The sequence below is a fragment of the Homo sapiens genome, chromosome 2, assembly GCF_000001405.40.
Source record: "Homo sapiens chromosome 2, GRCh38.p14 Primary Assembly".
NCBI lineage: Eukaryota > Metazoa > Chordata > Mammalia > Primates > Hominidae > Homo > Homo sapiens.
In genome coordinates this window covers 194,311,145-194,455,323 of record NC_000002.12, presented here as the reverse complement: position 1 = coordinate 194,455,323, position 144,179 = coordinate 194,311,145, and the positions used below count along the sequence as shown (strand labels likewise).

General features: G+C 34.0%; 2 long non-coding RNA genes and 1 pseudogene across 2 annotated transcripts; 2 read left to right on the top strand and 1 right to left on the bottom strand.

Moving 5' to 3' along the window:
* LOC100419812 (Zn regulated GTPase metalloprotein activator 1F pseudogene) lies at positions 197-786 on the top strand (annotated as a pseudogene).
* Positions 35,693-111,055, bottom strand: LINC01821 (long intergenic non-protein coding RNA 1821). The gene is made up of 6 exons (NR_110222.1): positions 111,005-111,055; positions 86,252-86,483; positions 81,062-81,188; positions 77,987-78,112; positions 38,906-39,128; positions 35,693-36,016 (listed from the first exon to the last, which is right to left on the bottom strand). It is a non-coding gene; the product is annotated as a long intergenic non-protein coding RNA 1821 (long non-coding RNA).
* LOC105373816 (uncharacterized) lies at positions 68,466-75,859 on the top strand. The gene is made up of 4 exons (XR_923732.3): positions 68,466-68,603; positions 69,538-69,657; positions 73,130-73,179; positions 73,892-75,859. It is a non-coding gene; the product is annotated as an uncharacterized LOC105373816 (long non-coding RNA).
* Positions 111,056-144,179: the final 33,124 nt, after the last annotated feature.

Here is a 144,179-nt window from a genome sequence, read left to right as displayed (position 1 = left end):
TAGAGGCATATTCTATACCATGTCACAGGGAATGGGAACCCCAGCGGAAGATAGTTGTCTGGCTAAACCAAGAGACAGAGGTAGGACTGAGTCAACTGGAACTGCAGGGTAGATTACCATAAAGGAAGTGTCACAGCGTTCATAAAGATGCCGTCAACTGGTTTCCAGTGATCCTTAAGTAATTAGACATTCAGCAAAGTAAAAAATTGATGGCCTTATCAATGAAACTACTAAGAAGAGTGCATTAGCAGATATCATCATCATTAACAAAACAGATTCATTTGCAGAAAAGGATTTAAACAAATTAAGAACAACTATTAGATTAAACATAGCACAGACTTTAGAAACACAAAAACTAAGAGTTGGTGTCTCTAATATATTGGATAGTTATGCACTGGGCAGTCTCTCAAAAATATATTTACAAAATTTGTAAGATGTCCTTACAATATAACTCAGATTGATGAAATTACAGTTATATTCACATCTGAAGTGCAAGGAAATGTAATGGGAGAAAGATTAAACGTATTTATTCAAAATTAGTTTTGGTTAAATAATGAAGTATTAGGAAGATGGTTCAACTAAAAGGGCAATAATTTATTAAAGACAATCAGATGATTATTGATCCAAGCTGTCCATGAGATATAAGATTGAAAGGAGATTGTAGTGATCTAGAAAGATAACACAGAGAAAAAAATAATTGGTTCTGATTGATGAGATCATAAATAAGGATATTTTTACACAACTATAGCCATTCTGACATCACATTTCAAAGAAGACCAAGTTTGTTTTTAATACCAAAAGATAATTCTTACCAAAATATAATAATTTCATGATCAAAACAGAAATAAGTTTCCTACTGAGTAGTTCATGCATATAATTATTTATGTTATGAATTGCAATGTGTTGTTATTTTAGATAATGAATAAGATTTAGTAAGTTAGGACTGTAAAATATTTGGCATCTTATAGTGAAATAAAATACCCTCTATATGGCCTTTCGTGATTGTGTGTGTGTGCGTGTGTGTGTGTGTGTGTGTGTGTGTGTGTGTGTGGAGAAAGCTGTTTCACAAAAGTCGTCTTTCAGAATTGATTTTCACATATATAAAATTTACTGGTAATAGTGATGACAAAACATACTTTAACATTTTCCCTTTTCTTAGTACTTCAGCTGATTGAAAACATGTAACAATTTTATTATGTTATGAGACAGTTCAAAGTGCTTAAAATATTGATTAAGAAACAGGTGGAGAATAAAGAAAATACTCAAAACAAAAGCTACTGTTTTGGAAGATCATTTAAGTTTATTAATCTTCTTTAAAAAACAAAAATAACTGATTTCAGCAAAAAAATATTACTGCAGTTCCTACATGTTATCAAAGGACAATAAGGGACTGTGACAATCATATATCAATAAATTCCACAACTTAGATTAAATTGATAAATTAATTGAGGAAATTTGAATAGTTATATATTTATTAAATAAAGTATATTTATAAATTATAGTTAATGAATTTATAAATTTACTTTCCCACAAAGAAATTTTAGGTCCAGATAGCTCACTGTTGAATTCTTTAATAGAAAAATTAACAAAATCCTTCATAACATATAAAAAAATAGAATAGTGAGAACTTATTGTGTGAAGCCAGAATACCATGACTCAGAAAACTGGCAATGATATTGAAAAAAAAAATTGTGAACCTAGAGGCAAACATTAAAAAAAAAACAGTAATTTTTTTAAGATAATAGACCATGAATAATAGGATTCATCCAGTGAATGCAGTTGATTTACCATTTGAGAATCAAGGAAACTCACTATACAAATAGAACAAAGATAGAAAATTAGGAAATCATCTCAATAGATGCAGAAAAAGCATTTGACAGAATGCAGCATCAATTAGTGATAAATGCTTTCAGCAGACTAGGAATAGGTTGCAGAACCCTCTTCAACATAGAAAGCATATCTGCAAAAAAACATCAAATATCCCATATAATGGTGAAGAGCTGAACACTTTATCTTTACCAGCAGGAAGAAAGCAAAAATGTCAGTTCTACTACCTCTATTGAATGTGTTAAATGACATGATAGCCATTGCAATGAGACAATAAAACAAACTCTTTCGTAAACATAGTTTATGAATCTACAAAAACAAATAAAATACTGGAACAAATAAGTGAATACAGCAGGTTACAGATCAGCATATAAAAATAAATTGTATTTCTATAAGTGGAAAAAAGCAAGTGGAAAATGAAATATTAAAAAATAGCATTTATGATAGCAAAAACATAAAATAAAAAAGATTTTTAACTGTGAGATGTCTACAATGAAAAATATAAAACATTGTTGAAAGTAATTAAATAAATGGAGATATATATCACATTTTTTGATAATAAGTCCCAATATTATTAAGATGTCATTTCTTCCAAAAATGATCACTGGATTCGAGGCAACTCCAATCAAAATAGAAATCCCAGGAATACTGTGTTTAGATAGTCACAAGTTGATTTAAATTTAAAAGTAAACTTTTAAATTTATTTTTATGTGCATACATGTATATGTGTATGTGCAGGTGTGTGTGCATGTGTATATGTGTGTGTCAATGTGTGCATATGTGTGTTTGAAACGTGCATGTGTGCGTGCATATGTGTAAGCACGTGTGTATGTGTGTAAGTTAAGTAACTTAAGTATGTGTATGTGAATAAGTTAAGAACTTTAGCTGAGAAAATCGCTTTGCTACATTATCTGTAGACCTTCTTTATAAAAGGTAAACAGAACAATGTGATCATAATAAAAATATGTAGACCAATGATAAAGATACAAAGCTTACAATTGTACTTACAGACTTACAGTTTATCCATTTTCAAAGAAGATGCCAAGATACTTCAATGGGAGATAGCATAATCTTTTCAAGAAATTGTATAGTAAGGACTCAAATCTATATTTTGAAAAATGAACTTCAACCACTATATCATGCCACATGTAAAAACCAAACTGCAAACCAATATTATCAGACCTCCACTACAATGATTAAAATCAAAGAGACTGAGAAAGCCACATGTTGATGACGTTGCAAAGCAAAATGGAAATCTTGTACATTGATGGTGGAATTGGCATATTTTACAAACATTTTGAAAAACAGTTTTGTAATATTTTATAATGTGTGCGCTTTCATCATATGACCCAGAAAATCATGCATTAGGTATTTACTCCAAAATAATGAAACCAAATAGTCACACACAGAGACTTGTATGTGAATATTCATAGAAACTTTATAAGAATCAAAACCTAAAAATAATTATTCATCTCTAGAAATATAGATACCCCTTCCCCCCAAAAGACACACACACACACACACACACACACACACACACACACACACACACACACACAGTGGAATACTGCTCAGCAATTAAACAGAATGACCAACTGATAAATTCAACAAACCTGCCAGGTGAAACAATATGCATCCTTCACAATTCCATTAATATGAACACAGTCATACTAACATGTAATATGGAAAGCAGATCAGTGTTTTCCAATAGATAGAACAAAGAGAGGTAACTGACTTAATGTCCTTCATTTTGTAGAAAGATTAACATGTTCTATATCACTTTTTCCATTGTTCCATAAACAGTTTACACTAGCCACAACGATGCAAAATTGGATAATTTTATTGTTTGTAAATTATACTTTGCTAGTGATGTAAAATAATTGATGATAAACCTAAATATAAAAGTTTGATTTTTATATCATATTTGATAAATCATCCTGGTCTTGCAAAAAGAAAGTTTTCTTAAATATCAGAAATAGAGACAAACATGCCATGCACTTTAGGTAAAAGGAAAAAGCAATTGTTAAATTGAATCTCATGAAAAATGTATATTTTTAGTTTTCAAAAAGCTCACTTAGGAAAATAAAAATATAAATTATCAGCTGAAAGAAAATGGTTGATATGCGTGTATCTTTCAAGAAATATTATACCTTAGATAAAAATCTTATTTAAAAATAGAGAAATAATGCAACAGATGTTCCACAAAAGATAATATACTAAAAGCTAAAAAAGTTAAATTGCTCAATAATTTTAGTTATTTAAATAAATGGAAACTAAAGTATAATGGGGTGCCGTTAAATGCCCTCTAGAGTGGCTTACGTAGGAAAGATTGGCAATATCAAATGTTGATGAGAAGATCAAACTCAAAAATAATGCTGAGTTTAAAATGATAAAACCATTTTGAGAAACCATTCGCAGTTTCTTATTAATTTAAACATGTAACTTCCATATGACCTAGATATTTAACATGCTAGGTATTTACCATGGAGAACTGAAGACCTATGTCTATACACAAATACTTTACTTAAATAGTCTGGTAACTTATAACCACCATTCTGAAAGCAACCTACATGTTCTTTTTTATTATGGGTGTTTTGTATATAACTATGTTTTTAATAATAGACTGTGAGTAGGTGTGTTACCTCTTTTATACTATTGTGGTTAAGGAGCCACTCACTGTCCATTGTCCACCATTTCTTTCTTCTTTCACTCCTTCTTGAAAGCTCCAAATTATAGCTCCAAGACAGGAGAAGACTGAATTCCTATATCACCTTATATAGAGCTGCACTGAATTGTGGTGTGGGTAAGAAATGCATTCATTTTTATTATATATATATATATATATATATATATATATATATATATATATATATTTTTTTTTTTTTTTTTTTTTTTTTTTTTTGAGACAGAGTCTAGCTGTGTCACCAGGCTGGAGAGCAGTGGTGAGATCTCGGCTCACTGCAACCTCCGCCTCCCGGATACAAGTGATTTTCCTGCCTCAGCATCCTGAGTAGCTGGGAGTACAGGCGTGCGCCACCACGCCCAGCTAATTTTTGTATTTTTAGTAGAGATGGGGTTTCACCATGTTGGCCAGGATGGTCTCTATATCTTGACCTCGTGATCCACCTGCCTCGGCCTCCCAAGGTGCTGGGATTACAGGTGTGAGCCACTGCGCCCAGCCTTGAGATGGAATTTTTATCTGTTAGAGCTTCTATTGTTACCTTAACCGACATTGATAATTGTTTTCGTTTGTAATTCAGCTGACATTTATAAACACAACAAACCCAGGAAATGTTGCCTAATGCAGAACAAATTTCCCAGATTATTTGCCAAAAGTATACCATGTATACTTTGTTATCCAAAGACATACATTTTATTCCTAAATTAAGTATTGTTAATTATTGTTCTTAGTCTGCTTTATTTCTCACAAATTCTGAGTTAGTAGAAAGCGCTTATTTTCCCCATTATCCAAGCAATGATTTTCACAATTAGACATCAGGCAACATGTGACAATTATCACTGAATAAAAAGAAAGAAATCAAGTAAGCCATATGATTGCTCCAACTTACTTCCTTGGGAGAGTAAAGGTGGGAATACCCAAGTGGAGCCTGGAAAACTCATAAAGTTAACAAGAGGGATTTGAGAGTTTATAAAGGATAAATTGGCTAGAATTTGTAGAGTATTGGGAGAAGAGATCTTCATAGAGAGATCCAGAAATCTCCAGATTTGAGTCTTTATCTGTGTATTCATCAGTACAAATGTATAAGAAAACTGCCCAAGTCTAAAGAAAAAGAATCCCACTAGAGCTTAGGGAACAATTCTTTTTTTCTTTTTTTTGGATTTTTTTATTTTTATTTATTTTATTTTATTATTATTATACTTCAAGTTTTAGGGTACATGTGCACAATGTGCAGGTTAGTTACATATGATACATGTGCCATGCTGGTGTGCTACATCCATTAACTCGTCATTTAGCATTAGGTATATCTCCTAAAGCTATCCCTCCCCCCTCCCCCCACCCCACAACAGTCCCCAGAGTGTGATGCTCCCCTTCCTGTGTCCATGTGTTCTCATTGTTCAGTTCCCACCTATGAGTGAGAACATGAGGTGTTCGGTTTTTTGTTCTTGCGATAGTTTACTGAGAATACTGATTTCCAATTTCATCCATGTCCCTACAAAGGACATGAACTCATCATTTTTTATGGCTGCATAGTATTCCATGGTATATATGTGCCACATTTTCTTAATCCAGTCTATCATTGTTGGACATTTGGGTTGGTTCCAAGTCTTTGCTATTGTGAATAGAGCCTCAATAAACATACGTGTGCATGTGTCTTTATAGCAGCATGATTTATAGTCCTTTGGGTATCTACCCAGTAATGGGATGGCTAGGTCAAATGGTATTTCTAGTTCTAGATCCCTGAGGAATCACCACACTGACTTCCACAATGGTTGAACTAGTTTACAGTCCTACCAACAGTATAAAAGTGTTCCTATTTCTCCACATCCTCTCCAGCATCTGTTGTTTCTTGACTTTTTAATGACTGCCATTCTAACTGGTGTGAGATGGTATCTCATTGCGGTTTTGATTTGCATTTCTCTGATGGCCAGTGATGGTGAGCATTTTTTCATTTGTTTTTTGGCTGCATAAATGTCTTCTTTTGAGAAGTGTCTGTTCATGTCCTTCGCCCACTTTTTGATGGGGTTGTTTGTTTTTTTCTTGTAAATTTGTTTGAGTTCATTGCAGATTCTGGATATTAGCCCTTTATCAGATGAGTAGGTTGCGAAAATTTTCTCCCATTTTGTAGGTTGCCTGTTCACTCTGATGGTAGTTTCTTTTGCTGTGCAGAAGCTCTTTAGTTTAATTAGATCCCATTTGTCAATTTTGGCTTTTGTTGCCATTGCTTTTGGTGTTTTAGACATGAAGTCCTTGCCCATGCCTATGTCCTGAATGGTAATGCCTAGGTTTTCTTCTAGGGTTTTTATGGTTTTAGGTCTAACATTTAAGTCTTTAATCCATCTTGAATTAATTTTTGTATAAGGTGTAAGGAAGGGATTCAGTTTCAGCTTTCTACATATGGCTCTCCAGTTTTCCCAGCACCATTTATTAAATAGGGAATCCTTTCCCCATTGCTTGTTTTTCTCAGGTTTGTCAAAGATCAGATAGTTATAGATATGCGGCCTTATTTCTGAGGGATCTGTTCTGTTTCATTGATCTATATCTCTGTTTTTGTACAAGTACCATGCTGTTTTGGTTACTATAGCCTTGTAGTATACTTTGAAGTCAGGTAGTGTGATGCCTCCAGCTTTGTTCTTTTGGCTTAGGATTGACTTGGCGATGCGGGCTCTTTTTTGGTTCCATATGAACTTTAAAGTAGTTTTTTCCAATTCTGTGAAGAACGTCATTGGTAGCTTGATGGGGATGGCATTGAATCTATAAATTACCTTGGGCAGTATGGCCATTTTCACGATATTGATTCTTCCTACCCATGAGCATGGAATGTTCTTCCATTTGTTTGTATCCTCTTTTATTTCCTTGAGCAGTGGTTTGTAGTTCTCCTTGAAGAGGTCCTTCACATCCCTTGTAAGTTGGATTCCTAAGTATTTTATTCTCTTTGAAGCAATTGTGAATGGGAGTTCACTCATGATTTGGCTCTCTGTTTGTCTGTTATTGGTGTATAAGAATGCTTGTGATTTTTGTACATTGATTTTGTATCCTGAGACTTTGCTGAAGTTGCTTATCAGCTTAAGGAGGTTTTGGGCTGAGACAGTGGGGTTTTCTAGATACACAATCATGTCATCTGCAAACAGGGACAATTTGACTTCCTCTTTTCCTAATTGAATACCCTTTATTTCCTTCTCCTGCCTAATTGCCCTGGCCAGAACTTCCAACACTATGTTGAATAGGAGTGGTGAGAGAGGGCATCCCTGTCTTGTGCCAGTTTTCAAAGGGAATGCTTCCAGTTTTTGCCCATTCAGTATGATATTGGCTGTGGGTCTGTCATAGATAGCTCTTATTATTTTGAGATATGTCCCATCAGTACCTAATTTACTGAGAATTTTTAGCATGAAGGGTTGTTGAATTTTGTCAAAGGCCTTTTCTGCATCTATTGAGATAATCATGTGGTGTTTGTCTTTGGTTCTGTTTATATACTGGATTACGTTTATTGATTTGCGTATATTGAACCAGCCTTGCATCCCAGGGATGAAGCCCACTTGATCATGGTAGATAAGCTTTTTGATGTGCTGCTGGATTCGGTTTGCCAGTATTTTATTGAGGATTTTTGCATCAATGTTCATCAAGGATATTAGTCTACAATTGTCTTTTTTGGTTGTGTCTCTGCCCGGCTTCGGTATCAGGATGATGCTGGCCTCATAAAATGAGTTAGGGAGGATTCCCTCTTTTTCTATTGATTGGAATAGTTTCAGAAGGAATCGTACCAGTTCCTCCTTGTATCTCTGGTAGAATTCGGCTGTGAATCCATCTGGTCCTGGACTCTTTTTGGTTGGTAAGCTATTGATTATTGCCACAATTTCAGAGCCTGTTATTGGCCTATTCAGAGATTCAACTTCTTCCTGGTTTAGTCTTGGGAGGGTGTATGTGTCGAGGAATTTATCCATTTCTTCTAGATTTTCTAGTTTATTTGCGTAGAGGTGTTTGTAGTATTCTCTGATGGTAGTTTGTATTCCTGTGGGATCAGTGGTGATATCCCCTTTATCATTTTGTATTGCGTCTATTTGATTCTTCTCTCTTTTCTTCTTTATTAATCTTGCTAGCGGTCTATCAATTTCAAAAAACCAGCTCCTGGATTCATTAATTTTTTGGAGGGTTTTTTGTGTCTCTATTTCCTTCAGTTTTGTTCTGATTTTAGTTATTTCTTGCCTTCTGCTAGCTTTTGAATGTGTTTGCTCTTGCTTTTCTAGTTCTTTTAATTGTGATGTTAGGGTGTCAATTTTGGATCTTTCCTGGTTTCTCTTGTGGGCATTTAGTGCTATAAATTTCCCTCTACACACTGCTTTGAATGTGTCCCAGAGATTCTGGTATGTTGTGTCTTTGTTCTCGTTGGTACAATTCTTATCAGACAAAAAGCAAAACATATTATCTGAGATTAAAAGGGAAATTCCATACTGATAAAAGGGTCAATTTTAATGATTACGTAACAATTCTAAATGTTTATACACCGAATTAAAGAGATTCACAATACATGAACAAAAACTGATAATACTGGAAGGAGAAATTGAGAAATCCACAACTTTAGTCGGAGGTTTCATTACTCCTTTCCATCACCAAGCACACTGATTTTTTAAAAGCATTTAATGGCCTAAGGAAATGAATATCACCTGTTAGTAAAAGTACACACGTCAACATAATCTCTATAAGACCTAATAATGGGCCAGGTAAGGTGGTTCATACATGTAATCCCAGCACTTTGAGAGGCCGAGGAAGGTAGATCACCTGTATCCTGGAGTTTGAAAGCAGCCTGGGCAACACAATGAGACCCCGTATATATAAAAAATATAAAAAATTATCTCGGTGTGGTGATGCACACCTGTAGTCCCAGCTACTCAGGAGTCTGATGTGGGAACGTCACTTGAGCCTGAGAGGTCAAGAATACAGTGAACCTTGATTACACTACCACACTCCAGCCTCAGCAATGGATCAAGACACTGTCTCAAAAACAAAATCAAACAAAAAAACACCAAAAATCTATTAAAGGTATTATAAAATTCATCTATATTTGTATTTTTTCCTTTGAAATTTGGTAAATGTATATTAAAATATAGATGTATAATTGTAATCTATACTTAGCATATCCACCAAATGCATTCCAAATTATTAGTCTTTGTACTTAACCAATTGAAAAATAAGCACCAAGCCACATGAAGCTAACATAGCCCTTTTATTATTGAAAAAATAATAAAATAAAAGGGCTAAGGTGAGAGTAGGTCCTGGTGAGAAAGCCAAGTTAGTCTGCTAACAGAGCTGCCTAGAATAGCATGCCCGGCTAGGGCAGATGCCCGTCTACCAAAGTACAGACCTATTTATTCCTGGGAGAAGAGAGCCAAATGTGCATTTTCTGTGAATAGGTGGAATTTAAGAAGCATATGGACAGAGCCAGACCAAGTGTGCTTGTCCTTCTCTTCCCAAATTTACAAACCAAATAAGCCACAGAACCTTTCCTAAAATGGATTTAAGAAAAGGTGCAGACAGAGGCCAAGAGTGTTGTACTAATAGGCTTCCTCAGTGTGAAAGAAAACAACAGGTCAGAAGTATTGCCTGTTTAAATAGAATTTTCAAAAATGTCTACATTAAAATACCACTCAAAGTTTAGGTACTTGTTTATTATTAAGATATTTTAAAAATACAATAATATTACTGAATTCAGCTGAATAATAATCAGGTTGCTATATTTGAGTTGTGTTTACACTAGAAAATATTCTCAAATATTTTCTGAACATATGTAATTCAAATAACGTGTTAGAAACATCATTTAAGAGATACAGGTGTTAATCACAGATGTTTTGTTTTCCTATAAAATATTCTAAAGAAGGCAGACACATTAAGTCAGAGAAATGTATTTCAAATAAATACCTACTGGGAGTTTTTCTTAACAGTCTTTCTGTAAATAGAACATGCTCTGGAAAATAATAGCTTTAGTATACTAATCAGTAAATTGTCTATGGCATTCTGACAAGATTTTGTCTGGAATGTAATGTGCATAATACTCCAGAAAGATCCCCCAGACACACAGGAAATATAGCAAACCAAATTCTCTTTTAACTAAATGTGTTGGCAAATGCTGGAGCATCAATAAGTAACCTCTCTTGAAACCTGAGGTGACTCTTCAGAAAATGAAAGGGAGACAAGAGGGAGACCTTTGTCAAGATAAAAGCATCTTAGCATGAACATACTATGAAAAATTGAACTAAAGACAAAACACGGATTTAGAAGATTAACATTGCATCGACAAGAATTTCCTTTTGCATACTATCGGTTATCAGCATTTGGCCTCTCATTAGCTTCTCTGCTTTTCACAATAGAGCAGTGGCTGTTCTTTGAAACATTCAACCCGCCAAAATATCCAATGCTTTATATTTTCCCTGTGTTTCATCAGGGAAATTTTCAAACATGATATTTAACTATGTCAAGGGTCAAACTAAGCAGACAAAAACTGATGTCTGTTTTGTATAAAATAATTGGAATAGAAAAAGATAGAGATGGAAATGAACCAAGTGTTCAAAACCGATAAGAATAAATGGGAAACACAATAAAAATCATGGAGAACAAAGAAGGTAAATGAGCTTTTTACATATGTGAGTCATAAAAAAGATTGCCTTAGAATTACTTAAGGGTAAAGTTGAGCAGGTTATAGCATGTCAAACCTGATATACAGGAAACTTAATCATGGACTTCATTATTTAAGTGGGAAAAATAGAGAATCTTACAATTAACTGTTCTTTTGTCATAAGGTTATAGTGTGTGTATATGTACATATACATTCATCTTAGCACAGCTAAATTCTTTTCTACAGTATCCTTGGATAATTACATTTGATGAATCCTTGATATTACTTGGCAGAACAGAAATTCTTAATATTTCCTGATAATTTTAATAAAATACTAGATTTTTATATTCACTGCCATACTAAAGGTTTTGTTAATGTAATTCCTTTCAAAATATCTCTAAAAATCTGTTAAAAAGTAAAATATGGCCTTCTTTAAAATATATTAATGTATAAACTTTATTTCCCTCAAGAGATCAACTGCAATTAGATAACATAGTTGTATCCAGTGTCACCCTTGACAGCACAGTGTAGGCTGAGCAACAAATGTTCAGTCATTTATTTAGCCTTTGCAGATAACTTTAGGCATAATGTTATATTTTGGAGCCATATAAAAAGTGGCTGATTTAACATTTATTTGATTTGATTGCTTATAATTCAGGCATTATGAGATCTTGGAAAACAGCATTAGTTTAGATGGTAATAAGGGCCACCTACCAAAGCTTTGATTATAGCTTGAAGTAGCCATCTCCATGCTGTAGTTAGGTTCTGGGCAGAGGAAACATGAATAGATCCACAATGCTTATATTCTCAGACCTCTAGAGATGTACAATAAATATAACTTTTATTGACTTGAACATAAAATCAGTTTTCCAATTTGGCCTTTATACTTTGCTTAATCATTGGAACAAAATGTTCTATATCAAAAATTAATAACATTTAATACTTGTTATAGACTGAATTGTGTCTCCCCCTCCTCAAATTTTTATTTTGAACCCCTAACCCTCATTTTGACTGCATTTGGTGATAGGGTCTTTGAATAAGTGATTAAGGTTAAATGAGGTCAGAAGGGTTAGACCATAATCCAATATGGTCAGTGTCCTTATAAAGGGGAAGAGGTGCCAGGGATGTGAATGCACACAGAAAAGGCCATGTGAGGACATGAAAAGAAGAGGGTGATATCCCTTTATCATTTTTAATTGTGTCTATTTGATTCTTCTCGCTTTTATTCTTTATTAGTCTGGCTAGCGGTCTATTTTGTAAATCTTTTCAAAAAACCAGCTCCTGGATTCATTGATTTTTCGAACGGTTTTTCGTATTTCCATCTCCTTCAGTTCTGCTCTGATCTTAGTTATTTTTTATCTTCTGCTAGCTTTTGAATTTGTTTGCTCTTGCTTCTCTAATTCTTTTCATTGTGATGTTAGGGTGTCAATTTTAGATCTTTCCTGCTTTCTCCTGTGGAAATTTAGTGCTATAAATTTCCCTCTAAACACTGCCTTAGCTGTTTCCCAGAGATTCTGGTACGTTGTGTCTTTGTTCTCACTGGTTTCAAAGAATTTATTTATTTGTGCCCTAATTTCTTTATTTACCCAGTAGTCATTCAGAAGCAGATTGTTCAGTTTCCATGTAGTTGTGCAGTTTTGAGTGATCTTAATCTTGAGATCTAATTTGATTGCACTATGGCCTGAGAGACTGCTTGTTGTAATTTCCATTCTTTTGCATGTTCTGAGGAGTGTTTTACTTCCAATTATGTGGTCAATTATAGCATAAGTGTGATGTGGTGCTGAGAAGAATATATATTCTGTTGATTTGGGGTAGAGAGTTCTGTAGATGTCTATTAGGTCTGCTTGGTCCAGAGCTGAGTTCAAGCCCTGAATATCCTTGTTAATTTTCTGTCTCATTGATCTAATATTGACAGTGGGGTGTTAAAGTCTCCCACTATTATTGTGTGGGAGTCTAAGTCTATTTGTAGGTCTCTAAGAACTTGCTTTATAAATCTGGGTGCTCCTGTATTGGGCGCATATATATTTATGATAGTAGGCTCATCTTGTTGCATTGATTCCTTTACCATCATGTAATGCCCTTCTTTGTCTTTTTTGATCTTTGCTGGTTTAAAGTCTGTTTTATTAGAGACTATGATTGCAACCCCTGCTTTTTTTTTTTTTCTTTCCATTTGCTTGGCCAATATTTCTCCATCCCTTTATTTTGAGCCAATGTGTGTCTTTGCACATTAGATGGGTCTTCTGAACACAGCACACTGGTGGGAGTTGCCTCTTTATCCAATTTGCCAGTCTGTGTCTTTTAATTGGGGCATTTAGCCCGTTTATATTTCAGGTTATTATTGTTATGTGTGAATGTGATCCTGTCATTATGATGCTAGTTGGTTATTTTGCATTAGTTGATTCAGTTTCTTCATACTGTTGATGGTCTTTAAAATTTGGTATGTTTTTGTGGCTGGTACCAGTTTTTCTTTCCATATTTAGTGCTTCCTTCAGAATCAGAAAAAAAAAAAACTATTTTAAATTTCATATGGAACCAAAAAAGAGCCCGTATAGCCAAGACAATCCTAAGCACTAAGAACAAAGCTGGAGGCGTCACGCTACCTGACTTCAAACTATACTACAAGGCTACAGTAACCAAAACAGCAACGTACTGGTACCAAAACAAATATATAGGCCAATGGAAGAGAACAGAGGACTCAGAAATAACACTACACATCTACAACAATCTGATTTTTGACAAACCTGACAAAAACAAGCAATGGGGAAAGGAGTCCCTACTTAATAAATGGTGTTGGGAAAACTGGCTAGCCATATGCAGAAAACTGAAACTGGACCCCTTCCTTATACAAAAATTAACTCTAGATGGATGAAAAACTTAAACGTAAGACCTAAAACTATAAAAACCCCAGAAGAAAACCTAGTCAATACCATTCAGGACATAGGCATGGGCAAAGACTTCATGACTAAAACACCAAAAGCAATGGCAAGAAAAGCCAAAATTGACAAATGGAATCTGATTAAACTACAGAGCTTCTGCACAGTAAAAAAAAACTATGATCAGAGTGAACAGGCAACCTACAGAAAGGGAGAAAATTTTTGCCATCTATCCATCTGACAAAGGGCTAATATCCAGAATCTACAAGGAACTTAAATTTACAAGAAAAGAACAAACAAACCCATCAAAAAGTGGGTGAAGGATATAAACAGATTCTTCTCAAAAGAAGACATAAACATACATAAAAAAATGCTTATCATCACTGGTCATTAGATAAATGCAAATCAAAACCACAATGAGATACCATCTTACATCAGTTAGAATGGCTATCATTAAAAGTCAGGGCTGGATGCGGTGGCTCACATCTATAATCGCAGCACTTCAGGAGGCCGAGGTGGGTGAACCATGAGGTCAGGAGTTTGAGGACCAGCCTGACCAACATGGTGAAACCCCATCTCTACTAAAATATACAAAAATTAGCCAGACATGGTGGTGTGTGCCTGTAATCCCAGTTACTCAGGAGGTTGAGGCAGGAGAACTGCTTGAACCTGGAGGTGGAGGTTGCAGTGAGCTGAGATTGTGCCAGTCTACTCCACTCTAGCCTGGGGGACAGAGTGAGACTCCATCTCAAAAAAAAAAAATGTCAGGAAACAACAGATGCTGGAGAGGATGTGGAGAAATAGGAACGCTTTTACACTGTTGGTGGGAGTGTAAATAAGTTCAACCATTGTGGAAGTCAGTGTGGCAATTCCTCAAGGATCTAGAACCAGAAATACCATTTGACCTAGCAATCCCATTCCTGGGTATATACCAAAGGATTATAAATCATTCTACTATAAAGACGCATGCACATATATGTTTACTGCAGCACTATTCACAATAGCAAAGACTTGGAACCAACCCAAATGCCCATCAATGATAGACTGGATAAAGAAAATGTGGTACATATACATTATGGAATACTATGCAGCCATAAAAAAGGAGGAGTTCATGTCCTTTGAAGGGACGTGGATGAAGTGGGAAACCATCATTCAAAGCAAACTAATATGGGAACAGAAAACCAAACACCACATGTTCTCAGTCATAAGTAGGAGTTGAACAAAGAGAACACATGGACACAAGGAAGGGAACATCACTCACTGTGGCCTGTCGGGGGGTGGGGGGCAAGGGGAGGGATAGCATTAGGAGAAATACCTAATATAGGTAATGGCTTGATGTGTGCAGCAAACCACCATGGCACGTGTATATCTATGTAACAAACCTGCATGTTCTGCACGTGTATCCCAGAACATAAAGTATAATTTAAAAAAAAAATAAGAAGAGTGTGGTCTGTAAGGCAAGAAGAGAGTTCTCAGGAGAAACCAAACCTTCTGATAACTTAGTCTTGGACTTACAGCCTCCAGAACTGTGAGAAAATAACTTCCTGTTGTTTAAGCTACACAATATACAACATCTTGTTAAGGCAGCTCTGGCAAGCAAGTATAAGTCTACCTATAGGAGCATTTACCTGTATTAGTTTGTTAACATTCACAACATTATATCAATGGATCTAGTCAAATTAAGCATCCCCGTTCTAAAGAAGAAGAAAACAAGACAGAAAAATCAAGTAAATCTTTCTAGTTCACACAGCTAGTAAATGAAATCACTAGTATTTAAATGTAGATGATTGGATTTCATAACCTTTGAGTTTAACCATTTGACTGTGGCTGCTCTTTGGATTTTATTTATGTATGTTTCTATTAATCTAATATCCATCCATTCCTCCATTCATTCATTAATATACCTATTCACTTACCTTTCTACCTGAATATTCAAAATATTTCTGTTTCTTTTTGAAATTTTTGATATATTGAAATTGCGTATTATGTATAAATAGGTAGAGTTCAATAATGCATTTATTTGGGAAAGGACTATTACATAAATTTTTATTTTTAAAAATTGATTTTTTTGTTATTAAGTTTGCAAGATTCTATTTTTGGATATTAGCTCCCTGTCAGATATATGGTTCTAAAATATTTTCTCCCAGTCTACAGGCTATCTTTTCATTTTGTGAATTTCTCCTTTGCTGTGCAGAATGTTTTTTAATTTGATGTAGTCCCACTTGTTTATTTTTGCTTTTGTTGCCTGAGCTTTTTGTGTGATATTCAAAAAATTATATCCAAGGCCAACATCAAGGAGGTTTATCCCTAGGTTTTCTTCTAGCAGTTTTTTTTTTCACAGTTTTGGGTCTTACTTTTAGGTCTTTAATCCATTTTGAGTTTATTTTTGTGTACGGTAGAGACGGGTCCAATTTTCTTCTTTTGCACATGGATATCCAGTTTTCTCAACACCATTTATTTAACAGGCTGTTGCTTCTCTATTGTGTCCTCTTGGTGTACTTGTCGAAAATTCGTTTACTGTATATGCTTGGGTTTATTTCTGGGTTTTTTATTCTGTTCCTATGGTCTCTGTGTGTGTTTTTATGCCATTTCCATACTGTAGCTTTGTGATATAATTTGAAATCAGGAAGTGTAATGCCTCCAACATTTTTTTCTGAGGATTGCTTTGGCTGCTCAAGATGTCCTATGGTTTTGTGTAATTGTAGAATTTTTTTTCTATTTTTATGAAAAATGCCATTAGTATTTTGATAAGGATTGTGTTGAATCTGTATATTACTTTGGGTACTATGGACATTTGAACAATGTTAATTCTTCCAATCTATGTACACAGGTTATCTTTCCATTTATTTGTATTTTATTCAAATTCTTTAATCAATGTTTTATAGTCAAATACTTCACCTCCTTGGTTAAACTTATATCTGAGTATGTAATTTTTTGATGCCATGTAAATAGGATTTTTTTTAATTCTTTTTCAGGTAGGCCATTATTGGCGTAAAAATGTGATTAATTTTTATGTTCATTACAAATCCTGAAATTAGCCCAGAAACAAATAACCCCATTAAAAACAAAACAAAACAAAACAAAACAAAAAAACGGACAAAAGACCTGAATAGATATTTCTTCAAAGAAGCCATAAACATGGCCAATGGGTAAATGTAAAGGTGGTCAACATCACTAATCACTAGGGAATATGCAAATCAAAACCACAATAGGTATCATTTCACATCTCTTAGGAAGCCTATTAGTAAAAAGACAGTAGATAACAAGTGTTGGCAAGGGTGTGGAGGAAAGGAAACTCTCTCATACAAAATTGGTAATGATATAAATAGGTGTAGCCATTATGGAAAACGATATGGAGGTTGTTCAAAAAATGAAAAATTATCTACAATAGACTTAAACAAATCAGTAAGAAAAACCAATCCCATCAAAAAATGGGCTAAGGACATGAATCGACAATTCTCAAAAGAAGACATACAAATGGCCAACAAACGAACAAAAAAATCAACGTAACTAATGATTAGGGAAAAGCAAATCAAAACTACAATGTGATACCACTTTACTCCTGCAAGAATGGCCACATTCAAAAATCAAAAAAACAGTAGATGTTGACATGAAGGCATTGATCAGGGAACACTTCTACACTGCTGGTGGGAAAGTAAACTAGTACAGTCACTATGGAAAACAGTGTGGAGATTCCTTAAAGAACTAAAAGTAGAACTACCATTTGATCTAGCAATCCCACTACTGGGTATCTACCCAGAGGAAAATAAGTCTTTGTGCAAAAAAGATACTTGCACACGCATGCTTATAGCAGCACAATTCACAATTGCAAAATCATGGAACCAACCCAATTGCCCATCAATCCATCAATCAATGAGTGGGGGTAAAGAAACTGTGATATATATATATATCTCACATACACATATCTCACATACATATATATATATCACATATATATAATCACGTACATATATGATGGAATACTACTCAGCCATAAAAAGGAATGCACTAATGGCATTTACAGCGAACTGGATGAGATTGGAGACTATTATTCCAGGTGAAATAACTCAGGAATGGAAAACCAAACAATGCATGTTCTAATTGATATGTGGGAGCTAAGCTACACGGATGCAAAGTCGTAAGAATGATACAATAGACTTTGGGGACTTGGGGGTAAGGGTGGGCGGGGGGAGAGGAATAAAAGACTACAAATATGGTGCCACGTATACTGCTTGGGTGATGGGTGCACCCAAATCTCACAAATCACCACTAAAGAACTTACTCATGTAACCAAATACCACCTGTACCCCAATAACCTATAAAAAATTTAAAATTAAAAAAATTAAAAAGAGAACTACCATAGGGCAATCCTCCTCCTGGGCATACAGCAAAAGAAATAGGATTAGCATCTCCTAGAGATACCTGCCCTTTCATGTTCATTGAGGCATTATTCAATATGGAATAATTGGAAGATATGGAAACTAAGTTTTCTGTTAATGAATGAATGGATAAAGAAATTGTGGCATATATATACATGTGTGTGTGTGTCTATATATAGTGGAATATTACTCAGCCTTAAAAAAGGAGCTGCTGACATTTCTGACAATATGGATGAACCAGGAAGATATTATAGCAGTGAAGTAAGCCAGACACAGAAAGGAAAATACTATATAATCTCACTTATATGGGGAATCAAAAATATAAAATTTGGATTCATAGAAACAGATGGTAGAATGGTGATTACTGGGGATTGCTAGGGGGAGAGGACAGGAAAGAGTCGGGAGATGTTGCCAAAGGGTATAAAGTTACAGTTATGTAGGGTGAATAAATTTAGAGATCTAATATACAACATGATGAGTATAGTTGATAATACTGTATTGTGTCCTGGAAATTTGCTAAGAGAGTAGATTATAGCTGCTCTCACCACAAAAATAAGGTAACTATGTGAGATACTACATGTAATTTGCTTTATTATAGTATCCATTTAACTGTATATAAATGTCAAAACATAATATTGTATATCTTAAATATATAATAAAATACATAAAGACATCTGTAAAAAATAAGATTCATGTATAAAAATAAATTGAAATGTTTTAACCTTACTTGCTGCTTTCACATGATGCATAATCACTGAGCTTTTGAAGCTTATTAATTGAAAATCCTTCCAAATTGGCATGAAACAAAGAATAGCAATTTTCTTCCCAGTGATTTGAAGGATGTGAAATGCTAAAAGATACAGGATTTACCTAATGAATGTTTACATAATTATTCTCAGTTACCACCCTTCTAGTTTTTAATTCTTGGTAAGTTATAAAGATTATTTGTGAGGCTTTCTTACTGGCCAATACTCCAAATATTCCATCATTCTTACACTTCTGTCATTCTGCATTGAAGTTTGATGAAAAATAGCGATCCAGAGAAGTTTGTACTTGTTCAATAACTGTCCATTGATTCATTAAAACATGATATCTTGTAATCATTTAAAAAATTGTCTCTTGAAAACAACCATTCTAAGATTCAGTCTATTTAGACTTCCAATATTTAGTTAAAATATTAGAATATCATTGATAAATTGTAAAACAGTTAAAAATATAAATGAAGTGTTATATAAAATATTTTAAATCTTTTGATTGTTCTGAGTATTGTAAATATAATTAAACCTGAACAAAATATTTGTAAATTTGGATTTAGTTATCTACATTAACAAGTCAGCTCTAAATCAGTCAACATGTAAACTATGTAGGTTCTACATGGTTTACATGTTGACTGTTTTAGAGTATTTTACACATATTCACACATGTCATGTGTAAAATAATTATAATTGACCTATTTAAACCTAAGTGAACCACAAAAAATTATTGAAATAGTAATAACTTTATTATTTTCTACCATAGAACCAAATGTTCACATTTTATTTTGATAGATCCTTTAGGATAATAAGATAATGTTATACATTGAAGTCAGCAAATGTAAGAAGTTATGCCTGAAAAATTTGGGGTATACACAAAGAGAATGCAAAAAAAAAAATTAACGATGTCAATAGATAGATGAGTCTTTTATTGAAGTCTTTATCCAATTTAAATATTCTGTGAAGCCTTGCTGTCTAAATATTGTGAGAAGGTAGCTAGAATTCTTTCAAATATAATAGAAATGGGGGGAATAAAATTAAGTCAAAGCTAATATTTTTTTCACATGTGGCCATACAGTAAGCCCGTTCAATTTGTAGTTAGTAATTTAGGTTTTGATACTGAAGCCTAAATAGTCAAAGTGATGACCTTAATCTGATGAATGAGTCCTGCAAAGTGTTTCTTTACCCTAGAATGTCATAGAGATGGAAACAAAGTTCAATTTCCAAAATTAGGAGCAACTTGAAAATCTAGAAAGCTTGGGGCCAGAAGAAATTTAATAAGGCTCGGTTACATGACAGCAACCAGAGAGCATAAATTCAAGAGCTTCTATTATTAAGACAACAAAGCAACAATCAGTAATACCCACAGGATCCCAGTGTAAGCCCAGGATATATGTTGATCCTCTGGGAACATATATACTTCTGTAATCCCATTTTCTCTAGCCCTTGCCAGTTGCTGCATTCTAATATGTTTATAATAAAAACAGTGCTGCAAAGGTCACCAGCTAATGTCCTTATGTGCATAATACTATACTTCAATTCACTGAGAAAAATCTCTTTTTCCTCAGCCTGCATTTTTGCATTACATATACTTGTCAGGATGTCCATCTTCTTTTTTGCACACACTTCCTCACATTTAGTGTTTGCTACTGATAAAATTTCATAAACGCATTACTTCCCAACTGACTCTGTTGCTGCTGCTTTTTCTTAGTGTTTTCATCCCTGTACAAGCTCTGCATCTAAGCTGGTACCGAAATTCTTCTTTATCCCCCGCGTGTCTCTCAATTTTTCACCACTTACTTCCCATTTCTTCAAATTTAAGAGTAATACTTTGTTCTCTCTTCACTTTTCATTCTCCAGCATGTAATCGGTTAAATGAGTAACTTCTATTATTTTTTAATTTGGACATCTCAGACATCCAGAAATTTGCAGAAATAGTACCCCAAATTTCTATATATTCCTTACTTACATTCTTCCCTCCACCCTCTTTCATTCTCTCCCATCTCCTGTCCCTCTTGCTATCTCTCTCTTCTCTCTCTTTCTCTCATTTGAATTTCTGATATTATGCCTTCTTTCTCTGTAATACTCTATTGAGTGTAACACACTTAACCTGTGGTATTATTATCTAATCTAAAGGCATTTTTCAAGTTTTGGCAATTGTCCCAATAACGCAATTTATAGAAAAAAGAAAATTTTGGGTCATGCATTACATTCAGTTTTTATGTCTCTTTGGCCTCTTTACTTTGGGATATTACCTTTTGCTTTGAGAGAAAAGGTCAAGGACTGTGCATAAAATGCACCTCAATTTGAGTTATCTGATGTTTTCAGATTCAGATTGTGAATATTTTATCAGGAACACCACAGAAGTGATGTGTTATTTTCAATGCCTCATGTCAGTTAGCATCATATATCAAGATATCTCATTACTGTTTATACTGTTTATGTTAACGTGTTTTTTTTTTTTTTTTTTGACAGAGTCTTGCTCTGTCGCCCAGGCTGGAGTGCAGTGGCGCGATGTTGGCTCACTGCAATCTCTGTCTCACGGGTTCAAGTCATTCTCCTGCCTCAGCCTCCCGAGTAGCTGGGACTACAGGCGCCCGCCACCATGCCCAGCTAATTTTTGTATTTTTAGTAGAGATGAGGTTTCACCGTATTGGCCAGAATGGGATGGTCTCAATCTCCTGACCTCCTGATCCGCCCGCCTCGGACTCCCAAAGTGCTGGGATTACAGACCTGAGCCACTGCGCCCAGCCAACATGATCACTTTTTAAAATTGCTTCTGTCTGGGTTTTCCGATGTCTCGTGAGAAGTTACATTGAGATAATGTAATACTTTTGAATCTTCAAAATTTCACTCACTACTTTTAGTATGCACTATCAGTTTTGCTTGCATTAATTTTGATACTGATAGTTGCCAAATGGTTTTTTCTATATTTATTATTTGGCCCTCTACTATAAGAAAGGGCTTTACACATCCACACACATACAAACACACACGCACACACTCACAGGCACACAAAAAATATATTTGAATATATAATGTATATATTATGTGAAATATATTCAAAACATAATTTATTCAAAATGGTATAATAGGTTAATTAATTCAAGAGGTTATAGTACTTTATTACCCATATTTAATTTGAGGGTGAATTGCACCATATTTGCTATTGAGCTCCTTCATGTTGGTTTCTATGTCCTTATTGTGTCTCATTTCCTTTTAGTATTTAATATGTTTTTACATTCAGAAACAACAACATTTTCTAGGTTCTACTTGTAATTTTCCTGCCCAGCCTGAAATCAGGCATTTCTCAAAGACTCCTAAGTCCTAGAGAGATCATATTTAGAAAACCTGATCTGGCTCTAGGTATGTGATTGCTATTTGAATGTCATTGCTTCTATGAACCCTCAGAAGACACAACCACGAATTAAGATCTCCTGGACTGTTTTGTTTTGTTTTAACTTTTATTTTAGGTTTGGGAGTACATATGAGGGTTTTTTTTTTTACATAAGTAAACAGATGTCACGAGAATTTGTTGTACATATTATTTCATCACCCAGGTATTAAGCCCACCACCCAATAGTTATATTTTCTGCTCCTCCCCCTCCTCCCACCCTTCACCCTCAAGTAGACCCCAATGTCTGCTGTTTCCTTCTTTGTTTTCATAAATTCTTATCATTTAGCTCCCACTTATAAATGAGAACATGTGGTATTTGTTTTTTTTCTTCCTGTGTTAGTTTGTTAAAGATAATAGCCTCCAGCTCCATCTATATCCCTGCAAAAGACATTACCTCATTTTTTAATGGCTGCATGGTATTCCACAGTGTATACATATCACATTCTCTTTGTCTAACCTGTCATTGATGGGCATTACAAATCAATGACATAATTGGACTTTTTTAAATTCTTCAATTATAAATTGGATATTCCTTATGATGTTTCCATTTTTACCACTTTCTCTAGAGAACTTTTACATTTTTCATTTCAATTTTTGTAAATATTTCTGCTTTTCTTGAAAGTTCTTTTATAAATTATCATTTCAATCTTTTCTTCCTTGAACACCTCACCTTCATTCCTGATGTACATTAGATAGAGCAGGGCCTGAATACTCAGGTATATTTCCAAAGGCTTAGAACATGAGTTCTTCAAGAATGATGGCTCATGCCTGAAATTCCAGCACTTTGGGAGGCCGAGGCGGGCGGATCACGGGGCCAGGAGATCAAGACCATCCTGGCTAACATGGGGAAACCCCATCTCTACTAAAAATACAAAAAATTAGCTGGGCTTGGTGGCGGGCACCTGTAGTCCCAGCTACTCGGGAGGCTGAGGCAAGAGAATGGTGTGAACCCGGGAGGCGGAGCTTGCAGTGAGCTGAGATAGCGCCACTGCACTCCAGCCTGGGCGACAGAGCCAGACTCCTTCTCAAAAAAAAAAAAAAAAGGAATGATGAAGGATGGATTCTATAAACCCAGGTGTTGTCACACACAGTTAAGTATTTAGTCTACTTAAAGAAAAACATTTAAAAACTTAGCCACTCTTATAGATTGAATAATAGAAATATAAAGTCCCAAACCCCCTGTGAATGTGGCTTTTCTTATTTGGAAATAAGGTGTTTGCAGATGATCGAGTTAAAATGAGTTCATTATAGTGGATCCTAATCTAATGTAATTGTATCCTTATAAAAATGGTACATTTCAGCATAGAGACAGACACACATACACACCCTACTATGTGAAAATAAAGGCAGCAATCAAAATGGTATATTTTCATATACGTCCAGGAACAGGAAAGAGTGCCAGAAAACCACTAGAAGCTAGGGAACAAGTGTGGAGCAGATTCTGTCACACAGAACTCGGCCTCAACCCTGCTGGCTACCTAGATCTCAGACTTCTAGCTTCCAGCCTGAAACAATCATTTTCTGTTGTTTTAAGCACTCGGTTGTTGATACTTCATTATATATGCCAAGTAAATTAATGGACCCGCATAAGTAGGATGTTATCAGATTTCCACATTATATTCCACATTTATATAGGTCATAAATATTGTTAATATTTCTCTTTCTACTTAATTTGAGAGGGTGGGGAAAATGTGATATAATTCATTATGTACTTAATGATTCAGATATATAAAATATCCAACATCAATACCAGGCATTAGAGTCAAAACAAAGGGCATGATAAACTAAGATATTTAAAAGTAGGACATCATAGGAAAACAGAATATATTGTACTTAGGTAAAAATATCCATCTTAGAATTGAGCAATTTTTATTAAGTAAAGAAGAAATGTTTTAATGACATAATGTAAATGCTTATCTAACTAATGAGAAAAACTTGACAAGCAAAGGGTTTAGAGAGAAGTACAAAATTCCATTATTTTGAAGGTAAGTACTTCTAAATTTATTTTGAAATTGAATTTTGTTTAATTAAACAAAAGTACTCTCTTGGCTCTCTGAGTATACAGGTGGGAATCAATGCAAGTTGTTTATCGTTGGGTTCAACTTATAAAATTTTCATAGTGAGGTTGCCTCCATATTTTAAAAATAAACACTAAAATTAGAAATTGCTGTAGAGTACAAAAAGGAAATAAAATGCACTTTAATTCCTTAGAGAATTTTATTCCTATTATAGCATTTTTCTCATTTTAATAAAATATAACACCTTGCATAATTTAAATAAAAAGTTTTATGTTGAAAATAATGAATCTTAAATTCACATACTAAAAACTAACCTTTTAAAATTATCTGATATATCAAAAATCTTAAAGCACCAATACATTTGCTGAAAGACTACCAAATAACAGATTTTGAAAAAGATCTAATAAGTGTATTTGCTGAATTATCTCAACATGAATGTTAGTTATTTCACCCTGGTGAAAATAATGCTTAAAAGGTTCTAATAGTTTTATAAGAAAGTTAATCTAAAGTTATTAAGCCATTTTATGCCACTTTTATAGGAATATTATAGTAATGTATAAAGTGGCATATATAAATTATTTCTTAAACTGTCAAGTGGTATTTGAAAATAAGCCATATTATTATTTTAGTTAAACCAAATGACCTCATTAAAATGCTCTCTAAAATGTAATCTATGAACAAGTTTTTCTGACAGTTTCTGGGAACTAAATAATTTCTGGAGTATCAAATACAAGTGCTTCTCAACTTACAATACGGTTCCATCCCATCATAAGTTGAAAATATCGTAAGTCAAAAATGCATTTAATGCTGGCAACACAGCAGACAGTCCTAGACTTACAATGGTTTGACTTATAATTGACTGGCTTTAGGGTTATACAAAAGCAGTATGAATTTAGTAGAAACTGTGCCTCCATTTTTAGTCATAAGAAGCTCAGGGGCTTACAATGAGGGATACATCCCAATAAACCCATTGTCAAGTTAAAAACTGTAAGTTGAAACACGGTAATTTGAGGACCAGCTGTACACCATGTTCTTAGGCCTTGCTATGGTCTGAATGTCCCCTCCAAATATTATGTTGAAATTTTGTTGCACTTTTAACAAAATTAAGAGTTGGGACCATTAAGAGGTTGTTAGGCCATAAGCGCTCCACTGTCATAAACAGATGAATGCCATTATTATGGGGGTGGGTTTCTTTTTGTGGTAGTGAATTAGTTTTAAAAGGGCCAGTTTGGTCCTCACTCTTTCTATCTCTCTCTCTCTCACCCTTTCACCTTCTGCCACAAATGATGCAACAAGAAGGCCCTCAGCAGATACCAGCCACTTGATCTTGGATTTCTCATCCCCTGGAACCATTAGCCAATACATTTCTGTTCATTAAAAATGTCCCAGTCTCAGGTATTCTGTTATAGCAACACAAAACTGACTGAGACAGGAAATTTGTACTGAGAAGTAAGGCTGCTGCTGTAACAAATACCTGAAAATGTGAAAGCAACTTTGGAATTGAATGATAGGTAAAGGTTGGAAGAATTTGGAGTAGCAGGCCAGCAAAAGACTAGATTGCCAGAAACAAAATGATGAGGAGATTCTGGTGATGGCTCAGAAGAAGAAAGCTGTAGAGAAAGTCTCAAACTTCTTAGATATTACTTAAGTGGTCATGATTAGAATGTTGGTAGATATATGGACAGGAAGGGTCATTCTGATGAGGTCTCAGATGGAAAAGAGAAATAGCCTATTGGAAACTGGAGTAAAATCCATTTTTTTTTATGAAGTGGCAAAGAATTTGGCTAAATTGTGTTCATGTCTTAGGGTTTTATGAAAGACAGAATTTAAAAGCCATGAACTACTATGTCTGGCAAAAGAAAAATCTAAGCAACAACATATTCAGGGTGCAGCATGACTTCTTTTAGGACTTACAGTAAAATGCAAAAGAAATGTTAAAGATAAAATTTATAATTAAAAGGGAAGCGGAAAGGAAAGATTTAGAAATTTCTTAGCCTGACCATGTAAAGAATGAAAAAGTATGTTTGGGAGAAAAGACTAAGGGTGTAGCCAAGTGACCAGTTGCTAGAGTATAGTATGAATAATATGAAGACATATTGAATTCATCAAGGCAATGGAGAATGACCTGAAAGGCATTTCAGAGATCTTCAGGGTAAGCTAAGGCCTTTAGGGTAAGGTTTCTGACAGGTGCTTGTGGAATCTCAGCCTTCACTGCTACACCACTTCTCTGCTCCCTGCCTTCTGGCACAGTACTCCTCTGCCGCTCCAACCTTGGCTTGAACCAGCCCAGGTGCTGCTCAGGCTGCCACTCTAGCAAGTATAATTTATAAATCTTAGAGACATCCACATGGTGATAATTCTGCAGACTTACAGAATGCAAGAGCTATGGAGGCATGGCTTTCTCTACCTAGATTTAAAGGATGTTGTGGACAGCATTGGGGCCCAGCAGAGACTTACTGGAGGGGTGGAGGTGCTACAGAGACTATACTAGGGTAATGCCTAGTGGAGCTATGGAAGCAGGCCTGCCTCCGAGTTCTCACAACTGTGGAGCTACCAGTGTGCAATTCCAGCTTCGGAGAACTCCTACCCAGGACAGCTAGGCTCTGCAAAGGGATGGGGCCGCCTGAAGGCTTGGGGGCCCAACCAAGCCAGAGAATGGGGCTTCTTGAAGACTTGGGAACCCCCACCCCTGCCCCAGCACCTGGAAGGTGGAACATTAAGTCTAGGAAGATTATTCAGGAATTTTAATAGTTGCTGTTTTTTTCTCATGATCTGTTGCTTTTTTTTTTTTTTTTTGCCTGTTGCTCTTGTTGGAATGAGAATATCTATCCTGTGTCTTTGAAGTTATTAGCTTGTTTAATTTTACAGACCCATAGCTGAAGGGAGAGTTGCCTCAGGATGTACTGTGCTTTGACTTCATCCGTATCTAATTTAGATGATACTCTGGACTTTGAACGTTTGAGTTGATGCTAGAATGAAATAAGACTTCGGAGGCTATTGTGATGGAATTAAAATATATTGTATTTTAGAAGGACATGAGTTTTGGAGAAGCAGGACAAAATAATACAGTCTGCATGTCACCTCCAAACTTTATGTCAAAATTTAATTCCCATTGTAACAGTGTTAAGAGATGGGACTTTTAAGAGGTGATTAAGCATGAGAGCTCCATCCTCATAATGAATTAATGTTGTTATGACAGGAGTGGGTTCACTTTATAAAGGAGTGAATTCAGCCCTTGCTCTCTTTTGTCCTCTCTCATCCTCTACTGTAAGATAACTTAGCAGGAATGCCCTCTCGCTTGATGCCAGCATTTGATGTTAAACTGTCCAGCCTCCAGAACTATGAGAAAATGAGTATCTGTTCTTTATAAATTACCTAGTCTCAGGTATTCTGTTATAGCAGCACAAAACAGTTAAGACAGGCCTTATGCTTCCATGTTTTTTATTCTCTTACTCTCTAATAAGCTCCTCCTTTTTTTTAGCTACTTGTCAAGTATCTCTTATTTAATTGGTTTGCAGCTTAAGTTTTATTTTTTTAAACTTTTCTGATTTCCTCCACTCCTACATCCACAACCAGAGCAAAGTACTCAATATCCCGAGCTCCTGTTATATTTTGTTTATACCTTATTTGTAATATTTGTGTTGTAACCATCTGCAAACATGTCTTCTTCCATCATAAAGGTAATTTTAGGATAAGGAATTTTATCCAGATTGTTTTCATATTCTTAAAATGTATCATAGTGCTTGTTGCTTGAGAGTCTGTAGAAGGATGTTTACTGATAAAATAATAAAGTCATGTTTTTGTTACATATTAGCCAAAGGTCACAGATTGTTATATGTACATTACTCATCCCCACCAATAAACTATCAGTGTTATAATTCTTCATAGATCATTTGCATGTCTTGGGTTTCCCAGGACAGTCAGGGTTTATATTTATTGTTCTGGCATTCTGTTTGGCTGAGCTTTTCCCAGATTTATCATTTTTTAATACATAATATTATTAATGGTTATGTTAATATAAGTTAAGTAGTTTGACTTAAACTAGAAATACTCCTTTATATTTATGCATATTTGCATTTCTAGTTTAAGTCAAGGTCTCATTTAGTAGTACATGAGATACAGTGCAGTGAATATTTTCTTGGTTTAACCAGTTGTTACATCTGAAAGATGAGCAACAAAAATGGGTTTCTCCTTCTATCTTCTAGGAAAAGCAATCAACAACACTTCAATTTTAGGAACAACATGCTGATAAAATCAAGGGTGCTCCAGCAAAGACCAATTAAAAGAGTTAACTTTTTCTGGCATGTGGGGTTGGGAAGTTTTGGACGGTGTTGTTTCTGCTGGCAACTTGATTTACTACTCTGGTGCAGTCAGATTTACCATGATCTTTCATGGTCAGTGCTTGGTGCTTAGCTGAAAAAGATCTTTTATTTATATCTCCACAATTTCTGAGATTTATTCCAAATAGGCTCTAGACATGCACCTTTTAATGTGCTGTTTGGCTGGGGTCATGCCTTCCTCTGGAAGAATTCAGGGGCAAATTTCTATTGAGACCTCATAAACCAACCTTGAATAGTATGTGAAGGAAGAACACATATAAAGTAGAAGTAAAAATATCAACTATACGGAGACCCTGAAGTGTCCTTCATGTTCTATAGATATTTTCTTTTCCTTGTTTAGGTGTGCTTTCAAAATCGTTTTTAGTTTTTTTCACTGAGCTAGTTCTACAGGTCAAATTTTCAGAAGACTTCAATTCATGATCTAATACCACCCTTTTCTTATTAATCACATCTAACTTTTGGCTGTCCTCATTGCCTTCTGGGGTTCGCCAGGCATTTTTACTACTGTGGACATTTGGAAAAGAAAAGTATACTTTAATCATGCTCCCTGAAACTTTATAAATATAACACTTTGGCATATTACATCATTTACTACATTGAATGAATATTACTTATTAATAACTTATTAGAATATTAAATAGGGGTAATTAGGTGGAAAAGGAGAAATAAAAATACTAAATTTTTAGTTAATATATTATTTTCACCCAAGGGTGGCTGTTTAATACCTGAAAAAAAAATTGAGGATGCTTATTTTTTATATTGTCTTTGCTATTCTTGAGAAAAGCTTGATTGAGAATGATAAACTCAGGAGGATCCTCTACTCACCCCAAACTCAGTGCCAGACTTCATTTCAAGTTACAGAAAACCAGGGGGTTTACTAAGAAACAATGAGGAAATGCTGCTAGTTTTCTTCTCATAGTTTCCTTTTTATATCTTTTTTTTTGATCTATAGAGAAACATTTGTAGTCCTGCTGCCTGTAAAAGTGATGTTTGAATGTATTCTGCAAACTTGCAAAGCTAGTAACTCATAAAATATTCCTAAAGTTGGCAAGTTTCATAAGATGAAAGGTTCACACAGCTCTAACAAGTAACTAAAAAGGAGACTGGTATGGTAGGCACCGATACAGCAGTTTAAACCTCATGCTGCATACGGGGCTGCAGTTTGAATTCTTATTACCGACCAGGGAAGATAACACACCTACCACGTTTATCCTTCATTGGTGTGTTTAACAGTAATAGACCTTCCTGCAAAATAATTAAAAATATGAACAAAACACAGCTCTATCCTTTCCTCTTTATTTTTTCCTTAAAGGAAGATTTTTTTTCTATAAAGAGAATTTTCACATTTATATTTGGCTCTTTTTGCTCTAGCTTGAAAAACAGGTCTCTAGTTTCTGCCAGCACTTGTAACCAAGGAGAATGATTACAACATGCAGGTGTCACTGATTGGTTGGAATTGAAAGCTGCACAGATTCACTTGGAGTCCGGAACCCATCTCTCTATCTTCTAATCTCAGTTGTTTCTGTCAAATGCCAGTAGAGAACAATCACATCTGTTTTGACTGACAGCATAGCTGACAAGGAAGATCATTGTCATATCGTTAGTATTTAGGAAAAGCTGTGAATATATAGTCTTGTGTCGCTTAACAATAGGTATATGCAATCTGAGAAATGCTTTGTTAGGCAATTTTGTTGTTGTGCAAACATTATGGAGTGTACTTACACAAACCTAGATGGTACAGCCTACAATACACCTAAGCTTTAAGATATAGTCTATTGTTCCTAGGCTACAAGCCTGTAGGCAGCTGTAACACAATGGTAAGTATTGATGTATATAAACATATCTAACCATAGAAAAGGTGCAGTAAAAATACAGTGTAATAATCTTATGGGACCATTGTCGTATATGCAGTCCATCACTGACTGAAAAGCCCTTCTATGGTGCATAAGTATAGTATTTTACTTCTGTGGGTGTATATATATATATTTTTTAAACTAATTATAAGCACAATTTAGCAAATTAAATAGATCTACTGTTAAGAATTTGTCTTTATTCATAATTTCCCAAACTACTTTAAAGTAGTATCCTAAACAAGAAGAGGAAGTAAATGAATAAAATATCATATATAATGAATACACATTAAGATTTATGGCATAAGATTTTTAAAATACTTAAAAATAATTATAATCCTTATAGATAATATATAACAGCCTAACTAAATAGACTGTGTCTTCATATATTGAATATACAGAAGCTCTGTTAATATGTAATTACATAAGCAATCTAAAGTTTTCCATTTCATTTTGAAAATGTACCGGCTGGACTACCGTGGCTGGTAGCCATCTCTGTCTTCTACTCTACACCTTCTGGACTTCTCACTTCACCTAATGGAAACAAGGTTAGATATTGTAATTAAAGACTTAAGATGAGTTTTATGTGAAAAAGGTGGAATACAAATCAGCCAATAAAGTCTCAAAGTAAAGACGTTGTCTTTACATCATACAGTGTCTGTATACGTTTTGTTTTTACTTTTTTTTTTCTTTTCATGCATTCATGTACTTTTTTTTTAATTATTATTATACTTTAAGTTTTAGGGTACATGTGCACAACGTGCAGGTTTGTTACATATGTATACATGTGCCATGTTGGTGTGCTGCACCCATTAACTCGTCATTTAGCATTAGGTATAGCTCCTAATGCTATCTCTCCCCCCGCCCCCCACCCCACAACAGTCCCCGGTGTGTGATGTTCCCCTTCCTGTGTCCATGTGTTCTCATTGTTCAATTCCCACCTATGAGTGAGAACATGCGGTGTTTGGTTTTTTGTCCTTGCGATAGTGTGCTGAGAATGATGGTTTCCAGCTTCATCCATGTCCCTACAAAGGACATGAACTCATCATTTTTTGTGGCTGCACAGTATTCCATGGTGTATATGTGCCACATTTTCTTAATCCAGTCTATCATTGTTGGACATCTGGGTTGGTTCCAAGTCTTTGCTATTGTGAATAGTGCCGCAATAAACATATGTGTGCTTGTGTCTTTATAGCAGCATGATTTATAATCCTTCGGGTATATACCCAGTAATGGGATGGCTGGGTCAAATGGTATTTCTAGTTCTAGATCCTTGAGGAATCGCCACACTGACTTCCACAATGGTTGAACTAGTTTACTTCTGTATATGTTTTAAATTAAAAAACAACTTTTAATATATGGCTACATTTTTTGCTGCTTTATGGTTTCCCGATTTAACCTAATTTTTCAATTGACTAATCAAATAATTGTCTCAATCAAGTAAGGTAAAGAGGCTTCTTGTATAGAAGTATTATATATTCAGCATAAAATAAAGATAATTTTTAATATAGCGTAGTAATGGCATCGAAAATTATATTTTGATCTTAGAATATTTTAAATGTGTCTTCAGTTTCTTTAATTTAGAAATGCTCTAACTTAGAAACAAAACACATAGAAGATTACAAGTGCAAATAGAAAGAGGGCAAAAAAGACTGACCTTATATTTGCCAAATTTTTAGAGGTATATTAAAACCTCTACCTGACATTGCCGATTGCCTTGATTAATACCATCCTCCCCAGAATTTGATGTGAAAAAATGATTCTACTATTAAAGACTGATGCTGTTGTCTTGCAGGTCTTTCCATAATAAATAATCAAGCAATATCCCTATGAGGAATTATCTTAATTTCATACTATTTCCTTTTTACATTTATACTTTACTGTGCAACATTTTATTAATATTTGTTAGTAGATACAAGTGAGAAAGTAAAAATGGAGGCCCTGACATTCAGGACCTGGACTGGGACTCTCAGCTAAGTCTTTAAGTCTCCTGTTGAACATAAACTATTTCACAGAACCCTAAAATAAAATACGACCATTCAATGATCATGATGGACAATGACAAAAACAACAACAATCCTTAATTTTATCTGAGCATAAACAAAACAGGAACGTTGTCCAAATCACAACATACCAGATACAAGTGACTGTTGTTTCTTTAGCAGTTACCTTATCCTCAATTACATTAGCCTCACTCTAGTATGTCATCCATATAGATAAGATTTGGTGACATACCTAATCATAAAATTGCTCCCACTTCCTGGTAACAGACAATCCAGGGCAGTCTTGCTTCCTTAATTTCTTCCCCAAATAACCAAATCCCAAATGATACAATAGGTTCTTTTAATACTCTCTTACTGAGATAACTTCACATTTCCCCATTGTGTGAAGTATTTATTGCTGTAAACAAGAATAAACTCAGGGGTGTTCCTGGTGGTCTTTGGTTATAGGATATGGACACAAGAAACAGAAAATAGATTCTAAGTGTTTAAAGACTTTATTGTGATGGGGAGAGGTATTAGCTAAAGTCATGGAAGAATATAATGCAGGAAGATAAAGATAATAGAAATCAAAGATCAAATTTTCTCTCCTTCTAGAATTTTATGCAGCTTCACACTAAAGAGTGTTGTAACTTATTGATTAAATTATCCAATTCAGTGAAAGTATGCTGAATAGAAGCAGGAAAGCTGTTTCTGTATGCTCAGTTTATATTACAATTAAGTTTCCAGCTGGAGATCCACAAAATATAGTAGAACCCTCACAGGGATGGTATTTGCCTTGTTCTATTTTAGGATTCCATAGCAATATCACCTTATAGTAACAGCTGTTTGTAGCAATGGGATTGGTATGAATTTTTCTTCTACTGCCTGGCAAATTGAAAAGCTATAAAATATTTTCAGTTCATTTCAGGTTCAGGTATCCCTAGGAGCAACTGTCTTCATTCAATCAGAAAGGAAGGTACTAAGATTGCAAAACAGAGATTAAGTAACTGAATGCAAACTGCTGTTGGTTGAAAACTCCAACTGGGACTTTATTGCCAAGCACCAGACATTAGAAGATCAGTGGCAAAATTAGCCAGAGTAAACATCCTGAGGTACAAAACTAGTGCCAGCTCACTGAGCTATCAAAAAGATAAGTGGGTTGACAGAGGGGCTGAAGAAAGACGTAAGTAAATATGGATAAATTCAGTACCCGTTCATATAATGATGGACATGATTTGAAAAAGAAATATGTCAGTCATAAATTCAGTTATAAATATGCAGAATGAAATTTTGGAAGTTTTATGCTCTTGTTAGGAAAAAATAGCTATATTAGGATTAATATTACATATTTAATTTGAGTCTCAATATAAGAACCCCATGAAGGTTGTTAAAATAATGAAAGTAATGCTGATTTAATAATTAGACATTGAAAACTTACATCCTCGGTGGCATTATTTATTAAAACAAGCACATAGAAAATATATTTTCCTTTTCTTTCCCCTACTGTACTTTTTAAATCTTAAATTCTCAGTTTAAAAAAAATGTGTTATTATAATATGTATTCCAAAATTATAAAAATTATAATTTTATACTTAATGACTTTTTTTTCAAACAGAAAACATATAGCCAGGATTCAGATAAAAAGTCAATGTTACCATCATCCTAGTTCTTGTCTAGTAACTATTTTAATAGCTACAATCAAATTACATTCTTTATATAAATGGTATCCTCTGCCAAAACTGAGATGAGTAACTATAATTGTTGTTATTATTATTATTTGTAGTAGTAGTAGTAGTGTAGTATGTAATGTCTTAGCTCCCTGAAATGTTTGAATAGAAAGCTCATAAAATAACTGAAATTTCAAGCATTTGAATTCTAATCTTTTAAAAACTGTTTTTAGGTGAGTTTTTTCCCCAAAATTATAGGCCGTCATAATAAGTTTGAACTTTATCTATAACAATAGAAAGCCATTAAAGAAATTTTTGCCCTAGAAGGGCATTAGTGCACTTTTGTTTTGGAAAAATAAGACATTGGGGGATGTAGATGATGAGTTATTAAGAAGAAAATAGGGTTGCCGTACAGAAAACCAGTTTAGAAGCTAAGGAATTAATCCGTTAAATAAATTACAAAATTTAAGGATGTCTCAATAAGTTTGAATGTAATGGAAAGTATTCAGCAATAAATGAAAATAATAATCCTATTTAAATGGCTAATTTAATATGAAGATTTAATAGAGAAGAGTTATAGTCTCAAGTTCTTGTTTAGTGGATGTTCATATTATTAATGGCAAAAAAATATAAGTAATAGGTCAAAGCTAAAGGCTTATATATTTGGATAGTTCCCAGTCAGGTTGATTTTATACCAAAATAACTTTTATGAAAAAGAGAAAGTAGTAACAATGCTATAGATTATTTAATCTCTTGCCAAATAAATACTGAAAATTACAAAAATACTATTTTTCATTTGATTATTAAATAGGCATATTCAACTTAATATTTCCAAACTGAGATCCTGATTCTCACTCAAACCATCCCTTCCTTAATGTTCCCACTCAGTTATCGGTCACGTAAATTGATGGGGTAAGGATTCACCACAATACTACCAGTTGTTCAGATAAAAAATTTTGATATAATCTTTAACTTGACTCTTTCTCATAACCCATATCTGTTTCATCTATAAATCCTTTTTGCTGAAACTTTAATATATACCCAGGATTCCACGTTCTCACCCAACCCTTGCTACTATACTGCTGTAAGTCATCATCCCAGCTCCTCTGGATTATCAAAATGACCTCATAACTTGCCTTCCTACTTCTGCCCTTGATGCACTTTCATTTTATTTGCAATATGGTAACAAGGTGATTCTGTTAAAACATTTCATATTATGTCACTTCTCAGTTTGGAACCTTCTGTTTTTTTCTTATCACATTTAGAATTGAAGCCAAATTTCTTGCTTAAAATGAAAAGGACTACATTATATTCTTCTGTGCTCATTTCTCTTTTATTCTTTCATTACAGTCACACAGGCATGATTACTGCTTCTCAAACAAAGCTGGTATGCCCTCACCACAGGACCTTTGAACTTGATTTTTTTTCCTGCATGGAAGTTTTTTATTATTATTATTTTATAGAAAAACAGAAACGTGTTTCTCACAGTTCTGGAGGCTGAGAATTCCAAGATCTAGGTGCTGGCAGTTGGTGTCTGATGAGGGCTTTCTTGCAGTGTCCTCACACAGTGGAAGGTGGAAGGCAGAACAGCAAAAAGGGAATGAATTCCTTCCAGCAGCTTCCTTTATAAATCTGCCTGGAGTACTTAAAAACAAACAAACAAACAAACAAACAAACAACAAAAACCACAGTTAGTTCTCTCAGTTCTTTCAGGTCTTTACACAGTTATCTGCTAATCCTTCCTTGCTCACTTATATAACATTGCACCATTACTTAACCATTTCACTTCCTCCTTCCTCACTGTATTTTTCCCCCCATAGGATTTAATAGTATCTGACCCATTTTGTATACTTTATTTTTATTTTCATACACACACACACACACACACACACACATACACATACACACGATAATATTAGTAAGCAAGGATTATTGTCTCTTGTCACAGCTGCATCTCTAACATCTAAATATATTTAGTGTATATACATTTAAGGTATAGATATTTAAAATTAAGTAAACAATAAAATGTGGCAATTTTGTTAAAAATGTATTGCCTATACTTAGTGAATATTAATCACTATTTAAACAGATTTGGAGCTATCTTTAGTAAATCTTAAGAATATGAAATATTAATATTAATATCACTGAACTTTAAGTAATTGCTGTAAGGACTTACAAGCATACACACATGCAGTGTACAAATGTTAAGTCCCTGGCTTTGATACTGTACTATAGTTATATAAAATGTAATCATTGGAGAAAATTAGGTGAAGAGTATGCAGGATGAATCCATACTTATTTCAAAGTGAAAAGTTTAAAAATTAATTATGTTAGGCAGCTCTAACTTTTACTTGATAGGTTACCCTTAATTAGTTTGTATTTATCGGAGAAATGCTTTGTTTTTCTGGTTTGCTTAATTCTTAGTTAAAAGATAACAAACAATTTTATTGCAGAGGAAATTTCCTAACATTCTTTCACTCTCCTTTGATTTTTATTTAAACTAAAACCAGCATGACAGTCCCATCGAAAAATTCCTCATGACAAAAATCTCTTATCAGGAAAATATGTTTGAGACACATACACATTGCACGCTATTGAAGGGGCTGCTTCTCATAAAACATGCACGTTTTACTTAAGTACTTCAAAGGTACTTTATGTTTGTACGCTTTAAACATTTTGATTGCTGAGTCATTTAAATCTTTCAAAATTATTTGAAATATTTTTATATTGGCTAAAACCAATTATGTTCTATACTGTAATACAATAACTTAGTTGTTTCTTGGGTATCTAGGACTAAATATTTTTAGATGACTTTTAATTCTTTTACCAGACTTGCCTGTATTTTTTTCTTTTACTCGCTTTAATTTTCTTTTATTACATTCACATTCTCTCTTCTTCTTTCCTCCACTGTTTCCAATGATTATTAGCCACAGAAGGAACACTTTATAACTTCCCTGACTAAATAATGTCTCTTACTGCTTTCTCTTTAAGGAGGTGAATGCTTATTTTATCTGCATCAAAATTATATGAAGTGGAATGACATTTATTTGTCATGTATCTACTGTAAACTGAGACAATTCCTCAATTTTTCTTTGTCTTTCCTTATTTTGAAATTATTTTTGAGAAGTGAAGGTCAGTTATTTTGTAGACTGTCCCTCAATCTGGATTTATATGGTATTTTTTCATGATTAGATTTACTTTATACATTTTTAGTGAGAATGCTCTGGAAGTGATATTTTTTCTTTTGTTCTCAGTAAATGAAATCAAAAGGAATATAAAACTGATTTTTCTCAGTATTAGTGATGCTAAATGTCAGGTTCTTAAGTTGGTGTCTACTAGGTTTCTCCACTATAAAGTTATAAATTTTAACTTTTGGATTTATAAGAAAAAAGAAATGTAATTTGAAACTGCTAGAAAAGTTTGATGCTCATCAAATGTTTACCAACAGTTGTTATTAGCAACCATTGAGTATTTTCTAATTCCACTTGTATATTTCCATATCTATGTATCTATATCTATATGGATATAAACATAGCTATCTTCCTATCATAAGGAAGAGCTCTCTCTTTTTCCTTACCTATTTCTTTGTTGTGTATATCAGTTTGGATTCATGAATTATTATTTTATTCAGTGTGTTAAAAGCAATTACTCTATTTCAATATGCAAATTTTCTCTGTCCATAGTGACGTGTCTATTTATGTCTACTGAAACTTGGGAACAAAAGTCAGAGGTTTTGGTATTTCAGGGAAGTAATGCTGTGTATATTATATATCCCTTGAAACATGTGAGTGGCCACATATTTTGACAGTGAAATATATGGATATTCAAAATAATGTGATTATAAAGACTATATATAGCATCCTAGTCAACTCAAATCAGATTTAACCATTAAATGAATAACATTTTGGTTCTCAAAGATATAGGAATTTAGAATTCTGAATAAGGCATTGTGAACCTCTGCCTGGTTCTCCTTCTATTTTAAATAGTGTATTATTTTATATTTATAAAATGCATGCCATCTTTATATTGTATACTGTTTAGGCTAACTTTAAAATCTAGAGCTTAAATATGATTATGAGGCTGTCTTAGGAGTTACAGAAATTACATTAATCTTGGATTATATATTAATTAAAAATGCATACAGAGTTAAAAAGCATTCAGGAAAAATTTTTAATAAATTTTAAAGACTAAGTTAATATCTATGGAAACCAAAGAATATTAATTTATATTTATGGATGTTTGCTTCAAATATAAAAGTTTTCTATAGATTTATGTGCTATCTAGTAAGTTGTGGCACAGTACAGTATGAATACCATCTTGGAGATTTTGTTCTTTATATAAAGAATATATAAACTTGTAAAAAATTACATACTAGCTGACTAAAAATATGCAAGGTGGTTCAGGTAGGAATGAAAGGCAAATCTGATAATTTTATATTAAAAATGTACTCTAAGAAATTATCTTTCTCAAGAAAATTTTACAGCCATATAAGTAATCATAAAGCAAGGTATACTGGGACATATGCTTGGTTACCTGAAATTAATTGCAGGGCCCAATAAGTAGGCTACTCTCTAGTTAAAAGAAAAAACTTGGTAAGTTTCTTTCTCTCCATTGCCCTGCTTTTGAGTGAGGTGACAGGCTACTGGATGAAAACACTGCAACCAGATGAATGGAAAAGTTGTGTTGCCAGGGAAACCTCTTCCAGGAGTTGTGTGGTCCTCATGTAGCTGTCCTTTTTTCCTTAGAGCAGTAGTTCCTTCATGGTACAAGAAAAAGATCAAGACTAACATGTGGTCATAAAACAGGAATGTATTTTATATAAAATATCAGTACCCTACATCAATCTATTACTATTTTACGGTCTCTAATAACATGTAAAATAACTTATTAAAAGGAAAAATTAGATCCTTCATCTTTGTGTATATTATTTAATTTCATTTTTGCCCTCAAGGCTTCCATTAAATGTGTCATATCTTAGACACATAAAGTTTAAATTGGTATAGAGCTATTATGATTTCTACCTTTTCTGTTTTTAGTGGCCTACTGTGTCAATGCATTATCTATAATAGTTCCTCATACATTAGTTTTAATTTATTCCTGGAAAAAAAGAACACCTACATGGTTTGTCTAAAAGCATTTTTCCCTGGGATTAAAAGGATTGCCATTTTTACATGCTGGTCTGAAATGAAAATGAATAAAAATGAGAGCTATTTTCATTTTCCAAACATGGCCTTTGAAGTTTTCAAAGTGAACCTTGATAGAGAATAAGGCCAGATAAAAATGTTACTACAGCTCTGGCCTCAGGAAGAAAAAAATCAAAACAGAAATTTCCCATGGTGATTCCCTTTCCAGAGAACTGATCATTAAACCATCATGCTGTTTGACATTCTTTACAGAAGTATGGCATTGCTTCGACTGGAGTTTAATTTGAGGAATTACCTTTTCTTATTTTTTAATACTGTAACTTTAAAAGGAATAAAATAAAGACATTCTGCCCATCACAATGAGTGCCCTCTGTACACAGGAAAACACCATTTCCTCTTAAATCCCAAAGGAATAAATCTAGATTTGAAACCACCAGGGAGCTGTATACTTGAATGGCAATGTTTTGGCCCTGACAGATTTGTTTTTACTAAATCGCAATTGAGCATTCACCACCAGTTTACCTTCTGGACATCAAAAAACATCATAAGAACTCGCTAGCTTTCCTTTTGTGTAGATGTTACTGAGAACAGCAGTCAATGTATGGAATAGCTTCCTCTTTACAGTATCCCCAAGGAGAAATTCCTCTCAAGCCTCACTATCAGCAAAAGCTATATATCTTTTAAACAACTGGCTCCCATCCCTCCTCACTTCCCTAATATTTTAGACACTGTGTTTCTAAATTTCATCCTGATTGCTTTGACCATTAGGAAGTTGAGAGAAAACATTTTGGTACATCTCTGCACCTACTCAGGACTTTATGGTAGGCATTTCTATGAGCTAGTCTTAACCCTTACCCTTACTTTCTATTTCCTTTCCCATAATTTACCTTCTTCTATTGCTCAAGTGTTTTTTTTTTTAATATTGTAGTCATTTTAAACGTAAAATAAATAAAAACATTACGTAGGTGTATAAAAGGATGTTTTGGCTTTTGTATGTAACCAAAATTCAAAACGCTTTCTTTATAATTAGTGACTGCTTAATATAATACTAATTGGATTAAATATATTTTTCTATTACACATTGGAGGTGTGTGGTAGTGATGGGGAACTATTTAATTCCTGACTCTAGACTCTTGTTTAGTTTTGTCTACTTCTTAATCTTCTTACTCTTTAATGAGTGTCTTAATCTCAGTAGTTTCACATTCTTCTCAAGCAATGCTATTCACTGTTCCTACAAGCACTTCTAAATTTTTTATTGTATAGTTTAACTTGAGATTTCAAATAATAAACTGCCAAAGATTTAATTACAGTATTCAAACTAATTGGATATGGTAATCAGCGGGTCTCTCAGAGGTGTTTTATCTTGATGTCTAGGGGCATAAGCAGTATACTATTGGTGTTAACACACAACCACTTCTGAGATGTATTTCTATCAAATGTTATTTCAACACTTAGAGAAATCTCCAAATAATAGTTTGATTAGTTTCAGATATAAAATAAGAACAAGTAAAGAAAATTGAGGCATTGAGGAGTGGCTGACATTTATTGAATATTTACTATGTACTAGCCACTAGGTTTTCATATTTGGCTTTAAAAAAAAAAGACTTAGCTTTGGAAGGGCAACGATACATTGACATATCTCTGTAATGTGCCTTCCTTCAACCGACATATAAATTATCTGTGAGATAATAGTAAGATAGGTAGCTATAAAGTGGCACTTTTAGAAAAGACCTAAAGCCAAGAGCATGCAATGCTCTTATTTATTCTTACGACTTTTAAGACTTCTGGAAAGCTCAAAGTTTTGCTTTATGTCCAATTCAATTATTTTACCTCAGATACCTAAGTTTCCTGCTATTATTCATAACTTCCACCCTTTTATTTTTATTTCTATTTTTTCATTTTTAAAACTTGGATCTGTATTAATCATTAAGTCTAGGAGAGAGATAAAGTAGTAATGTTTGTGGGTAAAGAATAACTCTTAGCAAATAGGAAGACGATATTCTGTTTGCAACTCTAGTTCTTTTTTTTTTTTTTACTTCAAATGTTAAGGCTATGCCTTGACTACTACATTTTTCTCTGTTTTCTATCTTCCAAGACAGTCTGTAATATTTATGAATAAATCTATGGCTGAAAATTGTGCATTCCTCTTCAGAATGGAAGAGGTCTAATAGATTTTAAACTAGCCAGTTTAATAAGAGACAAACTGGTATGCTGAACACTGAAAAGCAGCTTCATACATGAATGAAATCTTTATTGCCAAAAGATAAAATAATTTGATGTTAATATTGTGAAATGCTGAATAAAAAACTAAAGAATAACAATATATTATTTATTTATCTTTTGTTTGATTTCATTTTGGAGAGGGCTTAATGTGACCCTTGAGTATGTACATCAAGAAATTACGTAAATGCAAATCCAAGGCTCTGAAATATTCTGTTTGCATTGTTAACCTCTAATTGGTTATGCCATTAAATTAGTTGTAAAGCATTATAGTACATGACTGGTCAGCCATACTGTATATAGTTGAGTCCTCCTCTAAATTTATATTGTTATATATTTCATAGTCAAACTTTTAGCCATTTAATTAAAAGGTATATGTAATACTTATAGAATTGATGATCTGTATGATCTTTTCTGTGTGTAATTTTAATATTCCCCAATTGGCCTAGCTCAGAAGCATATGTGTGCCAGGAATAAATATTTAGGTGAATAAGATATATGATTAAAAGTCAAGATTGAAAACTAGACTTTTTGAAAATAAGATTACCATTTTTTTTTTTTTCTAAAAAGGAAACTTCTTTACAGCATGGATGTTACAGTTGAATTTTTGGGAGGCTATTATATCAGTTATCATCTTAATGCTACTAGAAGATAATCATATACAATAACTTGTGATAAGGATTTTTTATCGTCTCTTTGAGTCAGACACTAAATTATAGTATTAGAATCCAAGACATGCTCTTATGTTTTATGAATGTAGTAATATTGAGAAACTATTTCTAAATACAGAATATTTCAAATTATGTAGGAAAACTCTTAAAGGATTAAAATTTCCCAATAATACGTCTTATCTGACATATTCTGGGAAATTTCTAGCTCCTGTAGAATTTTACCAAATAGCATTTTATATAAATATATGAAACCCCTACTTTATGCTAAAATTCTCTTGACTTACGACTGGAGAATATACCAGCTACCACATTCCAATACTGTAATAGAAGAAGGCAGGCTGTCTAGGCAATTTGCGCATCTGGTGCTGTAAAACACGGTGGGCTGACATAGCAGTGAAAGTCTGTCTTCTTACTCCCTCTTCTTTACAGTGGGATTAAGTGCATGAGATATTCATATATACTTTGAGGTGCTTTAAGTTGCGAAGCAGGTAATATTCTCATAGCTTCATTTTCTTCAATGTGACTCTCACTGCATGAATCACTGTTAGTGAGACTGTATATTCACTGAATTTAAAAAAAAACCATAAAGGTAAAATACTCTGTCAAATACAGCAAAGAAGAAAGTGGGAGGGAACTGATATTTGGCTGCTTGTCTACTATGTACAAACACATTAATAGGAAATGCATACGCACTTGAAACTTAAGTATTATACCTGATGAATTTGATATATTTTCATATTCTAAAAATAAAGAAACAGACTCAGAAAGAATAGCTCCCAATAGGATATATGGCTATAAAATGGCAGATCCAACATTCAAAGAACCAATGTTAAAACCCCAAATCCCATTTGTTTCCACTGCACTCAAACTTGTCTGCTGATAATCATCTAGAGCTGTCACTGAAATCAATATCCCAGGTCCTCCCCTTTGAGATTATATTATAGTTGCCCAGGTACTCCCCAGGAATCTGGATTGTAACAAGGACCTCATATAATTCTTAAAGTCAAGTATTTTTGAAAACACTGCTCCACAGCTTACTACTTTCTCTGCAGTTGAAATAATGTCTTTCTTGTATCTAAGAAACACACAATTCTAAGTGACTCTTTGGACCTACAGCTTTGTTATATTTATGCTATTTTTATACTACATGTTCTTCTAAATTCTTTTTAATCTTTTAAAAATTCAAAGAAATTACCTGACAACGTGATAGAAGGCCAGGATTGTAATAACAATACCTAACAAAATGTTTAGGGAGTTTTAATTTTTTAAATGTTTTTCCTAAGGCACAATCCCTACTAGATCCAAGGCACTCCATGCAGATGGGCACATTTTCTTACACCTGGATTGGTCCCAAAAGCATTATCTGTTGGAAGACCTTATTGTTTTAATTGCAAACTTATATCTGGCCTTGTGGAATCCAGGCAGCAATGTTAAATTACGTTTTTCAGTAGCTTCGAGGCTCTATCTGTAATTAGTGGCTTCTGTTCTTTATTACACTGATCAGTAATGCAGCTCTATTCATCACCGCAGTCTCAGTTAATTATCCTTGCTAATGATTTTCATGGTGTAAAGAATCTTCAGGACCCATTTGTAAAGATATTTTTGCATTGAAATTATTGGATAGTATGACACCATAGTGAGCTGATAAACTGTTGGAGGGATGTTACCATGGGAGATGGTTACTTTCATTCTATTGTATCTGCTTTGATTGGGGAGAAGTTACAGAAGAGGGGATGTGATGTAATTTTGCATTTACGAGTTTATAATACTACAGGTGTGCAAAGAGGTGGGAAGCAGTCAACCAGAACACAAAGAGAAAAATTTCCTCTGCATGCCTGAGACATTGGTAATACTGTTGGTGGCTGCTCCATCTAGTATTGAAATTAAATAAGATTAAATGAAACTGCTACTTCATCGTGTGTTTACATTTTAAAATATCTTATGTGGAGAAAATAATTTGAATTTATGAAAAATTGTGTGACGCAGTGATTTGTGTATTCCTTTTGGATTGTTAGGAATTTTAGGATAAGTTGCTGATCTCTGGTAGGTATGACATGTTAATATTAGATTACTTTTCAAAACTTATATTATTGTAAACCTTAAAAATACATAATTTTTAAAAAAGGTCCAAAGTTTTTAGCTTTAGAAACCATATTGAAATTAGTGTTAATTAAAAACAATTTTCATAAGATGATTTATATAAATTTTAAAGAAAAAGTCTTCAATTATTTCTGATGTCATTTTTATGCAAATCATATCAGACATATATCAAATGATCTTCCACCTCCTTTAAAAAATACTGATAATGAGAAATGATTTTTTGAAAATAAAAGAACAAAATATTATAATACGTGATTGAATAAGAAATGTCACTGAGAGAATTACATCTATCAAATTTAGGTAAAATTTTATTGTTTACTTTGGTGACAAAAATAACTTGTAAACTTTTTTTTTAAAGTTTTTGACTTCATACTTTTATTCTTACTTTTCCTCACTCAAGTTGTTTTCTTTTTATATAATCTAAGCTAATTTTACAATTGGATTCAGCACATAAATGATGGACAGTAAAGCCTGTGAAATAAGATGTTAGAACTGATATTTGTTGCCAGATTCCAAACAAAAATAGTCAATTACAATACCTTTTTGTGACCATGAGAAAGGAAATTACATTTAATCATGAACTATTCAAAATTATGTGTATACATAGATTAATAATGTCTATGAGAGTCAATACAAAATAATTAAAAAATTTTTAAATTAGCAGTTAATTTAGTGTCAGCTATTAAAATGTATGGCAGTATCAAAACTAAATATAATAAAAAAGTTTAAAAAGTTCTTGACTACTAAATCATCTTGACAAATTTTAACGTATTTATTTATTTACTTTTTTTTTGATGATTGTCATCTGGAAACAGCATCCTGAATCACTGTGAGAAAAATACGTAATAGATCATGATTCATTAAGGCCCAAATTTTGATTGATCATTAAATTTCTGACTGCTAGAAATTCCCAAAGCACAGGGACTGGCTTTTCAAGATTGTAAGATGTATTTTGATCCATGGGAATAAGAAGATATCATTAAACTATTCAATAATACCTCAGCTAAGAGAATTACCCCATCAAATGTATAAGATGTTTTATATTTAAAAATCTGTCTCTATATCTTTCCATCTACCTATCATCTACTCTCTTTTTCATCTCTCTATTATCTTTCACAGCTATCATCTATACATTGACATCATCAGACTTTCTGTGGCTTCTGGGTATGAAAAGGAACAAAATTTTGTGTCATACTCTCTGGAAACAAGAGGGTAGAAAAAGACAGGCGTAAGTTCCAGAAGTAAGCTCCCTCCACCCAATTCCACCCTGCTCACCAACAAAACCTTTTGGACAATGAACATTGAGGATTGGTGTCATAAAAAGTATCACTGATATCTCCACAGTATCTCAGCCTTACTGACCACTTGTAACATAATGATGTCCTATGTTAGAAAAGGTCATATAGAACAATGTTCATATGGTAATGTCCTGGCCAAGACAACCATATACACATGAACTATCCAGGACATGATGACATTGGACAAATTACTTAAACTCTGAGATTAATTGTCATCAGATGTAAATTGGGTAGAATAACACACAACTCATAGGGTTTTATAAAGATGAACTGAACACAACCAGATAAACATTGTAGGACAAGAAAATGACAACGGATTGTTAATTCATATCTCCATGTTTTTAATACCTAGTCCACATATTTTTCTTATTTTTACTTACTACCCCTGATTTTTTTCTTTCATTGAATTCTTTGTAAATTAAGGACATCAGTCATATACTAAATACAATGCATTTTTTAATTATATCATTCATCTTTGGCTTTTGTTTATTATAGAGTATTCCTTAGGGGATTTTAAAATGTGTAAACATATGAAGTAACATATATTGTTTTTGGTTTCGGTTCTGCTTCGTAAACGCTCCTGCTTAATCTAATATTATAAGAAGAGAGGTGTTACAGCATCAATATATTTTATAGTCATGAGGCACTACAAGTGGGGGTAGGAAGATTTGTTAAGATAAAATTGCTCTAGGCTTCACCGGAGAAGATTAGGCCTAGGCTAGGCGCAGTGGCTCATGCCTGTAATCCCAGCCCTTTGGGAGGCCGAGGCGGGTGGATCATTTGAGGTGAGGAGCTCGAGACCAGCCTGGCCAACATGGCGAAACCCCATCTCTACTAAAAATATAAAAATTAGCCAGGCGTGGTGGCGCATGCCTGCAGTCCCAGCTACCCAGGAGGCTGAGGCAGGAGAATTGCTTGAACCTGGGAGGTGGAGGCTGCAGTGAGCCAAGATTGTGCCACTGCACTCCAGCCTGGGCAACAGAGTGAGACACCATCTCAAAAAAAAAAAAAAAAAAAAAGAGAGAAGATTAGGACTGATGTGGGGCAGTAGTGATGATGATGAAGAAGAGAGCAAAGCCTAGAAAATACATATTCAAGCAAAACTGGTACACCTGTATGCTTATGTTATAGTCCAGAAAAAAGTGAACAAACTGAATAACTAATTGCTTTTTGGCCTCAATAAATATTTAACCTCACTGGACTTCAGTTTTTTATCTATAATATAAAAATATTAAACTCAATTGTCGTTAAAAGCTATGCCATGTCTGAAATTTTATTATTTGAAAAAAAGTCTCTGGAAACTCAAAGGCATGAATGCTCTGTTTGTTAAGAGGAAAAACATATGAACAAATGAGTGGACAAAATAGGCACAAATACAGAATACAAAATACAAAATAGGCACAAATAAGTAAAATGGAAAAGTACTTAATTGAAAACTCAGTTCTCTAGAATACAGATAAAATTATAATGAAAAGAAAATAAGCCTGAGAAGCCAAATTATACGTTATAATGTATACTGTATATCATCCCAGTGAATAGCAAATAATTCGTGGGCAAAATAAAGCATTTCTTGTAAGTAAAAAGATTTTTATCCCAGCTGTATCTGTGAACAAATTGAAATGAAAAATACAGTGTTTGGGTTTTCTAATTGGTGAAAGTATCCTCATCGTATGTTGCTCAGGAGCTAGTTTCTCCAGGAAAATACAGGTTTTCTGAAAGTTTTAAAATTAGGGCTTCTAAGTAAATAAGAGAGCCATCTTTCATTCGGCAAACAGTGAAGACAGTATGTCAAGGAGATTCAGATTTATTCCTCTCTCTAAATACTCAGATTTATTCATCTATCCATAATCCATTATTCTATACTCTAAAGATTGTTTCTCTTCAATAGCTATATGAGAATGAGATGCTAAATTAACCCAGCTTTTTTATATGCTGTACCTTAGCATTCAAATCATGCATATATGAATGATTTTAGAAGTTTCTTCATAGATATGCATAGAAGAGGAAATGAGATATTTTCTAAAAATAAAATTAGCCTATCAAGGCCTTCATAAAATTAGAAAGACTTCCTTGTGTTTCGTACTGTGATTAAGAGTACAGATAACAAGCTGGAAAAGTGAAAGCTAAAATTTATCCTGTGCTTCTTATGTGCAGGACATTATGCTGAGTATTTTACAAGCGTTTTTCCATTTAACTCTCACATCAACTCAACAAAATATTAGATAAGATTATTAGCACCATTTTACAGATGGGGGACTATAGGTATTATGGAGCAAATAATTGAACTACAGAGTAACAACAATATAAATTCAGAGATGAAAGACAACTCTCAATAATATGATTAGGAATAAAGCAAAACCAAGGAACTTTATACAGTGGTGATGCTTTTATTCTATTTTATTTTACTTTTTCAAAAATGCTTCCCTTTAGCGCAACTCTATAAACTTATGTTAAACTTGAAGTAAACCTGGTGAAAAACAAGAATAATCTATGTTAATATCTGACACTCAAATTGCTCCACTTTTGAAACATCCATTTGATTGTGATTGAATATGTATTTTCTTCCTGGTTTAGACTTGGGAGGGTGTATGTGTCCAGGAATTTATCCATTTCTTCTAGATTTTCCAGTTTATTTGCATAGAGGTGTTTATATTATTCTCTGATGGTAGTTTGTATTTCTGTAGGATCAGTGGTGATAGCCCCTTTATTATATTTTATTGTGTCTATTTGATTCTTCTCTCTTTCCTTCCTTATTAATCTGGCTAATGGTCTATTTATTTTGTTAATCTTTTCAAAAAATTAGCTCCTGGGTTCATTGATTTTTGAAGCGTTTTTCATGTCTCTGTCTCCTTTAGCTCTGGTCTGATCTTAGTTATTTCTTCTCTTATGCTACCTTTTGAATTTGTTTGCTCTTGCCTCTCTAGTTCTTCTAACTGCGATGTTAGGATGTCGATTTAAGATCTTTCCCCCTTTCTCCTGCGGGCATTTAGTGCTATAAATTTCCCCCTAAACATTGCTTTACCTCTGTCCCAAAGATTCTGGTATGTTGTGTCTTTGCTTTCATTGGTTTCAAAGAACATCTTTATTTCTGCCTTCATATCATTATTTACCCAGTAGTCATTCAGGAGCAGGTTGTTCAGTTTCCATGTAGTTGTGTGGTTTTGAATGAGTTTCTTAATCCTGAGTCCTAATTTGATTGCACTGTGGTCTGAGAGACTGTTATTATTTCTGTTCTTTTGCCTTTGCTGAGGATTGTTTTACTTCCAATTGTGTGGTCAATTTTAGAATAAGTGCAATGTGGTGCTGAAAAGAATGTACATTGTGTTGATTTGGGGTGGAGAGTTCTGTAGACGTCTATTAGGTGCACTTGGTCCAGAGCTGAGTTCAAGTCCTGAATATCATTGTTAATTTTCTGTCTCATTGATCTGTCTAATATTGACCGTGGGGTGTTAATGTCTCCCACTATTATTGTGTGGGAGTGTAAGTCTTTTACTAGGTCTCTAAGAACTTGCTTTATGAATCTGGGTGCTCCTGTATTGGGTGCATATATATTTAGGATAGTTAGCTCTTCTTGTTGCGTTGGTCCTTTTACCATTATGTAAAATATATAATTATGTAATGCCCTTTTTGTCTTTTTTTATCTTTGTTGGTTTAAAGTCTGTTTTATCAGAGACTATGATTGCAACCCCTGCTTTTTATTGCTTTCCATTTGCTTGGTCAATAATCCTCCATCCCTTTATTTTGAGCCTATGTGTGTCTTTGCACATGAGATGTGTCTCCTGAATACAGCACACTGATAGGTCTTGTATCCAATTTGCCAGTCTGTGTCTTGTAATTTGGGCATTTAGCCCTTTTACATTTAAGGTTAATATTGCTATGTGTGAATGTGATCCTGCCATTATGATGCTAGCTGGTTATTTTGACCATTAGTTGATGCAGTTTCTTCATACTCTTGATGGATTTTACAATTTGGTATGTTTTTGCGGTGGCTGGTACCAGTTTTTCCTTTCCATATTTAGTGCTTCCTTCAGAATTATAAAAAACTACTTTACATTTTATATGGAACCAAAAAAGAGCCCATATAGCCAAGTCAATCATGAGCATAAAGAATGAAGCTGGAGGCATCACACTACCCGACTTCAAACTATACTACAAGCCTACAGTAACCAGAACAGCATGGTACTAGTACCAAAACAAATACATAGACCAATGGAACAGAACAGAGGCCTCAGAAATAATGCCACACATCTACACCAATCTAATCTTTGACAAACCTGACAAAAACAAGCAATGGGGAAAGAGTTCCCTATTTAATAAATGGTGTTGGAAAAACTGGTTAGCCATATGCAGAAAATTGAAACTGGATACCCTCCTTACACCTTATACAAAATTAACTCAAGATGGATGAAAGACTTAAACATAAGACCTAAACCATAAAAACCCTAGAAGAAAGCCTAGGCAATACCACTCAGGCGATAGGCATGGGCAGAAACTTCATGACTAAAACACCAAAAACAAGGACAACAAAAGCCAAAATTGACAAATGGAATCTGATGAAGCTACAGAGCTTCTACACAGCAAAAGAAACTATCATCAGAGTGAACAGGCAACCTACAGAATGAGAGAAAAGTTTTGCAATCTATCCATCTGACAAAGGGCTAATATCCAGAATCTGCAAGGTGCTGAAACAAATTTACAAGAAGAAAACAACACCATCAAAAAGTGGGTGAAGGATACGAACAGGCACTTCTCAAAAGAAGACTTTTATGCAGCCAACCAACGTATGAAAAAAGCTCATCTTCACTGGTCGTTAGAGAAATGCAAATCAAAACCACAATGAAATACCATCTCACACCAGCTAGAATGGTGACCATTAAAGTCTGAAAACAGCAGATGCTGGAGAGGATGTGGAGAAATAGGAATGCTTTTACACTGTTGGTGGGACTGTAAATTAGTTCAACCATTGTGGAAGACAGTGTGGCGACTCCTCAAGGGTCTAGTGCCAATAATTCCATTTGACCCAGCAATCCTCTTACTGGATATATACCCAAAGGATTATAAATCATTCTACTATAAAGACACATGCACACGTATGTTTATTGCAGCACTGTTCACAATAGCAAAGACTTGGAACCAACCCAAATGCCCATCAATGATAGACTGGATAAAGAAAATGTGGCACATATACACCACGGAATACTATGCAGCCTAAGAAAGGGTGAGTTCATGTCCTTTGCCAAGGACATGGATGAAGCTGGAAACCATCATTCTCAGCAAACTAACACAGGAGCAGATAACCAAACACCATGTGTTCTCACTCAAAAGTGGGAGTTGAAAAATGAGAACACATGGACATGGACACAAGGAGGGGAATATCACACACTGGGGCCTGTTGGGGTGGGGTCGGGGTGGGATAGCATTAGGAGAAATACCTAATATAGATGACGGGTTGATGGGTGCAGCAAACCACCATGGTTCGTGTATACCTATGTAAAAAACCTACATGTTCTGCACATTTCCCAGAACTTAAAGTATTAAAAAAAAAAGAAGAAACAATATTATGTCCTTTGTAGGGGCATGGATGACACTGGAGGCCATCATCCTTAGCAAACTAGGGTAGGAACAGAAAATCAATACTTCATGTTCTCATTTATAAGTGGAAGCTAAATGATGAGAACACATGGACACATAGATGGGAACAACACACACTGTCAGAGGGAGGGGAAGGAAAAAAAGTAGTATCAGGGCACAGATCACAGAAATCCTGTAAGACATGGTTAGAAGTTCAAAGTTAAATCCAAAAAAAAGGAAAACCCTATTGGCTACTGAGTAGAGAGAGGAGTGACACGATCCAATCTGTATTTAAAAATATCATTCTGATTGTTGCATCTTGAAGCAACTAGGGATGTACAACAATGGAAGCATGGAGGTCAGTTAGAATTGAAAAGTCCAAGTAAAATATTATTGTTTCTTGGAATAGAATACTAGCAGTGAAGGGGGTTAATCTTATATTTGACACATTTTAAGGGAAGAGATCCTGCATGACTTGCTAAGACATTGTGTGGGGAGTCTGATATTTAATTAAGTAGAGAAAACTATGAGAAGATCGTTTTGTTGGTGAAATAAGACTTTGATTTTGGGCATATTAAATTACATCCTTATTAAAATTTAGCTAGTTATATTGAGTAGGCAATTAGATATTATAGGGAAAGAAAGTGCTAGAGTTAAAAATTTGGGTGTCATTAATTTATACATGGAATTAGAATGATTTAATACCCTGTATACTTACTATCCAAGACACTTGATTTATAGAAAGATAAAGTTGGATAGAAAAGAGATTCAATCAGCATAAAAATGTCAGCTCATTTATGTTTCGTTATTATGTAAATTCTTGAAGCACAATGAAACATTGTATTTTAAGGTAATACTGCAATATTATAAGACAACACAGTTTTACTCATTTTTGCATGTCTTGATCATTAGAATATACAATATTTGACCCAGCCATCCCATTACTGGGTATATACCCAAAGGATTATAAATCATGCTGCTATAAAGACACATGCACACGTATGTTTATTGCAGCACTATTCACAATAGCAAAGACTTGGAACCAACCCAAATGTCCAACAATGATAGACTGGATTAAGAAAATGTGGCACATATACACCATGGAATACTATGCAGCCATAAAAAATGATGAGTTCATGTCCTTTGTAGGGACATGGATGAAGCTGGAAACCATCATTCTCAGCAAACCATCGCAAGGACAAAAAAGCAAACACCACATGTTCTCACTCATAGGTGGGAATTGAACAATGAGAACACATGGATACAGGAAGGGGAACATCACACACTGGGGCCTGTTGTGGGGTGGGGGGAGGGGGGAATTATAGCATTAGGAGATATACCTAATGTTAAATGACGAGTTAATGGGTGCAGCACACCAACATGGCACATGTATAGATATGTAACTAACCTGCACATTGTGCCCATGTACCCTAAAACTTAAAGTATAATTAAAAAAAAGAAGATACAAAATTAACCAAAATAATCTCTAATGTAAGCATTTCAAATATAATAGATTTTCCATTAAAATAAATTCTTTTTATTTTAATTTCAATGTACAGGATATGTCAAATATTATACAGGTATTTCATATGACGATGTGATCTTACTAGTAGGTAGCTATGAACAACTTGATCTTGCCTCATGGGTTATAGCAAAATGAATTAGGTAAATGCTTGATCTTAGAGGAATCAATCTGTATTTAGACTGAGCAAATCATACCATTTCACATGAAAAATTGAGCTAAGTTTCAGGAATTGTGTGGGGTTGGGAATGGATAGCACTAAATTTTGTTAGAGAACAAGAAATCCCATGAATCTCTTTTGCTGAGGTGTCAGAGCATTCCTTCCAGAAATGTAGGTATTTATTGTTTTCCATAAGTGTTTTAGATTCTATTAACACATTCCTTTTTGCTTACAGTATAATTAGTATACCTCAAATTCTTGAACAAAATATAAGTTTCAGAATAAATATGTTATAAAAAGGTCAATATATCTTCTTTTTTGACAAGTAACTATATAACTACCATTGGGAAAAAGATGGAATTAAATAAAAACAACTTGTGTTTCAGATGTTAATATTTAAACTTTAAATTTAAAAGTAGAAAGTAATACCATAATTGTGTTAAGTACTCAACCTTTATTATATAATTATGCCAGCTGATTTCTTTAGAACAGTGATGTTATTTTAGTTACTACTTTAAAAACTAGTCTGTATAAAGCAGATCTAGAAGTCAAGGGCTCTCGGCAACAATGTACATTTCATATCTTTTTTCTGACTAAGACTTACAAACAGAAATGGCACTGCTCACTGGAGAACTGCATATATTTGGGTAATCAATAAACCTTTTCTTACCTACTTTCATGAAAACACTCTTAGGTGACTTTGTTTTTATACCACGGCTATGAGATAAGACTTTAAATTATTATAATTTGGGGACAGGATTTCTCATGAGCTAAATATTCTAGGCCAGGTGTTGCAAACTAATTTTGTGTGTACTGTCTCAACATGTTAAAACTAAAAGAAGCCAACTTCATAAACAGAAAATTGGCAAACAGTTGAGAGAGGTTAGGATTATCAGAGCCAGAAAAAAATAATGCACACAATATTTTAGAGCCTGGTGAGGTCTGAAGAATACAACAAAATATTTTTATATTATACCATTTTATTTTAAATGAACTAAGATAAATACAGTATTTGAAAGTAATAGGCAAATGTTTGAAATTTTTTATTAGTTAAATACAGTAGTTTATATTGATAAAAGCAGTTTAAATTATGCTGTTTAATTTCTATAATATAAGTCTAATAACAGTGATTATTTATATGTATAAAAAAGCCTTAAAACTTTTGCTGCAGTTACATCTGTACTCTTCATATAATATTGATTTATCTTTCTGGGAGAATTCCAATTTTATCAAGTTGAAATTAGTATAACTTCTATAATATCTCCTATATTAAATCACTGTTTTTAATAAATTAGAGTTTATCTAGCCTGAGATTTTTAAAAGTACTTACCCCTGGTACATCATAAATGATTTCAGCTTCTATATTCTATTTGATGAATAATTTAATCAGTTTTATGTTAATTGAATTTTTGCCTGCTTAAAAAAGCAAATCTTGACTTTTCATTTAAAATATAATCTATTAGAGAACTCTAATCAGTTTCCTCTTCTATCCTCTTGAGAACATTGCTTTGATTTAATTTTTATTAAATTGAGGTGCTTCCTTGAGGTATTTTCTCAAAAATTGTACATGTTTTCTAAAACACTGCATTAAAAAATATCTGTTTGTCTTTATCTAAATTGATATCTTGATGACAAATAAAATTCTTGGTCTCAGATCTCTTATTTCATAGCTGTTTTAAGTGTTTCTACTTCCTTCTGACATTCAGTTTTATAGGTAAGAAATATGATTTTACAAATGAGGAATATGATGTCACTCGGGTTCTCATTCCTTTTTAAGCAGCTGATTCCCCCATGGACATGCTAGTAACATTTTTGTTTTCAACTTTAGCAGTTTTCTTAGGATATTTGAATATTTTGGTCTTTTTCACTCATTCTTGCTGTAACTCTCACTCCAACTCTAGCTCTTTTCTCCCTTACTAGTAAACTAACCCTGCCAGGAGCTTTCATATATTGCACATTAGTATTCCTGCAATGTTTCCCATGATTGGCCACTATTCTAATTAGGAGGTAATGCAGCTAGCCTGAAATTAAAAAAAAATACTTCGCACACTATTTTAGATAAGTGCTTCTAGTATTTTCATTACTATATATTGTTAGAGTCTGCCCCATTATCTCTTTGATGTCTCCTGTTATTTGTGTATGATGCACTCTGCTCTAGTCTTTGTGCCATTCTTTTTCATACTTACAAGTGAAAGTATTTTGTATTTTTTGGGATTTTTTTAAATTTTATTTTATTGTGATGAGAACACAGTGTGAGATCTACACTTTTTGCAAATTAGGTGTACAATAGAGTATTTTTTAAAGTAGGTACAATGTACAGCAGATCTCTAGAGCTTCTTAAACTTGCATAATTGAAACTTTATGCCTGTTGATTAGCAATTTCCCATTTTTCTTTTCCTATACCCAGCCACTGTCCCGATATATGTATTCATCACATTTTTAAATCCATTCATCAGTCATTGGACATTGCAGTTGTTTCCGCATGTTGGCTATTGTAAATAGTGCTACAGTGAACATAGGAATGCTGATATCTTTTGAGATCCTGGTTTCAGTTTTTTGGATGTGGTGTGGTAGTTCTGTTTGTAATTTTTAGATAAATCACCATATTCTTTTTCATAAAGGCTGCACTGTTTGCATTCCCACCAACAGTATGCAAATAAACTCAAAATGGATTAAAGACTTAAATATAAAAGCTGAAACTATAAAACTACTAACTACTGGAAAAAAAAAGGGGAAATGCTTCAGGACATTGATCTGGGCAAAGATTTTACCTATGAATAAGATTCTGAAGGACAGGCAACAAATGCACAAATACACAAATGGGATTTTTGTTAAGCCAAAAATCTTCTGCACAGCAAAGGAAACAATCAACAGAATGAAGAGATAACTGATTAAATATGAGAACATATTTGCAAATGATTCATCCAACAAAGGACTAACGTCAAGAAAATACGAGGAACTTGACTTCACAGCAAAATAAAAAATAATTCAATTAAAATATGGGCAAAGGGTCTGAATAGACAGTTTTCAAAAGACATACAAGTGGACAACAATTACATGAAAAAAATGCTCAGCATCTCTAATCATCAGGGAAATGCAAATCAAAATGACAATGAGATATCATCTTCCCTTGGTTAGAATGGCTATTATCAAAAAGAAAAAAATGTATATCAAATGCTAGTGAAAATGCTGAGAAAAATGAACTTTTTACACTATTTTATTCTTTTCATGCTATTTTAAATGAGATTTTTTTCTTAATTTTTAAATATTCATGTGGATAAATGCTACTAATTTTGCATGTTAATTTTTTTATTCTGCCACTTTGCTAAATTTATTAGTTCTATTAGTTTTTTGTTAATCTTAAGGGTTTCCAACTTAGAAGATTATTTCATCTGCAAACAGAGATAAATTTACTTCTATTTGTCATATTCAAATTCTGTTGTTTCTTTTAGTACAACAATGAATAGAAATAAGAGATAGTGGCTAGGTGTGGTGGCTCATGCCTGTAATCCCAGCACTTTGGGAGGCTGATGCAGGAGGATTGCTTGAGCCCAGGAGTTTGAGACCAGCCTGGGCAACCTAATGAGACCCTATCTTTACAAACAATTTTAAAAATTAGCTGGGCATTGTTGCATGGCCTATAGTCCCAGCTACTTGGGAGGCTGACTTGGAAAGATTGCCTGAGCCTGGGAGGTCAAGGCTGCAGTGAGCTGTGATTGTGCCTGGGTGACACACCAGCCTGAGTTACAGGGTGAGACCTTGTCTCAAATAATAATAAAATAATAATAATAATAATAATAATAATATTGTGGAGATCACGGGTATCCTCTTGTTTCTGATCTTAGAGGAGAAACTTTCAGTTTTGGTATTGACTATGATGATAGTTGTGAACTTCTCATCAATGAATTTTATCATGTTGAAGAACACTCATTCTATACCTACTAAGTCAGGAGTTTTATCATGAAAGAGTGTTGAAATTAAAATGCATCTGTTGAGAATTTAATAGGATTTTTTTTCTTGAATCTGTGAATGTGGGGTATTACATAAATTGATTTGCATATGTTGAAATATTCTTGTATTCCAGGGATACATCACATGGTCATGGTGTATGATTTTTTTTTTATTTACTACTATTTTGTTGAAGATTTTTGCATATATTTATCAGAGATGTTGGCCTATAGGTTTCTTTTCTTTATTTCAGTATCTTTATCTCATTTTGGTATCACGATAATGCGGACTTTATAAAAAGAGTTCAAAAGGATACCATTCTTTTTAACATTATATTACTTTGAGAAGGATTGACAAACCTTTTTCAAATTTGTGGTAAATTTACCAGTAAAGTTATCTGGTTCTGGGCTTTTCCTTGAGACGGTTTTTGTTATTGTATCAGTCTTTTCTCTAGTTATAGGTCTGTTCAGACTTTCTAGTTCTTCATGTTACTGTGTTAGCAGCTTGTAGGTTTCTAGTAATTTATTCATTTCTTCTCAGTTATTCAGTTTATTGGTGAATAATTATTCATAGAAATCTATTATGATACTTTTTATTTCTATGGTATCAGTTACAATAGTGTCACTGCTTTCATTTCTTAATTGCCACTGCTTTCATTTCTGAATTATTTATTTGAATGTACTTTAATAATTAGTCTAGGCTGGGCATGGTGGCTCACACCTGTAATCCCAGCAATTTGGGAGGCCGAGGTGGGTGGATCACCTGAGGTCTGGAGTTCTAGACCAGTTTGGCCAACATGATGAAACCCCATCTCTACTAAAAATATAAAAATTAGCCAGGCGTGGTGGTATATGCCTGTAATCCCAGCTACTCTGGAGGCTGGGACAAGAGAATCACTTGAACCCGGGAGGCGGAGGTTGCAGTGAGCTGAGATTGTGCCACTGCACTCCCGCCTGGGTGACAGAACAAGACTCTGTCTCAAAAAAAAAAAAAAGAAAAGAAAAAAGAAAAAAATAGTCTATTGTTTGTCAACTTTACCTTTTCGAACAACTAAAGCTTATTTCATTGAGTTTTTTTCTATTGTTTTCCTAATCTCTATTTCATTAATTTTCACTGTAATTTTTATTACATGCTTCTTTCTACTAACTTTGGGATTAATTTGTTATTCTTTTTCTAGTTTCTTGATGTGTACAGTTAGGTTGTTTATTTGAGATCTTTTCCTTTTTAATTATAATTTTTATTGCAATAAGCTTCACTCTTAGTACTGCTTACCACTGCTTTTGCCACATCCCATAAGTATTGGTGTCTTATATATTCCTCTCAAGATGTAAAAGTAAAATGTTTCTAATTTCCCTTTTTTCCCTGTTTTCTAATTTCCCTTTTTAATTTCTCCTTTCACCTATTGGTTGACAAAAGTATGTTATTTAAAGTTCACATACTTGTGAATGCCCCTGTTTCCTTCCACAACTAGTTTCTAGTTTCATTACATTGTGGTTGAAAAGATAGTTAGGATGAATTCAATCATCTTAAATTTGTTAATACTCGTCTTGGGACCTAATGTGATCTAACCTGGAGAATTTTCTGTCACTGCTTGAGAAGAATGTATAGTCAGCTGATGTTGGGTAGAATGTTCCGTATATGTTAAGTTCATTTGGTCTACTGTTCAAGTCCATTGTTTGTTGATGTTTCTGTTATGTTGATCTGCTTAATATTAAAAGTGGAGGATTGAAATCTCCTGCTTCTGTTGTATTGCTATTGTTCCCTTCAGTTCTGTCAATATTTGATTTATTTAGGTTTGTGTTCTGAGATAGATGATAGATAGATGATAGATAGATAGATAGATAGATAGATAGATAGATAGATAGATAGAGCATTGCCCCTCTAGGCTTCTGAGATCACTGCTACTTCTTCTCATTCTATCTTCATCCTTAGTGTTTTAATATACGACACAGCGCTGCTACTCTCCACCAGGTAGTCCATCTGTTATAGGCTTTGTTCTTTAATTTTGAAAAATCATAACTTTCTTGTTTTCATTAAAAATAAGTATATTATTCTCTTGTTGAAAAACATCAGGGAAGAAAAAAGCCCAAATGATTTTTTTAAAATACCTCTTTATTTAGAAATATTTATTAGCATTTCATGATTATCATTATATAAAGACCTTGTTATGTGTTTGTGTATGATTTACTTGTATGTATGTATATATCTATGCACACACATATATGTGCATTTGTACACATGAGCACACATGAAGAGAGAGGGAGAAAGAAAAAGAAGTGTTCAAATTTGCTGACATTGGAGCAGTCATGATCTTTAAGGAGATAAAAAAAGTGCTGAATCACACATTGTCTCTTTATGTTTCTACAATTATATGTAATTATCTATCTAATCGATCTATAATGCAATTATAGATCCTAAGAAGCCCCATAGTGTGTCCTCTGCAAGTTAGAGGCAAAGCCCAGGAACGTCTGTAATTCCAACCCAAATCGAAAGGCCTGACAACCAACAGAGCCAATGGTCCAAGTCTCATTCTAAGTCCAAAGGCCCTGGGAACAAGGAGCGTCAATGTCTGAGGTTAGGAAAAAATGGATATCCCAGGTCAAGCGAGAGCAAATTCACCTTTCCTCCACTTTTTTCTTCTATTCAGACCTTCAAGGAATTAGATGATGTTCACTCACATTGGTGAGAGAGATCTTTATTCATTCTGCCAATTCAAATGCTAATCTCTTCTGGAAACACCCTCACAGACACACTGACCTTCATATTAGATCAATGATTCTGGTGGACTTTTTCTTTCTCTTTTACAGAAGATTATTTATACCAGAGTATTCAACCTACTTTAAGGTTACATTTGATATTATGAAATAAAAATAATTAGACATCTTAATTCATAGAATGATCTTTTTTGATTTATATGGTTTGAGACTGTTCAAAGAGAACCCTTTATGTTTGGTAAAAACAAGTTTCCAAAATTGCAAAGCTAAAGCCTGAACAAATTGTTGTCCAAATAGACCACCAAACATTTACCTTATTTGATACATTCCCTTTAAATTCCTGACAATGAGAATTAGATACTTTAAAGTTATACAAACATTTTATGTTTTAAAATTTTATGTACATTTAATTATATATGGATATAAAATAACACATGTGTATATATACACATTTTTATACATGTTTACATATGTACACATATATAGGCATACACATACTCATATATATGTATATATATACTGATAAATTGAATTAAGATAGTAATAAGGAAACTCCATTCAAAACATGGTTTGGGAATTTTCTTACAACACACATTATTCTTCACTATCATTCCTGAATGTGGAAGAAAAATGACTAATGCTTTATTTACGGAAATGTCATAAACTTAAATATATTACCACCAATAAGATGGCAAATCAACTGTAATTCTATATCCTAAATTTTCTTTTTTTTGATATATCTTTTTTTAAATTATTATTATACTTTAAGTTTTAGGGTACATGTGCACAATGTGCAGGTTAGTTACATATATATACATGTGCCATGCTGGTGTGCTGCATCCATTAACTCGTCATTTAGCATTAGGTATATCTCCTAATGCTATACCTCCCCCCTTCCCCCACCCCACAACAGTCCCCAGAGTGTGGTGTTCCCCTTCCTGTGTCCATGTGTTCTCATTGTTCAATTCCCATCTATGAGTGAGAACATGCGGTGTTTGGTTTTTTGTCCTTGCGGCAGTTTACTGAGAATGATGATTTCCAATTTCATCCATGTCCCTACAAAGAAAATGAACTCATCATTTTTTATGGCTGCATAGTATTCCATGGTGTATATGTGCCACATTTTCTTAATCCAGTCTATCATTGTTGGACATTTGGGTTGGTTGCAAGTCTTTGCTATTTTGAATAGTGCCGCAATAAACATACGTGTGCATGTGTCTTTATAGCAGCATGATTTATAGTCCTTGGGGTATATACACAGTAATGGGATGGCTGGGTCAAATGGTATTTCTAGTTCTAGATCCCTGAGGAATTGCCACACTGATTTCCACAATGGTTGAACTAGTTTACAGTCCCACCAACAGTGTAAAAGTGTTCCTATTTCTCCACATCCTCTCCAGCACCTGTTGTTTCCTGACTTTTTAATGATTGCCATTCTAACTGGTGTGAGATGGTATCTCATTGTGGTTTTGATTTGCATTTCCCTGATGGCCAGTGATGATGAGCATTTTTTCGTGTGTCTTTTGGCTGTATAAATGTCTTCTTTTGAGAAGTGTCTGTTCATATCCTTTGCCCGCTTTTTGATGGGGTTGTTTTTTTCTTGTAAATTTGTTTAAGTTCATTGTAGATTCTGGATATTAGCCCTTTGTCAGATAAGTAGGTTGTGAAAATTTTCTCCCATTCTGTAGGTTGCCTGTTCACTCTGATGGTAGTTTCTTTTGCTGTGCAGAAGCTCTTTAGTTTAATTAGATCCCATTTGTCAATTTTGGCTTTTCTTGCCATTGCTTTTGGTGTTTTAGACATGAAGTCCTTGTCCATGCCTATGTCCTGAATGGTAATGCCTAGGTTTTCTTCTAGGGTTTTTATGGTTTTAGGTCTAACATTTAAGTCTTTAATCCATCTTGAATTAATTTTTGTATAAGGTGTAAGGAAGGGATCCAGTTTCAGCTTTCTGCATATGGCTAGCCAGTTTTCCCAGCACCATTTATTAAATAGGGAATCCTTTCCCCATTGCTTGTTTTTCTCAGGTTTGTCAAAGATCAGATAGTTGTAGATATGCGGCATTATTTCTGAGGGCTCTGTTCTGTTCCATTGATCTATATCTCTGTTTTGGTACAAGTACCATGCTGTTTTGGTTACTGTAGCCTTGTAGTATAGTTTGAAGTCAGGTGGCGTGATGCCTCCAGCTTTGTTCTTTTGGCTTAGGATTGACTTGGCAATGCGGGCTCTTTTTTGGTTCCATATGAACTTTAAAGTAGTTTTTTCCAATTCTGTGAAGAAAGTCATTGGTAGCTTGATGGGGACGGCATTGAATCTATAAATTACCTTGAGCAGTATGGCCATTTTCACGATATTGATTCTTCCTACCCATGAGCATGGAATGTTCTTCCATCTGTTTGTATCCTCTTTTATTTCACTGAGCAGTGGTTTGTAGTTCTCCTTGAAGAGGTCCTTCATATCCCTTGTAAGTTGGATTCCTAAGTATTTTATTCTTTTTGAAGCAATTGTGAATGGGAGTTCACTCATGATTTGGCTCTCTGTTTGTCTGTTATTGGTGTATAAGAATGCTTGTGATTTTTGTGCATTGATTTTGTATCCCGAGACTTTGCTGAAGTTGCTTATCAGCTTAAGGAGATTTTGAGCTGAGACAATGGGGTTTTCTAGATATACAATCATGTCATCTGCAAACAGGGACAATTTGACTTCCTCTTTTCCTAATTGAATACCCTTTATTTCCTTCTCCTGCCTAATTGCCCTGGCCAGAATTTCCAACACTATGTTGAATAGGAGTGGTGAGAGAGGGCATCCCTGTCTTGTGCCAGTTTTCAAAGGGAATGCTTCCAGTTCTTGCCCATTCAGCATGATATTGGCTGTGGGTTTGTCATAGATAGCTCTTATTAGTTTGAGATATGTCCCATCAATACCTAATTTCTTGAGAGTTTTTAGCATGAAGGGTTGTTGAATTTTGTCAAAGGCCTTTTCTGCATCTATTGAGATAATCATGTGGTTTTTGTCTTTGGTTCTGTTTATATGCTGGATTACATTTATTGATTTGCGTATATTGAACCAGCCTTGCATCCCAGGGATGAAGCCCACTTGATCATGGTGGATAAGCTTTTTGATGTCCTGCTGGATTCAGTTTGCCAGTATTTTATTGAGGATTTTTGCATCAATGTTCATCAAGGATATTGGTCTAAAATTCTCTTTTTTGGTTGTGTCTCTGCCTAGCTTTGGTATCAGGATGATGCTGGCATCATAGAATGAGTTAGGGAGGATTCCTTCTTTTTCTATTGATTGGAATAGTTTCAGAAGGAATGGTACCAGTTCCTCCTTGTATCTCTGGTAGAATTCGGCTGTGAATCCATCTGGTCCTGGACTCTTTTTGGTTGGTAAGCTATTGATTATTGCCACACTTTCAGATCCTGTTATTGGTCTATTCAGTGATTCAACTTCTTCCTGGTTTAGTCTTGGGAGGATGTATGTGTCAAGGAATTTATCCATTTCTTCTAGATTTTCTAGTTTATTTGCGTAGAGGTGTTTGTAGTATTCTCTGATGGTAATTTGTATTTCTGTGGGATCGGTGGTGATATCCCCTTAATGATTTTTTATTGCGTCTATTTGATTCTTCTTTTTTTCTTTATTAGTCTTGCTAGCGGTCTATCTATCAATTTTGTTGATCCTTTCAAAAAACCAGCTCCTGGATACATTAATTTTTTGAAGGGTTTTTTGTGTCTCTATTTCCTTCAGTTCTGCTCTGATCTTAGTTATTTCTTGCCTTTTGCTAGCTTTTGAATGTGTTTTTTCTTGCTTTTCTAGTTCTTTTAATTGTGATGTTAGGGTGTCAATTTTGGATCTTTCTCTTGTGGGCATTTAGTGCTATAAATTTCCCTCTACACACTGCTTTGAATGTGTCCCAGAGATTCTGGTATGTTGTGTCTTTGTTCTCATTGGTTTCAAAGAACATCTTTATTTCTGCCTTCATTTCATTATGTACCCAGTAGTCATTCAGGAGCAGGTTGTTCAGTTTCCATGTAGTTGAGTGGTTTTGAGTGAGTTTCTTAATCCTGAGTTCTAGTTTGATTGCACTGTGGTCTGAGAGACAGTTTGTTATAATTTCTAATCTTTTACATTTGTTGAGGAGAGCTTTACTTCCAACTATGTGGTCAATTTTGGAATAGGTGTAGTGTGGTGCTGAAAAAAATGTGTATTCTGTTGATTTGGGTTGGAGAGTTCTGTAGATGTCTATTAGGTCCACTTGGTGCAAAGCTGAGTTCAATTCCTGGGTAACCTTGTTAACTTTCTGTCTCGTCGATCTGTCTAATGTTGACAGTGGAGTGTTAAAGTCTCCCATTATTATTGCATGGGAGTCTAAGTCTCTTTGTAGGTCACTCAGGACTTGCTTTATGAACCTGGGTGCTCCTGTATTGGGTGCATATATATTTAGGATAGTTAGCTCTTCTTGTTGAATTGATCCCTTTACCATTATGTAATGGCCTTCTTTGTCTCTTTTGATCTTTGTTGGTTTAAAGTCTGTTTTATCAGAGACTAGGATTGCAACCCCTGCCCTTTTTTTGTTTTCCATTTGCTTGGTGGATCTTCCTCCATCCTTTTATTTTGAGCCTATGTGTGTCTCTGCACGTGAGATGAGTTTCCTGAATACAGCACACTGATGGGTCTTGACTCTTTATCCAATTTGCCAGTCTGTGTCTTTTAATTGGAGCATGTAGTCCATTTACATTTAAAGTTAATATTGTTATGTGTGATCCTAAATTTTCAAATACAAATTGATTGATGAAAAAAGAAGTCCACCTACAATCAATTGTACTACACAGATAATGTCAATATTTTAATAAATGATATTTTAATAGGCTTATGAAAATTTTTATTTAACAAAACCATGCAGATCATTAATTACTTCATGTTTTCTGCCCCAAAATATTCTGAAGAAATTAAGAATCTTAGTGTTATTTTCAGTAAAGGAATATTGTTCAGAAAACATTTATGTCATGTTGCTTTGCTCAGAACTTTTGCTCTTTGGCATATAGTTATATAGTTTTTAACCTGACGCATTAGAACTCTCTATCTGGTCTTATAAAGAATCCCAAGTGCCGCCATGTCTGTTTGAAGTTACTCTGTCAAAAATAAAGCAAATTTGTAGTTGCCAATTATTTGGTATTTTTATCTGAATTAACACATTAATTAACAAATGTCTCATGTTGGGAAATCTAAAAATGCTTCCCTAGCTTATAAAGATACTTCCCACTACTTTTTCCCACAACTTTTGTGAGAAAATAATTGTGAAAAATCTCTTGCAAAATAGGACATTTTACAAGATATAATGGTTTTGATACTTTTGTACAAACTTGTTAAATCTGTGTTAAATAACTAAAGGCAGAATTTAACAAGAATGACTTTTCTCTTTACAACCTCAATTTTAAACCCATACATTTTATTGTGTGTGGAAATAATTTTAACAACCATTAGCCACCTGCCCATCATTATTTTACAACAAGCAAGGCTCACCGAACCTGCAATTAGCCAATTACACAAACTATTATATTGTTTGCAATTGTCAACGGAAAAATGAATTCAAGCGGATTTCTCTATACTGCAGGAGAGCTATGTCAATAGCTTGTTTGCAGTCTGGGATATAGCATGCCTTTTTTGTTTTTTTTTTTTTTAACAGTAATGACTATAAAATAATTATCAGTTTTGTCACCCTAGTTTTCCCTTTAGTTGCATATGGTTAGCTTCAGCACTACTCTCTCCTCTTTTGTTTTCTTTCAAAGTGAAATTTTGCTGTTTTTAATCAAACTCCAACTTTGTGGAATAAGGATGTGATTTGTAAAAGTACTTCTTTGTTTAGTTGATTAATAAGTACATCACAACAGTTTCTTGACTTGAATTTTAAAATGGATATTTATATTTAAAATACAGATTTTCTCAATGAATGGATTAGATATGAAATAACACCGTTATCTTAACCCTATTTGTACCAAAGATTCAGTCCTTTGAAAGCTTAAATATTACCTAACTGACTCATTCCCTTTCTTCCCTTGGCCCCTTCGAATGCACAGACACAAAATGTGTGTGCAATTTTAACAGGATCACACATTTCAACAGACAGCAGGTTAATAATTTTGTATACACCCAATATTTTTTAAAAACCTGCTGGAGATTACAACTTTGGTTTTATCCAAACATGTCTTATTTTTCAAAATCAAAATATATTTTTTAAAATGTTTTAAAATTTAAGTTAAATATTTTTAATATCTCAGCTCTACCTGTGTTATGCACAATAAGAAGGCTCAGTTCCTTACTGCCTTGAGCATTTTGCTATCTTTTATAACTTTTAAGAAAATTTTAATAAAGGAACAGCTGGCATGCAAATTAATTGATATGAGAATAACTAATATGAACAGTAAGCTGCACATCTGTGACACACATTTCTCAGGGGAAACCTTTGAATGTGTATTAAACTATTAAAAATCAAAGCAAATGACAATGAAATTAAAAACTCTTGATTTTAATATAATTTTTCTTTATATTATAACTGACATCAAATATCAGAAAAAATAAACTTTAAATATTTCTCCAAAGTTTCTGCATAAATTCTTAACATGAAAATTAAAATGTAGTATGTATTTGTACTCAACATTTTATATCCACAACTCTCTGTATTTTAATGCTAAAATAAGCCATCAATACAATTATAGCATTCTTTAAAATTTTTTTACATAAATAGCAAAATTTGAAAAACTTTAACTTGCCTTTTTGTATTCATACACCTAATTCCACAAAGCAGTACATGTCTAGATTTTGAGGCAAGATTTACTATGAAATTTTTACTGAAGTCTTATCACCACTTTCTTACCCTATACTTGTGTGGGTTCAACTTGTCTGGAGTTATCATCTTGGCATCACTTGAAGAGTTTTGGCCGTCTCTGGGAAGCCACAGCAGATTGACTCCCTGACCTTAAGATAACCTTTTTCCCTGACCAAATTTATGACCATTTGCCACAATCTCTTTTTAATTTTTTTCACCAAAGGTGATGTTTCTAATGATAATAGAAAAATGAAATAACTACTTCCTTCTAAATATAACCTGCTCTTTAAATTGAAATACAGTCTACAAAAAAGCAAATAATAATGGACCCCAAATAACTGTTTTCCCAAAGAAACATCTATTGTACATAAATATTTGAGATGATGTTGAGCTGTACTAAACCCAGCTTATTTTCCTCTTGAGTCTTTTCTCATCACAAATTCAAAATATACTAAAAGCAGGGAAGTCATTTCACTCTGTATTCTAGAAGAATTTTTAACATGTGAACTTTTATAAGGCTTGTTTTCTTTGATTGGCTAATATCTTAAAATGACTAAAATATTTATTTAAATTTTTTGCAAGAAAAGTAATATTTAAATCATGCATTCCTTTACAATATGTCTCTTACAAAGCAAACTTTGGAAATGTAAATTGCATGACTAATATAATTTATTGTACTGATAACTGATAAGTATGTAATTCATAATATTAAGTTTTTGTTTTTGTTCCAATGAGAAAAAAAATTTAATTATATTAGGTGAACACTTTAGGGAGGGATGAATCAGAAAAATAAAGCAAATTTCTACCAACAAACTAATTTATCCTTGTAGCAGATTTTCACAACAACATAAAACGTTAATTATTTGAATTATACATTAAGAATAGACAATAACGTTAAAATTATATTTGGCACCATTGGTTCTGCTTCACAGCATACAAAATCTAGTTGACTTTCATTTCACAGAATATAATTGAGACAAGAAATTGAAGAGGAACAGAGAAAACTAGACTGAATGAATAAAAAATCATTCACTAAAATGAGCCAATTCAAATGCAATTAAAACGTCAAAAAATGTATTAAACAAAATACAAAAATTGAGTCTCAGCAACATAAGGAAATTGCGTCAAATCATTTTTTTTCTTATTGTAGTGAATTGGTTTTGACACTTGTAATCTCTGATTCTTAGTGGCACTTCTTTGTTAAATTACAAATCACATCTCTTAGAAATGAAGAATAAACTATTTTAATACAATAATTTATTTGGACAAAACAGTTAACTTGTCAGTTATTAATACATGCTTATTTTTAGATACATTGTAAACTGTTTTTTACATGTAATCACTGATCCTTGACCTTCTGTTTAATATTTATATGATTCCATGTGAGTAAACCTATTTTGTTCCCAGTTTTAATTTATTTCAAGTAATTTTATAATGCATTTAGCCTTGAAAACTTTTATTTTTAAAAATACTAAAACATTAAACATATAATTAGCCATCAAAGAAGCTGTTTGTAATCAAACTAGGTTATAGCTCAGAACTCCATCCACCAAGCCTAGCTCTCCTTTATTGGTGGTTCTGAGGTACATTTAAAGTGTTAATAAAAACTAAATATGACCTGACAAGGATTTCATACTTCTATATTTGAATCCTTGTGGATGAACTGCAACCTAACTTAATAGGGAGACAAGATTGAAAGCCTAACTTAGGAGTATGTACCTGTAACAACAGCTGAGTCTTGGCCAATCCCAGCAGCCACATGTCAACCACTCGTACACTGCTGAGTATTCAAACAAACTGTATTCAAATAAGGTAAACACCAACCTGTACCTGAAGGAGGATTTCCCTTACCCCTTCATGGGACTCGCGACAGGGGTCTCACCTCCTTTACTCAGCCTGCCACTCTCAACTCTTTGCAGGAGGAAGTGCGAGAGCAAATGAGGCAAGAACTGGAGTGCTCAAGGGCTGGAATCAGCTGGCATCTTTGGCACCCACAGAAACAAACTCCATTCACTTGGACCCGCTGTGTTTCACCCTTCACGGGAGGAAGCACACAGGTGAGTGAGTGCAGGAGCCACAGCAAGTACTTTTAGGTGCTGGCAGGAGCAAACTCCATGTTGGCTCTGTGGGAGAATCTAGTGCAGGTGTCTGTGACCCCTGAAGCCCCAGAAGGCATAAAACAGTGCTCTTTAGCTTTGCTGTCCCTAGATTGCTTAAGTGTTAACAGCTCAGTGGGCCCTCTACTTTTATGCTTGAGGCAGCTGCGTTCTTCCCATGAGTGCAAAGGGCCAGTGTGAGAGCCTTTTGTATCCCCACTTGTGGCTCCTGAGCTCTTGTCTGATGTCCAGAAAAAATGAGGTCAAATGAACAAATTGAAGGATAGTAAATGTGTGGGATTTTATTGCTGAAAAAAGTAGCTCTCAGCAGGTAGGGGAGCTGAAAAAGGTATGGGGTAGGCAGGTAATCTTCCCCTGAAGAATCTTCCCCTTTAGATTAGATTATTATCTGAAGTTACACCATCAAGCTGTCCCTCGGAAGTCAAGCCGTTTCTCTCCAGTGTCCAGCCTTAGTCCCGAGCATCCAGCTGCTTCTCCTCTCTGACAGCTGAGTCTGGGGTCTTTATAGGCACAGGATGTAGGGTGGAGTAGGCCATGGGTAGTTTAGGAAAAGACAATAGGGATAAAAGTTCTCACTTTGAGCTACAGTTTTAGGTTTTTCAGCTTGAGGATGGGGTTTTGTTGGGTACCTGAATTTTTCTGCCTAGAATTTTTCTGCCCCCCCCATTCTTATAATAACCAATTCAGCTATTCCTGTAACTCACTTCTGATTTTTATGTCACTTTACTTTTTTTGTCTATAAATTTGTTCTTACCACAAGGCACCCCCGGAGTCTCTCTCAAACTGTTGTGATTCTGGGGGCTGCCTGATTCACAAATTGTTCAATTAAACTCCTTTAAATTTAATTTGCCTGAAAGCTTTTTTTTAAAAACAGGTGTGTTAGAAATGGGGTCTGAAGTACGGCTGCTAACAACTCCCATGAGCAGAGTGAACAAGCAAGAGACCTGCTGGACCCACTGTGTCCTTTGAACTCTCAGAGCAGTTGGGAATTGTGGTAAGTCCTCTTGAATTTCAGAGCTCCATGGATTTGTGTTTTGAGCTCTCCAAGTTTATTTGAGCAAATTTCTGTTCCAAATTGGGTTTGGAAGTCATGACAGAAGCTGGACTGAGTCCAGGATCAAATTTGATCTTGTAATTAACTGGCTTGGATCCAGTTAGAGGCCTCTTACATCTGACTGGGTCAGAAAGAAACTGGTAGTAAGTGGTAATATTGCAGGGTTGTAAGATTTGGCTTTTGAAAATTCATAGGGATTTTTGCATTCTACCCCTTTGTTTCATTTTTCTCACATGCTTAAGTAGGAAGAAAATCATTGGGTGAATTAGTCAAGGGAACCTGAAAGCAAAGCCAATAAATTAGGTAAAAATGGATAATTAATTTCTGAAAAACTGGGTTTCTTCCAGCTTATACATTAGGCCCAGGAAGCAGCAAAGTCTTACAGAAATGGTGAAATCTTACTAAAGAAAACTTACAGTGGAATGTGCCAAATGAACAACACACAAGTGTATTTAAAAATGAGAGCTTGCAAATTAGTCTCACCTAGGGATGCCTATTAATATGCAGAAGCTTCTAAAATGATTTAGATATGATGGGGCCCATCTAGGGGCAAGTTTGAGCCTTCCTAGTTTGATATTGGGTGCTAAGCAGAGTGGCTAATTAATGTCTATATTTGTCACTCATATTTTGCACTGACCAGAATGGAAAATGCTAATTTGGTTATCCCATACAACCCCTTGGGAAGCATTTTGCAAAACTGAGAAGATTTTGCCTGTGGTTTCATGATTTTTCTTTGTGATGCAGCTTCGCTCCTGGAACTAAAGTGTAGCAAGCAGGGTCACTAGGGCTGCTCGGGAAAGGGGAACGCAGGTCATGACATGCCAGCAAAAAAGTAAGAATTTCTTACCAGTTAGACTGCTGACCTCACTCTCTCTCTCTGCCAACTGGTTTAATGAATGGTAAAAATCACTCTTTATCTCCTCTATAAAGTTTTAATCAATGTAAAAAAGAATTTTGAGGCTAATCTTAAGCTGTAGTGAATATGGTTTACTTTGTACTATGAATTCATCTTCTGTATCTTTCTGTCATAAAGAGGGGTACCTTAGCATAGAATGAGAGCTTAGGACACCTATAAGCCCACTGATCAAGATGGCCCAGCAAACTGTTCAGTTATGTTCTAGGGAGCTTCACCTTTTAACCATGTGGTAGTACTTTCTCTTTGTCTCCACCATCACAATGGCAGCCAGGGTTCAATTCGTGGCTTAGGAAATGAATCTTTTCTGGCTTGATATCTGCATGACTTTTACCATTTGTTAATTCTCTTCATCTTCATGAACTGTCTTGAATTTTCCTTTGTCTAAGAACCTGGGAGGTTACTTTTGATAAAGTTCAAAAGCCAGATATATTGGCAGTTTGGCATGGCTAAAGTGAGGTAATAAGAGATTTAAAAGGACTCCACCTTAAAGTTAATAATTCAATGAAAAAACTTAAAAACTGGCAAATGAAAAATTCTACAATTACTGGATCTTCTTCTGTGTAGTTATATATGTGTTGTGTGTGTGTGATGTTTATATAAAAGAGCTCTAATTAATTGGCTTAAAGAAAAATAAGTAGTTAGATCAAGTATTTTGAAAAACAAGTAAAAACTAATGCCTTTTAGTTTATGTGACTTTAGTAATCTTTGGGAACTAAAGACAGTTTTAAAGATGATTTGTTAAATAAAAATATCTTCAAAAATGTAAACATTTGGTCTAGATTATGCAGGTCACATATTAGATTTGCTAAACACCTTAAGGTTATAAACTGCTTCTTTGACTTTTGAAAATTGTTCAGTTTACATATTTTGGAGCACTAGACTCTAGATAAGTCCTGGGAAATGTGGAATTAGCCATCTCCCCTAGCCATACAAATAAGGTTATAAACAAAAGAGATTTTATATAAGAAAAGATCTTTCTTGTGTGGCAAATTCTTGTCCTGAAGTAAAATGACTAGTTTTTTTAAAAGAGGGATAGTTAAGGCAAGTCAGAAAGTCCAAGCATGTCGTAGATGGTCTGCATAAGTCATGAAAGAATTTGTGAAAGAGAATTTATGCAAAAAATGTTGTACAACTTGCCTGCTTTACAGCTAGGTAAGGCATGTGACAAGTGGTGAAGTTAGACACTCCTCTTAACTAAACTACTCTGGAAAGGCTGGAAAGAGTCAGACCTTATCTGCACTTCTGTCTGTGTCCTAGGCTTCACACCTAGTACATAATTAAAATTTCCTACTTCCCAAGTTTTTCACCAGAAGTAAAAGTCTCTAAGAGTTAACATTGTAGCATGTAATTCAGATTACTAAAAAAAAACAAACAGTTTTACATGCAAGGTGTGTAAGGAAAGTGAAATGTGTTTTTGGTACAAAATTATAAGAAGGCATGAAAATGTGGATGCTTTTGCCTAGATTACAAGCCTAAAGAATTGTTTTAAATTTGATAAAATAAAGATAAATATTTGAAAAAGTTGTAGAAGGCTTATGAAAAAATAATCTTGTAAAAAGAAATTCTGTGTGAACATTAGCTAAAGTTAAAGGGGTGTTATTAAGTTTTTCTCTAAATTGAACATTGGAATAAAAACACAGCAGGTTTTTCTTAGAGCACCAATCTGCTCTTTCACACAAATTATAAAAGGTTATAATATGTTTATGAGAATCTCACCTTATGGTAAAACTGATTAAGATTGGATAGATTTGTCTATAAGGTTTTATTAAAAATTGAAGTAGACATTAATAGTAGACTAATGCAAGGGTGATATTTGGCTGTCTCTCGAACAAGATTTCCATGTAATATTAAAGCATAATGATAAATTTTTCTTTGCCTTTTGAATAAATTACTGAAAAAAGAAGGGAAAGAGAAGAGACAGATTATTTGGAAAGCTAAGTCTTCCCTCTCTCAATGAGTAAAGATTTTTGCCTTTTAAAAAATTTTTGAGTCGTTATTTTGGCTAAATAAATGATTTATGGTGACCTGGAATTCTATTTCATAATATCAAATGTTTTAGACCTTTAGCATATCTGATAGGCTTCCCAAAGTCAAGTTTCAGCATCAAAATTATCTTTTCTGACCTCTAACTTTAGGGTGCTAGAGAGGGCCCCTGAAGCACCCAAAAGAGAGGTAAACAAACAGGGCTATTTGATATGCTAGGTTGCATGGGAAGCAGTGTCAAAATAAGAGAGAATGTTTAACCTTCTTCAGTTTATATTTTAGCATATGTCATCAATATATTCCAAAATTGTATGGGATTTCTAAAATTCTACTATGTCTGAGTATTTGTTATCTATCATAATTATGGTTAAGTTTTTGTAGACCACAGATATAATCAAATTTCCTTGTCTATTGTGTCTTTAACCATTTAAAGGCATTTCCACAGTTAATTGCTTAATGCTGATGCAGTTCCTGAAAACTTCACATAAAATCCTTTCATATGGTATCTTTTAGGAGGTTCATTAAAGGATGGAAACGACCCTGAAAAGCACTCTTGAATACAGGTATCCAATAAATATAAAATCATATCATGTGTAAGAATTTCCCATGAATTCTCCAATTCCCCAAGAATTGGACTGGGTAAGAATTCCTGAAACTTTAGGGTAAGAATTCCTGAAACTTTAATAAAAAGACTGGTTTATAAAACTACTAACACAAGTAGAATGACAATTATTTAAATGCCAAGTAAATACTTTGCCAAACTTGCATGCTACATCAGACAATACTGAAATTTTTAGATATACAGTTTGAATGAACTCCAAGGTCTAAGTCATATTACCTATGATAACCCATCAGTTATCAGTTATTTGCACCTAATTGTAAAAATAACTGTTATTCAAGGGGACATAGGTCGGGACATAGGTCCAATGATAAGCATTGACTCATGGAAAATCGGGACAGCTGCCTTGTCTTTCCTGAGCCCTTAAAACTTTTATTATTAAAAGTCCTGCATTCTGTGACTTATCATGGAAAAAATAAAATAATCTAAATCAAATATATTGGTGTGGTAACTTATAAATTGCTAAAATAGCTTATAACCATTGTTTGGTTTGTCAAGCCCATATTCCTAAGAAAATAATCAAAGCTTCAAGTACATTTTAAACATTTTATAAGGGGGTTTCATTCAATGGTCATTTTCTATGCATGTTTTCTGATTCTATAAAGGTCTCCCATGTAAGAGGGCTGATGTTATAACAGTAAATTCTTATGCTTCAGTGTATTTTCACCAGGTAAAGCAAAATGAGTTTTTTATGGTTCACTGAGGACAGCCAACCCCTTCACAATCTAGAACCTGAAGACTGGATCATCTGAAAACATCAGGGAAAGATTGCTTTGCCATCCCTACTGCAATAAAACTTTGGAACTTGAACTGTGGGTTCATAATCTCACAACTGAGAAGGGTCCCTCCACACTCATGGAACTGTACACCCATTGGAACCCTTAAGGTCCAGTTAAACAGGAATGTCTCTCCCCAGAAGAAGATTGCATGCTTGATGTGAACAGCTTTTCCCAAGATCACGGATCAAGACTTCTCTACTATCATGAGACTCTTATCTTTGAACTTTTTTTCTTGTTTATGCCTCTATGAGTAATAGAAATAAGATAGGAGTCTGTTTAGTGCACTTATGTGGTATACTTTTATCTGTGAAGGATTTTGTAGCCAGCCTTATACATAGATAAAAGATGAAGGCCCAATGCAGGTGAGAAACTTTAATGGTACATACTTTTCTTCATATTCAGTCAGAAACAGAACATTGATTTACTATTCTTACCCACATCAAGGATTAAAGAGAATATTGATTGCTAGGAGGCCTTCATTCTTCTAGAAGGGCATCATTTTTCCATCGTTTGGAGTAAAAGAGGTAATAACCAGAAATGTATCCCTCATGATAGGTTCTATAGCAGATTCTACTGTAAAGGCTGTGGTCACACAACAGACTTATTAAATTATCTTGTGAAAGTTACGCTAAATAATTGAATTGTGGCCTATGAAGAACTACATTAAATGAAGATTATAGAGAGAGATTCAGATGTAGGATATTAACAAACAAAAAGATCACCTAGTTAAGCAAGTAGACTCCCTATCTAACTCATTCTTTACTCTTTTCGATTTTAGGTGGTTTGGTTTATGGGGAGTCTGAATAAGAAGCATACTCCAAACTCTTGGTATTATCCTCCCGATAGTAATAATAGTTTCCCTGGTACACTGTATTTTCTCAAAGGTTCTAAATGTTTGCATTCTGCCACCTCTAGAATGGCAAATGGTCTGTCTTTAACTGGAACTACAAGAGTTGAAAGAAGCACACAACCATGAGGACACTGTAACCTATGAATGAGGTGCTGAGACAGGAAACTCAAAATGATGGTAACTGAAAATGATGCTAAGGCCCTAAGTTGTGGTCACACTTTCACCAAAGTGAGAACCTGACCAAAAAGGGGAAATTTTAAAAACAAAATTATGAGAAACCATTGTTTTAGACTAAGCTAATGCACTAGACCCCAACAGACGAAACCAAACTAAAATGAAGTTGGTCATGCTAACTAACTGTGCCTAGAGCAGATCAGGTTTTGTTTTTCTCCTGTAAACAGGATGTTCTAACATAAGGAGGTATCCTCTATTCAAGTCCTTGCTCCTACCTTTACAAAACTCACTGTTCTACTATTTTCCAGTGGGCTTAAAGACCAAATAAGTACACTTATGGTGTTGATACTGACATCAATGACAAGAGTTTTGTTCAATCTCTCAAAATTGAGAAAATGACCAAAAGAGGGGAATTGCTAAAGTGAACTACATATGGCCTGAGAAGGATCTCATACTTCTATATTTGAGTCCTTGTGGGTGAACGCAATCTAACTTACTTAATAGGTAGACAAAATTGAAAACCTAACTTAGGAGTAGCACCTGTAACAATAGCTGAGTCTTGGCCAATCCCAGCAGCCACATTTCAACCAGTCATACCCTGCTGAGTGTTTAAACTGTGTTCCAATAAGGCAAATGCCAACCTGTAACCAACCCAGCCATTCCTGTACCTCACTTCCAATTTCTGTACATCACTTTACTTTTTTTGTCTATAAATTTGTTCTGACCATGATGCACCCCTAGAGTCTCTGAATCTGCTGTGATTCTGGGGGATGTCTGATTCATAAATCGTTTATTGCTCAATTAAACTCCTTTAACTTTAATTCGGCTGAAGTTTTTCTTTTAACAAAAGAAATTAAAACATGAAAATTGGTGATATAATCTAAACACACTCATTTCCAATGTGTTTTCTTTATTGTTAACAAGTTGGTATGGCTCATTATCAGAGCCTATGGTACTAAAGAATAGAAAAACTTCCTGGAGAAATTGACAGTCTGATTAAAAAGATATCAGGAAGAACTCCTTGTTAAAAAAAATAGGGTATCTATTATTCAGTCTTAAAAGTAGAATACTTACTTCTTTGGTTGTGTGATTACTATTTATTGTACAAAATGCAAATTCTCTGAAAGAGTTGGCACTTTTAGGCATAGGGATAAATTTTTTTCTTTGTCTTTTTCATTTTTTTTCCTTACCACTGCCTTTGGACTCAGTCTGTGATCTAGTTCTTTGATAGTTGGTGACATGTCAAAAAAATGCCAAGACTTTTTGGGAATTTTCAGCTATAAGAATCATTGCTATGTTCAATTCAAACTGGGCTCCCACTGGTGAGCCTCTTATCAATCATATCCAAGGTAATACACCTTCAGCCTTTTTCTCCAAGGCTGCCCTTGTCCCTGCAGGCAGCCTTTTTTGACATGTACTTTCAACAACTTAAGTTTGATTTCCTTTGGCAATATCCATTTACCCAGGGTCAACTCAAGCTTTCTCTCTAACAAATAAAAAAATTCCTTGCCAACCTGCCACTAGAATTTCCTGAAAAACTAATTGGTAATTTATATGACTTTTTTTCCCACCATCCCTGCTGAAATGCAACCTACCGGAACTGGGAAGGTGATAACAAAATGCATGTGTTCGATCATATTTTTTTAGCATTTCTTCAGCATTATGTATTACCAGTAGTCGCCTTATGCTTTTATACCTTAATCCTTATATATCAAAGTTTCTTAGAGAACAAATGTGATACGAAAGATTATATTATTAACAAACATTGTATAAGTTGCATATGAGCCAATACTTCTTTCTCTTTCCATATATTCTTTATGATGCCCAAAATCTGTACAAATAGTACAGGACCAATGGAAATTAGCATCTAAAACCTGGAGTCCTTAAGACAGAAGAGTAGGTTTCAAAATTTAAACTTTTGATGATTTTATAAATGCACCAATATTCTTGAAAACTTCATATATTTTATGAAAACTTGGCATTATATTGATGATTATCATTAACACATACATTTCTATGTATAGCAGATATCTTGCTAAGATATGTATTTGAGTAACTTGGTTTGTAAATACCTTTTAAAAATGAATATCTTAAGAAGACAACACTATATATTAAAACAAAGAGACACAGTTTTATAATCTATGAATTATTCAGCCACCAGCTTGGTTGGCAGTCTTTCTCAAGTAACAGTATGGCTTCATATTTAGAGAAAGATTAATGACTGAAATCTATTAAAAACTATTGAAGTGTCTTTAAATAATTGTCCATTTGGAGGTACCACCATATTTCCAAAATGATTGAGTTTACAAGTTGGATTGACAATACAATACTTCTTATTTAAAACAACTATGTGATCTTATATTATGAAATAATTATTTTCTGTTTAAAAATATAAGTTAATTTCATTCGGGTAGAAAAACAGAATGAGAAGAAAGTACAAATATGTTTGAATGAATATATAAATGAATATATAGATAGATTCAAAGCTTTCTGAGGAATATAGTTAGATTTTAAAAAATATCAAATGTGCATATTTTCTGGAGTTGAATTGTAGCAAATGAATCATATAAAGCGGATCACACTCTAATCAAAATAACAATGTATGCACTTGGTCCTAAAGTAATTGTGTTTTTTGCCATTAGAAGTAATAGGAAAAACCATTTACTTTTGCACCAAACTAATAGCTGCTAGTACTTTTGTTAGTAATTTTAATTATTTACATTTTCCTCTTGATTTTTCTTCATGCTGGTCATATCATTTACTAAAGATATGTACTAGTTCAGTTAATGTTTCTTTAGGGGATAAAAAATAGAAAGTGGGTTTATAGTCAAATATTTGAACAAAATTAGTATTTTTTCGATATTCTTCCAGAAAATTACATGGATTCAAGCAATATTATATATGAAAGTAGGATATCCATAAATCAGTAAAAAAATTATTTTTCTTACCTGCTTTTTTGTCAGTAACTACATTTTTATTTTTCTAGTGTAGATCATTGCAGATGAAACATCACATCATTGACAAGAGTTTAAAGCTTTAACATTGTACCAGGGAAGAAAAACAGCATTTCAATCCTGGAAATGAAATAGTTCAATAATTTACAGAGTGCTAAAAATTTCTGTTATCAAACATTATATCATCAAAGTCAGTAAGTAAAAATATAAGTATAGTCCCTCCACTTCACTTAAAATACACATGAAAATGACCTGTGGTACACCTTTTAAATCTACTCTCTTTAAATATAATATTAAAAAAAGTCAACTTACTAACAAATTACAAAAAACATTTTCTCTCTCTATAGTTTAAAAATGTTTTATCTAATAATTGTATCATCTCAAACTTCCCATACTTTGACAACTACCATAGTCTTTCTTTTATTACATATATTTTGCCCATTCAACTGGAATTTACATTTTTTTATGAAGAGGTTCTTTTATAATGCACATTTTTTAAAAACAATTAATGGAAAATACATATAAAACAATTAAAACAAAAATAATATTGTAAGTAAATATACATAGTGATCAGTTTTCCCTTGTGTGTCAGGTTTGGAAACACTTTCATCAGTCTGAATAACATTAACATTCTTAATATTAATTAATTTTTCTACATATAATTGAATAACACAAGTTAGCAAAATTAAGCTTACTTTTATGAGGAAGATAAAGAAAAGCATATGACAAATAATCACTGGGTCGATTTCTCTGAGATTACATATAAAGACATCAATTTGAAAACTCATAACATTGACATTTAGAATTTGCAATATCACAGTCAAAACCAAATATTTACTAAACACAATCCATTTAAGAAACCAGGCCCAAATACTCAATAAGCCCACGAACAGCGAAGTCATAAGCACTGCCACAGATACAAGGCTAAAAGTAAAAGGCTAAGAATCTCAATCAAAAGGTAATTTAATCTTTAGCCACTCTTTGCTCTGAGTCTTAGCAATGCAAGGCCCACTCCAAAGGTAAAACTAGCGAGTAAAATTTCTACCGTTTTGGCTTTTTGTGGGGAACCTAGGTGTGGTGCCAGCCTTCAACTGGATCAATATCTCTTACCATATATAAAAATTAACTCAAGATGGACTGAAGAATTAAATGTAAGACCTAAAACTACAAAAATCCCAGAGAAAAAAATGAAACAAACTGTTCTGGACGTTGGCCTAGGCAAAAAATTTATGACTAAGTCCTCGATAGCAAATTCAAGAAAACAAAAAATATGCAGATAGGACCTAATTAAACTAAAAAGTTTCTGCACAGCAAAAGAAATAATCAGCAAACTACACAGATAATATTAGGATAACATTTTCTTTCACTGTGTGCATCCAGCAAGGGCTAATATTCAGAATCTACAAGGAACTCAAACAACTAAAGAAAAACACGAATAACCTTATTAAAAAGTGAATAAAGGACATGAACAAACATTTCTCAATAGAATACAAATAAATGGCCAATGAACATGAAAAAAAATTCTCCACATTACTAATCATTACAGACATGAAAATTTAAACCACAATAAGACGCCATCTCACACCACTCAGAATGTTCATTGTTAAAAACTCAATGTTGGCAAAAATGCTGAGAAAAAGGAACCCTCATACACTGTTGGTGGGATGGAACTTAATACAACCTCTTTGGAAAACAATATAGAGATTTCTCGAATAACTGAAAAGACAACTAGTGTTTGATCCAACAGTCCCATTACTGAATATCTACCCAAAGGGAAAGAAATCTTATGAAAAAAATGCCTGCACTCAAATATTTATCACAGTACTATTCACAATAGCAAAGTCATGGAATCAACCTGTGTTCATCAACAGATGATTGGACTTAGAAAAAATATGAAACATGAACACAAATGCACCATGGAATACTATGTAGCCCTAAAAGAGAAATCACGTCATTTGCAGCAACATGGATAGAGCTGGAGGCCATTTCTCTAAGTGAAATAACTCAGAAACAGAAAGTCAAATCCCTGCTTAGAAGTGGGAGCTTAACAATGGGTACACATCAACATACAGAAGGGTATAACAGACATTGAAGACTCCAAAAGGTGGAAGGGTGGAAGTGGGGGTGAGGGTTGAATAATTACCTATTGGGTACAATATTCACTATTTAGGTGATGGTTATATTAAAAGCCCAGACTTCACCACTACACAATGTGTCCATGTAACAAAACTACACTTGCACCTCCTAAATCTGTATATATATATATTTAAAGCCTCAAATGATTCCTTTAGCCTGATAGTCACATTCATGTATGGTCAGTTTCCTCCTCACTGAATATAGGCCTCACCTATGTAATTTATAATAGTACATTGTAAATATTATAGTGTGTGACTTCCAAGTTGAAAACATTCAAGACATTTTATTACTACTTTTATCTTGCTCCCTTTTGGAGCACTCACTCCTGTGGGCACAAAGACTACGATTTGTATATCCCAGCAGTCTATGGAACTACAGAACAATCCATATGTCAAGGGACCATGGCCTCTTTCCCACAGGAAGTACAGACTTGCCAGTCATGTGAGTGAACAATCCTGGAGCTGAATCTTCCAGCCCCATTAAGCCTTAAAATGACAGCATATCTTGCTAATACCTTGGCTATAAAACCTTGAGAAGTCCTGAGCAAGAACTAACCAACTAACTGCCTCCCAAATTTCTGAGCAATATAAATTGTGTGAGATGATAAACACTTTTTATTATTTAAGCCCCTATGTTTTGGAATAACTTTATACAGCAGAGAATATTAATACACTAAGTTATCTCTCATCTCACTTTCCCACACAATACATTATTTTTTCATTCTCCATCACATAACAAATAAGATAAGAATTGGGAGAATGCTAGTGAGTGGATGTGGATGGGGGAAGTCATTTATTGACTTCATTTATAAAACATTCTAGGCAATAAACATAGACATCAAGGTCCATGGCAGCTTTACATGATGAAAAATGAAAGTTACTGCACTTTATCAGTTATAATAGTGAGAATAGTGGGATAAATAAAAGGTTCTACCTCAGTTGAAGAGGAGCTCATCAGATGAATACCTATCAGACTCAATAAGTTGGAATGTATGTGATCTTCTTCAGTTATCCTTTGGGAAAAAGGACTTGATGGACAAGATCAAGGACCACCACACAACCTGTTTTTGGCAAAAATATGGATGAGACTAAATCCCTCCTAATCAAAGAAGAAAGAAAATAGGCCAAATAAAAATGCTGTGGACAACAAGCATTATAAACTTTCCCTGAAAATAAAATCTAACTTTTGTTCTACAGCTGGCAAAAAAAAAGTTTGCCAGCTGTAGAACAAAAGTTAGATTTCTTATACATTTACTCAAACAATACTAAATGCCATAAGACAGGTGAATACCATTCATGCTATTTTTGAAAAGATTACAGAGGGGTCAAGAATGTACACTCAGCCATAATGTATTCTTTAAGGAAAGTCAGAGAAATACATACATACTTTAGGGACTCAAATAATTCAGGTCACCTACTTGAAATCAATACATAAATACATACACTAGTAAAGTGAGCAAGTAAAAAATGCGAGAACTGAAAGGCTGTAATGTAAAAGTTCAAGAAATGAGCATTATAATCACAGACATAAATGTGAGTTAAAATTATTTTTAGAACTGGAGAAACAAAAATGATGATACATGATAAACAACCGTTCCTTGAAGAAACAATATGCAGTGAAAATCACATTTTAAAAATCTGTCTTTAAATCACAAGATTATATTATTGAACTCAATCAACATGGAAAATTCAGTGGTAGAAAGAAAAATGGTATAATTTTTTGAAGTCCACATGAGCATCTATCACTGTCATAAAAACAACAAACGAGACAGTGAGGAAATGAGAAAACAATGGTTAAATTGATTAATAAAATGTTTGTTCTGTATTGTCTATGTGGGAAGATAATTTCTTATACTTAATATATGTTTTCTAAGCTAATTTCAGAGAGTAAGTTCCTCTTGTTTACCAACACCCATTGTTTGACTTTTCAGTGCCAATTTGCTATTAAATGTTTGTACATTGAATATAAATTTTTGCTAATCCTCCTCTTTGGAAGGTTGTGCCACAGGGTACTTATAATACCAATTGTCTCCAATCACTAAGTGTACATGTATGTATGAAGATAAGCCCCAAATTTCAAATTCCCAAAGTAGATTAAATCACTTATTAAAAATTGGCTTTGGAGTTAATTTGTAATGTGATGGCTATCAAATTGATGAGCAGTCTCTTTTAGGAATAAATTGACATATTGCCTGTTCCCCAAATCTTCTTCTTCTGTTTAAAATTCCCTGGGTGAAATAATGCCTGTCAACAATTCTCCAGATCAGTTTGAATTGTGAATATTCTTTTTCTAGTGATTTATTCTTTTGTATTAAAAATAAAAATATTCTTCCAGATACTAATACTTTAAATCTAGGCTATGAGTCATTTACACCTTAATGTTATATTGCTGAAAAAACTCAACGCTCTCCCAATTGATGGCTGAGATTGTTATTAATACTTTGGAAGAATGGGCATTTTCACTAAATAGGACTTGGGAAAAACACTATGAAACACACAGAGTGAATGTGGAAGTGAAAGCACTATTGGTGCCAATAAACAGCCAAATAATAGTAAGAACACAATGAAACTGTGAAACTGTGTTTTCATTTTGTTTTACTTTTTTTGCCAGACTGGAAGCATCTCAGCATTATGAATTGGTGTATTTCTAGCAAAGAGCACAGTTGTGGCACACTGTACTTAACAGGTACCAAGGACATATTTTGTTTCCATAGCTGCAAATTATTGAAACATAATTCTTTGAAGAGAAAAGAAGCATAGAGAAATGATCTATGAAATGGTCAAAGAAATTCCCTTTATACCTCTTTATTTTGTCATTTTTGTAAGTTGGGATACATTGAACATAAGCCTTGGAGGGTGATTACTTATACAAGTATAGACAGACTTTGCATTTCCTCTAGAGCTTCACTTTGGCACTCACCACTAAAATTTATTTCATGTTAAAAGTGTATTCAGAAGATTTTTAAATAGTTGTATTTAGCAATCACAATGTTATGTAACATTTATTTGAGTAAATTTTTATGACAGATTTATTAAGAGTGTGACTATAAGCAAGAACAATTTCAGCGACAGATATAGTCACGCTGTATGAGAAATTAGTTTAAAAAGAACTACCTGTGCAATATTTTCTTCAGGTTTTTATTCCTGAATATCTCTTTTCAATATCTTCTTGATATTTTTACTTTATACATCATTGATCTAATGTTGCTCATGAAGCAAGCTATCACATTTTTAGTTTGGATGAGTTTATGAGATGCAAACTTGTTGAAAGCAAAGCTGAAGACTTGTACTGACACTTCATTATTCTACCAACAAATAATTCTACTTAAATTATTTTTATAAAAAAGAAGTCTGAGGCACAGTTGTTATAGGCAGGAGAATAATAACTTGAAAGTAGCATACATGTCTCAAATTTTGTTTATATATATTTATGACATGTAGTTATATGCATTTTATATTAATTATTGAATATATATAAATATATAAACTCTTTGAAGGCCATTTAGTCCAGATTTCTCAAACTGCACATAGAACAGCCTAAGTAGATGCATGTGGTTATGGTTCTGTTTCAATCTCTATTTTTAGAAAAAAATAAATTATATAATCTAAAGAATTAATTAGAGTAAATCGGTGGTTATTGATTAGTTTACTTATCCCCTTGGTATATTAATCACTAACAGCTTTGGTGGTTTTAATCATAATGTGGTTTTTAAGTATCTTTATTTATAGTCATGTGTTATGTATTAAAGACATTTTTTAAAACAGGAAGCTTAAACAAAACTAAACTGAATAATAAAATTGATTATAGACTTCCGCATTCTGTTAGGATTTAATAAGTCATTACTATAGCAACACTGCCACTAAAAAAGCTTAAAAGCAAACAAACTATATGGCTTCTGAGTATGCAGGAGTTTATAGCATAGAACTTGGCATACTGACTTAAAAATCTAGAACTTTGAACAGTGTATATACACAACTGTTTTTAGGCATTGAAACAATAAGCAGTGTGAAACTGTGGTCCCTGAGAGAAGGAAAACAAATTAGATAATTCTAGTAATCCTTCTGGTTTTTGGTCAGGAGAAAAATGGTGGACCATGAAAAATAGGTGGGAACACAATGGAGATTGTTCTGGGTTAGGAAGACAGAGGAAAAGGCTGCTTAAATTTATGAGGCAGAGTACTGAAAACAAGTGAATTACACAAAAAACAAACAACAATAAAAAAGAATTCTTCAGATATCTACACACATGCTCTCTTGACTCTTTTCTAAATGTTAATATGTACATGTGTTAGGTGAAATTATATGAATGAGTAAAGACCAACTGCCAGGAAAGTACAGATTGAAGAATTCTTGGAACACACACAGAGCCTAGAGATGCTCAAATTCCATTTAACCAGAGAGATCTTGATAACCAGTGAGTGATCATTTGCGTGTCCAGGAAGGTCAATCTTAGAATTAAGTATAAATTAGCATTGGTATATATTAGACCCACCATAATAAAAAATAAAGCAAGCCTCAAGTAATCAATTTATCTGGAAGTAACTTAATTTTTTGCCAAAACAAATTTCAAATTCCTGAAAGGCAGACAACAAAATCTACATGCTCTATCAACATAATATGCCATGTTAGTATGCAATAAAACAAACTAGACGTGAAAAACAAGCCACAAGAGAGTTGACAAATATCTTTAAAGGACAGAAATGAGAAAATAACCGAGGATTATATACTTATCACAAATATCTTTGAAAAACTAAATTTTAATTAAAATATTTAAGAAAAACCAAAGATGAGAAAATCATTGCCAGCAGATATTTTCAATAATAAATGGCATAGGAAGTTCTTCAAATTAAAGATAAATGATACCAGAAGCAAACAATGATTTCATAAATTAATGGAGAGTGCCATAATTAATAAATATGTTGGCAGAGATTAAAACTGTTTCTTCACTTTTAATGCTTTCAAAAAACAATGGACTGTTTTATATATATATATGTATATATATACACACACACACATACACACACAAATATATATATACACATATATATACACATATGTATGTAACAGATATATATATATATAATTTGGGGCTAACGCATATGTAAAAGTAAAATACGTTACAAAAAAGTATCAAAAATATAAAAGAAAATGTGAATTTCTGTTTTTTATACAAAAAGTGGTTTCATATTATTTTAAAGTAGATGTGGTAAGTTAAAAATATTTATTGTGCTGGGCGCAGTGGCTCACTCCTGTAATCCCAGCACTTTGGGAGGCTGAGGCAGGTGGATCACGAGGTCAGGATATCAAGACCATCCCGGCTAACATGGTGAAACCTCGTTTCTATTAAAAATATAGAAAATTAGCCAGGCGTGGTGGCAGGCGCCTGTAGTCCCAGCTACTCGGGAGGCTGAGGCAGGAGAATGTCGTGAACCTGGGAGGTGGAGCTTGCAGTGAGCCAAGATCGCGCCACTGCACTCCAGCCTGGGCAACAGAGCGAGACTCCATCTCAAAAATAAAATAAAATAAAATAAATATCATATATATATATATATATATATATAGACGACTTCAGAACAGCAAGACACAAACTTGCATACTCACAAATTAGAGTTTTAGCTAATTTAAAAATGGAGATTAAGTGGAATTTCTTAAAATAACCAATAAACAGAAAACAAAGAGATAAAAGAAACACCAAATGAGTAAAATAGAAAACAAATGTGATGTTAGAATTATCCCAACTAAACTAAAAATTATGTAAAATATAAATGGCCAAAACATGCTAATTAAAAGGTAGATGTTGTATGATAAAATGTAAGAAAAAATACCTAACTAAATTGTGTCTAAAGGAAATACATATTTCCTGTGAAGACAGATGTAGCAGAGATATATGAGGAAAAAAAGATATATCATCCAAACAGTAATGTTAAGAAAGCTAATGTACATGTACTTAATTCAGACCTTCAAAATAAATGAAACAACAACAAAAAGAAAGACAAATCTGAAAAGCACAAATAGATTTAAAATAATATTTGGAGATTTTAACTTTCTTAGCTCAAAAATTTCTAGAATAGGCAGAAGAAAATGAGGAAGAGTAGAGAAAACTTAAAACCTTCAACCTACTTACCTAGTTGACAACCAATATCCTCATTTTATATTGATAAGTTTGCCATCACTAAGTTCCTCTGGCATCATGGTGTCAAAGTCAATATCCCCCCAGTCTGCTATTTCTTTTATTTCTGTTGAATTTCAGTTTCACTTTCAACATTGCCATTTTTGTTTATTTGTTGTACTTTTACATCTACTGGTCAATTCCACCTTTGATTTTTCACTTTTCAAAATCTCACATAAGTGTATCACTGAAAGATAAAGAGGCAATATCACTCCATGATTTCATTGGCATGCATTAACTGAGTAACGTGAAGTGAACAATCAGCAGCAGACTGAAAAAAGTGACATGACTGGTCACTGATTATAATGCACATCTGTTGCTTATGTTGTGATTTGATGATCTAGAGGTGAAATTTGAACCATATTTTGGAGGCACTGGTGTCATATAACTAAACCCACAGTAACAGATATCCAGGCTTATCATAAGCTTGAAAATCAAGTTAATTTCTGCAAATATTTAGCAAACTATATCTTAAATACAAAAAGAATAAAAAAGAAATTGTAAAGTTTACTAAGTAGTTTTATTTTTGAAATAATTTTGAAGATGATATTTTTAAATCTATCTTATATATAAGTTTAAATAAATATGTTGATGTTATTAGAAACAGGAAATCAATATGAGCAAAAATAAATATATAATAAATTACAAAATCCAATAAATTAGGAAAATCTTTGTTGCAAATATAAGTATATAAAACAATATGATTCATAATTTCAAAATATAATCCCTAGCTATCTCCACTGAAAAGACCTAGAAGCAATGCCATATCCAGCACCAAAATCTTAGTTACTAAATACAGTTTTCCAATAAAAGAAGCCAGGGATCTTTAAAAAAAAATGTTAGCCGTAGATCTAAGCCAGTGAAAATACAAGGTAAGCCCATAATGTCATTGGCCAGAAAGCAAGGGAATGCTCGAAGACCAAATGATGCATGTTGAAAGGACAGAAGGAAAGCTGGAAGGAAAGCTAACTAAATGCAGGCAAACTGGATTACTGTCAAATTCTGTGGATAAACAGTGTTTTCGGAAAGTTCCAAAATATTACTCCCTTGTTTATTTGCAATTTTCAAAAACAAAACCAAACTTTATCTAGTAGAAATGAAAACTTTAACCAAGTGAGACAGAGAGAGTTTTCACACAGGTACTGATGACTGAGCCTTCTCAGGGTAAATGCCATTAAAGAGTAAAGCCTGGTAGCTTTACAGGCTTCATTATCTGCCCTACATGCTGTTAGGAAAAAGCTGAGTGTTGGGAAAAAAGCTGAGGCAGGGCTTGCATGCCTGACATAATGTAAAAGAGTCTTGGAACATGTCCAGGGTCCAGGGTCTAAAGCCCCTCAAGGCCTTTGGAACACCAAGCTCTCTGCCAAAGGGCGGAAGGCTGCCCTGCTGCACCACAATCTAAGCCCAGGGCATAAAACCCCTCGTGGCTTGGATGGAATCCAGGGCTCAGGGCATAAAACCACTCATGGCCTCTGGAATGTGTCTAGACTTGATAGCTCCTTGCTTCTGGCACTCCCAGGCTTGTGGATTGATTGTGTCTTAAACCAGAAGAACATGTGTCCCATTATCTCAAGTAGCAGAACATGTTCCATATGCTTCAAAGAAAATGCTAAACTGTCACAGCTGTAGATCACGCACTTGATGCACCGCTTTCTTTCAACCCCCACATCCTTACCACCTGCTTCTTTGTTTGATCACCAAAAAATAGTGTGGGCTTCCAGAGCTCTGGGCCTTTGCAGCCTCCATACTAGCGTTGGCCCCCGGTCCCACTTTACACCTTAACTTGTCTTATCTCATTCCTTTGACTCTGCCGGACTTCGTAGCCCCCACGGTCTGGTGTTGGGTCTGATCACCCCAACACATGCTTTGTAAATTTTTCTACCAGTATTTTATTTTCAATTTTTATTTTACATTCAGGAGGTACGTATGCAGTTTTGTTACATGGGTATATTGCATGATGCTGAGTTTTGGAGTATAGATGATCCAGTCACCCAGGTAGCAAGCATAGTACCCAATAGGTAGTTTTTCAGCTCATTCCCTTCTCCCTCCCTCTCCCATCTAGTAATCTGCCCACTGTCTATTGTTCCCATCTTTATGTCCATGTGTGCTCAATGTTTGGTTCCCACTGATAAGTGACAACATGCAGTATTTGGTTTTCTGTTTCTGCAGTAATTTGCTGAGGATAATGGCCTCCAGCTGCACCCATGTTGCTGCAAATAACATAATTTTGTTCTTTTTATGGATATGTAGTATTCCAAGGTGTACATGTACCACATTTTTATCCAATCCACAGTTGACGGGTAGCTAGGTTGATTCCATGGCTTCCTATTGTGAATAACACTGCAATGAACGTACACATGCATATGTCTTGTTGGTAGAATGATTTATTTCTCTCTTTGTGTATGTACCTAGTAATGGAATTGCTAGGTGGAATGGTAGCTCTGTACTAAGTTATTTGAGAGATCAGCAAACTGCTGTCCATGATGGCTGAACCAATTTACATTCCCACCAACAGTGTATAAGGCTTTCCTTTTCTCCACAACCTCACCAGCATCTGTTATTTTTTAACATTTTAACAGCAGCCATCTGAGTGATATGAGATGATATCTCACTGTCATTTTGATTTGCATTTCTCTGATAATTAATGATAATGTTTTCTCTCAGTTCCTGACGTGACATGCTCCTTCACATCTCAGTGATATTGACCTTTGTGTTACATTTTCTGGGACATCTCTTCTCTCTTGCTTCCACTCCTAAATTCACCTTCTCACTCAGGTCACATACCCCCAAGCTAGTTAATTTATTTTAATCTTTTAAGACAACAAAATTAAACTTCCTCAAATAAGTTTTCTTATAGGTCAGGTCAGGGCATTTTGTCATATGCTCTAGTCATATCCTTCTTCTTTCTGATTATTATCACAATTTTGATTACGTATCTTAATGTCCCCTCAAAGTGTTCAACATTCATTTTTGCACTAGCATATATGCTCTAAAAGGGAAGACAGCATGTATATTTTGTTTATTACTCTGTCCTCACATAATAGAACAGTCACATATACATAGAAGGTACTCAAAAATATTTTAATGGACTAATATAGGGACAAGTATAGGTAAAAATTTAATTTAAAAAATAACTTTTCCTTCCCATGTTTCACCTTATATAATTAATAAATATGCAAGTTGTCTTCAATTTTAAACCAAAAAATTTTCTAACATTTAACTAACAGCTCTCCTTTTCTTTTGTAGAGTCATTGAGAGTAATACTGTGAAGTTCAGGATAGAGAAGAGATCAATTATAAATCCCCAAATGAGGCAAGCATCCAATACAGGATTATTCCAACTGGTAAAATTCTGATGTGTTTGTTTATCTTCTTAATACCTTTAAACATACAGTGTGAAGGTTTGTTGATTGTATTGATCATAGAGCATCCTGTGGAGTTTTGTGTTACTCCCTTCCAAATAATAGGCTCACCTTGAAAATGTAAAGGTCAAAACAAGGTAAAGGTTACAACTTCTTGACTGACAAGCATTTATTTCTTTCATGAGATTAAGATTCTTCTAAGTCATTGTCACTGATTTTCTTCTGCCAAAAGCTATATATCTTTCCCAAAAAACCTATAGCAATTAAATGAAAATAAAGAAGAGAAATAAATCAAATCAAACCATAAGAGAATTGTCAAGGTAATCGCCTTCCTTTGATAGAATATTGTATCCTATCTTATATTTGTTCTAAGGATTTTTCCCACCAGATGTTCATATTTTCTAACATCCAAAATGCAATTATTAAACTGGCTTCTGCAAAGTGACATACAATTGTATAAGAAAATCTTTTAAACATTGATTACGTCAGTTTCCTCTCAAAGAATTTCTAGAATGTGATTGTGATGTATTTTTAGATATCATTTGGAAGATTTAGAGTTGCTAATCAATGAGTATAAAGTTGCAGTTTTACATGCATAAGCTCTAGAGACCTAATGTATGACATTAGACTTGTAGTTAAGAAGAGGTAATGTACACTTAAAAATCTGTTAAAAGGGTAGATCTCATGTTAAGTGTTCTTAACACAATTAAATAAAAATAATAATAAAAGAACTTGCATTGGATTTGCTCAGGGAAACCTAACTAAATATCTCTTTTATTTATATATTGAAGTTGAAATTAAAAATATATAAATAAATAAAACAAAATAAACATAAACAATAAAAACCAGACATGGAAGCTAATTTTAATCATAGATCTACATAGGGGTACAACACTATTTATTGTTTGTTTTAGTTTTTGTTTTTGTTTTCTAAGATCTGTCATAAAAGTCTACACATTCTAATTCCCAATCTAAATAGAATGATATATTCATATGACAGGTTTCTGTGTTCAGAGCAGGCAAGAATGTGGCTAACTTCCAAAATGAATTATACATCAATATTATCTTGATGACTGTCATTATGTGGAACATATGCTTATATGATTACAAAGTTGGAAATGTAATTTAAATTAAAAGTACCTATAATAATATGCAGCTTATTGTATTACAAAGGGGCTGATTTAAGTGGTTACTTAAAAGATACATAAACATTTTAAAAACAAATATTTTAAAATAGTGTCTAATTTAGAAATTCACTGTACTTACTGAAGTAGAATCTGACATTAAAATAAATTAAATTGTACATTAGCCAAGGTAATTGTCTTTCAGACAAAGGTGGCTAAAGGTTTAAAGAATAAAACAATCAAACATTTTAAAATTTTTTCTATACCCTTGTGTATGCAATTTGGCAGAATAGTCCTTTTTTTCTCTCCGAACTGGAAAATGTTGAGATTTGCCTTTAGAGACTTATTTAAAGTTAAAATATTTGTGCTGACTAAATTATACAAAGAATGATCTGTCATTCTTTAATGTTGCAACAATGTCAACAAATTTTTTTACTATAAATTTAAGGCTATGTTATGTGAAACTGTATTAAAATTAACCCAGTAACTTTATATGAGTCACCCTCATTTCCGCATAATGTTACCAGGCCTAATTTGATCCTACTTGTATTCATTCATTCATTTATTCATTCATTCTTCCTGCACAGCAAATTTCTTTCAGAACTCCTCAAAACAGCCTATGTAGGTGTCTAATCTAAATTCAAAGTTTGAATTTAATTAAATTTGAACAAAAATTTACATTAACAAATAGTGGCAAATGTTATGCTAATCTTCATTTACAAATTTCTCCATTAAATTATAGATAAGCTGTTTTCCATTGAGAAACAGGAAAATTTCAGATTCCCAGATGATCAGCTGAACCCATGCATTTAACCCTATTATTTGCTAATAGCTCATTAAAAAATACACACACACACACACACACACACATACACACATTGTTCTTTTTATATATACACATTGTAGATGGTTAGATAGGTAGATAAATGGATGCAGAGAGAGAGAGAGAGAAAGAGAGAGAGAGAGAAAGAGAGAGAGAGATAGACAGATAGATAAAACAAATTCTACTGCCCTGCCATAAGCCATATGGTGGTAAATAACTATAATCAGATAGACATATGTTAGGATACCAGCTCTACCAAATAAGAGCCATGCCATCTGGAACAAGATGACTAATTTCTGTAGCCCAAGCTTCCCAAACTATAAATATAGTATTAAAGTACCTTCCTCATTGGGCTCTTGAGACTTTACATAGGCTATAGAAGCAAAAATAAAATAAAATACAGCATGGTACCTGGTGCATACTAATGAAACTCTGTATAGGCATGGGCAAAGACTTCATGTCTAAAACACCAAAAGCAATGGCAACAAAAGCCGAAATTTACAAATGGGATCTAATTAAACTAAAGAGCTTCTGCACAGCAAAAGAAACTATCATCAGCATGAACAGGCAACCTACAGAATGGAAGAAATTTTTGCAACCTATCCACCTGACAAAGGGCTAATATCCAGAATCTACTTAAGACTCTACAAAGAACTTAAACAAATTTACAAGAAAAAAACAACCCCATCAAAAAGTGGGCAAAGGATATGAATAGACATTTATCAAAAGAAGACATTTATGCAGCCAACAAACATATGAAAAAATGCTCATCATCACCACTCATTAAAGAAATGCAAACCAAAACCACAATGAGATACCATTTCACACCAGTTAGAATGGTGATCATTAAAAAGTCAGGAAACAATAGATGCTGGAGAGGATGTGGAGAAATAGGAACACTTTTACACTGTTGGTGGGAGTGTAAATTAGTTCAACCATTGTGGAAGACAGTGTGGTGATTCCTCAAGGATCTAGAACTAGAAATAACATTTGACCCAGCAATCCCATTACTGGGCATATACCCAAAGGATTATAAATCATTCTACTATAAAGACACATGCACACGTATGTTTATTGCAGCACAATAGCAAAGATTTGGAACCAACCCAAATGTCCATCAGTAATAGACTGGATAAAGAAAATGTGGCACATATACATGATGGAATACTATGCAGCCATAAAAAAGGATGAGTTCATGTCCCTTGCAGGGACATGGATGAAGCTAGAAACCATCATTCTCAGCAAACTATCACAAGAACAGAAAACCAAACATTGCATGTTCTCACTCATAAGTAGGAGTTGAACAATGAGGACACGTGAACATAGGGAGGGGAACATCACACACCAGGGCCTGTCAGGGGGTGGGGGACAAGGGGAGGGTAACATTAGGAGAAATACCTAATGTAGATGACACAAGAAGGGAAACTTTGAGAATGAACTGGGTAATTTTTCAGCTAAAACCCAGGACAACGTCTAATCTCACAGCAGCTGAATATGGCACAAAGATGTACCATGAAGCAATCTTATTTATCACATAATGTTCACTTAGTAAATTGGAGAAATTTCCTTTTTCAGCTCTGAATATAGTAAAAATTCATATATATAAAGAAGAGATTCCAAGCTGAGATAAAGCAAAGGCTTCCCTTTAAAACTCAGTTGACCCAAAACATTGAATACAATTTAAAATATCCTAATTAGAATTATCAAGATGTAAAAGAAAAGAATTAATGAGAAATTGAGTTCAAGAAACCAGAACATGGTATAGAGGTAGAGAAAAAAAAAAATCTCAGAACCATTTATGTAAAATTAAAACATCTACAGACAGACACACACACACATACACACACACATATATACACACACACAAAATTGCATATTGTCTCATATTTAGAGGCACTAAATTGTAGATGGAATATTACTTAAAAAGACATTAATTATAATTTTGCTCTTTGAATGTTTATAGTAAGAAGACCCAAAATAAATAAGTTTAAATGAAAATTATACTACATAGAAGACATTTCTAGAAATTTTTATGTGAACTAGAACTTGGATATTAAAAGAACGAGCTGGATAATCATTAATCCATTAGAAAAAATTCCTATGCTGAAATATGTCTTATTCAAGATTGAAATGTACATATAGATATACAGAAGACAAAGCTGAAATGTACATATAGATATACAGAAGACAATTCCTGGTAACATTTACATATTAAGGGATAACATTAAAATCAGATAGCTCCAAAGTAAAATTTGATAATCTACCAATACGAGATTCAGAATAGGTTAAGATTTTTTTTTATCAGCAAATCAAATGTTAGAGAACAATAAAACAATTCACAAGGTTTTGAGAGAAAAATGAATGGATGTTCTTGAACTGTTGTATAAATTATATCAAAATGTATCCAATTTTGAACGTGGAAAGGTTTAGAAATAAAGGTTTAGAAATAAAATTTATCAGTTACTCTGCTGTGTAACAAGACATTCTGCCATATTTACTGGCAAAACAATAGACAGTTTGTTGCTCATGAATCTATGTGGATCTGCTGGGTTGCCCTCTGGTATTTCCTAGGTTCCTTCCTGCGTCTATGGTTGTCTTCGGGTGGGCTAAGCATTTCTGCTGTTCTTGGTAAGGTATGATATTATTTCTGGAACTGGAGCTAGTAGAAACTGAGCTGAATAGGTTCAGTTCCACATTGTCTCGCAGGCTCCAGAAAGTTAAACCAGCCTTGTTCATAAGGCAAATGCAGAGGTTACAAGTGAGAGAATGGAAGCAGACAATGTCCCTTAAGGCTTATTTTTAGAACTGGCATAACTCACATCTAAAGCAATATATTACCAAACAGGTCACAAGGACAGCCCAGATTCAGTAGTTAGGGAAAAAACAACACTCTTGTAAAGTGCAGAGATAAAAGAAAGGGGTAAAGAATTGTAGCTATTTTAGTATCTACCAAATAATATTGAAATAAAAATTTAAAATACTGCAGAAATTGAAAAAAAATTCTTGAAAGAACAAATAATAATTTGAAAGGACCAACTCATTATGTATATTGGATTTTGATGATTTGTTTATGTGTCACTGTGGCTAGGCTGTGGTATCCAGGTTTTGGTCAAATGTTATTCTAGATGCTTCTAAGAAAGTATTTTTTAGATGAGATTAATATTTAAATCAGTAGAAGTTGAGTAAAGTAGATTACCCTTCATATGGTGGGTAGGCCTTATCCAAACATTTGAAGGGCTTAATAGAAAAAGACTGATCTCCCTAGAAGACAGTATTATGGCAGCAGGCTTTTTTGGACTTGAATTGAAACTCTGCCCTGGGTATCCAGCCTGCTGGCTTACCCTAAAGATTTTGATCTTGCTAAGTCTCCATAATTGCATGAGCCAATTTCTATAATTTCCTTCTCTCTAATGTATGACAGATTTTAAGAAAGCTCAATACTCATTTAAAATACATATATATAATATTTTTATATATTATATAGATACGGGAGAGAGAGAGAAAGGGAATGAGAGAGAGAGGTATATCCTGTTATATCTGTTTTCTGGAAAACTAATATCCAGATTTTAAAAATATTTACTTTATATATTCTGGTTATTAATCCCTTGTCAGGTGGGTAATTTGCAAATATTTTCTCCCACTCTGTGTTAAAAAAAAATTTACAATTTAGTGTTGACACATTATGCAATTTTATTTTATTATTCTCATTTAAAATTAGAAATTTTATTTTATGTGTAGTTTTATAATTAGTTTTTTCTATGAATTCTTAAGATCATGTCTTATCCATATATGTCAACATAAGCAATACCACATATCTACTCTGATTATTATTTGTGAATTCATAACATAAACACTATTTGATAATTTTGTGTTTTTCCTTTTATGTTACATATTTTTTCTTTCATTTTTGGTTTACATCTAATAATTTTACATATTTATGACATCCATGTGATGTTGTGATATATACAAATACGATATGTAATAATCAAATCAGAGTGATTAGCATATTTATCACCTTAAATAGTTATCATTTATTTGTGTTGGTAAGATTCAAAGTCCTCTCGTCTAGCTATTGAAAATAGACAATAAATTATTGTTCATTATATTAATATTACAGTACTACGGAACACTAGAATTTATTCCTCCTATCTAGCTATAATTTTGTTTTCATTAAGCAAACCCTTTCTAACCTCCCTTCTCCCTAACCTTCTTAGCCTCTAAGAACCACAATTATATTCTCTACTTCTATGAGTTCAACGTTTTTTAGCTCCCACATATGAGTGAGAATCTGTGGTATTTATTTTTCTGTGCCTGACTTATTTCACTTAACATAATGCCCTCCTGGGTCACTCATGTCGCCATGAATGGCAGGATTTTATTGTTTTATGAATAAATAGTATTCCATTGTGTATAATACTATTGTGGTATATATCACATTTTCTTTATACATTAATCTGTTGATGAACTTTAGGCAATGCTTCATGGCTTTTATCATTTTAGGTGAAAAGTGAACTGCTAACTTATGGTGATTACCTTGTAAATAAATGATTGCTTTAATTTCTTTCAATGTATTCTCTCTATCTAGCTGGCAACATTTCACTAGGATGTGTATGGGTGTTGATCTGCATTTTTTCTACTTGATGTTAACTGAACTTCTTGTACATGTAGATTAATTTTTTAAATCATATTTGGAAAGTTTAGCCCATTCGTTCTTCAAATATTTTTCTACTCTCCATCTCTGTCTTTTGCTCTCTCTCCTTATTTTTCCTCCCTTCCTTTCTTCTTGTACTCCAATATGTGTGTCTTGCTGCCCTTAATGATATTACACATTTCTTTGAGGGTCTATTCACTTTTCTTCATTCTTTTTTCTCTGTGTTCTTCAGATTACATAATGTCTACCAATCTTGCCTCAAATTTATTGATTTATTTTTATTCTTGTTACCATATACTTTTAAGGTCTTCTAGTGAATCCTTCTATTCAGTTATTGTACTTTTTAACCTAGAATTTCAATTAGGCCTTGTTTATTATTTCTATATCTTTATTAATATTATATATTTCATATGTTTTTGTACATATATGGACATAAATGAATGTATAATTGCTTAACTGTGTTGTGAAAGAATTCACAGAAAGTGATGTACAATGGAATGTACATTTTCTTTATTCATTTTTGGACACTTTGGTTGATTCCATATCTTTGCTATTGTAAATACTGTTTCAATAAATATGGGAGTGGTATCCCTTTGATATACTGATTTATTTTTCTTTGGATAAATACCCAGTAGCGGGATTGCTGGATCTCGTGGTAGTTATATTTTAGTTTTTGGAAAATTCTATAAACTGTTTTCCATAGTGGCTGTACTCATTTACATTCCTTTTAATAGTGTATAAAAGTTCTCCTTTCTCCAAATCCTCAGGAACAACTGCTGTTTTTTGCCTTTAAAAAAAAAACATATTTTTTTTTCTGGGTACATAATAGGTGTGTATATTTATGGGATATAAAGGATATTTTGATATAGGCATACAATGTGTAATAATTGTACCAGGGTAAATGGGGTATCCATCACCTCAAGAATTTATCCTTTGTATTACAAACAATCCAATATACTTTTAGTTATTTAAAAGTATACAATAAATTATTATTGACTATAGTCACCCTTTTATGCTGTCAAATACTAGATCTTAGTCATTCTTTTTGTTACCATTAACCATCCACACTTCCCTCCCACCTCCTACCTACCCTTCACAGCCTCTAGTAATCATCATTTTACTCTATATCTTCATGAGTTTGATTATCTTAATTTTTAGCTCCCACAAATAAGTGAGAACATGTGGTTTATCTTTCTGTGCCTGACATTTTTAAGTTAACATAATTACCTCCAGTTCCAACCATGTTGTTGCAAATGACAGGATCTCATTGTTTTATGACTGAATAGGATTCCATTGCATATATGTACATCTTCTTTATCTTTTCATCTGTTGATGTGCACTTGGGTTGCTTCCAATCTTCAATATTGTACATAATGCTGCAAAAAAATGTGGAAGTGCAGGAATCTCTTTGATATACTGGTTTCCTTTCTTTTGGGTATATACCTAGCAGTGGGATTGCTGGATAGTATGGTAGTTCTATTTTTGAGGAACTTCCAAACTGTTCTTCATAGTAGTTGCACAAATATACATTTCCCCCAGCAGTGTATGAGGGTTGACTTTTCTCCATATCCTTCTAGCATTTCTTATTGTATGTCATTTGGATAAAAGTCATTTTAACTGGGGTGAGATGATATCTTATTGTAGTTTTGATTTGCATTTATCTGATGATCAGTGGTGTTGAGCATATTTTTATATATGTTTTCCACTTGTGCGTCATCTTTTGAAACACATCTAATCAGAACTTTTGCCCATTTTTAAATTAGATGATTAGATTTTTTTCTTACAGAGTTGTTTGAGCTCCTTATATATCTTTGTTATTAATTCTTTGTTGGATAGATAATTGTAAATACTTACTCCCATTCTTTGGATTGTCTTTTCACTGTGTTGATTGTTTCCTTTGCTGTGCAGAAGCTTTTTAACTTGATGTGACTCCATGTGCCCATTTTTGCTTTGGTTTCCTGTGCTTGCGGGTATTACTCAAGAAATTTTTTGCCCAGACCAATGTCCTAGGGGAATTTTCTCAATGTTTTCTTGTAGTATTTTAACAGTTTGAGGTCTTAGAATTAAGACTTTAGTTCATTTTGATTTGATTTTTGTATATGGTGAGAGAGAGTGGTCTAGTTTCATTCTTCTGCATGTGGATATCCAGTTTTCCCAGCAACATTTATTGAAGAGACTCCTTTCCTCAGTGTATGTTTTTGACATCTTTGTCCAAAATGAGTTCCCTGTAGACGCCTATAGATGTATGAATTTGTCTCTGGATTCTCTATTCTGTTCCAGTGGTCTATATGTCTATTTTTATGCTAGTACCATGCTGTTTTGTTTGCTGTAGCTCTGTAATAGAATTTGAAGCCAGATAATGTGATTTATCTAGTTTTTTTAGTTGTTGTTGTTGTTCTTGCTCAGAATATATTTAACTGTCAGGGGTCTTTTGTGGTTCCATATAAATGTTAGGAAGGTTTTTTCTATTTGTTTGAAGAATTTTATGATAGGGATTGAAATGAATCTTTAGGTTCCTTTGGGTAAAATGCAAATTTTAACAACATTAAATCTTTCAAACCATGAAAATGAATTATATTTCTATTTTTGTATGTCCTCTTTAATTTCTTTCATGAACATCTTAAATAGCTTTTATTGTCAAGATCTTTCACTTCCTTGGTTAAGTTCATCTATAGGTATTTAATTTTATTTGTGGCTATCATAAAATGGGATTATTTCTTGATTTCTTTTTCAGATGGTTCACTGTTGGCATATAGAAATGCTGCTGATGTTTGTATGTTGATTTTGTATCCTGCAACTTTCCTGAATTTATTTATCAGTTCTAACAGTTGTTTTGGTGGAGTCTTTAGTTTTTTCTTAATATAATATTATCTGCAAACAAGGATAATTTGACTTCTTCCTTTTCAATTTGGATGCCTTTTCTTTCTTTTGTCTGATTGCTTTTGCTAACACTTCCAGTACTATGTTAAGTAAGAATGGCAAAAGTGGGCATCCTGTTGTGTTCCAGATCTTAGAGGAAAGGCTTTAAGTTTTTCTACATTCACTATAATATTAGCTATGGGTCTATCAAATATGACTTTTATTATGTTGAGGCATATTGTTTCTATACTCAGTTTCTTTGAGGGATTTTATCATGAAGGGATGTTGAATTTTATCAATTGCTTTTTCGGCATCAATTGAAATGATCGTATGTTTTTTGTCCTTCATTCTATTGATATATTACATTGATTGATTCACATATGTTGAACCATCCTTGCATCCCTGGGATAAATTCCAGTTGGTTGTGATGAATAATATTTTTAATGTGTTGTTGAATTCTGTTTGCTAATACTTTGTTGGGAATTTTTGCACAAATATTTATCAGATATTGCCTTGTAGCTTTCTTTTTTTGACGGGTCTTTGTCTGGTTTTGCTATCAGCATAACACTGGCCTTGTAGAATGAGTTTGGAAGTACTCCCTCTTCCTCTATTTTTCAGAACACTTTTAGTAGGATTGGTATGAGTTTTTATTTATATGTGGTAGAATTAAGCAGCAAAGCCCTCAGGCCCTGATCTTTTATTTGCAGGGAGGCATTTTATTATGGCTTCAATCCCATTATTTGTCAGTCTGTTCAAGTTTTAGATTCCTTCCAGTTTCATCTTGGTAGGTTGTATTTGTCTAGAAATTTGTCTATTTCTTCTAAGTTTGTCAATTTATTGACATATATTTTCTCATAGTAGCCTCTAATGATCCTTTGAATTTCTGTGCCATTGGTTGTGATGTCTCCTTTCTCATCTCTGATTTTATTGTTTTGGGTCTTCTGTCTTTTATTCTAGTCTTCCTCTGTCTTATCTTTAAGGCCAACAACTCTTAGATTTGCCCGTTTGAGGCTATTTTCTAGATCTTGTAGGCATGCTTTATTCTTTTTTCTTCTTTATTCTTTTGTCTCTTCTGAATGTGTATTTTCGAATAGCCTGTTTTCAGGCTCACTAATTCTTTGTTCTGCTTTATCAATTCTGACATTAAGAGACTTGGATGCATTCTTCATTATGCCACTTGTGGTTTTCAACTCCAGAATTTCTGCTTGATTCTTTTTAATTTCTATTTTCCTTGGTAAATTTATCTCATAGAAATGTGAATTCTTTCCCTACGTCACCTTGAATTTCTTTGAGTTTCCTCAAAACAGCTATTTTGAATTATCTATCTAAAGGTCACATGTCTCTGTTTCTTCAGAGTTGGTCACTGCTACCTTATTTAGATCATTTGGTGAGCTCATGTTTTTCTGGATGGTCTTGATGCTTCTGGATATTCATTGGTGTCTGGGCATTGAAGAGTTATGTATTTATTGTAATCGTTGCAGCCTGAGCTTGTTTTTAACCGTCTTTCCTGGGGAAGTTTTCCATGTTTTCTAAGGGATTCAGGTGCTGTAATCTAAGTTTTTGGTCATTCCAGCCTTATGTGCATTATGGGAAATCCTAAGCCCAATAACACTGTCACTCTAGCAGACTCATAGAGATACCACTTCAGTGGTCTTGAATCAGATCCCAAAGAATGATCTGGATTATTGGGCAGAGACTTTTGTTTTCATTACTTACTTTTTCCCAAACAAATGGAATTTCTCTCTTTCTCTCTGTGCTGAGCTGCCTGGAACTAGGTGGAGTCCACAAGCACCCCTGTGGCCACCACCACCTGAGCTGTGCTGGGTCAGACCAAGGCGCTAGGGATGTACAATCAGCAGATAGTAAACCCAGCCAGTTTTGATTCCTTCCCTTCAGGGTGGCGAGTTTCCTTGGGCCCCAGGTGGCTCCAGGTATGTTGTTCCTGGAGTCAGAAAACTTAGTAATCCACTTGGTGCTCTATTCTACTGTGGCTGAGCTGGCACTGAAATCACAAGCAAAGTCTATCCTAATTTTCCTTTCCTTTCCCCAGGCGGAGGAGTTTCTCCCCCTGTGCTCCACTACCATAGGCCCATAGGGTGTACTGCCAGCGCACTGCTGATGTTCACTGAAGACCCAAGGGCTCTTCAGTCAGCTTGTGGTGAATGCTTCCAGGCTCACTCTTCAGGGTAGTGGTCTCCCCTATGGCCCAGAGTAAGTCTAGAAATCCTATCCAAAATCCAAGGCCCTAGTACCTACTTGTTGTTCTTCCGCACTATGGCCAAGCTGGTACCTAAGCTGCAAGACAAGGTCCCCTTTACTTTTCTCTCTGCTTTTCTCAAGGAGTCTCACCTCATAGCCTCCACAGGTGTGCTGGGTCACACCTGAAGCCACCGCATCCCAAAGTCTCGCCCAAGGCACATACCATGTAATAACTGGTTACTACTGCTGATTATTCAGGGCCCAAGGGCTCTTTAGTAAGCAGGTGTTCCTGTCAGTACTGGGTCCTTCCCTTCCAGCTAGCAGGTTCCTTTTTGGCCCTGGGTGTGTCTGGAATGTCATCTGGGAGCCAAAGCCTGGAATGGGGGCCTCATGAACCTGTCTGGTGTCCTATTCTACTGTGGCTGAGCTGATATTCAAGTTGCAAGACAAAGTCATTTTTACTCTTCCCTATCCTCTTCTCAATCAGAAGGAAAGAGTCTTGTTTGGACTTCTGAGCTATGCTGCCTGAGGTTAGGTGAGGAGTGTACAAACACTCCCCTGGCCACCCTGGCTGGTGTCTCACTAGATTGTATGCTCCCCAAGTCCACTGGCTTTGAGCTCGGCACAGCACCACTACATGCCTAGGAATTGCCTTCATTGTGGCCTAGACTGCCTTTCAAGTTTATTTAGAACCTCAGAGCACTTAAGCCCAAGTTCCAACCAGAGGGATGGGTGATTCCCTTATAACTTGGACAAAATCCACAGAGCAAACTGTATTGGCTTTCTGTGGCTGATGTAAAAATGGCCGGAAATGCAGCAGCTTAAAACAATATATATGTACAATATATGTACAATATAAATATATATACAACATAGATATAAATATATTATCATAGAGTTCTGTAGGTTTGAAATGTAATACGAGCCTTACTGGATTAAAATCAAGGCACCAGCTGGCTACAATCTCTTCTGGAGGCTCTAGAGGAAAATCTTTTCCCGTTTTTTAAACAAAAAAACTTCTACTGACTGCTTGCAGTGAAGAAGAGTAAATAATTGTTCATCCTCAAAGTCAGCAATGCTGCACATGTCCGGCCATTATTCCACAGTCACATTTTCTGACCATACCAGAAAACATCTTCCATTTTAAAGTCCTATGTAATTAGATTGTTCCCAGTGGACAATCTGGTATAATCTCTTCATTTCAAGGTGCCTAGTATAATCATTTATGCAAAGTCTTTTTTCTTGTAAAGTAACATGTTCAGGAATTAGGATAAGAAAATCTTGAAGTGGAGGCATAATTCTGCTTATTAAGCAAAAATTATTGTATGCCTGATTTTTATGTCAGTGTCTAATCATTGAAGAACACGTAAAAAATAAAGAACTGAAATTAGAGATGACTTATAAGTTTATGTCTCTTGTAGAAGATCAGCCTTATGGAGAAAGTAATGATAAATTGGATGGGGTAATAGAGCTCTGAGGAACTGTCACAAGAATGCCAGTATGAAAATTTTAGAAAGCTAAAGAATAGAAATTAACATATATTGGGTGCTTTTTTTTTTCTAAAGACTCTGTTAAACATTTTCTTGGTTATATCTTTTTATCTTTTGAACAATTCAATCAGTCTACAGTGGTGGGATGAAGAAATATGATGTACTGAATGATATTTAGGAGAAAACATCAACAGGAATTGCTGTAAGTATTTTCATAACACTAGGGAAGGGAAGCCATTGAAGAATAGAGTGGGGACTTCCAAAGCTAGAGAGTCTTAAAATTTCAAATGTCTATTAGGTAAAGCAATATAGAAATTTTTCTTCTGGTAACCAGCATTCTACTCTCTACTTTTATGGGGTCAACTTTTTTAGATTCTGAACATGAGTGAAATCATGTGGTATGTGTTTTTCTGTGCCTGGCTTATTACATATAACATAAAGTTTTACAAGTTCATTCATGTTTTCACAAATGACAGGGCTTGGATGGTTAGGGAAAGGAAGAGAATGGGAAGATGTTGGTCAAAGGATATGTAATTACAGTTAGATAGGAGAAATAAGGTCAAAAGTTTTATTGCACAGCATGATGACTATAGTTAATGACCATACACTGTATTTTTGAAAAATGCAAAGATAGTAGATAAGGGTTCTTATTACATGAATAATAACTATGTGAAGTACTACATTTGTTACCTAGTTTTAATTATTCCACAATGTATATAATCTTCAAAATATCATGTTGTACACAATAAATACACACAATTTTATCTATCAATTTAAGCAAATAAATAAGTTTTCTTATAATTAGTAAGGGAAACCTTATTTATTAGATATGAAAACTAGATTATAATATTCTAAGAACTTAATGGAGGTGAGAAAGAAGCAATAATAAGTGTAAACAATTTGTTTCCAAAAGCATGGGTAATACAGTAATGCAAAGGAAACAAAGAAAAAGTTAAAATGAAATTAATACCTCATAGAGATATCTTCATTCCCATGTTCATTGCAGTATTATAATAGCCAAGATGTGGAAACAATCTAAGTGTCCACTGATGGATGAATTAATAAAGAAATTGTGGCATATATTCACAATATAATACTCTTCAGACCTATAATTAAAAAGACACTGCCATTTGTGACAACATGAATGAAACTAGAGGACATTATGCTAAGTGGAATAAGCCAGACTCAGTAAAAATATTGCATGGCCTCATTTATATGTGCAATCTTAAAAAAAAAAGTCAAATAAAGAAGAACTTCAGGACTTTAGTTAATAATATTGTATTTTATACTGAGCACTTGCTGAGAGTAAATTTTTGGTGCTTTTACCACACACACAAAAGAGTATCTAGGGAAGGTGAGGAATATGTTAATTTCTTTTACTATAGTAAATATTTCACCATGTATATGTATGTTAGAATATGTTGTACACCTTAAAATATGCAATAAAAACAAATTTCAAAAAATTAAGCAACTGACTATATTATTAGTAGAAGGAGTCAGTAAATTGATAAGGTTTCAATAGAGCAGATTTATAAAAAATTTCCAAATAGAGATGAGTGGTGAGAACCTAGATGTAAGTTGGTAGATGTATTAGGGTTCTCTAGAAGGACAGAACTAATGGGATATACATGTATGTGTAAACGTGTATGTATACACATGTGTACAATATATACACATTATGTGTGTGTGTGTATATACACACACACATATAATACATATATATACCATATATATATATTTATTTATGTTTATTAAGTATTAACTCACACGATCACAAGGTCCCACAATAGGCCATCTGTGGGCTGAGGAGCAAGGAGAGCCAGTCTGAGTTCCAAAACTGAAGAACTTGGAGTCTGGTGTTCAAGGGCAGGAGGCATCCAGCATGGGAGAAAGATGTAGGTTGCGAGGCTAGGCTAGTCTCTTTTTTCAGATTTTTCTGCATGCTTATATCCTAGCCTCTCTGGAAGCTGATTAGATTTTGCCCACCCAGATTAAGGGTGGGTCTACCTTTCCCAGCCCACTGACTCAAATGTTGATGTCCTTTGGCAACACCTCACAGACACACCCAGGATCATTACTTAGTGTCTTTCAATCCAATCAAGTTGACACTCAGTATTAACCACCACACTAGGAAACCCTAACAGCTAAGCTTATGTGAAACTCATTAAATTAACAGATTGAGGAAAAAACAACATATTTTGATATAAGAATAAATATTGGTATTGTATCAATAGATTAACTTAAATAAGTTATTAAACTTTATAATATTTTAAAATTTAAATTGACCAAACAAATCAAGATAAACAATGTAGTGATAAAATATATAAAGTATACAAATGATTTTTTAGGGTCCAGAAAATAATGTCACTCAAAATTTCAAAATTACAAAGGTACAGAATTTATCTGAATGATTATAGAAGACTGTGGAATAGAAAATCAAAACATCACGTAGGATAAGCATTTAAATGACACAGTCATCCACTCATACGTTGTAAAACTGTACACACTTTGAAAAATAGTAAGCATTTAACATCGTGGGTTCAGAAATAGAACTGTGATCACAGTGCTAGCTGTAGTTTATTGTTTGCAAGTGCTAGAAAATGAGCTAAATATTTTGATTCACAATCTGATTTCATTTTTATGAACACCCTTTGAATCAATGACTTTCACAAACCCTATTTTGTGGGTGAAGATATTCAGTCATTTAGAGTCCAAACAAGTCAAACAAAATCAGTAAATACTAAGTTATTGAGCTAGTATTAAATTCAAGTCTGTGAAATCCTGGAGTAAAGTTGTTTAACTACATTATGCTGCCTCCTAATGAAGAACATCCCCCCACCAAAAAAAAAAAAAAGAAAAAATAACACAACAGATACACACACACACACACACACACACACATACACACACACACTTTAATAGAAAAGCTATGACATGAAAATATCGTAACTCAAAGGGGTATAAGTATTAAATTTTATAAAATAATGTTAAATCAAGCCAGAAAATGGCTTGGGATTCAAACAATACTTCTGAATTTTCACCCTTAGAATGTAATGAGTTTATGGTTAATATCCTTGAACCAGCCCAAGTAATTTAAAAACAAATAGGATTTGTTATCTTTATCTATCTATGTATCTGTTAAGTAATTTTTAAAAAGCCACTTGAGAAAACAGTCTTTTTTCATCAAATCAATATTATTGTCAATCCAGGATTCCAAGGTGAACTTTTGGTATAATAAATATAAATCTGAAAGTGCCTTAATTTATCACAAATTCAGTTGCATTTTTGTAAGCTATGAATATTATATCATGTGACTCAACAAGCTACTTTCTTATTTGAAACTATAAAAAAGTTATCCGTCTTAACAGTATGGGTAAAGTCTTTCTATTGTAAGCATTTGTCAGATTTAATATTTGCTATAGTTTCTCAAATATAGAGTTATATTAGGAGAAAAAGGACACTTAGATATAGTCAATCAATTTTTGCTAACACGATCAAAATAAGGTCAATAAACATGAGTTTTTGTGGGAAGTTGTTTTGGATTTGACACTTTGATGCAAAATTATTTTGGCTAACATCTCTTAGAGAATTCAGATACTGGATGACAATAATTTTAAACCACTGATTATACAGTATATGTTTTGCTACATGATTGATTCTCAGAGTTGTTACTTGCCACTAAGTTAGATCAAAGAATCTAGAAGATTTATTTTTTTTTCCCATTGGTTTTTAATTCCAAAATAATTATTTGTTGTTTCTTGCCAAAAAGTTTACCTAAAACATTTCTGCTCATAGGAAACATATAATAAAATATTATATTTACTTTTTGCTTCCCTTATGCTTATTTGTGTTGTATAGAACATTGATATATTTTCGTGTAAGGGCCTCAGGATGGAAATTGGTCAATGAAACATGAGGTTGAAGACAACGGATTAAATAGTGGAAGTCTATTGCATTTTTTAAAAAAACAGGACCTAAATGATATGGTTTATTTTGGTATCATGTTCACTTGTCTGCTGGCATTATTTAACATTGGTCATGTAAAGAATAACTCAAGAACACTTTATAGAAATTAATAAACTTTACTTTTGTGGAATGAAAAAAGCATCTAAAGGAGGAAAATGAAGAACACTGAAAAAGAACCTACAAATCCTGAAAATGTATCTTAAGTGATACATTGCATTTACAAAGTTATTTACAATACTTATCACAATGAGTGGGCGATATTATATGCTAAGGGATAAAGATTAATAATGTATGGTCTTAATTGTCAAAAAATACATCGCGTGATTTTACTTTTGAATTTGTAGTTTCTAACCTGGCATTCACTTTACTTCATATTCACTTTACTTTTTGCAGAAATTGGAGGGTTGAGTTTGGTCTAGCAGCAAGACAACCAGTTTAAATTTCAACAATCCCTAGACTAACTGGGTTTCTTCTGAGAGATAAAAGTGTATTGAAGAGTTCAACAAGATAGTGTGAACTCAAATTTTTTTCTCAACAATATGCTGACTAACCTTAAAGAGAACATTAAAATAAACAGCAAAACTGAAGGTATTCAAACTTATGTTAAAAGACATCTTAAGCTAGTGAGAAAAAAAAAAAAAAACAAAACTCTTTACCGTTTTGAAAGGATAAAAGTTTTTATGTATTATTGTTTTACCAATTAGCCTATATATTTTAACATATTTATGGGACTATAATAAGTATAATAGCTAATATATTTGAGTATCCAATATCTTATAGACTTTGCAATTTGTATTGTATTCAATATACCATTTACTTGTTACAAAAATCTATATATCAGATATTTTTATCAAACTCTCCATTTTACAAATGACAAAGTTAAGACTTAGAGAGCCTAGTGTAAAACAATAAATGGTAGAAAAGATAAGTCATTTCCACATGCACATACACACACAGGTAGATGGATAGACGTACGTGTATGTGTATTATATCTATACATAGAATTAGCTATATATACACACATACATGTATCATTTGGCTTTTTAATATGTTAATATTGTATTGAAATTCATTATCAGTTTATCAAGATACTATTATCCTCTATTTTAAAGCTAAAGAAAATGAGAGTCAAAATATTAAATAACTTGTTGAATGGCACACAGTATTAAGTTAGTAGGGTTAGAATCCAAGCTTATTCTCTTTCCAAATTGTCCCACTGCCTCTTTATCTAGGTTACATTTTTCTCTGCACTTCGTTAGTTCCTTCTCTCCTTGGTTTTCTCTAGGAATCTGCTATACAGAGATGCGTGTGACAGCATGTTTTAATCCTGCCATAACCATACATCTTGCTAGTTTGTATTAGAAAGGATTATGCTAAAATTTCTGTGGCTTAGGAAACAAAAGATAAGTGCTAACTTCCACTACATGTCCTATATGTCTAAACAATGGTATGTATGTTTGGGAGACAAAGACTTACGGAAATATCAAATTCTGTAGCTGCATCATTAGGACATCAGGTCTCCTTGGTTGCTATGCCGGGAGCGAAAGTATAGGGATTCATCAATGACATTTTCCACATTCCGGAAGTGACAGATATCATGTGCCTCATATTTCATTGGTCAGACTGGTTTTCTGAACCAATCTCATATAGAAGTGGGCTAAAAAGGATTGTCTTCCTTGTGCAGAGAAGGAATGAGAACTGGATATTGGTGAACACTAGTTATGTCTACCAGATCATCCTCAAAAAATGTCTTGGTCCTGACATGGGAATTAACAGCAGACAACCTCAGCAAGGTCAGAAAAGGAAGACTTTGCATAGAAGATACAAGATGCATAAGATTTTTGATTGATGAGATGAGAGGTAAAATAAAAAGTAATATAAACTGTACACAACAAAAGATTGCCTCCCCAAAGGCAGAAAACAATCTCTCCTCCCTATGCTTCAGCTTGAATGAAAAATAATGATACAATTTACCACTTCTATGGATAAACAAAGAGACCTAGAAGATTGAAAGGCTCTTAAAAATAACCATTTGGTGGTATAACATTTTATAATGGCTCATGGCTTTTATAATTATTTCTCACTGTGCCTGAGAAAATCAGAGGAGTACATGCAAAGAAATACAAAAGCAGCAGCCAGAGTCAGCAGTGACAGGCTCCCCACTGAGTGCCATAAGCTCCATTATCTTCTGTCATAGCAACTCCTCAATCAAAGGGAAATAGTGCACTGGAAGCAGGAGACGAGGAACAATAAAACATAGGCAAATTGGCTAAATTATAGCACAAAGTACTACTGAAGACACAGTTAAAGAATAATAGAAAAGAGCAGGTATTTTCTTACAATTTATTTTTTAAATTCTAGGAAAAATTACATCAATTTACTCTTTTACATGAGATAGTATGCATTCTCTGAATAATCAAAGAGATGGCTTCTTTTTTTTCATTTGTAACAGGTATTTCAGAGTGTTCCTGCCAATATTATCAACAGAAGTTTATAATATCAATCTGTTCTATTCTTGAGCTTTGCATTCACTGTACAATGCATGCAAAGTCACAGTTCTTTCATAAATATTTCATATAAGGTTTGCTGATGTATGTTTTAACTTTAGAGTATATATTGATACATGATATAATGTGTTTCAACAAGAAAGACAAAAGAGCATGTGCTTTGCTAATCCTTTCACAGTGCCTTTTATCTGAAAATTAGCTTATTTCGTCGGCTGTGTATATGCTTATCTCATAACTACGGTTGTAAACACCAGTTTTGTATTTGCCAAATATGCCAATGAACAATAAAGTATAAATTAAAGAAAACATTATTTTTTCTGTTCTTATACGGCACAGAAACATATCTTATTTTTAACGTACTTTAAAAACAAACCTTGTCTGCCTTTTGAATCACAAAGATAATTGAGAATTTTCATTTCTCCATCTGATTTCTAAGTTTTGCTAGTATTTTTTGAGTTGCATAATCTGTACACTAAATCCAGGTGCTCTGTGTTAACTAATCATTAACTACTGAAATCTGAAGACCCAATTCTCTACAATAAAATAAATGAGAAGCCTGAGTATATAAATTACATATCATTCATATCTACAGCCCTCTACATATTCATAAAAATGATGTCCTTATGATTTATTTCCTTTCTTAGTGTCTATAATTGTCCCAAGTTCTAGTACAAATTAATTATTTTAATTTCTGTTTTGTCATTGCAGCATTTTATTCCTCTTGTGCAAATATAAAAAGGAAAGAATCTTCTGTGCCCTGAGTCCAAATGAAAATCTCAAGCAACAAAAAAGCGAAGTGATTGGGAAAATAAAATCATTTTGGACTGATCCCAACAGCATTTCAGTTTCATTAGTGTTCTATTAATTTAATACTATAACCAGATTTCAAGTTCTGACAAAGTTCTGTATTGCAGATCTCAGTATTAGGTTAATGTATGAATTGTACTGCACTACACATAAAAATGATGTAAATGTGAATGTATAAGAATAGCCTGACAATTTGAAAAGTCTTTGTAATATTTTCAGAAAATATCCTAGATAGGCTATAATTGAATTATTTGATTTTTACAAATTACTTTGTATTATGGAAACAAATGGTAGTTTTCTCAAGCCTTAACACCATTGAGGATATTTATGTATGTCTGTTTAACAAATAGAAAATGGTTTGTAATTCACCCCAATGATTGATATGAATTAGATTTTATGAGGTTTTCAGGCATTATAAGGAATTATATAATTAAATATGCTTGAAAATTTTCTTTATTCAAGTTATAAGTAGGTTTTATTTACATAATGTAAACATAGTCATAAAGAATGATAGTATTATTGGTACACGTTTAATCCTCATTATCCCTCACTATATCCCTCATTATAAAGTATGTACTGTGATTATTCCTATTTTCTAGATGATGAAATGGAGGAACTGAGAGGTTAAGTAACTTGCTTAAGGTTATTCAGCCCAGTAGTTCAGAGACATGATTTAATCTTTAGTCTGGCTCCAGAGTCTGTACCTCTAATCGATATTATGAAGTGTCAGTTTTTTGTTTACACCCTTTTAATTCTGGTATATTTTGATTTGGTTTCTTGCATCTATGGGACTTTTGGATAATGATAACTTATGCTTCTATATTTACAAAAAATAAACAAACATAAAACATTACAAGTCATTGATTTCTATTTTGACTGGGATATATAATCTGTTACAAAGCAGAATATTAATTGGCTTACCTGCCCTCAAAGGAAGATTTCTTCTGTCTCTGAAATTTTTATGTTGCATCTAAGACTGTTTTTCTCTTGATAACACTAGGATGAGAAAGATGAAAATAGACTATAGCCAGAAGGTGTTACTGCTGTCTCTGAGACTATCTTTTTGCAACTTGAGTTTTTCTTTCAGTTTGTTAATTTGTAATTCAATCTCTCCCATTTCATCTTGGCCCTTCCTAATCTTCACAGAGTTCATTTACTTACTCATGTCATTAGCTAACCACTGCAGTCATGTAAGTTTTTATAAACTTAGATAAGTGTGGACGCATTCAGGGTGGCATGGCCGTAGACAGTTTTTACAAATTTAAAAGGTATAGAGTACTTCTTATGAAAGCTAAACACCTCTATTTCTTCTGAATTTATTAAAAAGTATAATAGCATGAAAAAGAGTTATACATAAATGTCTTAACATAACTATATCTATATTTTTGTCCAGTTATTATGCTAATAGCAGCTTCATCAAATTCAAAAATTTTTATCATTGTTTTACTGGAGGAGAAAGACTTTCAAACACTTACTGCATATGCCTGTGCATACCCCCACACAAACACACAATGTATACCTATTGTTTAAGAGATTCAAAATAGATATAGTTAAAATCAACAATATTGCTTAGAAAAAATATCTGACGTAGTAATCTATAATTAAATAATGTCATTTTGAATATCATTATTTTTATTATTACTGTTTTTATTGATCTTAATGATTCTGTTGACACGGTAAAGCCTATCTGAATGATTTAAACACTTATTGAAGGTAATACTAGAGGGAAACAACTAGGTGATTTGGATAATTCACCTTTTCATTGCTAACGTTATAAACCTCGTTTCATAAAATAACTACCAGTGTGAGCCACTATGAAGTACAGCATTCTTCTCTCTTGACTTACAAACCTCCACACCTTATTTGAAACTGCAATTCTAGACCTCCCAGATGAAATATGACTGGCCTACTGCAACACATTTCATGAACTGGAACTCAAGTTACAAATTTGCCCAGGCATGTTTTTTTGTTTTTTTTTTGACTGGGGAGAAACTAGTTTTATTAGATTTTCTATCCTGCTTTCCTCCCCTCTATTTCTTTCTGTGATACAAATGTAAACTTGGGAAAAGTTGTTATAACTTAATTAGCAGACTCCTCTGTATCTTTCAGTATATGTAAAGACTGTAAATTTTCTTCTTTGGTAAAGTTTATTCAGTTTTGATTAGAACCACAATTAAGAAGTAAGCTAATGGTGGAAATGCAAATGTTGATTAACTTGTTTTGAAAACATCTCATTATAGTTGGACATGATAAATTTTAATGCATGATTAAAAATCATAAGCCTCAACCAAGAACATATTTTTAAATAAGTGAAGACATGTACAAAAAAAAGAAAAAAAAAACTTTTGAGACCAAACTGTTCTTTAATGAACTGCTACTCTTCAAGTGCACAAAGCTATATCTTTGATTATCTAAATTCTACATATTCTTTATTTTTTACACATTAGAATTTCTCTTTCTCTTTTCTGGGAAATGTACTTTTCATCTATATTTTTAAAGCCACACCTTGTTCTATTTCACATATGACTGAACACTGAAATCTCTTTTTAATTAGCTGCTTAGCTGCATCTTTACCCTCCATTCCATACTTGGCTCAATTTACCAATTTACCAGACTATTTTTCCTGACATACTCATGTGAGAGTCTGTTAACTGGTCTGATAAAGACACCCTTTTTCTCTTCTCAAATTCTCAACAAATTAAAAAATAAGACAAAAACATAAAGCAAATTGGATGACAAAATATCAATATACCAATAAAGACAATGTTGAGGAATCTAATTAAATATGACTGATACCCAAACCCAAGAATTTGGCAAACTTATCAACCTAAAGCAGAGGAAGTTCTAAACTGGCCCAGACCCCAGGGAAGTGGCTTCATCCAGGAGGACCAGGGGGAAGTTAAAGGCAGGCTTATTAATGTGGGCGGGAAACTTAAATATTATTTTTCAGTTTACCAATCAGTTAAACTCTGGGACTCCTGGGACAAAAAGAGTGAGGGACAAGAAGAGGCCTTCCGCATAGAAGACAACATCAGGAGTGGGGAAGAAATATTTCTACTAACAGCTCCTTTCATGATGCCACTGCCACTTAATAATTTATATCGCTTTTATACTTCCTATCAAGCCCTATAGTCACTGCATTTCAAGAAACTTTGTAAACTTTGACCTCTATCTCTTTGTAACCCTTTTCCCCAATTCCCTGTATTCTCCCATTTGTTTTGACCATCACCAGTCCACATTATCTCTCGCATATTTACAAATTCCCTTCCTTATGCTTCCCTGAATCATAATTCATATTCTACCTGCTTTCCTTTATTTTCCAAATAGCTATTTTAATCCATTCAACTTCTCAATGATTTTTTCTTTTGATAATTTTTTTTTATTTCTAAACTTCGAGTAGTTAAATTTTGTCTTCCTCACTGAACAGTGAGGCCCTTAAAGTCACTGCTCATACAACATAGTACCTAACACATAGTTGACATACACTACTCATTAAGTGCCATTGAAAAATAAAATATAAAACATTTTTTACATACTCAAAGTGCTAAACATTTTTGTGATTTTATTACTGTGTTTTTATAAAATTTTAAGTTGTAATACTGTTAGGTATGATAGACTAAGAAATACAATAAATTTTGTATGCAGAACTTAATCTTAGATTTCCATGACATTTCTCATCATCAGATCAAACATAAATTATATTTAAGGCCAAAAGAGAAGAATGGATTTTTTTTTTCTCATGGACAGCACAGTTAAGGGCAAGTGCAGGTCAGGGCATCATCAAAGAACATGGCTTGGCAGATTCAGAACTACTGCTCTGGCTTTTGCCATGAAGCTTTCATGAAGAGACCCATTCTGTGATGGACATGTTGAAGGAAAATTTATCTTCTCCCCTTTCACTAATCATTTCCTGATGAAAGAGAACACTGGAATGATAAGAAAACATTCCAGGGATTTGGAAATTACTGATGAATTGAGAAAACTTACACCCACTTAACACTGGGAGTTTTCTGAGTACAAATACCACAAACATGCTTGTCACTGTTGAGTCCTGGAGGAAGAAAAATGGAGAAATGGCCAGGAAGAATAGTTAGATGAAGCTAGTAAATGTTTAATAGCCTGTTCTAGGGGTGGAGGGGAGGGAAATCTTACTTGTAGCATTTGGTAAAATTTTCTCAGTGTAAATATGCCCACCATGGCTAATTTCAAGCTATGAATATGAAGTCAATAAACAGGGAAAAGTGAAGAATTTCACATAACTGGCCCCAATAAGCCCATGTAAGTTGCTCCTGCACCAGTCTGGCTTGGTGACTGGTGACAATTTTCACTTCAGGTTTCCTCTGGAGACAACTTTCATGTGGATTCAATCTTTAAGCTTTAGGTTGTGTAAACAGAAGTACTATGTGTTTAAATTTCCCAAAAACCTATACGTCTGTATGCTAATCCATTCTTCCTACACTTCCTAATATCTTAGAGATACAAACATATAAACTCCATAAAAATAGAAACAGAACTAATATACAGGGGAGATAAAAATGTTTGAATAAAGAAGATGAAAGGTGTTCTGACATTGTCTGAGCTAATTGAACCAGAATTTAATAGACCATTGACCTAAAATATATTATTATTTTAGTCAGAATGAACTAGGATATCTGAAAGCTGTTTTCTGCTGCAAAATGAAAATAGGCCACATAAAACAAATTCAGAGGTATTAGTTAAATAGTGTTATTGTGCATTATCTGAGCTGTGACTATGCAGGTTTTACCTATTATGTGCGACTTGTAGAACTAAATTTTCATTCCAAATTATTTCAATCTGTGACACTTCTAATTTTTCTTATGCTCATCTCTCTTTTTCTCTTCCAAGTTGGAATCAGTCGCCATATCTAGTAAAATCATTCTCCAATTCTCTCCCATTAATCCATTCATTTTTCATGTCAATGCCCACCATTAGTTAATCCATGTGTAATTTTCGCAACTGTTTTCTTTGTAATTTTTATACGTCCCTCCTTACCTCATGCTAGCTCTGCTATGGTATATTAATTCTACTAAGATCTGTTTTTTTGTGTGTGTGCAAATATTGCCCTTTCCTTATTAACACTTGACTGGAACTTTCCCTGCAATCTCATTGCCTGTGCCTTCTGCCAGGTGCTCTACACCGAGTCGAAATGAATTGTTCAGTGTTCCCCCGATTACAACACACATTTTTACATCTTTGATGTTGTTGTTTGTAGGTTTTTGTTTTTTTTAGATACAAGGTTTTTCTATTTTGCCCAGGTTGGAGTGCAGTGGCCATGCACAGGCAAGAAAATAATGCAATAAAGTCCTGAATTCCTGGTCTCAAATAATCTTATTGCCTCAGCCTTCTTAGTAGCTGGAACTACACCCTACATAGTTTTACTTTTACTGGGCTGGTCTTTCTTCCTGAAATATTCTCCCTTCAACATGTCCCCTTTGGAGCACATCTCCAATGTTATTTCATTATGAAGGGAACTGACTCAATCAGTTGAACTTATGTTTCATTCTGTACCCTTCGTTGCGATGCTAATAGGACTTACCTCTATTTATCATAGATGCCTTATCATATGTATCTTCCTGGTGGATGATGAGTCCAGCAAGGGAGAGATGTATTTATCTTTATATTGCTAATGTCTGTTATATGACAGGAAATAGTGGCCATGTGACAAATATTAAGGAAACTTGTGTGAGGGGGCTGTGTAGATGCTGAGAACATGTCACTGTTGTTTTTCTTAATGTTTTTCATCATGTCCATGATGTTTTTCATAATGCCTCTATGGTAGTCTAGGGTGGCGCTGATTTTTTTGAGAAGTTTTAGGCACTACATTAGGAAATTCTAGGTAAGGGAAATGAAAAGAAGTACATAGAGCTCAAAATTTAAGGTAGTAATTTCCTGGAAATGGTAGCTGTGAGTGAGAATGTGTGAAAAGCAATGGTTTATGTGTTATCCTCCCCACATGTATTGTGATAATACAGTCAATATTGTAAAAAACATATTTTTAAGTGGCTTGTTAAATATCTGACATATATAGAGGCCTTTCTGAGATTTTAAAAGTTGTGTTTCTATAAAAATAAATTTCAATTCATGTATCATACATAAAACCTATCCATAGCAGCCAAATCCTAGAACTGGTGTACATCATTTTTGTTATGTATCAATTAATATATAGTTAATATCAACCAAACAACATAATTTCATATGTATGTATCATGTGCCAGGCAGTGCTTTCAATGTTTTACATCGATTATGTTATTTTACAAAATGTTATCTTTGTTTTATGAATGAGAAAATGAAAGTACAAACTGTTGAGGTGGCTTGTCTGTGATTGCATACAGTAGCTGTGAAACATATTAAAAACCTATGTATTGGTTACTTCATAGAACACATAATCACTTGAATGTGCTGACACTTTTGAGAGTAATGACTAAGAATTTTTGCCTTTGAATTCAGAAAGTAGATATCTCAATATCATGTGCATGGCAAGATACGATTTTACTAGCCATTTCCAGAAGATCTCAATAGTTACTTGTGTACTCCGAGAGAAATATATTTGCACAATGGCTGTTATCTGCAGAGGATTCCTTATGTGAATTTCCAGTCCGAATTCACTAAGTCATGAGAAGAATCGAGGGGATTTGCTACTATGGGAATTGTTCTAGTTGGCCGACACACCAAAATCTATACCCAATCCATATCCACTTCACAAAGGATTAACATCCTGAATGATTCAGCTGGATATATATATTTTTTTTTTTTTTTTGAGACGGAGTCTCGCTCTGTCGCCCAGGCTGGAGTGCAGTGGCACAATCTTGGCTCACTGCAAGCTCCGCCTCCCGGATTCACGCCATTCTCCTGCCTCAGCCTCCCAAGTAGCTAGGACTACAGGCACCTGCCACGACGCCTGGCTAATTTTTTGTATTTTTAGTAGAGACGGGGTTTCACCGTGTTAACCAGGATGGTCTCGATCTCCTGACTTCGTGATACGCCTGCCTCGGCCTTTCAAAGTGCTAGGATTACAGGCGTGAGCCACCGCGCCCGGCCTCAGCTGGATTTTAAATACATTGATGGCACTATAGTGTGAACAGCGAAGGGAGGAAGCATGCCACATCCCAGATAACATCAATGATGTCACTAGGGATTTTGTGTTCTCTGCCTCCTATCCAATGCTGGGAAGATTGATCAGAAATTTTCAAGTGCTGCAAAATTTTCATAAATGAGGAGCACTTACAAAACCTCCTAAAAAAGAAGTGCTCTGACACTTGTGTCTTTATTTGATTATTGTTTATGTCCCATTGGCTTAAGTTTCATAAGCTTTGGTTCATCTTTATATTTAATATTTGAGGCACAGTGCCTGGAACAGAATATGTATACAGCAAGTTTTGATAGAAATAATTAATTAGGAAAACTGATGAAAGAAGTAGAAGCTACCTGGAACTCATGTTTTTTTGTCTGAGGTTCATACTAAATCTCTCTGAAGAAATACAGTATGATGTCTCAAACTAGAAAGCTGCAGCCCTACGGTAAAGATTAGGAAAGACTGATCTCTACCAGAAGAGTTATTTTGGGGGAGTGACTTGTGCCAGATTTTCTAAAGTATACACTGAAAAGTGAGTTTTCCTTTTCTGAAGGATGAATAAAGCATTCAGAAAGAATTATTTGTCTTGGAGGGAAATATACCTAAGTACCTTGACAATAGCCATGGCAATTATATCAGTGAGCAGGAGAATCATTGTACATTGTGATGTATTTTAAACTATTTCAGCAATGTTTTCTGTCCCTCATCCTTGGCACTGGTTGGAGGAAGAGATGTTCTAGGAATGAGAGAAGAATGAATTGGAATTCAAGTAATCTAACTGATGGGGTATATTAGTGAAGGTTCTCTAGAGGGACAGAACTAATAGGATATACATATATATGAAAGGGAATTTATTAAGGAGAATTGACTCACACGATCACAAAGTGAAGTCCCATGATTGGCTGTCTGAAAGTTAAGGAGCAAGGAAGCCAGTACTCCCAAAACCTCAAAAGTAGGGAAGCCAACAGTGCAGCCTTCAGTGGTGGACAAGGGCCCGAGAGCCCCTGGCAAACCACTAGTTTAAGTCCAAGAGTCCAAAAGCTGAAGAACTTGGAGCCCAATGTTCGAGGGCAGGAAGCATCCAGCACAGGAGAAAAATGAAGGCCAGAAGATGCGTAAAGTCTGGTCCTTCCAACTTCTTCTGCTTGCTTTATTCTAGCCATGCTGGCAGCTGATTAGATGATGACCACCCACACTGAAGGTGGATCTGTCTCTCCCATTCCACTGACTCCTTTGGCAACACCCTCACAGACACATCCAGAAACAATATTTTGAATCCTTTAACCTGATCAAGTTGACACTTAATATTAACCGTCACATGGGGCATGTTACAAATTCTCATGTGCAATCCCTTTCTTTCTCAACAATAGTGTCCTGGGAAATGTATAGAATAAACATTTAAACAAACAAGTTTAAACTGTATAATAGTTTTATATTAAAAGTTTTATATTTATCAGGGTTTCTTTCATAGTTTAGGAGAAAAAGAAAAAGAGGCATTCCAAGTAGGGATTTTATTTATCAAAGAATTATGACAAAAAATTATGTTATTTGTATTAATTTGAAGATATCTCTTTTTTACTGTTCACTGTTATTTATGAAGATGAAAGACTGTATCATGAATTAAACAGACATCATATTGAAGTTTTAGATTTAATTTTTATTTTAAGACTTAAATTGAAACTCTAAATGAACATTATACATACTATTAGCACTAAGTTTTAAGTTTTGGGGAGCTAATCATATTTTTTCCTAATCAGCAGACATTGAAAAACACATTGCATTTAAGTTTCTTGATTAAATACATTATTCAGGTAGTTAAGTCTTCACAAACATGTCATATGCATACTAAATATTTGGTACAAGGCTTCCAGATTAGAGTCAAGAATTCCCTTTTGCGCGACAGAATTTTAGCAAAGCTGACATGTTGTGAAATTAGATATTTGTAATTAATTATCATTAAGTATTTATTCAAAGTTGTATTTATTATTATTGCAAAAGATAACCTATAGCATTTGCTTTTCATCTACCTCTTTCTTCATTACTTGATCAGATTTTACTTTTAAAAGAAAACTACATATAAAAAATGTTATTTCTTTTTAACTAAGCCATTTAATTGCTGGAACTAAAACATGGTTCTAAGTGCTTTTAAATATGTACCTTTAGAAAAATTTTAAATTTCATAATTCATATCTACATGATCCTTATAAATTAAAATATATAATGTACATCTTCAATTTAGTTTTAAAAATGTGTGTGTGGTATGTGTATGTATTTGTGTGTGGTATGTGTATGTATTTGTGTGTATCTGTATGTGTTTCATTTTCTGTTATATCTTTAGAGAAGAAAAGAAATGGACAGTGCTTGGTATGTATATACACATATACACATACACATTCACATACACACTCATACACACACATAAAAGAGAGGCTCAAATGTCTGTTGAATAAACAAAACATCAGTATTATCGTAGCAATTTTTAAGTAGAACCTTTGGAGATGATCTGCCAGATTTCAAAACGTAGCTGCACTACTAGAAATGTCATCTTGAGCAAGCTAGCTAACTGCTCTGAGCCTTGACTTATCCATCAGAAAATAAAGTTAACAAACATAGGGTTGTAATGAGGTCTAAATGAGATCATCTACATAGTAGGTATGCAACAAATACAAACTATAATTGTTTTTAAAATGCACTTACTAAAATTAATGAGAATGTGACAGTGATTTGTGATGTTATATTGATCATAATAATGTTTTGATTTATTCAGTCAGTTAAGTTTTTTAATTGTCCTACTCCTATAGCATTTGAAAGATTGAAAAAGAGATAAATTTACAAATGTCTTATGACATACAAATGCTGCTTAATAATTTTTAAATTATGGAAGGTTTTCAGGTATTTCTAAAGCATAAACACATTTTTTAAATTTTAATTAGTGGAGAATATTTGTGTTCATCAAGAACTTCTTGTTTATTATCTTTGAGCTTTTTTATAACTTGTTCAATTGTGAGCAAGGCAGTAATTCTCCTTTGAACGTACTCTCTTCTGTGAGCTATGGTAACCAAATGTATAAGAAGACCTGAATATTAGAGTGAAGCTTTCTCTTTTTAACTGAAAAAATTTTCTTTCTTTTTCTGCTACAGTTAAAAATGTTTCTCAAGTTTGTCAAGAAAAAAATATAAGAACTTCTTTTAAACATAATAATTCAAGGTGCATTAAGGAATTCTATGGTATCTAAGATAGTCTTTACAAATGCTGCCTGTTGCTGTCCAATATTAGAGCCACCAGTCATATGTAGCTACTGAGCACCTAAAATGTTAGTATGATGAAGAAACTAAATTTTTAATTTTATTCTATGTAAATCATTAAATTTAAATCTCCACATATGGTTTGTGGCACTGGATAGTATAGGTGAAATGAAAAGTCATAAATGGTAAGTTCCACATGTCAAGCTGGAAATGTGCTTTCAAATAAAGTACTACTATAAGTAAAAATAAAACAATATACATTTTTATTTTTTTTGTTTTTTTATTTTTTTTGAGACAGAGTTTTGCTCTGTCACCCCTGTCGCCCAGGCTCTAGTGCAGTAGCATGATCTCGGCCTCAGCCTCCCTGGTAGCTGGGACTACAGGCTCCCACCACCACGCCCGGCTAATTTTTTGTATTTTTAGTAGAGATGGGGGTTTCACCATGTTAGCCAGGATGGTCTCAATCTCCTGACCTCGTGATTCACCTGCCTCGGCCTCCCAAAGTGCTAGGGTGACAGGCATGAGCCACTGCACCCGGCCAATTTTACTTTTTTATAATAATTTTATATTTTTCATTTTTAATAACATTACAACATAGACCCCACCCAGGGCACTCTCTCTCCCTTCATCTCTCCTCTCCCGCTCTTTTTGTCTATGTCTGTCTGTTTATCTCTCTATATACTGTACATGTTTCTCCTAGCTGTATGTATATAGTCCTGCTTCAATGAGAGAAGAGAGTAAAAAAGAAAAACTAAATACATGTTGCAGAGATTTAAAATGTTAACTCAGACACGAATTTTGTATCTTCTCTTTTCTCCTACTGTTCGAGATGGGTAGGCACTTGTTTTTTATTTCATTGAATAATAAATATAAACTGTACTGATCTAATTTTACTTTGAAACCTCCACTTCATAAGACATGGAATTTTGTTTTTTGAGAGTAGAAGTATTCCTTTTCCATCTCAAAATTCACTACGACATAATCAAATGTTTCAAACATATATCTATTGTGATTTAATCTATGCTGTGGCAAGACCACAGCAATGAATGTATCTGTAAAATTTCTTAGTTTTGTTTATTCATTTGCACCATGGGAAAATAAAAGCAAAATGTCAGTGAAATAAATTTATTTTCTGGTACTGCAGCCTATTGATATGATTTCTCCTAAGGATACAGATCTGGAAACTGTCCATGTTTAGGATTTGGATGTGTTTGGGTCTTATAAATTATCTTAATCTACATAAAAAGATATGTTGATCAATAAAATGTATCCCTAAGTATGATAATATATTTGAAACAATGATCATTTGAGTTACTTTATTGTGACAAGGATTTTGGAATAATTAAAGTATGAAGTACTATTTGTATGGATAGTGATGCTCTGTGCAGGATAACTAGAAAAAGGACTGGAGCTCTAAGAAAGGTATGAGTTTTAGTCACAGACGAAGGCCACTAACCTTTTCATAACATGTACTTTTTTAGGATGCTTCCCCGAGCTCAATACCTCTAATCCCTCTGGCTTCACCTTGCCATCTCTAAGGCTTCAACCCAGTCTTTCGAGGCAGTTGCGGATTTTGGCATTGTTCCAGAAGGAACCTGTAGCACTACATTTCCAGTAAGCGCAAAGCCACAACCATCTGTAGACCACAGATGCCTGACTGTAAGTTATCATACCATGTGACCAGAAGCTGGAGAGTAGGGACCCTACGGCTGTAACTCAACATTTATTTTTTCCTTCACAACACCTAAATTTTACTATGTCACCTCTCTTAATAAGCTTGTTTTAAAAGTTTCTAGATCTGTTAAATACGCAGGTGGATGTGATAGCCTGTAGTTTAACCTTCTACAGCCACTATTCCATGCACTCCATTCAAAAAGAAAGATTGTATATATGTATGTGTATGCACATATTCATGTGTGTGTCTAATTCAAGGTGATAGAGTTACTAACTGAGACCGTGTGTTACAGTGCCGTGGGGACAAGGATCAACAATTAAAGTGAAGATTATAAATAGAACAATAAAGATTATAAATTAAATAAAATGTTAAAAATATTCTGAAAGAGTTGAGGTTGTAGCTCACTAGTGAGCTTTGTATCTCATAAGGAATTATAATATATTCTGATGGCAAGGGGTAGCATTCATTGTCTTTTTTATGAGGAAGCGGCATAAAAAAGCTGGATCCAGCTATATCTGGGAAAATAACCATGATAGCAATGTGTGAGATGTTGTATAGAGAAAAGGGGCTGAAAATAGGATGAAAAGTTAGAAAATGTTTGTAATTGTCTAGATCAGGGATGAGGAGATCTTGAACTAGAAAAATAGACAGTAAAAATCTAGTCCATATCAGAACTAGATTACTAGATATTATTGATATGTCCATATCAGGGCATATCAGTAATACAGGGTAGAGAACAATATGAAAGACAGATTGAAAGTTAAAGATATTTTTAAAAAATTTCTCGCCATTGTGACTGAATATATGGCATACTTTAAAAGCATAGGAAACAAACCAAGAAGAATTTTTGATAAAGAAAGGTGGTCAGTTGTGTTTCAGACTATCAGTGCCATCCCAAATAAACTCTCTCTCTCTATATGTATATATATATACACATATATATGTGTGTGTATATATATGTATATATATATCTGTGTGTATATATATACGTATATATGTGTGTGTGTGTGTATATATATATATATAGAGAGAGAGAGAGGGGAGAAAGGACAAGATAGATATCTGGATTTGGAAAATATTCATATGGAGTTTATATTTAAAGATTTATATTGGGTGATATACTCTTGAAAGAAAGCCTAACACGCAAGGATGGATTAAAAATTTTGGAGGGTGGAATAGTTCTTGACGATGAACAGGTTCCATTTGTGTTCATTGATTAGAAGTGTTGGGACTGTGGAATGGGCCACAAAACTCCTTGTTTGGGGTATTATACATACTATCAACATTGACATTGAATTTTGCTCTAGGGATATTTAAATAAAAAGGACAAGGTGGGTTTTTTGGGTAATATTTAATCTTTGTCAACCTGATACTTAAAAGTGTATGTTACATGAATTACATTTGTAAAAATGTCTATAGTATTTATGTCTGCTTAAATTTGTTAACTATATTTGTCAAAAAATGAATCTGAAAATATTCATTGATATTGTGATACTTATTTCACTAATTTTGATTTGACTCATCTTATTGTAATTATAACAACCCGTTAAAATTCCTTTAAATATATTCTCAAAGTTTAGGGGGAAAATATTTTTCTACCTAGATAAGTTGTAAGATAAAAGTCAATGGTAATTGTATTAGAAATATTATCAAAAAACATAATTCAAAAATTCTGTTTTTCTTTTACAATTTTCTGCAAATGAAATAATATTGAAGTTATTCTTAAAGAAGCCTTAAAATAACAAGGCTGTATAACTTCTGTCATTCATAGTCTATGTTTTTATTCATTAAAATGACATGCTAAGAGTTTGTTCAGGTAATAATTTATGAAAAATTATGGATGAATAGTCATTTCTCATCTCTCACAGCAAGAATGAAATCAACCACTTTTTCAAAACACCTTAATGGTGAATATTTCTCAAGCACTCCCTTCATACTGCCATCCTATTACAAGACCTTTTCATCTTTCTTCTGAATTTTTATTTACTTTTTATATTAGACTTCTAACTTGCTTTCTTGCTTTCACTTTTCTTCCCCTTTATTTTGTCTTCCACACAGGAAGTCAGTGGTCCTTTAAAAATCCTGTTCAAAAATTTCCAATGCTTTATTTAGAGTAAAAACAATTTCTTATGGCCTGAAGACCTTACACAATTCATTCAGCCAGGCCCTCATGAACCAACTCCCCTTCCACACACACACACACACACACACACACACACACATACACACTTGCTTTTCTTTTCTGATTTCATGTCCACTAAAGATATTCCTGGTGTAGTGCTTCCACTTTTGTGGTTCCATCTGCCTGGGATGATTCCTCCGGATTCTTATGTGCTCCTCTCCCTCACGTCATTCTTTTATCTGCTCAATAAATGCCCCCTCAAACCTCAAAAAAGCAAAGCAAAGCAAAATAAAAACAATTCTTGCATTTTTCTATTTACTTTCACTGACTTTATTTTTTTATAACACTTTCACTATGTAAAATTTAACAGAATATCAATCTTTTTAGTTTATTTTTGGTCTCTCTCAGGAGAATATAAGATCCATATTTGTAGATTCTTTTTTGTTTGTTTTATTTGCCTCTGAATTTCTAACACCTAAAACAGTGCTTGACACAAAATAGTTACTGGAAATGCTATAGTGAATGAGTATCATTCATTGAAATTTATTGTATGAATTATGTTGTATTGAATTAATGATTTTGGAGATATTCATTGAAGCACACACTCTTATCAACTATAATAGTAGCATTCAATTGTTGCTAATTATTTTAGAAAAATACTCAGAAGTGTCCTTTCTTCATTTTTTCCCCAATTACTTCTATTTTTATATGTTATTAGAATAAAAGGCAGGTGAATAACATCTGAATGTAAAACATTATCAGTTATATGGTGTGCTATTTTCCAATATGTATATTACATTTTTTATTAGTAATTGAGGAATCAATATTTTATATATGCATGGAAATTTTTAAAATAGTGTTTTTGCAGCTCTGTAAAACTAGTCAGCATTTATTTTGTTTATATATTCCTTAAAGTAACCTTGATGCTTAGCTATATCTAAAAGCATGGGTATTAAAATTGCATCCAACCCTGTGTGAGATTTCCAGTATTAAAATGTATGCTGTCTGATTCCTGGAATCTATTATCTCTTGTACATAGATAAGTGTGCAAGTTGTGCTTCTTATGAAACTTTTATGTTTCTGGTCTATCAGAGACATTTCTATGATTAGACCTTTGAGTAAGTGATTGGAAATTTAAATAACAAAAAGATGATAGACCTTTAATTTTTATTTAGAGAATCTGAGGCCTTAATTTTTAAATAGAAAGCAGACTAGTGGAAATAGTAAAACAGTGCTTGCCATAAAAATAAAGATTTCCTAGCCTACCCATGGATGTTCTGAAACAGAATTCTAACTAGGGAGTCCAACAGTCTTTTTTAATAGATGCCCTAAGTCTTTGCTCCTCAAAATATAATCTGTAGACTGTGTAGTCTGACTTGGGAATTTTTCAGAATTTCAAAATTCTCACCCACATTCTAGACATACTGAGTCAGAATCTACATCTTAACAAGAGACACAGGTGTTTCCTGTGTATGTAGCATTTTGAGAAGCAGTACTTTAGATGATTCTGATGCCTACCTGGATGCAGAAAACAATAGAGTCTAGAAACTATGGTGTAGCATTGGAGACTGTGGATAAAAGGCAAAAATGGCTGGAAGCGATCTTTCCCAGAAATGATTCTGATATCCAACCATTGATTTCTGTGTCTTTTAAGCAAGAAGATTTCTCTGCTCTGTCCCACTCCAAAGGATTTATCAAAGAAAAACGTCCATAACGACTAAACTCAAATTGTTCTCTGAAATCAACATTCCAAAAGTGTAAGCTCTTAACAGGCATGAGCTGTCCATTTCTTAAAATTCTTATTATATCACTTTATGAGTATTTAGTTTACTCAATCTAATGAAAATAAATTTCTGTTCACTATAGAATTTTGAATATTTCTTAAAATTGAAATTATAGAGGAGTAGAATTTTTTAAAGTCAATGTAATAATAATTATTTAATGACCAGCATCAATGCATCAATATCTTCCTTTTTCATGCTCCTAGTGACTGCATGCATTTCCTAAGATGCATGCAGGAAATGCTCCTAAGATGCATTTCCCATTGACACAAAACTTATTAGGAATATCTATGTAGAAAAATTGGGAACCCAATAAACAAAATTAGCCCCAAATATATTTCTACATATGTTGATGTGAAATAGTTTATTTTAAAGAAAAAATTATGTATATAACTGTCACAGGATTCTCGGGGTATTGCTTTTCCAACCATAAATCTCTGTGGCTGGTGGTGCCTTTGCCCAAGTTTTGCTTGGGCCTGCTGGCCTTGTTCCTCCCACTTGGCCTGGCAGGTTGCACTTGGCTTGTGCTACCTGCCTGGATCTCATGCCTGCCAAGGGTGAGCCAGGTGTGGAGCGGCAAGGGTGTGTGAAAAGGGAAGCCTGGGGTCCGGCCACTGCACACAGCCAGGCACAGTGGCTGCAGCAGGTTGGGAAGCTCCAGGCTCCCACACGGGCACCAGCTCCCTCAGAGGCTGCTCTGGACCAAGCATACCGCAAGCTGCTTCCACAGCTGGCACAGAAGGTAGGAGATGCCAGGAATCGCAGAGCACCAAAGAGCTTGTCACAGCCGTGGCTCGAGGAGCTCCTAGGTCTGGGCTTCCCAAAGGACCACAGGTCTTCTTTCCTTCTTGTCACCCACAACATGGAGAGAAAGGGGCGTGTTTCAGCCATTTTTGTTACATCTCTTTTGGCTCCACCATGTAGCAGGTCCCGAGTTCTTGTCCCACATCCAGGAAGAATGAGGTACATGGACTAGTGGAGGGTGAGCAAGGCGAAGAGGTGATTTATTGAGTGACAGAACAGCTCATAGGAGACTTGCAGTGGGTAGCACCTCTTCACAGTCAGGTCTTCCCAACCAGAGTCTAGCTCTCAGCAGAGAGGCGAGACACAGGCTCCCCTCTGCAGGCTGGTTGTCCCATTGCCTGCTCAGCTCTCAGCTGAGAGGAGAGACACAGGCTCCTCTCTGCAGGCTGGTTGTCCCATTGCCTGCTCAGCTCTCAGCTGAGAGAAGACCCAAAATAGGTAACTCCTCTCCACAGGCAGGTCATCTTGTAGTCTCACTAAGTAGGGCTGAGTCCCAGGTTTCTGCGCACTTCAGAGGTGAGGAAGTGTGTGCTGATTGGTCAATGGGCAGCTGTTGGTGGGCCGGGAAAAAGCACCATAAGTTCTCACTATGGTCCCAGTAACTGGGAGCCTAGACCCCAGGCATCAGGCCGTCCCTGGCCTGAAGATGGGGTTTCACTGGTGACCTGTCCCTTTCCACCCAGAAGCCTGTCTGCCTCGTACGACAATTAACCTCTCATCCACGGTTCCCATGGCTCTCAAGCTGTTCCTGCCGAGGGGTGCCTGCAGGCCTGCACCACGCAGCCCTTAGCCTACCTTCTGCCTCCCTCTGGTGCTTTCAGCGCCCAAAGTCCGGAGGGGGCCAAGCACACACACACGTTTCTAGGTTGTGACAGCACCTGGTCTTGGCTACAATTTTGCTCCGAAATAGGAGTGGGTACCAGGAGCGGGGAGAGGCCCAGCAGCAGGATCAGGTACTTCCGAGCTTGTGCGGGCACAGGAGGGTTACCAGGTACCAGAGAGTGCAGAGGTGCCCCCGGTTTGCAGTCGTGGTTGGATGACTGCAGCGACACCCAGAAGGGCAGGATTCCTGCCCCTCCAACTCGGAAGGGGGTGAGCTTCCGCCTGTTCCCAGCTCCTGCTGGCTCCGTGGAACATGCAGCCCCGGCCACACCTCCCCACTGCAGTCCTGGCCGCACCTCTCCACTACAGCCCATGTCATGGCAGCGGCAGCTTCAGACACGCCGCCGCTGCCATCGTAACTACATACAGTACAAAACAAAAGTTATTAGAATTAATTAAACACCATTTAAAGGTTATAAAGTTAAAGAATATAATATATAAACTTCAAGAAATTGGCTACAATAATCCATAGGCATGTATTCTAAAATTATAATTTTCTAGTTAGTAATATAAAACTCTCTTAAAACATGGGGGTCTCTTAATGATTACAAAAAAAAACCTTCAAAAATATTACAAAGTCTTAGAAGAAATTTAGACATTCCCATATAACAGATATTTTGAAATAAATGTTATGTGGAAAACTAAAAACACAATTTTATTTTATAATTTCTCATAGTTTAAAATTCAATCATATGCTTCATTATGGGTCTCAAAGAACTTCATTAAGTACTCAATTTGTCATAAATGCTTTTGCAATATATGGGACTTTCATTCTTCTTTTAAGAATCAAGTAACCTGAGATTTTGATGAAATTAAAATTAACACAGTTCATTAAATTATTAGTGAAGATCTTTCTGCACCCACTTATATATTCATGCTTCTCCCATATACATAAACACCAAAATCCACCTTTATTTCTTTTTTCCTGGAATTAGAGAGGCTTTAAATCATGTGAAAACTGCTGAATATATTTTTCTAAATAATTCATTTGACAATAGCAGTATTCTTCTTAGAAGGATAGTTTACAATTTTTTTTTCTTATCACTCCCAGGAGACATTGTTTAGTCATTGTCATTTCTAGTGTTCTTTTTAAAAAATACATATCCAATTATTTCATTGCACACAGAAAAATAACTGCTATTTTAAAAATCGTTAGAAAGAGAGAAGTGAAATACACATGAGAAATCATGGCATCAAGAAATACTTAAGAAAATGCATACATCAAAAACTGTGCAAACTGGTTTTAGCAAGACATAGATGGCATGCTCCAGGGGTTTAACTAAGGATAGTTTAATGAAGAGTTTATTTACACAGATGTAAGCAGAGTTAAAGAGAACAACAAGGCTGGTAAACTCTCCAGGGATTAGTAGCAGAGGAATGCTGATACCAATACCCAACTTGAAGGCAAAGAGGGAAGGGACAGTGTTAAAGGAGGCTGGAGAAACCTTGGAAGCTGGAAGGAAGGCCTCTGCAAAGCACCTCTACCCACAAACCTGGCCACTGTCATGTTTGAGGTGAGATAGAGTAGGAATGGAGGCAATAAATACCTCAAGCTCTCTCTCTCTTCCCTGGTCAGTGTTCCCTAGAATTTCATGTTCATCTATGATGATCCCTTGGGTGTTGGAATATGATTATTCATATTGTTTTCATCCTGCTCCTTATTAAAATATTTTAATCCCATAATTCCAGATAAAAACCTGCATTAAGGTGAGTTTCTTAAGGAATGAGAGTAAAGGAAAAAAAAACAGCTTTGGATCAGTGAGGAAACAAGAGGTGAGTTTTATCCATCCTGCTTCTGGGTAGTGTGACAGGGTTTTTGTTTTTAACTGATCAATAATAATTGTATATATTTATGGGGCACAATATGATGTTTTGTAATGTGCATCCAGTATGGAATGACTAAATAAGGCTATTTAATACATGTATTACCTTATATACTTTTTTGTGGTAAGAACTCTTAAGATCTACTCTTTCAGCAATTTTGAAATACATTGGGACAATATTTTAATACAAGAATAAAAACTGTTTATTCTTTCATTTGGCTGGTAGTACCTTATTTGTCATTGGTTGCTTTTTAAAGTCCCATGTTAATTTGGGTGTTTTGTTTGTTTGATTTTGTTTTTTGCATTAGGATACAAACTCTCATTCATTCACTTAACAATTATTTAATGAACCCCTATTATATAACCAAACAACTGGAATGATGCATTAGAGTATTTCTGGGAATAACTGGAATGATGCCTTAAGAGTATTTCTGGGAATATATATACTTATTTTTTCTGGCTTATATTGCAGGGTTATATTTGAGTGAAGGCTATCTTTGCTAGTTCTGAGTACCAAAATTTAAGGTAAGCAATTATAAACATGTATCTATCAGTGCAAAACAATGGGGATAGTTGAGGGGCATATGATTGTTGGAAGTAAGCATGTTTGAATTCAGGGTTAAGCAAAATTTGAGCCATTATTAGTAGTTTATTTAAATACTTGAAGAGTTTATAGGTAGACCAATGATTGCAGTTTCACAGAGTCAGAGCCCAGCTTGAGTATTTTCTGTAAACCACTGTTACTTAGGGCTTATTGCTACTTGCAGTTGAACTTAATCTTCGGTGACACAGTGGGTCTGAAACACTTCAATCCTTTTCTAATAAATTCCACTATTGCAAAAATAGAAAACATGAGTGCTATGTGAAGAAAAACAAAACAATATATTTTAATTGAAATATTTTGTTGTATTTTAAAATACAACTTCAAAGCTTATGCTAGTTCTTTGAAAATTAATTTTATCTTTGGTATCTTATTTGCCACAGAGTTCTTTCATTTCCCTTTGTTTTTTTTTATTCTTTCTAAGAACATTTATTCTTTTAAGTTTTGCCATAAATGGGCTATTCATTATTATAAGTAATTTAAACCAGTCAATTCAGTTATGTCAAATAAAAACACAATTGTTGGTTAAAATATAATTATTACATTTGAAAGGTTTTTACACAAACAATGTGGGATTATTATAAAGTTTACTTTGATATATAAAATCTAACCTTTATTCTTGTTTTGGAACATAGTTGAATATAAAATGAAACATAGTCTCATTCTATCTGTAATAAAACTAAATCTAAAATGAAAGCATCTGCAATGAAACTGAATTTACAATATCAGAAATGGTATATTTGCAGTTGCTATATATTTTTCCCTGTAAACTTCCACTGTTTTCTTATAACTAAAATCTGAACTGTAACTAAAATGAGTTGACTACCTAATAAATCATAAAAATAAATTATTATATTAAAAAATCTACATAGCATTGTAACTATTTTTCTTATTAATCTGGCAGTTATTTTTGTTGTCTTAAGAGCTCCTTTTCTTTTTGTAGTTATTCTGACACTAAAACATATCAAATGATTTAAAATTAATTTTCCAAAAAGAGTATAATCAAAGTAGTTTCATCTTAGCCTTACCATTTTAATCTGTTCTGATTTTAATCTATTGTCTCCCTCAAAAAAAAAAAAAAAGATCCCTGGTTTAAAAAAAAAAGAAAAAAAAATCTTCTGTAGAAATTAGAATCCTGGAATCCTTCATTCAATTTTGGAAATGTTATAGAGCAACACAAAATAAGGGTGGATAGTTCAGTTGTTAACCTGTCAGTCAAAACCCTTGTTATACTCAACTCTAGTATCAGATTTATGTACGACAAACTTTCCTGTCAATCAAATGCTTTAAAAAAAAAAGCTTTATATATTTCATTAGATTCAGTGGTAAGGAATCCATTTGATTGACAGTTGAGGCACATATAGTTTGGGGGAAAATATGTTACAATTAGGTATACTTCCCTTTCATAAAATAAAATTATAGCATGACCATTATTTCAATTGTTGTTATCATATTCTTCAGAGATACTTGCAGCAAATGCTGTGTATGACTTTTGAAATTTACTCAGCTTAAGAACAAATAATTTAAAGTTGTATGAAAGCAGGTTATAAGCAACCCAGACCAGTCACTGTGTGATGAATCTAATTACCAAAAAATATTGATCTAACAGTAGCTGGCAGTTCTTTCTAACTGCCATTATTACTGTTATATAATAATATAGAAAGTGCATATATTGATGCTTTTAATTTTTTAATGGAAAAGTTGAAATGATGACAAATGAATGCTGTGACATTGGCCGTATATACATTTCATGAAAATATAGTCCATAAACATTAAGGAACTTTTATTTCTGTCTGCATTAGCTAATATTTATTAATATCTTCCCATAGAAAATTCTGTCAATTTAAAATTCTAAAGTTGTTTTTGTGAAATAATATCTTCCTGTTTTAGTAGGACCTGTCTAACTTTAAGCAACAAAATATATTGTTAATATCCTTACCTCAACTTCTAGCCCTGAGATGTAGACCATCACTATTGCTTGTCATTCAATATGTGTTGAAAAGTGTACACTACATTACAAGACATAGGATTTTCTCCATTATTTTATCCATAATAAAGAAACATATATTATGAATCTAGTATGAGACAAGTGGTTTGCTAAGCATTTAAAAATACAAAAATTAATTTCATAATACCCACTCTGACATTGTCACAATCTCCACTTTATGTATGAACTGATGACAGCTTCATCCTTGGATTTTTCTAAATTCCATAAGAGCTTTCATATCAGCAAACATACAGACAAACAAAAAGAGAGTCAGAGGAGGGATTGTTTTGCATATTCAGGTTAAATAAAATAAAAATCCTGAAGATTCAGTAGAGTCCTACAAAATTACTGGGTGGGGCTTTAAGAGCAAGTGTGAAAAGCTTAACAGCAATATGAGGACAAGGGAAAATAATGAAACAATGCAGGCTTCAGCATGTACAGCAATTCTCTGATGAGTGAAATCAGGGTCATTCACTTAGTCACTAAATGGGTTAATTACTTTTATGGTCATTGTAGCTTACACAATATAAATCCAACTCTATGAAAAAAAAAGAATGAAAAATCAGGACACTCTATGATGATGAGGAACAGCACCATTATACTAATACATAAAATATCAATAAACTTTTCCTGAAGTCTTCTCTAAGGTGGAATAAACTATTTTCTTCAATATTTCATAGCAATTTTTATAACCCTATTATCACTGTCATAGTTCCTTATACAGTATTTATGTGTTTATCATTGACTTTATATATTACAAGCTCACTGATATCAGAAACCATGTACTATACATCTACATAAATTCCAAAATAAAACCTTTCATACATATAGTAGATGCTAAAGCATATATTCTCACAGATCTTTCTTTATCAGTATGCCCCTCCTAACTATAAGGCCTTATTGTTAAATTTGATAGGCACTATACACACCAAACAAGAAGCATTAGTGGGTAGAGCTTTATTGGCACGTTTTGAGGGGAGCTCTCACCCTGATTCCAAATTATTGAATACTGAGAGAAGCCCCCAATACAGGACAATATAATCCATGTCCCTCCTCCTGGTGCCAAGACCTCCTCATCTAGAAATGCTCCCACAACCCTCTGAATGGCCACTATACTGTCAATTAAGGGATATGGACATTCCAGATGAATGAATCACAAGCCATCCTGACTTTAAATTATGAAGGAAAAAAGATGTACTTAACACAACTACAGCTTTGGCAGTGTCCTCCCCAAGCGTCCATTCAGGGATCCCAAGGGGACAATCTTCTAAAACGATAAGGGGAGCAAACCCCCTTCCCCAAACCTCAGGATTGGTGATCCCCAACTTCCTGCCATAGGAGTTTGGCTCCTCCCTGGGCCTTGTCCTGCCATTCAGGACAATCACCCTTTTACAACATTGGTGGTTCATTGGAATATGGGTAACTCCCAAGGGTTCTTAGTCCTGCTGGACACTTGGTGTCCAGGTCTCTGTTATCTTAGGAAATCTTAGCTTACACCCAAAAGATGCCACATACAATTTGCAGGGCATGGCCAGAAAGGTTATTTAAGAGAAACACGTCTTAATTTTTGCATCTATTAGAAATGTTTTCATTAATTCTGTTAGTGATGGTGGCTTCACTGGCTCTTTCTTTTCTCATTATAGGGATTGATGCATTGGCTCACTGCCACTTCAGCTAGAACAAATTTAAATTCATAGCACTGCTGGTGGGAAAATACAAGTAGGACCCACTACAGTTGCCAGCCCCCATCAAGGTGGTAAATACACCACTGTAACTACTAAAACTAGCTACAGAAGGGCTATGACCACTAATTCTATTACCAGAAGGAGTTATTGTCCCCATTATTTTACACTAATAGTCCAATTTGGCCCATATTAAAAGTCACCACAAATGAATGGAGACTAAAAATTAATGTAATTTAAATTCCCAGGTGCCACCTATTAAGGCCCCCATTCCTGACATTGTTGAATTAATGGAAAGTATCCAAAAGGCACTTGGTTCACATTTTTCAGCAGTGGGTCTGGCCAATAGATTTTATTCCATTCCAATTTCAGTAGATTCCCAAAGCCAATTTGCCTTCATCTTCAAGGGAGCATAATACATGTTCACTCATCTTCCTATGGGATACCTGAACAGCCCAGCTATTGCCCACAACCTTTGCCAGCAAGTTCTCTAACAATCAAAATTAAAATACTGCCAGGTTTGGCACTATGTACATGGCATGATATTAAAAGGGCCTTCTAGAGAGGCAGTAAAAAAAAAGATTTAAATATTCTAATTCAATATGTACAGGACCTAGGTTGGGCCATTGCTCCCCATGAAATATAGAGGCCTGCCACCTCAATAAAGTTCCTGGGGTCTATATAGGCAGCTAAAGGTAGAGAAATCTCCCCTACAGTCAAATATCATTTACTCACAATTTGACCATCTCAGACACTCAAACATAACACCTTCTGGGCCTTTACTCACTTTACCCACAACACATTACACATTTCACATTACCCCTTAAACTTATCTACACTGTTACATGCAGATTCAGTTCCTTCCACTCTGGAAAGCCCCAGAGTTGGGGCATGAAAATTGGCTCAACAAGCAGCACAACGGGCCCTGCCCCTAGTGCCTCCATGGTCTGACTTTTGTTCAGAATCACTGACCATTGTAGACTATGCTTCCTGGAGCCTGTGGACACGACTTGCCAACTCTTGGTTACCCATGGGATTATGGACCAGGTGACTACCACAAACCACTTTGTATCCTTTTCTAGAAAACTATATTTTGGCAGCCTCCCGGGCTCTATCAGAGACAGAGGTGTCCACTGACCTATGGCTGATGACGCTACATGCACGTGATGAGTTCCTGTAATGCCCTGGGTTAGAGATGTTTCCCAGAAGGGGCTCAGCAAGTCCAGAGATGCCTCTGTTAAAATGGAAATGGTATCTTCAGAAGAGAACTAAACCTAATCCAAAAGGTCTTTACAAATTAAAGGAGGATGTAGCTTTCCCCATACTCAGCCCCTTGCCCACCATCTTTGAGGAATGGGTGATGATGTCTCTACTACTTGACTGTCTGGCTAGCTAGGGAGTCCCTTGGAACCAACTGTATAACCTGGGAGACCATGTACCTCACTGATCACAGTGCCACCGTTGTATGCAGTGGGGCCCACTGGAGCACTGCAGCACACCATTGGCTGCACACACCACTCTGGTGGAGGAAAGCAACCTCAGTTCAGCCCACTTTGACAAACTTGCAACTGATGACTGGTTCTTAAAGACACCCTAAAACATGCCCTTCACGAATTAAGAATTTTCACCTGTTCTTGGGAGGTGGCAAATGGGTTAGCTGTATGGTTGGGATAAGGGAAAAACATAACTTTCAAATACAAAGTAAGCCACTATGGGGATCCCACATTTGGCAGGAAGTGACTATAACCATGCTTTCTATTTTCATGTCACGTGTCTCAGCACACAACTGTGATACATCTGAGACTCACTTTAACAACACTGCAGACACTCTTGCCAAACAGGCCTATGTTGTCTCAATAGAAAAATACAAAACAAAATCAATCTGATGTGCCATACTCATTGGCAGCATGGGCTCAAATAACTTTGGGTCACCAGGGCACCTCAACCTTTGTAGATTTGGGCCTACCGGAGAGAATACCCTTAACTCCTTCCTTAGTTAAAACAGTTATGAATAACTGGGAAAGCTGTCCCCAAACAAAACTTGGGATGTTCCCACTAGGGTAGGGTGCCTAAGGGAGATGATCCTTGCTCATGAGGTCATCTTAATTACCTAAGCCCCCTACTGGTCACCACTGGAGCTATCAGGTATTGCTTTACTCTTAAGTGACTCCTCATGGGACTCCTACTGTCTTCCCACACACCGTGTCACAGACACATCCATCATTGCTGGTCTGACAAAATCTATTGTAATTTATGTTGGAGCACCCAAAATCAAAGTTGTTGATTTTGATCAGTGGACCCACTTTAAAGCACAGACAGTCCAGTAGTGTGCACTAGAATAAGGCACACTGTAGAACTTCAATCTGTCCTACTTCCCTCAGATGGCTAAGCTCATCAAATGAAAATGTGACCTATTAAAAGATCAATTATTTAAATTAGGAGGGTGATACTGTGCCCTAACTGCCATCTTACTGCACGTTCTCCCCTAATTGCCATAGTACCCCAGGTTCTCACCTGATTGAATTGTCCACCTACCAAATTTCACACACTGCCACCAACTATGCCAGACTTCCTACATTGACTCTATTGGTGGCCCCAGGTAACATAAATTTATTTAAAGTATTTTAGAGAGCAATTATACATAAATATTCACAGAGAACAAGTCCTCACCTTATGTTTCCAGACTTTCTGTTGTAACTCCTTCTCCACCTCCCACTAGTATTCACTGGCAACCAGATGTGGGATGGATAATTAATTATGATGCCCTTACCAGTTAGCTAGCACTGGTGGCTCCCTGACACCTCCAGATGGTCCACTGGCTTCCCATGGGCACCTCTAATCTCTCTGGACCTACAAGTAATAAATTTCTCCTGTTTTATGCATTTGATTTTACATCCTTATTGTGTCTCACCTGACATGCACACACCTGGACCCAATCTTTTTACAGGGCTTTTTCTTAATGAGTGGGTATCTTAGTAGGAATAACTGGACATAGTTCAGGCAGGAGTCGCAAGGCTATCTAATAGATTCCTATGAAAGCATACTAGGTCACAGGTTGGACACTTAGGTATTAGGCCATCTGTCAGGATAAAGAAGTATTCCATTAAAGGTACACCATATACATCTAATATACATCTAAGAATTTCTGGCCAGAGCAGAGCTAGAGCTCTCAAGATAGCAAACTTAACACCAAATTAAAAAGAAATCGTAATAGAAATCTTAACAGTGCAAAGTACTGTTAATCATTATTTTGGTTAAACTATGGAATCTCCTTAAATAGTAGGGACAATGATAATTGCAATTTATAGATCCAGAAAACAAAGCTTGAAGTTTTTATGAAAGATAACTATTAAGGGAGAGAGGTAGAATTTGAAACCAGAGTGCCTGATTTCCAAGATTTGTTCTTAAATACTATTTAATATCCTCCTGGGAAGCTTAAAGTGACACATGTGCTCAACCTGAACATTGTAAATGGAGATAAGCAAGAGGAGAGCTATGTATTTTTTAAAAAAGAAAAGCATTAAAAAAGAAAGGAAAAACATTTTGAAGAAAATGAAATGACATTATAAAAAAACTGGTTAAAGAAGTACAGAAAGTCCATGTACTAGTTTTAGAGTAAATGACTCTGTTTACTTAGAAAGTAGCATATTTAAACCACAAAACAATGAATTTCAAGTGATTAAGCTCTTCCATGTCTCTGTTTTTAGATTTCTCATATATGAAGGGAATTGTACCATTCAGTAAAGTATCTTTGGCACTTTACAAAGTCTAAAGTCAATCCTATATTTTTTGTCACGAAACTCTACGTTTTGACTCTATGATGTGACTAGACAGAGTCGAGACAAAACATTCTAGTCCCCAAATTTTGACCCTGAATGATAAAAATAAAATTTGGTCTGTGGCAGAGACTATTAGTTGCAATTCCCATATTGAGTCTCCCATTAAAATTTGGTATCGTAACTCCATTTTAAATTCTTGCACATTCTCAAAATACTTTGCAACTGGGTACAATGATGAGATTACATTCTAACCCTTTAAACATAAGGGATAATATTATGTTGAACTTTAGAAAATCTTGTTAAAGAATAGAGGGCACTTGCTCTTTCTTTGCCTGTTTTCCACAATGCAGGTAGGTTTAATGTTGCACTCACATCTTATTTAAGCATGAGGTAATCTTAACAAAGAATAGGGACCTTGTAAATAGCCATTGAGTCAAAAAAGGAATCAAAAAAGAAATTTGAAATTAGTTACCTTAAGACAAATGAAAATGAAAACACAACACACTAAAACTTATAGGCTGCAGCAAAAAAACAAAGTTATTAGCAATAAATGCATACATTACAAAAGAAGAAAGATCTCAAATGAACAATCTAACTTTACTTGCAAGGAACTAAACAAAAATAAAAACAAAAAAAAAAAGCCCAAAGTTAGCAGAAATAAGGAAATAAAAAATATTAGAAGTAAACAAAATAGAAAATAGAAAACAGTTTTAAAAAATCAGCATAATAAAGAGTTTGTTTGAAAACAAACAAAGTCGAAAAACTTTTAGCTAGACGAAGAGCAAAAAGATAAATGACAAATGAGACAAGGACACCTACTCTTGTCACAAATAAATAAAATCAGAAATGAAATAAGAAACATTACAATTGATGCCACAGGAATAAAAAAAGATCATAGTAATATTTTACTGTATACAAGTATTCACCTACCAACTGGATAACCTAGAAAAAAAATGAATAAATTCCTAAAATGTATACCAAAACTAAAGTATGAAAAAATAGAAAGTCTGAACAGATGTATAACTAGTAAGAAGATTGAATTGATAATGAAAAACCTCCCAACAGAGAAAAATAGGACCAGATGGCTTCACTAGTGAATCCTACCAAATATTTAAAGAAGAGCTAACACCAGTCTTTCTCAAACTCATACAAAAAATTGGAGGAGAACACTTTCAAACTTATTAAATGAGGCCAGCATTATACTAATTCAAAGCCAGACAAAACCATGAGAAAATTAAATTACAGGCAAATATCCTTGATGATTATCAATACAAAAATCATCAATAAAATACTCACAAAATTATTCCAACAGCACATTAAAAAGATTATAACTATAACCAAGAGAGATTTATCCCTGGGATACAAGAATATGTCAACATACAGAAATAAATTAATGTGATACATTACATTACTAGAATAAAGAATAAAAGTCACATGATCATCTCAATAGATAAAGAGTTTGACAATATTAAACATCCATTCATGATAAAAATTCTTGACATATTAGGTATGTAAGGCATACATTAACATTGAACATTAAAAAGGGCATATATGAAAAGTCTAGAGCTAACATTAGACTCAACAGTAAAAAACTGAAAGCTTTTTCTCTAATATCAGAAATGAGACAAGGACACCTACTCCTGTCACTTCTATTCAATCATAGTACTGGAAGTCCTAGACAGAACAATCAGGCAAGGAAAAGAAATAAAAGGCTTCCAAATCAGAGAAAAAAAACCTGAATGTAGGAAGCCCCTGAATATAGAAGGCATGATTGTATATATAAGCATATACTACCCTAAAGACATCATAAAGAAAAAATGCATAAAAAATATTAAACCAATTCAGCAAAGTGACAGGACACAAAATCAACATACAAAATTAGTTGCATTTCTATATAATAACAACAAACTATTTGAAAATTAAATTTTAAAAATACCTTTAGAGTTTAGGAAAAATAAAATATCTAGAAATAAACTTATTAAGGAGGTGAAAGATTTGTGTATTGAAACCTAAAAACATTGATGACAGAAACTAAACAAGATAAACCACCAAGGATTGGAAAGCCATCCCAGGTTCATAGATTGGAAGACTAGATATTGTTAAAATATCCATGTGTGCCAAAGTAATCTACAGAGGCAATGTAGCATCTGTTAGAATCACAATGGCATTTTTACAGAAATAGGAAAATAATTTCTAAATTCAGATAGAATCACAAGCATGAATAATCAAAGAAATCTTGAGAAAGAATAAAGGTGAAGGCATCACATTTCCTGATTTCAAAATATGTAACAAAGCTATAGTAATAAAAACAATATAGTACTGGCAAAGAACAGACATACAGACCAGTGAAACAGAATACAAAACACAGAAATAAATCCATGCATATATGGCCAATGATTTTTAACGGGGCTAATGGAATATACGATGGAAAAATGATTGTTTCTTCAACAAATGATTATGATAAAACTATATCTCTATGCAAAACTATGAAATTGCACCTCTGTCTTATAGCATATGCAAGTATTAATTCAAAATGGATTAGACTTAAACACAAAACCTGCACCTGTACAAAGACTAGAAGAAAATATAGAGGAAAACCTTCATGACATTGGCCTTGGCAATTATTTTATTGCTATGACACCAAAAGCACAGACAACAAAACCAAAAATAAACAAGTAAAACTATATGAAACTAAAAAGCTCTGCACAGCAAAAGAAACAGAATGAAAAGGGAACCTACAGATGGGGAGAAAACATTTGTAAACCATTTATTTGATAAGGAGTTAATCTTCAAAAAATATAAGAAACTCTTACAACTGAAAAACAAATAACAAATAACCTAATTTAAAAATAGTTTAATGACTTGAATAGACATTTGTCAAAGAAGATATACAAATGGCTTATAGATATATGAAAAATGTTCAACATCATTAATCATGAGATAAAATGTAAATTAAAACCACAATGAGCTATGAATTCACATCTGTCAGGATAGTTATTAAAACAAGGTGATAAGTGTAGGCAAGGATGTGGAAAAATTGGCACCCTCGCACACTGTTGGTGGAAATGAAAAATGGTACAGCCACCATGGAGATTTCTCTAAGCATTAAGAATAGAACTACATATTATCCAGCAATCCCACTTCTGGGAATTAGTTCAAAAAAATTAAAATCACGACCTCAAAGAAATAATAGCATTCCTATGGTCATTGCAACACTGTTCACAATAGCCAAGCTGTGGTATCAATGTAAATATCCATCCACAGATAAATGGATAAAATGTCATACACACCCCCCCTAAAATCACACAATGGAATACTATGCAGCCTTTAAAGAGAAAAGGTATGTGACAACATAGATTAACCTTGAAAATGTTATGCTAGGAGAAATAGGCCAGTCACAGAAAAAAAAAATATATTGCATAACTCCACTTATATGAGGTATCTAAAATACTCAAACTCATAGACTCAAATTGTGAAATGGTGGTTGTCGGGGCAAAGGGCACTTACTAATTAATGGGCATAAAGTTTCAGTTGGGCAAGATGAGTAACTTCTAGACATACGCTGTACACCATTGTATCTATGGTTAACAGTAATGCATTGTACATTTAAACATTTATTGAGAAGGTAATGTAGTTTTCTAACTACACTAAAATAAATTAATAAAACAGGACACTAGGGAAACAATATACTGGGGATAAAGCAAATCGATGAGACCTTGGATTCCTCATTTTACTGGGAAGCTGACACACTAGCTTTCTACTGGCTCCCTATAAACTTCTTTTACATGAAAAGTAATTCATATATGACTTGTTTAAACTAGAGATTTTAAGCACATACCCATATGGTACTGGTGTAGAAGGTTCATGCAAGTGAAACTTTGTTTATACAGAAAATGCACCATAATGGGTTATATTACTTGGATAATTTTACCGTTACCATTATGTGTGTGGTTAATGGTAAGGCATTCTCATGGTCATGTGGAAAATAGGAAATTGAAAAGTGTAGTTTTACTCAGAACAGTTCAGAGGCATTTGAAAATTATCCTTATTTTTAAAGTAATGGGTAATGAAACCATGCACTGAGACCTCAGTTTTCCACTTTATGGTAATTTATATGAAAAATACATCTGTTAATTGTTTGTTACCTTTGGTTTCTCTCTTTAATTTCTACATAAATTTTACTGATAATGTCTTTCCTGAAATATTTTACATTTGAAATTATTTCCTATAGCGCTTTATTTTATTGGCACCTGCAGCATTTTTATTTTTTCTAAACCTCAGGTTCTGAATTAAGAGTAATTTACTTCATTGTTTGCATACAAAGCATCAGTTTCCTCTTGAATTCAGCAATAAAATGATCTGGCTATCCTGAAAATATAGCATAAGTTCACTAAAATGCTTTTATTAAAACAAATGTCAGAATACAAGTTTATTCATATGTTGCCACATAATTTTGATTTGTTACCTTCCATTTAAGTTTCAGATTGTGTATACATAAAGCAGAATCTTTAAGTACATACAAAATCCTAGCTGAATATTTTAGAAGACAGTACAAACTCATCAAAGATGATTGAGCTGGAGAAAACTGCCTAGATGTTGGTTTTCCACAGATGTACTGAGAATCATTAGTACTAGGTTATGATGAGCTCAAAAACATTTCAACTATCAAAATATAAACATCATCAGTAATGGTATGCAAATTACAGTAATGGTGGTAAAAAGTTTTAGCACCATCATAATATTCCATTTTAAATTGAAAACATCTGTGAAATACTGTAATTCATTTTCATCAACTGACTTTGCAGAGAGTATTTCCTTTTTCATAGGAAGATCTATTTTGCAATGAGCAAGCTAAAAAGCAAATAAAATTCATGATACTATATCCTAGGTGCCTGGTTTCAGAGTTGTCACAATTTTATTTTGTTTCTTCAATTTTTTATACACAACAGAAAAAAAATATTACTTTTATATATTGGCTTCCAAAATAAATAGACCAAAGAGTATCTCAGCTTACTTTTACTTAGAATTTTCTTATTCTTACTTAGAATTTTTAGGCAATACAGTACTTGTGAACTCATACAAGTAAGTTCAGCTCACTGGAATTATGGGTTTTACTTCAAAGTTATATAGAGCCATATTATAAGAAGCATATTATAAATTATCCTGGATAATTTATCCAGGATATCTTCTCCCATATGTGTCCTTTCAAATGTGTGTCTGTAGGACAGGTTTTGGATACTCTGAGTCTTAAACACCTAGGATTTTCTACTTCTAAGATATAATAATATTGACCAAAATTATTGGTTAAATAAAGAAAAAAAATTTCATTGTTAATTTTCATAATATTTATCAGGCTTTGATCTGGACTTACATGTCTGTAAGTGTGTTTCAGCACTTTATCTTACTTGACAACGAATGAAGAAACATATTTTGAGTGCTTTGCTTACACATTGCTTGGTGACACACCAAAGAAAGCCACTATGAGAGGCGAGGCGTATTTACCTATTTCATACAACACGGAGACCACGCGAAGGATTGTGACTGAGATGGTTTTGTATATGCTTTGTTTCTTTTTTCTTTAAAAACTATAATTTTATTTCGTATATTTCCCTCCCTGAACTTTGGAAACCACTTTTGAAACAATACAGTGTTTTATTACTACACACTGTGGCATTGTGGCTGTATTTCTTTACCCTGCTGCTAGGATGGAGGCTAATAAGGTAGAGTTTATTTTTATCTTGAATCTCAGCAAAGTAAATTATCTGGAAATTACCACTGTAATATGTTTTATCTTCAATACTACTAGGAAGGTAAAGTGTAGTGAATGAGAATACTAATCATAGAAATGACATTTTGGAAACACAGTAGTGGAAATAGTCATCCTTGTTTAAGGATCACAGACAGTGTTCCTTCCTGGAGCATAGTGTATTGGCAGATAAAAATTTCACCTTTGTAACATGTCATCTTTAATGTTCTAGTCAGGCTGTCATGAGGACATTTCCATTAAAATCTGAGAAGTAGGAAGATCCTATTACCCTCATTTTGAGGGTAAAGACATCAATGGTAAAAATAAATTCCCAAATTAATTTTGCTCTTTACTCTGATACAACAGTGTTGTACTATGGCGAATATGGTTTAAGAAAATCTTTCATTGCAACCTTTTTGCCCAGAAATTTTTAGAGATCATGTTGAAATGCATCATGGCTTGGCAATATAGTGTCCCAAAATGTCTTCCTTATAAATAAGGGGACAGAAGCTCTTATATCTGCCAGGATGCAATAGACTACATTAAATCTTGCAACATCTCCATGACATTGGATTTTTTTATTTTTAAAATATTCTTCAAAATTATTACTTTAAAGAAAGTATAAATGAAAACTTTATTCAATGATTTAAAAAAAATAACTACATTTGAGTTATAATCTTAAGGGTAAAATAATTAGGACAAAAGGAGTTTCAAAGTCTGTAGAAAACCTGAGGAAAACACCATTTCCTCTTTTTTTTTTTGATACAAAGTCTGCTCTGTTGCCTAAACTGGAGTGCAGTGGTAGGATTACGACTCACTGCAGCCTCAGCCTTCTGGTCTTAAGTGATTCTCCTGCCTTGGACCTCAAGTAGCTAG